At 44.6% G+C, this 144,179-nt stretch overlaps 1 protein-coding gene and 1 long non-coding RNA gene across 4 annotated transcripts; both read right to left on the bottom strand.

Annotated features, from left to right (window-relative positions):
* Positions 1-42,187: 42,187 nt before the first annotated feature.
* ofcc1 (orofacial cleft 1 candidate 1) lies at positions 42,188-110,072 on the bottom strand. Its single transcript, XM_029246466.1, has 18 exons — positions 110,022-110,072; positions 108,229-108,300; positions 106,127-106,308; positions 103,566-103,639; positions 102,462-102,573; positions 101,902-101,923; positions 98,729-99,147; positions 94,807-95,070; positions 94,248-94,365; positions 87,457-87,545; positions 85,601-85,734; positions 75,298-75,501; positions 71,532-71,784; positions 70,944-71,107; positions 65,514-65,673; positions 50,707-50,916; positions 44,108-44,249; positions 42,188-43,235 (listed from the first exon to the last, which is right to left on the bottom strand). Exons 2-18 carry the CDS (start codon positions 108,275-108,277, stop codon positions 43,162-43,164), a joined length of 2,670 nt encoding a protein of 889 aa, XP_029102299.1. The 5' UTR covers positions 108,278-108,300; positions 110,022-110,072; the 3' UTR covers positions 42,188-43,161.
* A 2,331-nt stretch (positions 110,073-112,403) lies between these two features.
* On the bottom strand, positions 112,404-118,886 carry LOC108927698 (uncharacterized). Of its 3 annotated transcripts, XR_003797148.1 has the most exons (4): positions 117,358-117,454; positions 116,899-116,966; positions 113,552-113,618; positions 112,404-113,129 (listed from the first exon to the last, which is right to left on the bottom strand). It is a non-coding gene; the product is annotated as an uncharacterized LOC108927698 (long non-coding RNA). The 3 variants fall into 3 exon arrangements; XR_003797150.1 differs by lacking the exons at positions 116,899-116,966; positions 117,358-117,454 and adding an exon at positions 118,837-118,886; XR_003797149.1 differs by lacking the exons at positions 116,899-116,966; positions 117,358-117,454 and adding an exon at positions 118,794-118,870.
* Between the last annotated feature and the right edge of the window lie 25,293 nt (positions 118,887-144,179).

Raw genomic sequence — 144,179 nt, 5'->3', positions numbered from 1 at the left:
GTTCTGTTTGTGGGGTGAAAATGGGCTGAGGAAGGGAGGGAAGATTTAGCAAAACGGATGAATGCTGAATGTGAATATGATGAATATGAATATATTCACATACACATAACTCATAACTTGTGGTGGATCAGTGGGTTTGTCCAGTGCTATGCTGTTTAGCGGGTCTGGTGTTCAAGTCCTACTTGGTGCCTTCTCATGGACTGGCCTCCCATCCACGGGTTTCCACCCCACCCCTTCAGCCCTGTGCTCAATGTTGTTGAGAAGGCTCCGGCTTGCTGCGACCCTGCTCGGGACAAGCGGTTATCGACAATGGAAGGGTAACTCATATATGAATATATTCATATATGATTGCGATGTTGGTGTCTGCTTGGCCACCTGGTAGTGCCCGGCATCACCTGACACCCCCTCCATGGAGTCGCACGCAGCCGCGACAGCATCGAACCCGTAGCCCGGCACCTTTGGGCTGATTTGATTTGCAGCGATATCTGAAAACGGCCTCGTCGTGCTAACAAGATTAAGCCGAGCTCTTGTCTGTTTCTCGCGCTGAAAATTTGCTGGGTGATTAAAACCGGCTTTCTGCTGGAACGAGAGCTGCCGAATGGGACGGTTGCCAGGTAACAAGACGAGACTCCTGTTTGGTGAAGGCGAGCGCTCGACCCACATCCTCGCAGCCAAACAACAAAAGCCGCGGTTTCCTCACGACAAAATTCACCTTTCGAATAGGTCACGATCCTAGACAAATTTGCTTCATACCATGGTAAGCCACCTGCCAGTGGACAGTGGTACATAGAGTATATATTTACCTTCTCTCATTTAAAGAAATCTTTTTTCAGGGCTATTTCTCAACATAGGCTCCTTATGAAACAATAAAACTAGGGTCGGTGGATAGTTACTCTTTCTGTGATCTTTAAATCACTTTGAGCTGCATTAGAAAGAATACTGAACTGTTTAGTCTTTTATTCTTAGCATTCTTCATTATTCATATATACATATATATATATATATACCAGCTGATATTCATATACTTTGTTTTTTTATCACCTACAGAAATGGCTTCGATTCAGACGGTGGAGAGACACCCAACACTTTAACTCCCAACTTCCTGTGTACCAATGCAAGGGGCATTAATTCCCCCGCTCCTCCACTGTATTTATTCAATCGGATTATGTATGCAAGAGAACTCTAATGAGGATTTAAAAATGCAATTATTGCTTAGGCAAAAAAATAAGACTTTTTGATAAATGCTTCTATTAGCTAATAAATGGAGAATCAACAGACTAAGAAAACTGCTTTATTCAGGGCAGGAAATTAGGCCATCAATCACAGGGAGTTTGTTAACTATTTTTCTATTTTCTTTTTCATCACTGGAGGTCTAAGAAAATGGAAAATGATTAAAGTACTGTAGGGGGAGGAAAAAAAGGGAAAAAAGCAGGGAAATTGTTTTGGATTACCCAGTCAAAAAAAAAAAAAAAGTTTAAATGTGAAATGCATTCATCCCTGTTGCTGAGTTGGAAACGAGGAACAATTTAATGCTAGGATGGTGTCTATAAATCAATGCAGTATTATTATCAAATATTTATTATTAATAAAAGCTTGACACGGGTCACTAGGCTGCCATTTGGACATGATTAATTAGATTCAAGGGGGACAGTGCGTCTGTTGCATATACAGGTGCCCGGGGCACTTTGTGCATCCTAAGGCACAGAATTGCATTTTATTAATCCTTAGATTATGATTTGTCACGAGAATATGGCAAAATAGTATTAGTCTTAGTAGCTCAGTCCTTAGTTTGCGCATGGCTGACTGCTTTTTCGTATATCAGGTGGCGGACATCTTTAGGTTTTTTCATTTTAAATTTTGAATGTACTTTAACTGGCACAACATCAAAGGCCAAATCCCTACAAACACATATGAATACAATTTATATACAATATCATCTTAAAATTATGCAAATACAGAAATAATCAAATAAACAAATACAGTCAAATACAAATACAGCTACTGTCAGGTTTAGGGACCAGATGCTGTTGGTAATGTATATATAATCTTTATATGTATCAAGATTACAGATTAAACATTGCAAGGGCCCCAGAATTGCAAAATGAATTAAAAAATACTATTAACATGTTAAACTAATGTATTTTTTACTTTTTTCCATGATGTCATATGACGTAGAAAATACATTATAAATTTTATCGTAAAATATAGATAAACAGAATATACATGGACAGTATATATTTATTTTAAAATTATAGAACATTTTAAAAAGAATGTTTGTTCCACTCTTCGGTGTGATGAAGAAGCAGTAGTAATTGGTGCTGAAAGATGAGTCCTCCTGCGGTACCCTTGAGCGGGGTACTTAATCTCAGTAGCTTTAGTCGAAATATCCAGCTGTACAAATAGCTAAAATATGAAGTCTTTACAGGAAAAATGTTGGTCAAGCAGCGAAATAATAACAGTGAGATTTTTCCTGTCCAGGATAAACCTCCACACGTGCCAAAACAGCAGCACTGATTCATCTCAGCTCCTTAGCTATGGGTCCAGACAAGACTTTTATGGACTTTTTTAAGGATTTTTAGTCTTATTAAAAGCTACGTAATACAGATATCCCTCCATTTATCACCAGACTACATTGTGAGGAAAGAAAGAAACAAACAAAAAATACTCAGGACCACTTCCATACATCACTTTCTTTTGGTAACTATGTGTCCAGTGGAAGTTCATAGTTGATCCAAAGCCTGTCCTGGAAACATAAGGCATAAGGCGAGGTACATAATGGTCAAGACCTCAGTCCACTGCGGTGTAACACATTTATTAATTTCCACTAAATTTAAACTACATTAACATTAAAACTAATTGGATATTAATGAAAATAAAATTTCAGTGTCTCTCGTGTGATTCATCACTTAAGCAGGTGTAATGTTCTTCAGCTTCTGGTCACTTTCAACTAATTTTCTCATCTACAGTCAATAAAAGCTTAATAATGTAGAGTTCCCTCCATTAATTTACAAGTGAAGTTCTGTAATAATGACAAATAAATGACAGAAGTTTGTAAAACTTTTCATCTCAACTTTTTTTTCACTTGAGCTACACTCAAATTACTAATTTAAAAACTAATTTAAAATTACTGCAGAGAAAAAATGCCTTTTGTCTCCACAAATTTCTATTCTTTTTAGATCACTGTTTGATTCGTGCCAGAAACACGTGCAATGTTTGTCGTGTAGTTATTGATCAACACTCAAATACATCAAACATGAACCGCAAACACTGCGGATGTGAGGTAGTTTCTGCTCTACGATAGACAGGAATTTTAGAAAACAGAAGAGCCCAAGAAATGCGTTAAAATTATAGAAATAAATCAGAAAATATCTGCATCTTTGAAACTGGTGACTCAGTTGTTTGTGCCCTCAGGGACCAGTGTAGTGGTAGTGCAGTGGTTTGAGTCAAAGTGGCTTTATTGTCATTTCAATCATATACAGGTGGTACAGTATAGCGTGAAACGAAACAACGCTCCTCCAGGACCATGGTGCTACATAAGAAAGCAATATATTACAATATATTACCATGATATATTGCAATATACTATATACAATACAAAACAATGTATTACAATATAATAATAAAATCTGGAAAATGTAAACATAATTGCAAAGAAAATTGCAAAGGGAGTGGAATGGGTCTCAGCTGCTGCCTTCAGACCCAGAAGTTGCAGGATAGAATCCCACCTCCAACTGTAGTACCTCTGAGTAAGGTATTGACCCTAAAGTGGCGCCGTACAGTTTCCCTGCAATATAAACAGATGAATAAATGTAATTAATGTGTTAATACATCTATAGAGCAATTGTAAAGCAGCTTCCCTTCTTTTTAAAGAACAGGTAGAGCTTAGATTTATTCTCTGAAATACATCACCGGCGGACATTCTGAACGGTAAAAAACCATATTTAACGACGGTTCCAATAAAGAGCTTCAATATGGCACTTTGCTGACTGGGATTGACCGCACACGCAAGATGTTTGCATCTTGATCACATTACTCGGCTTACAAGCGTGCGAGCTTTTAACGTTTAGGCTGAGCAAATGTCGGATTCCATATGTTTCAGAATGCACTTTTCACAGTTCATAAAATTTAATGTTGGACATATAAACCTAAATGCACTATATACCGTTTTTTGTCTCGTTTAGCTGACTCACCCAGTCTGGGATTAAAAGGAAGGAAAAAATGGTTCCGAGTAGCTGTGTGCTTAAGTCACTTTGGACTGGATGCTGTACCTTTGACTTGTCCTTTCTGAGATTAAATGACACCAGAGGAGGGGATTAACACCCAGTGTGCCCCCCACCGGCAAAGAAGGATCTAGACCCACAGCTCTTACCTCTGATCTGATAAGGTGTGAAAATGTGCCTCCGGGTTCAGGTCCGATCCCAGCACAATGTGGGCCTGTAGTGGCCAATTCTCGTCGTGGTGAGAACTTCTAATGGCATAAGTGTGCTGTGGAGAGTCTCTATTTAGCTCTGGGTGGGATTAGCACTTCAGCAGCAAGGTGACACGGTGGCACCAAACTTTGTGATGCTGCAATGCCTCTCGATACCCTGGCATAGTTATCCATTTGAGGTTGTCAGTAAAACATCGGTCCGGACCTGTAAAATGTAGCAAAACTTTTTCATTAAACACCGAGTGGCAAAGAATACAGAATATGAATATGAAGAATACAGAATATTAGGGCATTTTGATGAGCTCCATTCAAATTATGCATTTGCGGAAATATTCAAATGAACAAATACAGTCAAATACAAATACAACTACTGTCAGGCTTAGGGACCAGATGCTGTCAGTAATATACATATAATCTTTATATATATAAAGATTACAGATTAAACATTAAAAGAGCCCCAGAATTGCAAAATGAATTTAAAAAATACTATTAATATAATGTTGTAGCACGCCAAGGCCCTCCCGGGGAGGGGACGGAGACGGGGGCAAAGCAGCCACAGCTGGGGATGATTACGCTCCCTATTTCTTCCCTGGTGCCCAGCAGTAGAGAGAAGAGACCGAGGAGGAGAACGAGACAGAGACGAACCCGAGCACAAACAACATCCCAGAGATGAAGCCCGCGTCCCGACCGACCCGACTCTCCCAGCCCCCCTGACCCGCGCAAAACCTCATCCTACCTGTTTCCTGGTCCCACTTTTCCATCCCCTTCCTTCTCCCTGCTATAAGGGCAAGTAAAAGCCTTCTTCAATGGGCAACTGCACCTCTTGTTTCTTGTCTCATTTCTTACAAATGTGTATCAATGTCTATCTTTTGTCCATATGATGTAGAACATACATTATGCACCCCAAGCAGGACTTGAACCCCATATCCACCAGAGAGGAAGATCTGACCAAGCCCACTGTGCTACCACCACCCCACCCTAAGAACCACTGAAGTAAAATTACCCAGCTTCATATATGGGTAAATAATTGAGTAGCTTGACATCATAAGCTTCTTCAAAGAAAGTGTTGGATAAATGTAATACAACTGGGCAATGAGAGCATGCTGGTGATGGAAATGGACATGTCATCATATTATTCACATCTCCATGTCATGTGATCATGACATGTTCACCTTTTCCAGACTAACTTCACCCATGATCACTTAAGTTCATGTAAAGTATAAATGTTCATGCACTCTAAACTTAGGATGATCCGTGGATAAACCTTTACACAGCTACACCTGTAATGTAACATAAATGTTTATACGTATCTCAAAAAAAAATTCCTTGGAAGGTGATCAGGAATTGCGGATATGCGGATAAGTTTAACGCAGCTACTCGTGTGACGAACGTTGGTTCACGTGGTGGAAAGAAACGAAATAACTGCACTTAAGAATCACGCGTCTGCAACTATGTCTCTCCTAATGTAACGAACACGTTGTATTTTCTATGAGATGTACGTCGCTTTGGAGAAAAGCATCTGCTGCGTGAATAAATGTAAATGTAAATGTAAATGTGAATGTGATCATAAAGGTGTTCATTCCAGTCCCAATTGGGCCTCTGCTGCTACATCTACAGGCAGCACCTGAATAAACAAAAGCTGCACTGCAGTATAAGGAATGGACAGCGAACGCAGAGCACTGCTGGGTAATGAGGGTCTGGGAGAACAGGTCAGCGCTGAGTCATCATTTGATATATGGTGGTCGTGGCAGCAGCACACTGCGTGGTAAATGTGTGGTAACTAGGTGCTGAGAGCCAGCTGGGTGTTCCCTGACCTGCCCCCTAATTCCCTCCTGCACATCTTCTCCGGCATTAGAGTAATGCAATTTAACGGCTGATTCTCGCTGAATACGATTGCTTTAATTGGAAGCTCCCAAATTGTGTTTTATTTTGCTACTGAGTTTTGAAATATAATCAGTTCTCCTAATTTTATTGCTTTTCCTAATGATGCTTGCCTTAAGCAATTGTACTGTGTGTTCCTTAGCAAACAGTGCGCGTCAGCCACAGAGATTAATCTTGATTACTTTAACCCTTGATGAAGTAGCGTACAATAATACCGTAATTGGGGGAAATTACAGTACAAAGTGCTGATAGATTGACAAAGAAATGGATGTTAAAATCAATTGTTAATTACCATACCATTTGTGTTATTGGTGGCAGTGGTCATAATTGCGCTTGAATGAAGGTAACAAACAAAAAATATGCTTACGTTTGTCATTTTTTTACACATGACTTTTAAACGCATATCTTCTGCTTAAAAGCATGAGTGTGTTTATGCTCTGAATCTGTGTCAAATATTTTTCCCTTACGCTTGTGTAATTTCTGGAGTATTGGTTGAACGGATGGCGAACTGGATCACAGACTGCATTAGCTCGCTAACCAAAAAAGTCAAAAAGTCCATTTTGGTGGACAACTAAAGGCAGTATTCAGTCAAATTGTCCTCTTATTTACAAAATATATATTTTGTGTAATCATTTGTTATTTATATTTTATGCATACCTGAAATTCATATAAATCGTAATATAGTTTAATGTTGACAATATGAAGACATCAATAATAAATAAATGAAAAATGTTCATTATACAAATGCAATAATAAAATAAATAATTTCATTTCACCTTTTCATCAGCTGCTAATCTTGTACTGGGCCGTGGTGAATGAAATCGTAATTTTTCTTTCTTTTAATTGCTAAGCCCTTAAAAACATTTGTTCATGATGATACTAATACAGGCATTCGTGAGACCTGGAAGGGCTTTGATTGTCAGCATCCCCAAAATACACCGTGGTGGATCAGCCTGGTTGTTAGCAGTAAATGCCTTCAGTAAGTACACCATCCACTGTCCAGGTAGGTATATGCAAATGACAGCGTTATTCGATTATAGAAAAAAATCGCAGTAATATTTTTCTGTGAGTGAAATAAATGTAGCCAGAAAGTGGAAATCCATGGATTAAATATTACTTTATTAATTTATCTGACATTTTTCTCCAAAGCAATTCCCAGTGACAGAGCAGCATAATTTTTTTAGTCAGTTTATGGTTAAAAAAAAGTGCGACCAAAGGTACAACAGCAGGAGGTGGGAACTGAATCTGTGTCTTTTAAGTCCAAGGGGGTCGCTCTGATCACCACGTGCTACTTTGGTACCTCCTTACTACCCAAACCTAACACTATAAGTAGCACTGGACAAAGACATCAGCTCGAAAAAGACAGTGGAAAATGATGATGCGTTTATTGACCTGACAGCATCGACCACTGATCTGCCTGTTTGCAGTCCCTTAAATGCTCCGTAGCCAGAAATGGCTTTAAAAAGGAATCATTCAAATGAATACTGTAAAGCTGCAGTTATTTCTTGTTGATTTTTAATGTCTTTTTTAATAGCAGCAAGAAGTCAATGAACTCATTATGTTTTTTTGTTGTGGTTAGATTCACCAAGCGCTTCCTTCAGCAACGAACAATTTCTTCAGCTGCGTTATTAAACATATGGCCTCTGCTTTATTACTTGTTGTAATCCTTTCATTGTTTCTGAGGACAGACATGAGTGCCCGTTGTCGGAAAAAGAATGACGTGATGTCGGCTGAGAAAGCCCTGCTTCGGAATCTATAGCACATCTTGGGACACAAGAAAGCATGGGTCATTTTTATAATAATAATAATAATAATAATAATAATAATAATAATAATAATAATTTCCTTTAATATTCTGCCATTCTCTCTGAGATGTACGTCGCTTTGCAGGAAAGCATCTGCTAAATGAATAAATGTAAGTATGTGAAGTCACTCTGAACAGTTGTGCTTGTTCAAGGGGGGCAGCTGGCACCAAAGTGGTTAGAGCTTCTGTCCTTAGACCCAAAGGTCACTGGTTTGAATCCTACCACCAGCCAGCCGTAATACCGTCGTGCAAGGTGCCTACCTTAAATTGCTCTGCTAAAAATTACCCAGTTGTCGAAATGGGTGAATAACTGCAAGTTGCTTTGGAGAAAAGCGTCAGCTGAAAGAATTAACATAGGTGTGACGGGTCATGATTTCCCCCCTAGAATATGCTCTCTATTTATTCAACAGAATATCTTTATGGACACAACATTTTTTCATTGCGTTTCTTTGACGTTACAAAATGTTATTAGGAATTAAGTATTTGCCTTAGTGTAACATAAACAATACAAACAATTAAATCAGCATTTAGCTCTCACGTTTACAGCTATGATCAGCTGGAGTGATGGTCCGTGTTAAGGATTTTGAAACCTCCCCATATAATTAAATATTTGCTGTAATCAACATTAGAAGGGTTTCATCCACTAATAAGCTGTTTGTTCATCGAAACAGCGCATGTTCTTTAAACTGGTATCGTACAGTAGATGAAGTGCAGAATTAAATAAGGGAATGGAATGAACGCTGCTCTTTAGTGCCAAAAGCCAGATAGCGAGTGGCGCACTGTAAATACAGCAGCTTGTCACAATAATGACGGAGTCGACTCCATTATGTTCTTTTGAGTTTATTTCTCTGATTTACCACCCCTCTCCTTGTCCCGGCTTCCTCTCCAAGGTTGCTGTCATTATGAATTTTATGTCCTTGCTTGTGTGTCTCTCTGCAAGCCTGTCACATCCACTCAGCGGTGACTAGCACACCAGCCAAGACCTCTGGCATACTGTGTATTAATAGAATATTGATATCGCCCAAGTGCAGTTATGAGATTTATTTGTTCTGCAAATCCTTGTGCTGGTCCAGCGGTACAGCAGAGTTTTAATTAGTGACTTTATTGCCTCCTCCCCTCATTAAATTAATTATTAATTAAGCAAAAAATATAGACATGTTTAGTGCTTTAATTATGGTCGAGGTTTATGGTCATCAAAGTTGAGTGCTTCAAGGATTTCTGGGAGCCTCAATGTCTTCTGTCTCGTCCGCAGCGTTTATGTAAGACACTTATACAAGTACCTTCTTGTGGACATTTTTTTTGGCTTTTTGAATCAAAGAAAGTAGCAAAACAAGGAGGAGCGTGAAACGCTTGCTTGCGTAACTACCAAGAAACGGGATGCGATCCAAAATGGTAATTTCTGTGTGTTGCCAGATGCTCTTCCTCACAGTCATTGCGTGAACGGGTCTTGGTCTGAAGACTCGTCATTTCATAAAGACTGATGAAACAGGGCAGCGCCGCCGTCTGTCTGCTCTTCTGGACGCTGTTAGTTTCCGTCTCCACAGCGGGACCTGCTCTAATTTGCCTTCCTTCACAAAACCAACTGTTGCTCTTAAACGAAAAAAGGAGGGAAAATTTTTTTGATTGGTTTTACATAAAGCTCAGGGTTGCAGCAGCGTACACATAGAGACAATACGCCGAGAAAATGGAAATATGTCGACATACATAGAGCGAGAGCTCAGCGTCAAGAGGTTGGAGCATCACAGATGGAGAGGCTATGTAACAACTAGAAATGCGGCCAAAAACAGTTCGCCGGGCCCTGAAGACAGAGATGTGGGTCCGAACAGTAAACGTGTGAGAGGCAAAGGCCTTAAAAAAATGACGTTGACCAGGAAAAACCAAAATTAATCACACATCACAAGAATACGTCTCCAAGCCAAGTTCACCATTAGAGCCAACAGAAGTGTTCAACGGCAAAGTTTCAGAGCTTCGGATGTTTATTGCGCCGTTTGATAAAGAGCAAATCGAGATCTAGACTGGGATCGGATGTCGAGTGTTTCTTTGTTGAAACAAAATTGTAAATGGATGCAAATGCAGCGACAGGTTCATTGATTTTGATATTTACATAATTATCAGCAATGCCTTTGTACACTGGAGTGTGGAGACAGACGATTCATTATCTGGAAGAAACACAAGGGAGCACGTTACTCTAATTAATTTTCTTTGATGGAGTCTACATTTTTGTTTAGCGGTGGATTACTGCAGTGATGCATTGTTTACCAAAAAAAAAAAAAAAAAGATTATTTGCGACTCACTAGGTACATGAACTGGTCCAGAACACTGTTCCCATACAGTGGTAAAACCTCATACTTGGGGAAAAAATGGAAAAAGTGGATATGGAAGATGTAAAGTGCAGCATTATTAATAAAGGGTCTGATAGAACATGCGTTTCTGTTCAATTTTTTACTGTAAGGTCAAGTCAGACTTACATTTACATTATGTTTACATTCACATGTATTAATTTATCAGACACTTTTCTTCAAAGAGACGTACATCTCCATAGAAAATACAACGTGTTCATTACATTAGCAGAAAGAGACACTTAGATGCAGACATGGGATTCTTAAATAAAGTTAGGTTGTTTCTTTCCACCATATGAAACAATGTTCATCACAGGAGTAACTGTATAAAACTCAGAATATCGACAATTCCTGATCGCCTTCCTAGAAACCTCCTACACCTTCCTACTTTTTTATTTTTTTGAGATACACAAACATTTACATACATTACAGGAGTAGCTGAGTAAAGGCTTATCTGGTCATGAGATGAAATTCTCAAGAATAACTCTGAACCATGTTTCGTTGGCATCAGAAAGTCCTGGGTTCGAAACTGCTCTATTACTAACATTGTATTTACTGTGTTTTATGTGTACTCTGCTTCTGCATTATATCCGGAAGTGATACAGTAAAAATGATCCACTGTTAAATGGGTAAATCAGTGTAAGTAGCTTATGAGGTGAGTCGTTTGAGAGAAAAGTGTTATGTAATGAATTCAATATACTTTATGAATCAATATTATGTCAGTAGGGGAGAGGAGCAGGTAGTGCTGCTTTCTTGTAGTGGCTGGGTAGTGTGAGAGGACATGGGTTCGATCCCCACTCAGTCTGTGTGGAGTTTACATGTTCTCCCCGTGTCTGTGTGGGTTTCCTCTGGGTGCTCTGGTTTCCTCCCACAGTCCCAAAACATTCTGTTCAGGTTCACCCATAGTGTGTGAGTGACAGAGAGAGAGTGTGTGTGTGTGTGTGTGTGTGTGTGTGTGTGTGTGTGTGTGTGTGTGTGTTCCACTGATGTATGGATGAGTGACTCGGTGTAAGTAGTGTATCTAGCAGCGTAAGTCACCGCGGTGAATAAGGTGTGTGGGCTGATAGTAACATTACATAGAGTGCATTGGAAGTCACTTTGGAGAAAAGTGTCTGCTAAAGATATAAATGTAAATATGTCACAAAAAGAGAATTTTCGATCGATTCACATGCACCAAATAAGTAAACCTAAAAGAGAAGTGTTTTAATAAACATCAAACGCAGTCTTCTGAGCAGCGCTCAAGTCCGGATGTTGTCAGCACAGCGCCTGCTGCACCGCACGTACCCTGGGCCGCAGTGTCCCAAACTATTTTCAATAATTGATTCTGAACTTTAATTGAACAGTGTGAGTGAGTGACATAGCTCATTACTTTTGCTCATTAGTTAATTATCAAAGAAGTAGGACAAGTCAATAAAACTGAAGGCTGTAAATCCCGTTGCTAATTAGCACCGTTTCCTCAGAGACATATTTCAAGGCTGATTTGTTACCTGAAGGTCCTGAGCAGGCCAGAGTGGAGGGAACACGCTAGAACACGCTAGAACACACTACGGGGTGGCTGCCAATGGCATGGCGGCGGGCAGTAATTTTCAGGAATCAAACGTACACCATTTTTCGCTGTCAGATGCAAAGAAAGAGCCCTTATGCTGTAAAGGATGAGAGGGCTGAGGATGAATGGAGCTGAAGAAAGACAGAAGGGGTGAAGAGGCACTGAGGGCGACGACTGGACACATGATGGACGGACAGAGGACGGCAACAGAGAGACATAAACTCCTGATTAGGGACCCCTGGTGACAGAATCCCTGGACATTAATTACATCACCAACATTTCTGTGCACAGCAGGAATGAACTTCTGTGTGTGTGTGTGTGTGTGTGTATTGAAAAGTTGTAGCTTTTTTATGGAATTTAATCTTTTTTACTTACCCTTGTGTGTGCTATATAAATGAATTATATCTCTATATAATTTACTATGATCTATATATATTACAACTTTCTGTTATTGTTTTTATAAATATATATATATACAGCATATGCAATATATACATATCATGACCCTGATAAAGGATCGACCAAGATAAAGACCAAGATGAAAAACACATCCCGTGTAGGTTGTACCCCTCTCAGCGTTGCAGGATAGGCTCTGGATCACCGCAACCCTACTCGGGACAAGCGGTTATCGAAATTGGATGGAAATGTGTTGTTTAATATAATAATTTTTTTAAAGAATATTTTAATGTCACGTGGCGTGGTGTCGGCGGTTTGGCTTGTGCCTGCTCTCCGGCGGGTTTGCGGTTCGAGTCCTGCTTTCGGCACCTTGCAATGGATTGGCATCCCGTCCTGGGTGTGTCCCCTCCCTCTCCTGTGTTGCCAGGTTAGGCTCCGGTTCGCCGCGACCCCGCTCAGGACAAGTGGTTTCAGACAGTGTGTGTATTTTAATGTTTTATAGTGAGACACAACCATTATATACAGTATGTTCATAATTCTTAACATGATGCATATTGTTTATTTAAAGCAGTGATGTTTGAAAGCTCCCCTGACTGCTTTGCAAGTTACGCGCGGTGCTGCACACGCCAGCAAACACACGATGGAATCTGCCCCTTTCACATGCAAATTGGCCACTTGGATCAGAGCACCTGACGCGCATCACAGCCGCATCATTTAGCCCTTTCGGTCGAATCCCTGCCCCCTTCCCCTCCCGGGGCGGGACGTATAAAGGGTCAGTCATCTGTATTCCGCAGGGTGTGCGAAGCACCCCTTTGCCCAGTGAGCTTCGGCAGGGGCCTCGTCTCCGCGAGCCCTCGGCGTTAGGGGCCCAGGGGAGGAGGTGACAGAAGGCCGCCTCTGTTTACCTTGGTGGGACGCACCGTGTCATCTGGTTAATCGTGTGGCTAATTGACAGCGCCGCTGGCCCGCTCGCGCTGCGCCGGACAATAGCGGCGTATTCATATTTGCCACAATGAGGCGGTTCGGCGAGCGCACGAGCCTCGACCGGGACGTCGCGCGTCATTGTCGCGGGTCCCCTTGGAGACGACTCCCAACAAGCGTGCGCCTGCCCTTGTGCAGCTGGACGGCCAGGATGCATCAAAGAATTGGCTCACATGATTAATTCAGATGGTTAATTCGGCATAATGGCGGCTTCAGATATAAAATTACCAAGACAAATATGTACTCGGTTGAATAATAAATGATGGGTGAATTTAATTATGCAGCAGGCTGTGAAATGGGACTTTTTCCCTCGCCACATAGTGTCTTTCGCACCTTTTCGGACCCTGGGGTCGCAGGCTAAGACAGGCGGTCCGGAAACGCCTTATTTTAAACACGTCACTTTCGCAGATGCTATTTGACCTGTTTGCACAATTTTACCATCATTTACCATCTTTTACATGGACTTCGGGGCTTTTGGAGATTTTCATCCAATCCGAAGCTACTTACAGTGATTTCCCCATTTACACAGCTGGGTTTGGGTAAGTACCTGAATCAATAACTGGGATTCTAGCTTGGACCTTAAAGGTGCAAAGTTGACAGCTCTAACAACCACGCCCCCTGCTGGCCATGTTTCCTTTGATAGTATTCTATGTGATTGCCATCCTTTGCAAAGATGGTTTGTTTGTCGCTGGGTCACGTGAATCCGGGAAATGTGACACAAGGGGGTCAAATCACAGCCAAAGGTTCCTTACACCCTTGGAGAAGAATGCAAGACTGGCACGGCTTGGAATATAAAAATAAATAAAGAAAAATATGAGGAATCTATGGGGAATGTCAGTGTGACTTAAACACTTAAAAGCCCAGTTTACTGTAGGACTCTCTGGATAACTGCCATAATTTCTCTTCTTTCATAATTAAACTAATTTATGGTCCTGCAGTGAAACAGACATCCTTACAGCACAGAAACATAATTGGAAAATTATAATGAACCAAACTGCGTTATTTTCTCATGTTAACATAAATATGAAATATGCTTCCCTTTGTGTCATTTGCCAATGTTATTTGTGGAAGGTTTATGTAAACACCACGCAGGCCTTTTTGAATAATATGATTTGGTATTTTATCTTTTTAGCATCATAAAATGTGCGCAGTTTAAAATTCCAGACCTTAAAGCAAATGCTTTTCTCTTTCTTTCTTTTCTTCCTCCAGATTAAATCTTGCCTTGAAAGGTGCCTTGCAGCTATTCGAAAGACTCTTTCTTTCCTTAATACTCAATTGATTTGTTTATTTGTTCTTTTCTTCAACGAAAAAGGGGATTTGCAAAGCTTACATGCTTTTGTCACCAAATCATACATCAACAAATTCTCAGACTTACCACAAAATATTGCGCTAAAATATTCTGCTGAAATACTCAATTTCTTTGCTTCAAGAGCAATAATAATATTATATTTACTCAACAATAAAACTATTCATATAATATGAATAATAATATTAAATAATAATATTTAACACCATTACAGACAGTTATTTATTTTTAATGAACAAATCTACATATACATATATATTCATATGCAGTATAAATAGATATATAGATTATAGACAGAGATTAGGTTTGAGTCCCACAGAAACATGCAGCTCTAATGAGCTAATAAGACAAAAGTTTGAAAATTCATTGTTCAAACTTTTTTAAAAAATCCAAAGCAAACCACATGAAATATATTTGTCATAATTTTTCATCATTCAAAAATGTTGAGGTGGTGGAAACTATGTGTGGAAAAGATTGCTGTGTCAGCATGTTTTTCACACTCTTTTTTTTTAGATTAAATCTTGAGAAGCTCAAAGCAATTTTAGAGGATACAACCATTCCCCGACATACGCCTGAATTCGGCTCTGACGGACCGGTCGGATCTCGAAATGGACATAAGTCGGACGTATGTTAACACAGCATGTGGAAGTTGTATTCCTGTACAATATTCTTTTATCCTACACAATTCTGGGTCATGATTATCTCGTTTTTTTATTAACCAGCTTTGTTAATTGACATTTTATATAATTCTGTAGTTTTTTAACCTTTTATTTAAGATTCTTTAGTCTGTATTTCATAATTTTTATTCTATACGTTATGCAAGTTCGATGGTGATTATCTCATTTTTGTTTAACCGGTTTTATGACTTGACATTTTTTTAAAAAAAATCACTCAATGGTTTATTAAAAAAAGAGATTCTTTTCTTTATTATCTTAGCCTTTTTATGATTTCACCAAACACAGTACAGCAGTATATTAATCATTCTTTATTTTCTATTTTACCGAATGGCCACTGAGAGCGAGAACTGAGAGAGATGCTGTGATTTACACAATGCGGGGTTGTCATCTGATGGTCGCTATCGTACCTACACAGCCATTAACATTGGCAGATGTACGACCAAGCGTGATTTTTATATTTACATATATTTTTCTTTATTTTTTTTTATTTATACAGTATTTTTTCGTCAACTGTATGGATGGTCATAAGTCACGTAGGTTGTAAGTAGTAGAAAGACGATATTTTTTTTCAATACATTGATTTGTTTATTTGCTATTTACTGCAACAAAAGGGTGATTTACCCCTTAAACTGGGGTTGCAGATCACAGCCATTGAAATAACTGGCCTCCATGAGGCTGACTGTTGCTCTTGTTCAGTATTGACCGTAAGTCTTTCACTGGTATTTATCCATTCAGCAGACAGTTTTCTCCAAAGTGACTTACAATGTTAAGCTACAAACAACTATTTACTCATTGAGAGAGGTGGGCAATTTCGCCAGAGCAGTTTATAATAAATACCTTACTTAAGGGTAGAACAATTGGGATTCAAACCTGTAACCTTTTGGTCCAAAGGTAGCAGTGCTAACCACAATATTACCAGCTGCTCACTTAACATAGCTCAGAGCCCATGGGTAACAGCACAACCCACTGCACCACTGTGCTGCCAGTCGCCTTTTTCTTGATAATAATCGGTGTTCATAGTTCTGCAATGTACTACAGACCCTGAAAGGAACCACAGTGGTGCAGCTGGTAAAGCTGATGCCTCACAGATCTCAAACTGCTTTGCCGGGTTCGAGCTCAGATGAGGGTTTTAAAGTTTGCATGTTTCATCCCGTGTTTGCATCTTGCCGGCATGTGTGGAAGAAGAGCCTAAAAAACCACTTTCATTCCTCAGTTCTCCTGGAAATTGTACCACTTGGACTCTTCTCAACTCGCGTGTCCATCCGTTGGAAAAAAAGGTGAACGTATTTTCATCTCCATGATAAGAACAAATAATTACGTGAGTGTAAATATTTTCCTAGAAATACAAGCGCCACATTTTTATAATATATGGGTTTTTATGCTTTGCAAAATTTGTTAAAAGGTAAGTCACTATTTTTGGGGTTGTTTTCAAAAATGTAAAGGTATTGTACCCTTGAACATGGTATTTCCCCTGAATTGCTCTAGTAACAATTACATAAATGTGCAAATGGATAAATCAGTGTACAGGTGGTCCCCGAGTTAAGATGGTCCGACTTACGATTTTTTGACTTTACAATGATACGATAGCGATACGCATTCAGTAGAAACCGTACTTCGAATTTTGAATTTGGATTTTTTTCCCTGGCAAGCGATATGCGGTACGATACTCTCTCTTGATGCTGGACAGCAGCAGTGATCCGCATCTCCCAGTCTGTCATGGGGTTGCTAGTGTATACAACCAATACTCTATAGTATATAGTATTATAGCCGTGTTTCCGGAGTTTTTTTGTATACTTCCCCATATCTACGTTGTGTTTTGTGCATCCATCATGTCTACAAAACGCCCATCTGTGTCTCCTGTTACTGGTGAGAAGAAGAAGAGGAAGGCTATGGCTCTTGAGGAGAAACTCAAGATAACTACCCAGTCTGAAGGCGGCAAACCCGTAATGGCCATCGCACGTGAACTTGGACTTTCGCAATCAACAATCTCGACCATCTTAAAGGATAAGAAGCGATGATGTTCGGTAGGTGAGGTGTATTAAATGCATTTTCGACTTACAATATTTTCAATTTACGATGGGTTTATCGGAACATAACCCCATCGTAAGTCAGGGACCGTCTGTAGTTCAACATTGTCTCCAAATGAGAGAATATGTGGAATGGGACCTTCATGTGTTTCGTCAAGTAGACCTGTACCTGGGATACACCTGTACAGGAACACACCTTTAGCTCTGTAGTGGACAGAATCCTTCCAGAACATTCCAGATTATTAATCTGTCCCTCTGCCAGGTCCCCTCTCACTTGACCAGCTGTGACACCTTGGTTCAAAGCAGCTCTGGTCCACATGTGTAACCTGGTCCGCAAAGACGCTTCTGATTCGCAACCACAATGGAACGGAAGTTTCATACCTCCTCAGCAGGATGTCTCCACAGCCAATGACTCTATGGAAGGAAGCAAAAGATGCACCTTCCTCACACGCACGCGCACACAATCCTCCTCGCACACACTTCACGTTTGCTCTGCATCCACACCACACACATCTTCTCTTTGTAGCACCCTTGCCATTTCAGCAACGTGGGAAATGAGAACGCTTTTTCTTGCATTGCTTCTGCGCTAGAGTTCGACTACAGTTTCCTCTAATAAACACAACACCTTATTATTTGACAGCCTAATAGCCAACAGTGAGATTTCTGGGCCGGACTAGAAGAGCTGCGGCGACCTCACCCAGGTACAGTGGCGGGTCCAGCAACAGCGACTGTATATGGAACTATATATGGCTGTGCTTACAGCATCGCTGCCGACTTCTGGGGATGCTGGGATGTCCCTGCGGACCTGTTGTGGCAACTGGCAACAAACACGCGGCACACTGGAGACAAACGACACCGCACATCGCCTCGAGGACTTTTTTTTTAATGATTACGATGGGAAGCCCAACACTGTCCGCACAATCTGATGAAACCCACGCCGTAATAGGATTCATAAACATGCCAAAATAAAATTTGTTGGAACGTATTTTGGAAAAATACAATCATTTACAACTTCTGAGGGGGAATTAGAATAAGTATGTTTGTATGCAAATCTGCAACATGTTTTATGTACTCTGCTCCTGCAGTTCATGAAAGCGCATTAGATTTATGGCAGCGCCTGTGCATAATTGCAGAGGGGAAAAAAAGGGGAGAAACACTCTGGATTTAGAGAAAGACCTTTTTGGAGCTTTGATTACAGTGAAATGAGTTCCGCTTTCATGTCTGTGACATTCAAAACAATCCTATTGAGCGGAATCGAAGTGCGAGGCGATTCTCTTGTGCCGCCTGTGCAGGGGTGCGAGCCAGATCCCGTGGACTTGACACGCTCAGCTGGCGTCGACGCGGCGCCGAGGAGGACGCGCAACAAAAGGGGAGCAGAAATCTCCCTCGCGCATGCTGTCGTTTCTTATTTCGTGTATTTTGTTTCTATAGCACGTGGCACAGAGAAATAATAATAGTTATTGATGGTGATTTCAATTTTAGATAAGATAAGATAAGATAAGATAAGATAAGATAAGATACTTTGTCACTGTATACAATACAATGAAATCCCGTATGGCAACCTTCAGAAGAAGAGCAGCACAAAAGAACACTTGATACAAATGGCCAAATAAAGTTACATAAAGTTAAAATGAAAACCACATCATAATAGACATCATATTAAAAACGTTGTGTGTATAATGGGGGCGATGGCACAGTATCTGTTTTATTAACTGATATTTTCCGCGCTCATTGAATAGAAAATCGGCTGGAAAAGCACCACCGAATGGTTCACTGTGCCGTTAGATGGAAACTTTTTTTGTCATCATGTTGTTCCGGGCGAGGCGGAAAGTGCGCGCAATATATTTATAGAAAAAAAAGAGCTTTTGACACCTTTTTGACCTTTTGGTGTTGCAGTAGGATGCGCTCTTTGGGTCATTTCATACAAAAGCCCTGACAATGTTTAAAACGTTAAAAAAAAAGTAAAAAAAGCCGTGCTGCTATAATAGACTTTGAGCGAAGGCAGCAGAGCTCTGAGAGTGTATTCTAATAAAGTTCAATTTACTAACTCATTTATTACCAATAAAGGGAACGGGAACACCTGCTCCTCAGGGCTCCGCTTGTTTTACTTCGTTTCCCTTCTACGCGCGAATCTCCCCAAAGGTTCCCGCGTGTCGTTACGGTAAAAGACCGCTTTCCAGAGGCCTGGAAGCGGCGCTCGCCACGGCTCGCGAGAGCCATCGTCTGCTGGCGCGAAGGGGAGCTCGACGCGCGGCTGGCGGTGGCAGCGGAGGCGAAGGCGCCGTGCTCCCTTTACGGAGGGACTCCGCTCCGTAGGCCGCTTGCTCGGCTTTGCTCGAAGGACCAGGGTGATGCGACGGGAGTCTGCCTCCTCTTTGCTCGCAGAGGAAGAAGAAGAAGAAGAAGAAGATGGTGGAGAAGAGAGAGGAAAGCAGGGCGCCTAATGAGAGCACGGTTCCTATGCTCTCGGCTAACAATGTCCCTCCTCCAAAGCAGCCACCGGGGGTGGGGGGGTTAACCCTTCCCCGGCGAAATCTGCTTAGAATATGTAATCCTATCTAGTATGCATATAGGAGTCTTCAGGCGGCTGCGCTGGAAAAACAGCCAATGACGCTGTATCAAATTAAACATACATGCGAGGGAACACCGTTTGGACCGCAATCGTTCCACGGCAAAAGAGAATTATATTAAAGCGAGCTTTCTGGAAATCGACTTTAAGGCTGTCATATTCACTTTATTTCAGCCGGGATTTGAGTGAAAAACAGCTGCGTTCGAGATTCGATTCGGCCACGGAATCGGTCCTCCGTCACCTCTCGTGTCTTCGCCGGCGTCTTTTGTGCTGCTGAAACCAGACCCCCCCCGTTTAGAACAAACGTTTTCACGTATTGAATATTCTTTTCTATGTATACGAAGTATTCCTGTCCCTTCCGTACATTCGTTCGTGAGTAGCATCTCGGCAAGAGGTTTTTGTCACAACACCTATTTATTAATTCGCAACGCTCATCTGCGAACCACTCAGGACGAACAATAATTAGTCATGTAGCAGAGAAAGACATTCCTTTAAATAAAGAAAAAAATTGTTTGAAATGTCCCCACAGTGTTTTCGGTGTTCAATCATGATATAACGCAGTACTAACTAGCAAGATTTTGCTTTTGATTTCATGTGCACAAAGGTAACATATTTGGCGCTTCCTCTTGTGGGATACGAACCCTATTTTTAGTACTTCATTAGATAACGTGTAAATCATTTATATCACAGTTATGTATACATAATAATTTCAATGATTTATATGACATACTTAAACAATGTTTGCATATATAAACATTGTTCATATATCAACATATACAGTATATATGTACATCTATATATCTGTGAATATATGCATATGTGTATGTATATGATACACACACAAACACACCATATGAAACTGCTTGTCCCATACGGGGTCGAGGGGAACCGGAGCCTAACCCGGCAACACAGGGTGAAGGGCTGGAGGGGGAGGGGACACACCCAGGACGGGACGCCAGTCCATTGCAAGGCACCCCAAGCGGGATTCGAACCCCAGACCCACCGGAGACCAGGACCAACCCACTGCATCACTGCGCCAGCATGCCCCCCCCCATGTATATTATATATACACATATATATCTACGTATATGTATTATTCATTAAAAAATACTAATTTCAAACTGTTATGCAACATACAGGCTTCTCTACATTTCCTGTGTTTTTTGGTCCATTCAGTCTGACCTTCGACCTTTTCCTTTTTACAACTCACTTCTGTTTTCGTGCCACCTACAATACCTCGTCCTCCTTTTTCTGTACGACGGATTGACTGCCGTAATGTCAGATTTCCTCAGACCCTGGAAGGAAACGAGATGTCCTCCTACTTGGCTGACGAGGAGTCCCCGCGTCCTCGTCGTCCGGTCGTCTTAAACGGGGATCGACCGCACGTCCCTGCCGGGGACGACGGATGGAGGGGCGAAAAAAGTGAAAAAAAACACACACCCTTTTACGTTATATTCAGGCGAAGGAGGTAAAGAAACAAATAAAGAAATAAATAGCGACCTCTTGTCAGCATAATTTTCTGGAGAGAAAAAAAAAAACAGACAGGTTACCTTTACAGTAACATTATTCCTGAGTGGCTGGTGGCGAGATTTCATTACACCTCCACAAACGTTAAAACACTTTCTGCAAAATGTCAGCATATGCAAATGAGGCCAAGGCTTCATTCATGTGTCATGTTCTGTTAAAAGTTGTCGGAACCTTTTTCAACCCGATCCGTCGCCTTCGCTCGCCGCGTCTCAATTTCCTCATTTTTCGTGGGAAATAAAATACATATTTCAAAGGCCCTGGATGAGATTTCAAGCGGGATAGCGCCGTTCGCAATATTCTCTAAACATCGCTGAATGTCTTTGTGCTTGCAGCACACGGGTTGAAAGGAAGTATTTACAGGAGCACCTCTGCATTTCAGCGAAAGCTGACACATCTTTACCGTCGACATAAAACATTTACAGAGATATTTTACACATATGAGGCCGGCAGTGTATTTTCAACTTAGGGTTAAGGTTGTCGTTAGGGAATTGCGGTGAAATTTTTCAAAGATCTGTGTTAGTTTTATTCTTAATAATTTATCAGTATTTTTTTAGCAGTTGTGGTCTATATTCATATTTCTGTTTATGGAGGATCTAACAGATGAGTTTTGTTCTGTTGGATAACATTATAACAGCGTCTCTGTGACACCTCATGGGTAGTCGACTTGGAGGGTGGCAGCTGATCATTTACATTCACATTTACATTTATTCATTTAGCTGACGCTTTTCTCCAAAGTGGCTTACGGTGTTAAGGTTATTTACCCATTTATACAGCTGGGTAATTTTACCGGAGTATTTTACTGATCATTTCCGAGAAACGTTGTAACTTGTTGTCCTTCCTTCATACCTGCGGCTTGTCCCAGATTTCCGCTGTGTTGTTGCCTGTTTGTACTCTGCTGTGGCCCGACGTTGCTGCTGCAGCAATAAAATGAAGCACAGTTTAATAAATCAATAAGTACTCTTTTCACATTATGAACATGGATGTCAGACCAGCTTGCATTTACTTTTTTATAATCTCACGTTTTTACATTTACTTTTAGTGTTCAGCTGCTGCCACTGGTTGTACCATATAAACAGTGGGGTAAATTTTACTGTGTGAATTTAGAGTGAGTTCCTTGATCAAGGGTATTACAGCAGAAGGTGGGGGAAGCTTGACATTATTAGTAATGTGGGTTATAGCTGCTGCCTTTGGCCCCACAGGTTGTAGGTTTCATTCCCACCTCTGGGTGCAATACCCTAGAGCAAGGTACTTACCCTAAATTTGCTCCAGTAAAATTACCCATCTCTATAAATGGGTAAATAATTGTAAACTGCTTTAGAGAAAAAAAAGGTGTCAGTTAAATTAAGCTTATTCAGAATGGACAGTGATTTTTTTTTTACTTTTCATTATTCATTTAGAGTGGTACACCTGCAGTGATATTTACCACCACGAGATCCAGATGTCATTCACCCTCGATGGCGCTCCCGGACCGTGCGACAGTGGCCCTCGGCTCGGCCTCGTCTTTCGCCACCTCAGCACTTTTGTTCGCTCGCTGGTTGTTAACTGCGTGTCGCTGTTATCAGCTGTCACACACGTTACACATGTGCACTTTTTGCGCTTTGAGGCGAACTGTGGTTAAGGAGCTTCTCTGAAGGGAACAGAACTGAACTGAAAGGAACTGAGCTGGATTCAGGAGAAGGGTCCTGTGGCTTCGTGTGCAGAACTAGAGATCTGTATTCCAGTTCGCTGCGGAAGAAAAGGTCTGGTGACAGCAATCGGAGGCAAAACAAAGTGTTAAAAATAACAAACCGGTCATAAGAGGATTTTATATTTTTTATGCTTCTACTGTTTTCACAGCTGTGAACTTAATACCGGGGGATTATATGGCACAGCAGGTAGTGCTGGTGCCCCACAGCAATTGGGCTGTAAATTTGGGGTGTGGGTTTGAATCCAGCTCGGTCTGTTTGCATCTTTGCTCCATATTTGTGTGGGTGTCATAGGTGCTCTGGTTTCCTCCCATAGTCCAAAGACATGGGTTTCAGAAGGAATGGTGACACTAGATTGGCAGTAGTGGGTGTGGCAACCCTTCGGTGGTCTGATGTCCCCTGCATGATGTACTCTGATTTCCTCTCCTTCTAGGATAAGCTCTGGATAACCACAGCCCTGCACTACATGAGCAATTACTGATGGCATGTGAGTAATATTGTATATTGATTAGCTGCAGAGTAATAAAAAGCCTGTGCAAAATAGATACTTTAGTTCGCAGACACTTTTTTCCAAAGCAACTTCTAACAAACTCTATGTAATGTTATGAGCCCACACACCTTATTCACCGCAGTGACTTACACTGCTAGATACACTACTTATGCTGGGTCACTCATCCATACATCAGTGGAACACACAGTCTCTCTCTTTGTCACTTATACACTATGGGGGAACCTGAACAGCATGTCTTTAGAGTGTGGGAGGAAACCAGGGCACCTGGAGGAAACCCACACAGATACGGGGAGAACATCCAAACTCCACACAGACTGATCAGGGATCAAACCCACATCCTCTCACACCACCCAGGCACTGTGAGACAGCAGTACTACTCGCCGTGCTACTGTACAACACACATAAATAATATCCTACCAGAAAGCTGTTTCTGTTTCAGTAAAAATAAACAGGTAAATACACAAATAAATAAATATGCAAGTAAATAGGAAAACTTACACACAATTACCACTGAATCACCAAAACCTCCCGACCGCAGGAGCTCAGCGTTTGTGATGGAAATGAATGAAAGGATGTTTTTTGCACTGCACTCCTTTACCCCGGTGCTGAACCCTCCGTTCTGACACATCTGCATGTCCATCGATTATCGATTAACCCCAAAAATCCCACAATGCAACGCACGCATGCGATGGTGCTGCTGCGCACTGATACACGGCACGCTGTTCTACATCTTGCCCCCGTTTCCGGGGACGTGTCTCAGGGGACATCCGTTTCCATTCAAGCAGACGCATCATAGAAGTCATGATTCCACTGCAGATTCAATATAATTTACAGAAAGAAAATAATACTTAAGAACACTCACTCAGCACTCATAACCTTGTCCCAGTCCCTCTGTTGATGTGATTCAGTTATACAAAATATATGCTATAATATAGAAAATCAAGTTAAGAAGGAAGTGATGTGTTTCAAGAAGGCACTAAAATCTGCATGTAAATGTACAATAATCACACATTTCAATATCACAGCGTTAAAAAGAATACCTTGGATTGAATTATCATGTGGGGCATAATCATAATGTTATTGGAAACCCAATTATCAAGGCAACCCTTGTCTAGAAATTAGCGGGATTTAGCAAGGCAAGTCAACCTCAAATTCATCAAATATAGATTATCGCAATATTACATGTTCGCTTTGATTCTGTCCGAAGACAAACATCCTCCGTCGGTGGTATACGCTCGCCGGATTTGTATTATTCATGAACAACACTCTGATCTATTATACATACAAAACTGATTCTGTGTCGTTTGCCGTAGGCTATGAGTCACAGACACAGAATTAATTTTATTATATACACATGCATGATAATTGAGTGAGATTTGGTCAAATATCAAGCCACTTTCCTGCAGCATGTGTGATGATTTTTGTCGGATTTTTATTGCACTATTCCTGTTTTTAGAAATGCATACATCAGGAGGCATTTGAGCATGAGCCGAACAAGCTGACCATTTGTCTACGTCTTTCATTCATAATGTTATACATATATAAAGACGTAGACAGATGGTCATCTTGTATATATTTGCATATATATTTGTCTGTTTATGTATTTGGTGTGGATAAAATAAATAAATAAAAATATCTTTTAAATATAACACTAGGCTCTTGTGCTGTGAACATATGAGTAACGACTGGTTTTTTTTTTTAACCATGTATTTATTTATTTATTTATAATTGGGTTTTTTTCACTTGTCTGCTTTCAGGAATTTTCTGCAGAGCGAACTTCTCCCGACTTGCTGCATCCAAACGTTAGCTGCCAGTTAGAGTAAAACCAGAAGCAGCCGAAATGTTGACGAAAACGGAGCGAACGAACAAACGAACAAACGAACGAACGAACAAACATTTACTTTTTCTTTCATTTTCTCTTTTTTTTCTGAGGTTTTTACACAACGTGAAGATGGAAAAGTTAAAGGAAATCTCTGTTATTAAGCATTTATGGGTTTTGTCAAAGTGGTTGGACTTACGAACAAATCGAGTTACAAACAGAAGTCTGGTCCCAGTTGTTCCCGTAAGCTGAGGACTGATCATGTACCGTAGTATTTTATGCTATTATTGACACTGAACAATGCTTTAACCTTAACCCTAACCCTAACCACATACACTGGTATACGTTACTATGGTACATACAGTATATATGCACATATCAGGCATGTACGTAAGTACGTAGTTTGTCACCTGTCACACTCTTTTGCCTTGATACTGTCATGTGTGATGTGGGTAAATCTAGGTAATAATGCTCCGACACACTCCGAGCAGCACGCACGGAGCGACACGCGCCGTTTCCCCACGCGACACACACTGTGTGTTTCCCAGCCACCTTTCTTCAGCACACACTGCACTCCCCGTGATTTCTGGGAGCTGCGTGTGGGGCGCAGCTGTGCAGCCAGCTCCCCTGCGTGGCACTTTACCGCGAACCGACAAGCGGGCGCGGCGTTCGACAAGGCCCCGACGCCGCATTATCAGGGAGCCGCACATTGGCGCTCGCGACACGAGGGCTTAATTTATTTGCGCCCGTTTCAGACGAAGATTAAAGTTTCATTGGCGGTGACTGGCAGCGCCCAAGTTTTCACTAATTCTCCTTATCAGCTGTCCTTAGTCTGACGCTGAGGGCAATGTGAGCGTCGCGTGCCACGGCGTTGCCCACACACACACATCCACACACAATCCTGCTGGCCTTTTGTGTTTTTAATGTTGAGAGTCTCTACTAGATGTGTGTGTGTGTGTGTGTGTTTCCCACAATTCAGCGCCCCCGCCAGTACCGTGATTAGACACCAACTCACAACGACAATGACACCGCAGGTGAGGTTACGTGGTGTGTGTGTGTGCGGGCGGCCCGTCCAGCACAGACGCTCTCAGTAACTCGCTGCCCTTCCGTCACAGCAAAAAGACAACACACTCGACACAAGTGTGTTTATTAAGCGCGTTCAAAGAATTAGTCACTGTGCAATAAAACATAGGTGAGTTAAGCGTTCGTTTTTCTGATGCCGTTTTCCCAAAGTACAACGCACATCAGAATGGCAAAATTTAATTAAAAATGAATTAATTTAATCTTATTATGATTTCATGGAAAATTGTAACTTCTGGTGAGGAACCTTACGGAACGCCACACGAATTCACGCAAGCGGTTACTCTGAAGTGAATCAATTATGTGAAATATTGTGTTAATTAAAAGATACAATTTCATTTTAAACATCGTTGATGCTGTTTTCCAGGGTAGTATTACGTGCAGGTGAGTAACGGAATTCATTCCGATACCATAAGTAATTTAATTATGAATTAATGGGAAGTACAATTTCTGAGGTAGGATGTTTAGAAAAGCTACATGCATTTGGAATTGCTTCTCCGAAAGAATTCCGACTGATTTTTGGAACTATCACACTAATGTGGCTCAAGCAGACTGAGCTTTAGAGTTTGTAACGCGGTAAATTCTTCTGGTTCGCACAAATATTCACTTTCACACCCAAGAACACGCACACAGAATTCGACATAGAATTCCATTTCCGAATGGGATTTACTACATTTTTGTTTTTATGAATCCTTGCAAAGGTGGCAGCTGCACAGCTGAACACGCAATGATGTAACACACACCTGTGTGAGAGGCTGAACAGCTGTGCTTTGACTGGCCGGACTAACTGTGTGATCGATAACGTGTGTGTGTGTGTGTGAGAGAGAGAGAGAAAAGCGTCAGCAGGCAGGAACTCGATCACAGGTGTGTCGCGGAAGTCCTTGTGAATGATGACACCTCCAACCTGTCACTGAAAACCTAGGCTCGCACCGAGGGGGGTGGGGGGTCCCCTGGGCACAGCTGGGACAGCATGGTTCTCCAGCACAAATCATGTGTCAGAGCTCCATCCCCAGAGGTGTCATGTGCTCTGCGGGAGCTGGCAGCACAAGGTGCCTTCAGGTCGGAAATAAGATAAATAAATACCGCGTTCCGCCACCTTACAAAGGTCATTTGTCCCTGAAAGACCCTTCATAAGGTAAATTCTTACAAGTGATAGACACAGTCACTATTAGCTTCAACGGTGAAAAATTGCATGTTCCTGAACCCTGAAACCGACAGCCATTTATGCTCCAATATCAACAAACCCCATTGAAACGGACACAATAACTTCAGTAGTTAACGTTAATGACTCTGTGATGCTGCAGGACTGACTACCTGCACTCTTCCACACCTCTTATGTACCGGACACATGATACTCAGCGTTTATGTATTAATTCAAGAGTAAAGAGAAAAGAAACCAATGAAAACAACGTGAATGAAGGGGCGCTCGGCGGACAAGCGGACACGGTCTGGACAGTCCAAACGGGGACACGATCATGGAAAGGGATAAGTCCTCATGGCCGGTAGCCGCTTCGCTATGCCTCCGGTCCGAAACGATGGTGGCATGTGACCTGCCGTGAAACCCGTCACACATCCGTGTGAAGACACTAGGTTTTGTACTCAGGGGTCCAGGCTGAGAAAGTGTGACGTCTTTCCTCCAAAGCGACGTACAGTGTTAAGCGATTTAAAATCATTTGGCCATTTATGGAGTTGGGTAATTTTACTGGAGCAATTTTGGGTAAGTACCTTGATCAAGGGCACTACAGCTGGAGGTGGGATCCGAACCAATGTCCTGCAATTTTTAATACAATTTAAAGACTACAGAAGGTATAATAGAAAATATAATAGAGAATACGCAAAGTATGAATGAGAAAGGGGAATAAGAAAACGTGAATACGCTCCATCGGTACCTTCCCACACCGGGGGCTCGCCGGGCAATCGGCCTTTGAGCTCAGAGCCTCGCAGACACAGAGGCATCCAAGGGGCTTTTCCTGCCCATATGTGTAAAAAAACTTGAACTCGTGCCTTTAGACACCTTGAGATCATGAAGCGGCTCTGAGTCAGTGCGTCGGGGACACCTGGGAAACACGCTGCCTGAGCGATGTGTGTGCGTACCTCTGAATGAGCACAGAGCACCAGTGTGACGCATGGGGTTGAGCCACACCGGTATTAGACGCCACAAAGCCATAGACGTGTGCGTGAGGATCAGGAACCCCCCAACCCCTCCGACAGCTCAGACTCCTTCCCTTTGCTCACGACGGCGGCGGGAGCAACATTCTCAGCCCGTGACACAGAGAGGCGCGCCATCGGCCGCCGTGCCGCCTCTGAGTCACGGCGTTTACGGCCGTGTGGGATGCTGCAGCGCCAGGCCTCCCGTCTGCCGTGTGTCCTGGAGCACCTCCGTGTTACACTTGGAGAAAACTCACACATGTCATAAACACAGTTACAGTGGAGCTCTTGATGAGCCTTAATTCTCACCTCACTTTTACTTACTTGCTTAGCTGACACTTTTTTTTCCCCATTTATACAGCTGAGTAATTTTACTGGTGCAGTTTAAGGTAGGTACATCGCTCAAAGAGTGTGTCAACTCAAGGGGGGATCTGAACCTGCAATCATTCAGTACAAAGGCAGCAGCTCAAACCCCAGCACTACCATCTATTCTTTCCTTCGGCTGCGTATTTTTTACTAAAACATTTACATTTACGTATATTCATTTCGCAGACATTTTTCTCCAAAGCGACGTACATCTCATAGAAAATACAATGTGTTCGTTACATGAGCAGAAAGTGACACTTAGATGCAGACGTGTGATTCTTAAGTGCGGTTACTTTGTTTCTTTCCATCATATCAACTGACGTTCATCACATGAGTAACTGCATAAAACTTCATCCGAATATTGACAATTCCCGATCACCTTCCTAGTAATTTTTTTTAAAGATACATATTAACATTTGCATTACATTACAGGAGTAGCTGTGTAAAGGGTCATCCGGACATCATCTTAAAGTTATGGTGCATGAACGTTTACATCTTACATGAACTTAGGAGATGATGAGCAAAGTGAGTTTGGAAGAGGTGACTTTTAAGACCTTTTTTAAACGTGGACAGAGATTCAGCAGTCCTGAGTGACAGGGGGAGGTCGTTCCACCACAATGGAGCCAGAAAGTAAGAACTATGAACGGGGCACTGCAGCCTTCCTCTTTATTCTTCTTTAAAGGTCTGTTCTTCTTGCTGCCCACCTCTTCTCTGATTTAAACTGAAAAGAAAACCTGCAGACAGTGTCGGTAACCCTTATTGCCCAGACTTTCAGTGTTGGCTATCACTGTAGGTCAGGAAAACTACAAAATATGAACCGTTATCATCACTAGTGAGTACTTTGGCTCCTTGTGGTACCTACCGTCAGGTTATGAGTTTTTCATGATGCTAACTTCATTTATTGCTTTGTTTCACTGGAAAGGTGCATGCTCTTACTTGTTTTGCAAAATTTCTGTCTGTAGCTGAGCAAATGTGGCCTTTATTACCCCCTAAGCCTATAGATGGGAGCCAAACAGGATAGGGATGTGGGACCTCCTTAATTCAGCTCACTATCACAGTGTTTACACCTTGAGCCTGGTGTTGATCAATAAGAAGATGAGGAGTGTTGCACGATTGTCAAATGAATCAGTCAGCAATCAATACTGATTAGGAGTTTATTGAAAATACTTTTTAATTGAGGGGGGCGCGGTGGCGCAGTGGGTTGGACCGGGTCCTGCTCTCCAGTGGGTCTGGGGTTCGAGTCCCGCTTGGGGTGCCTTGCGACGGACCGGCGTCCCGTCCTGGGTGTGTCCCCTCCCCCTCCGGCCTTACGCCCCGTGTTGCCGGGTAGGCTCCGGTTCCCCGCGACCCCGTATGGGAGAAGCGGTTCCGAAAATGTGTTTGTGTGTGTGTGTGTGTGTGTGTGTGTGTGTGTGTGTGTGTGTGTGTGTGTGTATTTTTACATGCACACCTAGACCAATGACTGCAGCAACTGCAATATTATGTTAACGTGCACTTCTGTGTGATTTACCGGAAAATTTATGATAATGTCAAGAACAAATAACGCTTAAGTGAAGTATGTTTCAGAAATACTTTCGGGACCCAGGTTAGCTATTTTGTTAGCACCTTCTGGAGTTTGCATAGTGCCGTGAACTGATTTGGAAATTCTGTATATGCTCATTCATACCCGGAAAGACGCAGGAACCTGAAAAGTGGGAAAGTGCTGAAAAAAGCGGTTGAGAAACACATTATTCCACATTATTTATATGAAAGTGAAGGGCCCGGTGCCGAACCCGTGCCATCACGTGTCGGCGGGCGTACACTAGAGCGGCTCCCTACTTGCAGCTCCTTGCCGTGTCAGGTAAATGGAGCGTGGCGCCGGTGTCTGCTGGGGGTCTCGCCAGGAGGAGCGTGGGCTCACAGCCATGTACAGTTTATCAACCACCACAGAGGAACAGGCAAACGCCTTACCGCGGTGACAGCACACAGGGTCCCTCAGGTGAAGATACAACCGTTTCTGCTGTGAAACGCAGTCGAATCACTATTGTTATTATGATTTCACCCAAAGCAGCTCATTTCGTACTCAACCGAATTTTGTCAGAATAACCGCTGTGTCCTCGCAGGTCCCTATTTGACAGTTTCGCTCTAAGAGTTCCCAGCGAGCGAGGAAGCAGTAACACGCACTGCGCTCACTGGCTCCTCCGCTGTCACACACGGTTTGGACCTGAAGTCTGTTCGCAACCGGAGTCGTCCGTAAATCCAAAGTCACTGTTATTGCTAAGTCACAGTTAATAAAAGGCGAGCAATAAGAAAGACACCCGTTGATTTGGTCACAGTTCAGCTTCTGTTAAAGCCTCAGAACAAATTTTAACGAATAAAAAAATTCACTGTAAAATAAAGATTTGTATTCTATTTTTGTCGACCCCTTGTCCTGTTTGTCCCGGAAACAGCGCGTAAGGGTTGGTTCACCCCGGATGGAATGCCAGTCAGTAGCAGGACTTCTACTTGTATTTTCTTTAATTAACTTCAGACAACTTTAAAACTGTATACTTTAAAATAAAAGAGAAGAAACAGCATATGCGATCTCCACAACCTCTTGCTCAATGTTGCTCGTTGACTAGTTCGTCCCATAAAGGTACCGTCACCGCCGAGGCCAGGAGAGGGAGGGGATTGGACCCAAGTGTGGGCGCGTTCGTAGGGAGAGGCAAACGGAGGCCGTGGACGGGAGCGGGTCTTCGAGGCGCGGACGTCGTTTTCGGGGGCGAAGCAAAGCTCGGTAACCGGGAGATCAAGTAAGGCTCGGAAACCAGGAGAGTCAAAACACGAAACGGGGAAAAGGGTTCAGGGAGAAGACCGCTGAAGGTCACAAAGCCACGTAGGGAGGCGTTCGCAAGATTTCGCACCCGGTACCCAGACGGCACCGCCTTTATACCTGGCCGGGGTTATTGGTACCAGATGTTGCCGTTGTGCTCGCAGGTGTGGGCGTGACAGGTACAGTGTTTGTCAGCATCCGTCCGTTTTCAGCGCTTCTTTTTCTACACGGACATCGAAGTTTAACAATGGAGATGCAGCTCACTTTATTCACCGGGTAGTTTCTGAAAAAGTCTCAGATATAGCTGTAATGAAAAAAATGCTGTAAGACTGTTCATATTTTTCTTAGGAGCTAAATAGAAATGAAAAATTTAAAAACGACCGAAAATTAAAATATGCCGTGTAACTATTCAGTTTAGTCGTCGACCGATTTGTCCCATAAAAAACACTCATCATCTTCTTGCCGATCAGGCCGAAAAATCCCAGACATGAGCCGTAAGCACAGCGGAAGCTATTTGAATGAACCCAGTCCAACATTCCTACTCTCTTTGTGTGCTTTTTACCGCCTCTAATGCACAGATTTGTAATTTTTAAAATATTTTTAACAATGGACAATTGGAGAAAACACAGTGAAAATAAAATTTTAAAAAACGTTTTTCGGTTCATAATAAAATTTGTCGCAAACATTCGTTACAGTGTATTGTAAAATAGTACGTGTGTTATTAAATGACTCATGGTACAAGAATAGAGTCTTCGCTCTGAAGGTCATGACTAATTCAAAGCCTGATAAAAATACTGACTAACTGTGACACTGACTAGTTAACTTGTCTGACTGACTGTCTGACTATTTCTGCTTTGCCAGATGTTTGCGTCCTGCTGACGGGGCTACCGCTCTTTACCGGCCGTCACGGGTCGCAAGCCAGGCCGCGTATGAGGTTCGCGGTAACCGCGCTGCGAGCGGTCGAAACGGAACGGGGGTCGTTACCCTGCTGCACGGTCCGCTGCAGTTCATGTCCATCACACAGTGGTCCAGCAAAGAGCAGAGCTGTGGCCCAGCGAAGCGAGACCCTGTGAAAGTGTATGACTCACGCGTTTTATCTATCTATCTACACACACACACACACACACACACACACTGTCTGAAACCGCTTGTCCCATACGGGGTTGCGAGGAGCCGGAGCCTAAACCGGCAACAGAGGGCGCAAGGCTGGAGGGGGAGGGGACACACACAGGACGGGAAGCCAGTCCATTATAAGGCATCCCAAGCAGGACATGAACCCCAGACCCACCAGAGAACAGGACCCATGCCTCTACTCTATCTATCTATCTATCTACCAGAAATACTCCAATTTTACATTTGTCAGACAGGTGTTTACCAAAACTGACCGAACTGGCCCCCGTTTCTTGACCGTGGCCCCAAACTGCGGCGAAGGCCCCTCACGGTCGGCCCACAGCGCCCACCGAGGGCGGAGGTGCTGAGGAGGGGCTACAGACGCTGCTTACGGCATCTGATGGGATGCTGTGCGACGCGGTCAAAACACAGTCCATCACCGCCCCTCCCCCGCCCCCCAGCAGAACACCGTCTCTTACCTGCGCCGACAGGTTAGCTGCTGCCGGCAAACTCCATGCGACCGGGCAACCTTGTGCGTGTCGACGGCGGTCACGTTCCACGCGGACACACGCGGCCGACTCGCCGCAGAGACGCCCCGGCACTTGGACGGCAGAAACCCTTGACATATGACACTTTATAGCGTGTCTTAAAAGCGGGTTTTATTTCATTCCCATTCAACTAATTAAAATGAGTAATTCATTGAGGGTTTAATGATCTGTGTTTCATTACATAAGTGGGAGGCCACTCCTTGGCCATAAAAGGCAGCCAGGAGTTTTAAGGTCAACAGAGTACAAGGCGGGTATCTGGTGGCGCCGGCGCCGTTCGGCACACATGGGGGATTAAGCGGGAGCGTGGCGAGGCGGCGCAGAAGGGAGGAACGTCAGCGCTGCTTTCTTGTTAAATGGCATCTTTGCAGCAGAGCTGGATTAAGCGCAAGTGACATCACACACACACACACAGGCGAACAAAGAAATGTGAGGGCCGCGGAGCGCTGGAGTGCACCGGTGTCCATTAGGACGCAAGGTCCAGTAACTTCACACAAAGGCACGGGCCCATTGTGAGCCTTTGAGCTGGAGCATGATTTTCACTCTGTGCGTGTGTGTGTGTGTGTGTGTGTGTGTGCGCGCGCACGTTTCCACTTTGCTCACATTGCCATGTCCATCCTGAACTTCCCCTCAGTGGTGCTCCTTGTCCTTATTCTCCTTCCACTGTTGAGAATTTTCTATTTATAAGCGCATTGTTTAATGCAAATTATAACCATAAAAACGAAATACCCCATTCTGTTAAATTAATAGAATTACAAAAAAATGTAATGATGGCAATTAAGTCTTGAAAATGCTAATTTTATAGTCAAGGACGATTACCTCATTTATAGAGTGCTGGAACGATGCCAGATGAAGGTAATTTAGATCCCAGTTGCTCACGGTTACATCATGATGGATATGCTCAGTGCGGTACCGACACACACCTTCGGTCACGGAGCGGCGCCGCGTTGTGCCGCACGGAGCAAACCGACTTCGGCCGGGGCGCCATCGTTTAACTGTGGGCGGGGCCAGCGGATTTCATTTTATTCAGCAAAACGCGGCATTGAATTTTATCTCGTTAAGTTTACATCACGAGACCTTCGCGCAAAATGTACCGAACAGATGCGTTGGGAAAATATTGGATATATATTCATCACCATATGTGTAATAGTGTGTGTGTGTGTGTGTGTGTGTGTGTGTGTGTGTGTGGCTGCCGTGCAATGGACTGAGTTCCCACCCAGAATTTACCCTTCCTCATACCCTGCACTTTCAGCATAGGCTCCAGACCACCATGTTCCTGCATGAGCATCAGTGGTTGTTGACAGTGGATGGATGGATCGGTTGACAGACTGACCGTGAACGGATGCACCTGGTCAACACCTGGTCGACACCAGTGTCGAGATGTACCATTTCTGAGAGTTCCGTCTCTGCATTTCGCATCAGCGATCAAGCATACGTTCGGTGTGTGTGTCAAAAAATAATAAAAACTCTCGATGCTCTCTGTATAATTTGCATAAATCACATACAGTCATGTAACCATGACCCCCCCCACCTACTGCGGTCCTTTGACAACCTCAGTAAAAACACTCCCTAATTTCAGACCACAGTCTATGCGCTGAAGATGCTTACATCTCAACTGTCAAACTCGGCATTCGCCGAGTGATCAGACTCATCCTCACGAGCTTCTAAAAGAAACACGTTTGTTTTACCTCCGGTACCTAATAACACGGTAACTCGGCCGACGCTGTTCGAATAAAAAGAGGAGGGCTGGGTGTGAGGGTGGCAACCCCACCCTGCGAAACTCTCAGCTTACTGCAGAAGTGGTACCAAATACCTCAAGGGATTTTACAAGTGCTTGGAAAACCACTGTTGGTGACGTCTTCTCTACCCTGAGTGACGGGCAAAACCAAGTAACCCAGATGAGTGACCCAGTGTAAGTAGTGTATCTAGCAGTGTAAGTCACCTTGGTAAATAAGGTGTGTGGGCTGAAACAGTACATGGAGTTCATTGGAAAATGCTTTGGAGAAAAGTTTCTGCTAAATGTGTAAAGAGGTGACACAACGGGCCTGCAGGTGGCGCAGCGGTTAGAGCTGCTTCCTTTGGATCTGAAGAACTCACATGTGAATCCACCCTGAACTCATACAATAAAACTGACCCTGCTGCCCCTGGGTAAATCAGTGTGAGTCCAGCTCGGTAAATATAATACGACCAAATAAAAAGTAGCAAACACATGTAGGTGTAAAGATACATCTTTGCAGTTCTATCATTAACCTCACTGTACACTTCAAATCTCAGTGCAACCAAAAATGCTAAAAGTAATTACAGGAATGACATTTGAACGCGATGATTTTAAAGGAGTAATAACATTTTGCTGCATGAAAATACAGCGACTGGTGAATATCTGACGCTGGAGTAAATGACGGTGTTTTACAGCGCAGACTGGGCCTTCGCCATGGAGCCGTAACATTTGCATTTACTGCCGTGTTAAAGCACACAAGAGTAGTTAAGAGTCCATTCAATTCACGTCACCTGTTTGAACGTGTCGAGCTGCACGTCCCCCATCCCCCGCAACAGAGTAAAATTTATTTCGAAAGCCTCGCTCGGTCTTTTCCTGCCAGATGCCGTGTAAAATTCTGGGGTTTTTTCAGACGCTGTAAAGCTGAACATACTGTCATTATAGAACATTGGCTGCGGTGCAGATCCAGGGCGGGTGGCTGTGTTCAGAACCAGGTGTGACATCAGTCGTAATTTATGTGTGTGTGATATTTGGCTGAATAAGACAATATTGAAGGGTTTTTTTTTTTCAATTTATATCGGATTCTAATTCTTTTTAAAGTCTGTCCCTCTTATTGGTATAATGGGTAAATGTTTTAAAACGGAGGCACAGCGAATAGCGCTGCTGTCTCACAGAGCCTGGGTGGTGTAAGAGGACATGGGTTCGATCCCCACTCAGTCTGTGTGGAGTTGGCACGTTCTACCCGTGTCTGCGTGGGTTTCCTCCAGTTGCTCTGGTTTCCTCCCACAGTCCAAACACATGCTGTTCAGGTTCCGCCATAGTGTGCGAGTGACAGAGAGTGTGTGTTCCACTGATGTATGGATGAGTGACCCAGTGTAAGTAGTGTATCTAGCAGAGTAAGTCACTGCGGTGAATAAGGTGCGTGGGCTCATAACACTATAGTTCATTGGAAGTTGCTTTGGAGGAAATTGTCTGATAAATAAATGAAAAAGGGGAGCATTTCTTATTGAATAATTGAACATTTTAGTCAACGTACACAGGGATGGAAAGCCACGCAGATATTACGCTGCATTCTGTTTATAGGTAAACAGTGAATAGTTCCATCCCTCGGCCGCGTTCAGCCCCGTCTTTGCTGGAAGCTCCCGTCGGACGTCTGACATCTCATGTGCAGTTTACTGTCATAAGAACAGAAATAATGACAACAAAGGTGAATTTATTTCACATGTCAGCTCTGATGCTATGAGGTGAAAGGAGCTGCTGACAAACAGAGGGCTGACAAACGCATGAATGCAAAGGAACATCGAAGCGGCGCTGATTCATCTTGTCTGGAGGTTACATGTACATTTACACACGCATTGGCTTTCCATTATTAAACAAATTGTTATTAAAAATTATTCAGCAGACACACACGTGTTCATCGGGTCGCACTTTCATCTGTTATCTGTGTTTTCCTGCAGCGGTTCCCTTATACATGTACAATTCCATAAAATTGAGAAAATAATAATAATAATAATAATAATAATAATACATCTATCTGCATTAGCACTGTCACTGAAATCATAAGAATGTGGATTCATAGTTGAAGAGGACCCCCTTAGTCTCTTTAATAGATAATAATAATAATAATAATAATAATAATAATAATAATACACACACACACACACATTTTCAGAACCGCTTGTCCCATACGGGGTCACGGGGAACCGGAGCCTACCCGGCAACACAGGGCGTAAGGCTGGAGGGGGAAGGGGACACACCCAGGACGGGACGCCAGTCCGTCACAAGGCACCCCAAGCGGGACTCGAACCCCAGACCCACTGGAGAGCAGGACTGTGGTCCAACCCACTGCGCCACCGCACCCCCCTCATAATAATAATAATAAGAAGAAAAAAAATAATTTATGTAATAGAGTTCCTCATTATGTGCAACACATCACACGGACTATAATTGCTCTAATGTAACTCGAGAAATGATGCGTTTCTGAGCGACTGTAAAGCTGCCTTCATGCAACCCGGGTGCGAGAGCGGCGAAGGCCCTAATTAAACGTTCGCCGGGGCTCCGGCGGAAACGGTGACAAACTGGGCGGCTCTAAGTGCCGCTGTGTACAAATGACACCGCGAGGAGCGACGCACTCGCATGCTTGATTGGAGCAATTAAATGCTTTCTTCGCAGACGAAAAAAAAAAAGGAGGCAAAAAATTCCTGCGAGGACATTTAAGAAAATTACTTTTTAATTGTCTGAGGAACTGTAGTGACTTCTCTCTCGGTGACTCCATAAAAACACGGCTATTAAGGAAGAGATTCCGCAAGTTCTCACATGAACAGTTCGACGCGGGTCCTACGCGGCGCCGCCGGAAAGGCCCGGTGACCCGCCCTCGCCGAGGCGTGACGCGCGCGTGTCCCTGGCACGGGCGACATGTAAAAACGTTCTGGGAAACTGAGTAATGTCCACAGTAACACTGGAGTCTGCTCAAACTTAATGATGAATTCTTTTTTATTCCGGGCCCTGAAAATGTATTCATGAAATTTCCACGTGGAATAATATTTTACGTGGGAAAAAGTCTTGACATTTTATTTCTTGTTCCTCCTCATGGCAGTGATTTATTTCTGACAAAATAAATCTTCATTCAAAAATTTTATTTCGCTACAGTCAACAAATTGAACCGAAGTTATTGCCAGGCTTCATTTGCTGCTTAAATTGAATTTAAGAAAAAAAAAAAAAACAAGCAAACAAACATTAGCGTTTAGGGCCTTATTAATTTCCTCTTGGACTAGTATGATATACTGTATATGTTGTACGACAGTTGGAAGAAAGATCTCGGAGGTCCCTCATTTTTTCATACAGACCTGATGCAATTCAACACAAATCGAAGAAAAAATTTGGAGAATACAGTGAAAATACAGTAAGAATAATGCAATTTAATAACGATTTAATTTTAAAAAATGCATTTTAAGTAAAACAAAAAAATTCTGTGGCATTGCTTGGCAATGTAGAGGACAATAAAAAAAAGTATTCTGAATTTCGAAAACTCAAACAATGTCGAATTAATGGACTGATTTCAATGCTTTTTATTTATAAGCTTTTAAAATTTTTCCATGCATCTGCCGCAGCACCTGACAACATGCAGCGACCAACTCTCGCACCGTCGGCCCCTCGGGCCGCGTTACTCCATGTCTGCCGGCGCAATTTCACTCAAAATATAACAAGATATGCTGTTCCACGCGCATGTGTGTGTGTGTGTGTGTGTGTGTGTGTGTGTGTGTGTGTGTGTGTGTGTGTGTGTGTGTGTGTGTGCGCGCGCTCCAGGCGCCGCATTGCTCATAAACACACAGGGTTTGCACTCGGGCAGATCAATAGGCGGCTGATAGAAATACGCCGAACCCGCTGCTCAGGTGAGAGACTGCTCTGCCCAACTGGGCCAAAAATGATATTTCTTCACATACGCACGCATGATGGGGGGCGAAGACAAATTTAGCTTTGTTGAGCGCATGTGGCCATTGATTCACAACACACTAATAGTGACAGCGACTGTGAAAAAATTTTTCTCCTTTCAAGTGATTTGGGTGCCAGAGCAGGCAGCGACTGTAAAGGGCAAACGGCTTTTTATGGATATTCAAGATAATTAAAGGTTATATTAATTTTTTTGAGTTCTTGCTCTTAAGTTAATGCAAGATTTACTTGCATCTTCAGCAACTGAAAAGGCACCATCAAGCTATGCAGGTGGTACTGTAGTGGTTAGAGGCGCTGCGTTTGGACACAAAAGTCACGGGTTCAAATCCCACCTCCAGCTCCAGCACCCCTGAGCAAGGTACTTACCCTAAATTGATCTAGTAAAATTACTCAGCCAGGTGGCACGGTGCTACAGCGAGTAGCGCTGGTGTTTCACAACACCTGGGTGGTGTGAGAGGACATGGGTTTGATCCCTGCTCAGTCTGTGTGGCACATGCATGTTTTTCCCCATGTCTGTGTGGGTTTCCTCAGGTGCTCTGGTTTCCTCCCACACTCTAAAGACATGCTGTTGAGGTTCCCCTTAGTGTGTGAGTGACAGAGAGTGAGTGTGTATGTTCCACTGATGTATGGATGAGTGACCCAGTCTAAGTAATGTATCTAGCAGTGTAAGTTACCATGGTGAATAAGGTGTATGGCTGATAACACTACATAGAGTTCATTGGAAGTTGCTTTGGAGAAAAGTGTCTGCTAAATAAGTAAATGTATAAATGGGTAAGTAGCTTAACACTGTAAGTCCCTTTGGAGAGCAGCGTTAAATAAATTTAAGACCCAGTGATGCCCCACAGCTGGAACACAAGCGTTCAAGGTGAAGCAGGTCTACGGGCATCTCGGGAAGGCCTGCGGACGTGCTAGCCAACTGAACGCTGTTCCGCTGAACAATCCTGCATGCAAAGCGTGCGGTTAGGATAACCCAGACTGAGGCTCTTCTTCATGTGCCCAAACATGGAAATGTGAATATTAATAATTCCTGCCGCTCAACACAGCGAAGGACTCCCGCAGCGGATAAAGGGACGCTTTGAACGCCGTTGTTTTTCAATGAGCCTCGATGCCAAATTATAAGGTTAATATAGCCTCTCGCTACCTTCCATGTCTGTTAAAAACGGGCGCGTTTGAGTGATGACTTTCCTACAGGAACTAACAGCTGTATGCGCAAATCAGGCATATAAATCAATTACCGGGGCCTATGTACTTTAAATGCACCCATTAATTAAGCAATGTCAGATACAATGAACCATGAAGTTCATTACATTTTTAGCATTCAAACCCAGGATTATTTGAAGAAGAAATGAGTTTACCTAATGATTAGTGTAATAAAGTCAGTTGGCTGCCAGCAAATACTCATTGATATTCCCCTCGTAAGGTTCGATGCAGCAGGAGGAAAACATTTTTCAAATGATGCTGCCGCTGAACGCAAACGGGCATAAACTCGACTTTTTGTGCGAAAGGTGCCTATGTGAGAAATCCAGTGTTGAGAGGCTCAAAATGTTGTTGCGCTCGGTTGCCAGGGATACGAGAAGGGTTGCGATGAGGTGTTGCGCTGCTGTTTCTGCTGCTCTTTGTGTTCAGCGTGTGAAACTTTAGCACTACATCCATTGCGGAACTGCAGCGGCGTAAAAAGACAAAAAATAAATAAATTAATAAAACCCAAAGTCCCAGCTGCCTACATTAAGCAATGACCTCTGCATAATGAAATATGGTGAGAACATTTTCCAGTCATTACAAGGTTCCACATTGTGACAAAATTTGCATATTCATATTTTCTGCAAATTATTTCCCTCTGAACAGGACATCTGCCTTAGCCTCTTCGGGGGAAAATAAATTAAAATATGAAAATGATATGATCGATTCGGCTCTCGCGCTTCTCAGTGGACGCTTTACATACAGCACTTTGCATACACTATATAAGGTGAATATTTAAAACGGGAGCACGGTAAATAAAGGTCCGCAAACAACAGTCGTGGACCCGGGGTTTGCGATATGGAGGTGTGATGAAACGTATTTTACAAGATCTGTCACTCTTTTTTGCTATACTTTTTCTGTAATTGTTCAGTTACAATTGAATTGGACTGGACAAGAAATTAGCATTTCAGTAGAAAGAGAAAGGATTATTTAAGGTAAAACCTTATTAAGTACAGGAATCATACTTTCTGATCGAGGAAATGATTGTTGATATAATTGTACCATTTCATTTATGTAAAATTATGCCGTTTACAGGAAAGCAGTACGTAAGAATTAAACCGATTTTCAAACATCAGTTGTGGGAAAAAAAAATCTGGCTTTGTTCAGATGGTTCGCAATAAAAATATTTCGTTCACGCTGTACTAATAACAGAAATACAAAGTATTTATAATGTTACATTCATGATGGTCTTCTCCAAGGCACAGCAAAATTAAGTACTATACTATACTATACTATATCAAGTACATTGAGTAAATTATAGTAAAATATTTAATGAAGTAGCTAGAACTGAATCCCAAACAAACAAATGAACAAACAATGGAGAAATTCAGCAGTTCTGAGGGAGCAGGGGAGGTCAACACATTAGAACCAGAACCGAAAACCTTTGAGCTTTTGACTTTGGACCATTCATGTGTTTGACCACCAAGCGGGCAGAGGTGGAGCAGCACAGCAGTCTGGTTGGGGTATAGCGAGTGATCAGGTCGCCCTGTGGTTTTCTCCATGCTTCACAAAGTGTTTTCTTGGAGCATCACAGAAGAGGAGTCTGTAAACAGCAGCTGGTAAAGTGCTGTGTCCAGGAGACCAACTGCAGTATATCCATCCATCCATCCATCCATCCATCGTGAACAACCGCTTGTCCCCAATAGGGTCGCAACAGCAGTATATGTGTTATATTAAGAACCATATTGTTACAAGAAAGCAAAAAAATACCTGTTGATCATTATGTTAGCTTTTCGTACTGTGCCCATACTGTACCTATACTGTATTGATACTATACAAACACCTTATCAGGCTGAATTGATGATACGCGGTTGGGTTATTACTCTATGCTGTAGATGCGAGGACTGTCACTGGCTGCTGGAACTTCAAGGCCAAAAGTGTTGACCGCTGGACGGTCCCCAAAATGCTTCCTCCGCCATAAGTTTGGTCATGACTGCTCATAAAATCATTATCAGCGTAAATGACACCTTATTAACATTAGGGTTTAAACTATGAGTTTAATATGATGACCCAGCCATAAAACCTTTACAACCTGGTCCAGTAGAGCACAGATTACATGGCCAGTGCTCAACGCCAAAGACACATGTTAATAAGCTCACAACCTTTAATTAAGCAATATGTGTAAGTAGGCTCCCATTAAGCTGTGATTTGTGGGCCAGTTCATTACACCGAGGCCCAGTCACCAGACACATATTCAATACAAATCAAGCCAGCCTGAATATTATCCAGCTTAATGTGTGCCCAATATTGATATTTTATCACTACCCCGTGATTAGTGACTTTTAGAATCTGCATTTTTCATTTCGGTTGGGCAGCAATGAAGACCTAATGACCCTCATTCATTTTCTAATGGAATCGTTAATTTGCATTGTTTACTGGATAATGAATGACCTTCCCATTCAGCATATTTATGCTTCCTGCTTATACAGTATGTCTTACGATGGGCAATATGTATGTTCTTGTTCTGATATATCCAGCATAATCATATTTTGTGCCGCATGTTTGAGTAATATCCAGGGAGCTTCTTGAGCTGGACGGTCAAAGCGATTTTGCGCAGGTCGGTGTCCCTGCATCTGATATGAGCCAAAGTCGGGATGCGTGAAGAAACCGGGGGGGCATTTGCAACCTGCACTTCTATTTCCAGACCATTCGCACCAGTACAGTGATCGGCTGCTCGAGCTCAGCATGATGACCACGATGAGCGCTGGGGCGGTGTGCACTCAGTGGTCGCGGGGCTCCATTGCCGCATTGGGGTCACTGCAGCTTCGCTCTGCTGGCTCCACTCGGTGAGACCCTGCAAAATATGACAAAGATGCACATGAGCCCACAGACAGCACTCGACGTCATCATATCATATCATATCATATCATATCATTACTATATTGATTATTGCTATTAATGTTACCTTTATTTCTCAGCTGACAGTTGAAGCTACTGATTTACCCATTTATACAGATGGGTAATTTTTACGATATCAATTCAGGATAAGTACATTTCTCAAGGGTACTAAAGCAGGAGGTGGGATTTGAACATGAGTCCTTCTGGTGCAAAGGTGGCAACTCTAAAACCACCTGCTGCCCTATTTCTATAATTTTATATTACAATTTTGGTATATCTGTATTATACTATATATACACCATACTATACATACGCATATTTAGTTATTGGCTGGGTCAGGGTTGGGGACTGAACACTGCTGGTAACCGCACTGGACCCCAAACCACATAACTGGGGCATTTGAATGGGCATTTGAATGGGCATTTGAATGGTACCGTTTAAGTGAAAAGGTTGGGAAATGGAAATATTGTCCATACTTATTTTAGCATGCATTTGTTGAAATAACACATTACAAACGAAAAATAAGCACCAGAGTAGCAAAATGAATTGTAAAAAATGAAATACTGCAAAATAATATGCAGGTAAGGGTAAGCATTGATGAATGCAAACTTACGAGTGCTGTCCCTAAAGTGAGCATTAGTGAACATGGTCCAGAAATGGTAGAGTTGTTAATGGGTGCACCCCCGCCCCCCCCCATACACACACGCACACACTGAGAGGAGTAAAAGGCTCCCAGTTAAATTATGCTACAATGCAGTGTTGTTTCCGTCTTCATTCCTCCCTCCCAAGGCGTGTGTCCCTGTGGGTCACATGGATCTCGACACTCACGCCACGCAGCCCTCTTTTTCTTCCGTGCACAGCGCCGCTGCGTAGAACGCGACGCGCTGCCCTCCGCCGGTACCTGTCCCAGGTGGGCCGCCCCTGCCGGAACCCCCCGAGGAGGGACCACGGCGCCCCTGTCAGCCGTCACCTTCGGAGAGACAACGCAGCCCAAAGCTCAGTGTCCTGCGCAGAACCGAAGGAAGTGATATACATGCAGTCCCCGGATTACGAACGAGTTCCGTTGCGTTCCGTTCTGTCTTTAAGTCAGATTTGCACGTAAGTCGGAACAGTTCAGTACGGTGGGTATCTAACGTCAGTTAGTTAAATGTTTGTCTTAATATATAGTATATAGTGTACCTTTCTATGCAGAAAAAAACATTAAAGTAGCACTTCCGAATACATTAAAACATCTTTAATATATCAGTACAGTAATAATAATACAATGTAATTGTGTTGTAAAAATAATAATAAGAATAATCATAAATGTAACCAGTATGTAACCAGAGAGAGATATAGAAAGAGATAATGATAAATGTTACTGCAGTATTTATAATAGAGAGAGGAGGAGGAGAAAGAGAGTGTGTGTGTGTGTGTGTGTGTGTGTGTGTGTTTGGGTATAAAAAACATTAATGTTCACTTTTCCAGTGCTCATTGGCATTTCTCCTTTCTCTGATCGCTTTATTATTTCCACTTTAGTTTCAATCGTTATTGTTTTCCTTTTCTTTGATGCATCACCATCACTTCCATTACATTCATCCTACGTGTCATGGCGGGGAGGGTAAAAACTAAAAATTTAAACCCAAATACAGTAAGACACGAGACATTTAACAACAACGTGGCCCGACTGAAAAGAAGGAAATTTTTGTCCTACATTGGGATCACACGCAATGTGTTGATGGGTGTCCCAAAGTAGCGCCGTTTGTTATTACGAACCATTGTATGTAACTCGAATTTTTAATATAGCACGCTTTACGGGTGGTGGTTCGTAACTACGGGTTGTACGCAAGTCGGACGTTTGTAACCCAGGGACTGCCTGTATTCCATTATTAAAATTTGTACCATCCTGGGTTTTTATACTAAGGAAACGGCCACTCAGGATAAAATGACTTATTGTGGCCATAATTATAAGACCAGGTCAAACACACAGGGCCGCTTCACCTACACAGAATGTGTCAGAAACCGACAGAGTGGATTATTAACATGTTCGACCGCGAAAGAGAATACACCACTACTGTGCAAATGGGGCAGACTTTTTTACAAACTGATTTGCTTCATCCCAAGGAAAATTAATTAGAGAAATAACAGAATGTGTTTATCCAGCACAGCCTGCAAAACCAAGCACTACCTGATTAAGGAAAAAAAACAGTGCCGGTTCATTTTAGTTCTTAGTTGCTTTCTGGTATGGGGGTGCAGTGGCGCAGCGGGTTTGGCCGGGGCCTGCAGTGTGGTGGGTCCGGGGTTCGGGCCCTGCTGGGGGTGGCCTGTGGCGGACTGGCATACCATCCAGGGTGTGTCCCCTCCCCCTCCGGCCTTGCGCCCTGTGTTGCCAGGTTAGGGTCAAGCAAACCTGCTTGGGACAAGTGGTTTCAGACAGTGTGTGTGTGTGTGTGTGTGTGTGTGTGTGTGTGTGTATAAAAATAAATAATATAATATAAATACTATATACTTGGGGGTGCAGTGGCGCAGTGGGTTGGACCACAGTCCTGCTTTCCGGTAGGTCTGGGGTTCGAGTCCTGCTTGGGGTGCCTTGCGATGGACTGGCGTCCCGTCCTGGGTATGTCCCCTCCCCCTCCGGCCTTACGCCCTGTGTCACCGGGTAGGCTCCGGTTCCCCGCGACCCCGTATGGGACAAGCGGTTCTGAAACTGTGTGTGTGTACTATATACTTTTCAGTCTGAGGTTAGAAACCTTGGTACATTACACAGAGAAAAAACTGTATATATATATATATATATATATGCTGATTTAGTGAACCACAGCACTGAAGGTCCACCATAGTTATTACGTTATTCTGCCTGGGATAATACCATGTATAATTTGAAAAGATCTTCTAACAAAGTGCATACACCTGAGGGGAAGACAAGGTAATCTCTTTGTGCTGTGGTCAAGAGCAAGGACATCTCTTCTGGGCGAAAATTAAGAAGTGGTCCTCAAATAAATCATTTTTTTTCCTCTAAAGGGTTCCGATGACCTCTTAGTAACTGAACCGTGATCCGGAGCTTCAAAGAACCAATAAAATGCACGAAGGAGCAATTATGAAATATGAACAGATTTGATGCAGTTTGTCAATTAATGTGGCTGTAAGGTATTTTTAAAGGTTAAGTTGCATATTTGAAACCTAAATTAGGTCAATATTGGCAAGCATGAATTCATCTGGTGATGTGGAGAGCTGAGTCATGGAAACTGCGGTAGGAGTGCCGCTAATGTGAGCTCTCGTGGCAAATTATACCAATGAAGGGCAGAGATTTTAAATGCCATTTTTTGCGCATGTGTCCCAGAGGCAGGAGGCAAATGAAGTGGCCACAGGAATCTCACCTCCTTGTTACACGGGAAGAACAACATTGTCAGTTTGTGTTTATTCACAATTAAAATTAAGTTGTATGTCAAAGCTGTGTGGAGCTGGACTGTGTGGAGTTTGCATGTTCTCCCTGTGTCTGTGTGGGTTTCCACTGGGTGCTCTGGTTTCCTCTCACAGGCCAAAGACATGCTGTTCAGGTTCCCCCATAGTGTGTGAGTGACAGAGAGAGTGTGTGTGTTCCACTGATGTATGGATGAATGACCCAGTGTAAGTAGTGTATCTAGCAGTCTAAGTCACCACGGTAAATAAGGTGTGTGGGCTGATAACACCACATAAAGTTCATTGGAAGTTGCTTTGGACAAAAGCGTCTGTTAAAAAAATAAACGTAAATGTAAGTTCATAAAAGTGCCTCGTTGGCAAAGGTGTTGCGCTGCTGACCATCGGAGGTTGGAATTTGTACCACGGTAAAGTGAAAACAAGCCATTGAAGTTCAAATAAAAATACAGCCCTTTATTGATTGCATTGTAGATGCTTATCAGCTTTTATTCAAATCATAAATAATTTGTTGAAAGGTAATGTTCAAGCTGTTGGAGCTGTAGCTGTGCATGTTAATGGGCAGGCCCCCCATATGTCGGGGAAGACGCTCGCTTTGGGAAGCTGATGCCGTACAGTTGGCCAAACCCATCTATTTCAGACCGGAGACTATTAAGCGTTCGCCTCGGAGGAAACGCACACAGGCATTTTAAACCTGCTGCGATTTTACCACAGAGAATAATGAATTTGCAGACATTTACTTGTACAGCCTTCCACGCGTTTGTTCGCCCAGAGAAAAAAGCTGCTCTGAGCGCCGGCTTTCTGTCCTTTCACATGTTTTACGGGCGACTGGTAAACAGAATTTTTTTTCCCCCCCAATTCACTCTATTTCTCTTCAGCCTCCAGTAAATTAATCACATTAATCTGCTGCCTCTGTTCTTCGATTAACACGCAATACTGATAGCTGACACAACCTTTAAAATACTTTTATTCGAAGGCAGGTAAGAGGGGATAACCAGACTTTAACAGTAATATGAAAGGAAACATCCATCCAGTTAATCCAGCGACTGAATAAATACTGATCTGCATGGAAAAATAAAGCAATAAAAGTTATGATTTACATATACAGCTGAAGTCCTGCAGACTTAAGAGAATCATTACGGCAGGAAATATAAAGTACGGAAAAATGCGTGGCTTGTATAGCACACTGGTGCATTTTAACTGCACCCCTGAAAGTCCCCAGGACTGTGCTTTTGTTCAAAGCAAGTACTTCCGAAATGTTATTTCTCTCCAAGAAGCTGTCACCTTAAATCTGCGGACCAGTTTGTATGCAGCCCCTATCAGATATTGCTGCTAGAATTGCATAAAGCAGTAATAAAATCATCTCAAGTGTTCTTCCGAGCGCCGGGAGTGCCCTTTGGTTCCTCTCGATGTATCTCGATACAAAGAGCAGTAAATATTCCGATGAGACTCGATTCCGCGCCGTTTGAATATGTAAAGGGCCCTCTCCCGTGACGGCGCGGATCCGGGGCTCACGGCAGCTGGGAGCCGCGATTACTTTCCCGGCTGCCGCAGACGACGAGGAACAGCTACGCTGAGAGCCGTTCACGTGCCGCTGCCTGCGCCCATGTCCTATGTTATGTCACTCGTGTTTTTGGCTCATGTCATGAGCTGCGGGAAAATTACACAGGCCACAAATTTAAATATGTACACTTTTCTTGAGGCTCTGAGTGTCCGCGCTGAACAAGGGCATCATGCCTGTATTCCTCACTAACAGGAAAAAAAAAATATATATATATAAAAATATTTGTCCTTCCTTTATATGTGCTCACTCCAAAACTTACTAACACAACTTTGACCATTAGTGTGCAAAAAGATATTTTTTGTCACTCCAAATTCACTTTTACCACTAAATCACAATCAATAAAAATAGTAAAAGGGTAAAATTTATTCCTAAAGTAGATTATGTAAAACTAGATTAAAATTAGATAATGCTGGAAGCCAGTTTGTGAAACACCCTCATTGTGTTAGTATTATTATTAGTATTATTATTATTATTTAAACCCAGATTTTCATGAATATGTGTAAGCTTTGTGATTATCCTGTTACTGATCACCAAGACTGACACACATTGTAAAAAAGAGATTAATAAAACAATATCTCGCTCCTATTATGTCTGGTTGCACTTTACTGCCAACTAATGGCTGAGAGTGGAAATACAGGTTTCTTTTGACCCACAGCAGAGAAAAATTTCGGAATTGGAGTAATGTGAATGTTTGAAAATTTGTAACTTGAAAGTTCATAACACGAGGAACCAATATACTTTGCACAAATGAATCTGTTTATCGGCCATCGGTACGAACCCGATACCAATAATTTCCGATAAAAATCGATCATTACCGTTTCCCTCGAGACCTACAAACTTCAGAAGGAAATAGATATTTATAAGGAATCCATATAACTTTGTATTTTGTATTATTTATAGATGCTTTCATTAGTGGATGCAGAGAACCACGTTGCTTAGAAAAGCACAATTCCTTGGAGCAAACAATGTGTCTCCGGCATACAGTGAATCTCACTTTCGACACGACACTTTACGCTGTTCACAGTGCTGAGGTTCTCCATCCTGCTCTCAGGGGTGTGACTCACTCTGCGCTAAAAGGCACGTTCAGTTGTGCATTTTACTGAGACAGCGGGGGGCATCGCGGCCCCCTCGGCCTCCAGCTCACCAGCTACCACCCCTCTTATTCAAGCTGTGATATTATTGCTGATATGGTTTCTAGTCTGAGTAGCTGGAAATGGGTGAGAAAGCGTAACGTCCGTCAGCACCAGCTGATTCATATCGTACAAAATCCACAGTGTGTCACCAGTCCTTGTGTGTGTGTGTGTGTGTGTGTGTGTGTGTGTGTGTTTTGGCATAACTGCAGCACTCTCTCCTAGTTCGGCAGTGCTTCTCAAAGCCATGGTCACAACCCAAATAGGGTCGACGGGACAGTCTTAGGAAAAAATACTGGAGCGGGTTATTCAAAAGCAACGTAGCAGGGATTATTCCCCAGCACAATATGAAGGGTTATTGAAATAGTTAAAAATAATTAAAGTAGAACACCTGTATATGGATAATACAGCATCCATATACACTTACGCAAGTAGTATGTGCAGATGTGTTTCTGTCCAGTTCTCGAGCATCAAGCAGACCGGGAAGGAGCCTATTCTAACCTGAATGTCTTACGATAAATAATTCTGGAATTTTGAATTTAGCTATCAAATGCATCATTTTTAATTCTTTTTTTTTTTTCATTTAAAGTAAAAAGTTTGGTTTATGTACATTATAACAGTTCTAGACGAGTTTTATCACTGGAGTTTTTTTTTTTTCATTATGCTCTGTTGCGTATTCCGAATAATCCAAGAACGTTCCAGAAAAGCAAGTTTTTTTGTATATGAAAAACTGGACTTTCTCACGTGTCGACAGTTCACAACCTGATACCGGTGCTTTAACCTGTTTACTGGAGGCTGAGATCTAGTTACTACGAACAAAGTATTGCTTCACTTACTTGGCCTTTTGGTCAAGGTTACTGTATGTGGAGTCAAACATAATAAGCGGGGCAGCTAGTAGTGTAGTATTTAGAGCTGTTGCCTTTGGACCCAAAGCTTCCCGGTTTGAATCCTGCCTCCAGCTGCAATACCTTTGAGCAAGGTACTTACCCTGAATTGTTGGTATATTATGTTGACATAATATTATTATACTGAAACAATAATTGTAAGATACTTCAGAGGAAGATATAACATAACTGTCATACTGTATCGGTAATTAGTTCATTAAACCGATTTAAATGAACCCAAAGTATCAACATCAGTTGTCATTAGGAGTGTGTGTGCGAGTGTTTAGGGGTCACCAGCGTTGTGACCGAAGCAGTTTTGGAACCACTCGACTATAACGTGTTTATTTTTGGTCCTCACGCCTGTGTGCGCCTGTTTCACCGTGTGGTGCGACCAGCGCTGGCACAAGTGGGAGGCGACCACGTCGGGGGGTTGGAGACGAGTTGGGGGAGATGTACCTCCACAATGGCCCCGCTGGGCTGCCGCAGGAAGTGCCGGTGTGCTTCCCGGAAGCCGCTCGGATGCAGGGTGTAGATGGCGACGTGGGTGCTGGTTTGACCCCGGGGGGGCGACGTGCTCGGCGGTCTGCTGCCATGCGGGGGGTGGCTGCTGGAGGTGTCATGGTGGGACGGGGTGTCTTCTGTCCACACGTAGTCATACACTGCCACCTAGTGAGACAGAGACCCCCCACCCCCACCACCACAAAGGGCACGCACGCACGCGCACACACACACACACACACACACACACACACCCCAGACAAGGACTCTAATTAGTCAATGTGGTTGAGACTCACTCGCAGAGAGAGGAAGAGAGGGCGAGAGACATAAGACAGGACCGAACACTTCCTTCACACGGTCACCTGGACACGCCTGTGGACCACAACTCAGTGCTGTTAAGACTTAAACTGGTTGACAGTATTTGGCAACAGGCTGCGAGAATCTCCGGCGCTCAGCGACCGAAGATCTCGTGAGCTGCACTTCGCAGCATCTTGGTCTCACCAAACCTCTTTCGAAGGCATTTGCAAGAAAAAGACGGAAACAGCCGTTCCGCGTCCTTCGGGTTGAAAGACGGTGGAGAAAAATGACGCGGCGCAAGGCCGCCCGCTCCCACTGGGCGGCCGGGCCGGCGCCGCCTCTGATGGACACAAGAACTCCGCTGGGGGTAGCGAACCTGGTGCCCATGGTGACCACATGTGCCGAACTCGTACCGTACCTGTAATGCACCGTGATCCTCCGCTCGGGTCGTACGCACAGCAAGCAGAGCGTGTAACGTGTTATATAGGTCATGTAACTCGAAGGCATCCATGTGTGAAGATCATGGCGCTTCCCTTGAAGCTGCTGCTTTCAGACGCTCGCACGTGTCAGACTCAATCACTGCGGTCCCCTTTATCCTGCTCGCACCGCGGCATTCTGGGACGGCGCGCGCATAAAGGAACGTCGGGGCGATGCGTTAACGTCACTCGGCCATCCGCTGCGTGTCGCTCTCCCTTCCTGCCGGGCCGCTGAAAAGGCCACGCAGCTCCTCACGGAGGGCCGTTTACCGCAGCGAGAGCAGAGCAGATGGCCGGGAAGGGCCCCTGCACTGGAGGGCGGAGCTCTCGCGGGCGCAGCGGCGGCCCCGGAGGGAGGGGGGTGCGAGACCCCCTGCAGACAGAAGCTCAGCTTGTCTCTGTCACGTCCCACAAAGCTCATATTTACATTTATTCAGTTATTAATGTGACGCTTTCCTCCAAAGTGACTTCCAGTGCTGAGCTCCTTACAGCACTTAATAAACATAGTGAAATGTACAGTATGAGGGTTCAACCCGATCAAGCGCTTCTCCATCAACCTGCTCACCACAGATAGATCACGTCCAAGGGAAATAACCACACGTACCATCCATTTCTGCCGCGGATTTGAGAGCAGTATGTGCATTTTCACATCTCACCTGTCTCATTTCAGTCTCTTCACAGCTTTTTCTTTTATGAATATTAGGAACAAAGGATATATATTCAGGTCTTCTTTTAGAATTCACTCAAGTTCACAGACAGGGGAGGTCCAATCCCTCATTTGCATTTCTTTATTTAGCAGATGCTTTTCTCCAAAGCAACTTCCAAAGAACTCTACGTAGTGTTGTCAGCCCACACACTTTATTCACCACGGTGACTTACACTGCTAGATACACAGCTTACACTGGGTCACTCATCCATACATCAGTGGAACACACACACACACACACTCTCTCTCTTTCACTCACACACTATGGGTGAACCTGAACAGCATGCCTTTGAACTGTGGGAGGAAACCAGAGCACCCGGAGAAAACCAACACAGACACGGAGAGAACATGCAAACTCCACCAGGACTGAGCAGGAATCAAACCCATGTCCTCTCACACCACCCAGGCACTGTGAGACAGCAGTGTTACTCGCTGTCCCACTGTGCCATCCCTCATAAATAGACTATTGGACTTTCCATAAATGCATTTATAGAAGTGTTTACAGGTGCATTTGTGTATCACAGGACTGAAGATACACACACACACACACACACACACACACACACACACACACACACACACACACACACACAATGTCTATAACTGCTTGTCCCAAACCCAAAGCAGGACTCAAACCCTAGACCCGGCGAAGATCAGGACCCAGTCAAGCCCGCCGCACCAACACGCCCCATCTACTGAAGATACAAATGACTTAAAAAAATAATTGCGAAACGTGAAATAACTGCACGACGCTTGGTGTGGTACTCCAGGTAAAAATATGCTCATGATGAAACAATGAAATATAACCAGTGTAAATAAAACATATTGCTGAAGTTCAACACCCATCTATGGAAATGATCCCCAATAAGACAAAAGTTGCTTTGGAGGAAAGTGTCAGGTAAACCCACAGATGTAATAAAAAAAAAAAAAAAGGATGTTTGGTGAACGAGGTTCAAATAAATAAAAACTTCTGTGATTTGCTAGTTAGTTTATTAATGATTATGATTAACAGCACATCTTTGATGGAGGCTTTTAAAAATAACTGCTGGATCAGTTTAATTTTTTATTTGAGAGCAAAGGAGTATAGTGAAGTGCAGCATCACCTCCACCAGCACCAGAGTCAACATACACTCATCCCCGTGTTCACGACAGTGTCGTCCTCAGCACCGCCAGCACTAACTCACTCTCATTTGCATACAGACTCCTCCCACAGCGACCCTGCTCTCTCGCTGTACCTTCCAAATTTCAGGCTCCTTTGAACTAATTACATTTTGTCTCTCAAGTCGCGGAAAATAATTCCCCGCAATTCTGCCACATTATCACGTATGAAAGGTGGGCATAATGCATTCCGCAAGTCTGGGTGTGCCCCACCGCAGTGTGTGACGAGCGCACCGCTGGACTTGGCAGCGTCGTGTGTGTGTCGCGTCTCTTCTGCGTCCCTCCTTTCTTCCCCTTCATCAAGACAAAGGCTGCTGACCTTCCTATTGAGCGGCACCCTGCCGGCCCCTCCCCCTTCCCATTCCCTTGTCCCCGAACACAATTTATATATAGTGCCGCTTTCCGCTGGGATCCCTTTTTGGTTCCTCAGTTCTGTCCCACTTGGCTTTAATTTACAGTGGGGAAAATAATTAGAGTCTCCCTTTTGCGACGACCGGAGTGAAAATGTAAACAATGCTGCCCTGCGGGCCGGTGCTTCATCACGCTGACAGGTGCATTTGAATTTCGTCCGGTCGGGGGGGCTGGGCTCGGGGCTCCGTTTATTCATGTGTCAGTCCGACGTATGGGCCCGAGCCAGGGTACATGGGTGGTGCGCTCAGCTGCTCTGGCAGCCTGGTACCCCGATCCAGGCCTACGGTTCGCCTCTCTGCGCCAGCCCTGGTGCCACCTACTGAGACACCAGGAGTTGAGAAGGGGACGCCGGACCGGCGTTTGGTGGACCCTGGATGGTCGGTCACAGCCCATTCGCCTTGGAATTCAGCACTGGCTCGCTTTACCGCGCTATTACATAAGGGCGTGACATTAATCACGTGGCAGAAATGAGCGTGGCGATAATGTCGAGGCAGGGAAACGGCGCCTTGCGTCCACCTGCACAATGAAAACCAGTCTGACGGCGCAGTGAGGGGCAGTGTATTAGTATCAGTGTATCAGCCCACACACCCAATTCACCGTGGTAACTTACACTGCTGGATACGCTACTTACACTGGGTCATTCATCCACACATCAGTGGAACACACACACTTTCCCTGTCACTCACACACCATTGGTGAACCTGAACAGCATGTCTTTGGACTGTGGGAGGAAACCAGAGCACCCGGAGGAATCCCAGACAAAACATGCAAACTCCACACAGACTGAGCGGGGATTTAAGCCACAGCCTCTCACTGTGCTGCCCCACGGGAAATATCACATATGTCTATTGTCATTTTGTAGCGTTGGTTTTATGAACTGTAAGCAGATACAAAGACACTGTGGGTGTCTGTATTTGTATAAATTAAGTAGAGATACTATCTGTATTCATCATGATCCTGGAAAAGATATGTTTAATCCACTGTCACTAATCTCCATTTATAATCACTGCAAAATGTCTGTTTACACTGTTGGAAGATGTAAATATAGCACACATTTCACCCAGGACACAAACTCAGAAGTAACAGAGTGAAGAGGAAAGGGCCCCGTTGTCTGTATCCAAATGTTAAGAGAATTCAACTTCATCTACTGGTGCTCTGAACGTATATTAAAGATGAACATATTCATAATGTACAGTCGTCTTCTTCTTTATCAGCTGGAGACAGTGGGGGGCAGCTGGTAGTGAAGTGGTTCGAGCTGCTGCTTTTGGCTCCAGAGGTCATAGGTTTGATCCCCACCTGCAGTTGTAATACCCTTGAGCGAGGTACTTACCGTAAATTGCTCAAGTAAAATTACCCATTTGTAAATACCTTGACAATGTATGTCGCTTTTGAGAAAACCATTAAATATATCCCGGTGGTACTGTCTACTGCAGTTGTCTCGCAGCTCCTGGGTGGTGCGAGAGAACATGGGTTCGACCCCTGCTCAGTCTGTGTGGAATTTGCATGTTTTCCCTGTGTCTGTGTGGGTTTCCTCCGGGTGCTCTGGTTTCCTCCCACACTCCAAAGATATGGTGTTTGCGTTCTCCCATAGTGTGTGAGTGACAGAGAGAGTGTGTGTGTTCCACTGACGTATGGATGAGTGACCCAGTGTAAGTAGTGTATCTAGCAGTGTAAGTCACCGCGGTGAATAAGGTGTGTGGGCTGGTAACACTACACAGAGTTCATTGGAAGTCGCTTTGGAGAAAAGTGTCTACTAAGTAAATAAAGGTAAATGTCATCAATGCACCAGTGTAATGTTACTGTCCCGAAGTCCTGCCTCTTCAGTAAAAGAGGAAAAGGAATTTCTCACACTGACTTGTTGTTTCCATGTTTTCTGCAATTAAACTGGTGGCTTAAATCAAAATCCAGCGTTAAAAGAAACCCGAATGCACGTAGCACAGGGTTAACGCAACAAGAATAAACCGCGCATTGTTGTGGCGACGTCTGGGGAATGAAGAGTTTATTGTTCAAATTAGCAACGGTGATTTCATTTCCGTTCGCCGCGATCGGACTGTTTTTCGCCGGCGAGGGCCGTAATGAAAGTGCCGGAGCATGTTTTCAATTAGCCTTCGTTGTTTTTTAATGCACGCATCTGTACTGGAAAACAGCAAAAGCAAAACAAACAGAAAAAAAAAGCCATTTTCGCTTAATCTGCTGTGATGGGCAGAAGGCGACGCCGATCGTCCCGGCGCAGCTGAAGAGAAGGACGTCGGAAACAATCTGACCGTGAGCAACGTCTTTCCCCGCGATGTGGATCAGCTGGCAGCTCTGCCTACATCCCTCCCGTCGGTGCTGGAAGCTTACAGTCAGATAAGAGATTTAATACCGATAGAGCTCAGGCGGAGTCCACCTTTCTCGCTGTCCCACCTTTATAGCAGACTCATGTCTCATCCCCAGCCCTGTGGGCCCTTGGATGACTTCAAGGTCAACCTATTGAAAGGTGCCGGAAAAGAACGCGTCTCGCGAAGACGGAGAGCGTCGGCCGTCTCCCGGGTCCGGGGCCCTCGGAGACGCACCGTCCGCCGCCTCCCGCGGACGAGCCTTCGCTCGGCTTTATCCGGTTTACGGCACCAGGTGCGGTTATAACTATTTCCTCAGCTAGGGTTACACCGTACAGATGGACCACAAGTCGGATAACAACCACATGGATGCGAGGGGTAAAATCACCATGTTTCCTTTTTACTGCCAGTGTTGTTAAAGCGTGTTCAGTGTTTCCACTCAGATGGTAGTTATAGAGCCCCTTCCGATTTGGACCATTACTGCACCAAACAAGACGCAGCCCTTTTTGTGTTTCCCCTCCCGCTGGGCACCACTACTTAAACATCTCTTCGCTCTTCAAAGGTCGGAGCCAGAAAGAATGTGGCTGGAAACATCCGGAAAACAAAACGAGACGTGCGTCCTTTGCTGCAGCTATTTACTGCGTGCCCCGCTGCAGAGGGCTTGCCCACTCGCCAGCGATCCAATTTGGCCCGTCTGTTCTGCATTACCATCGGTAAGTGGAGCCTGAGAAAGGGAGAACGGCTTCAGCCGAGGAACATGTGACTCCAATTCCGAGCCTCGCAGCTGTATGTGTTTTGACAGCTGACAAGGCGAGCAACACATCAGGGTGAAATTAAAAGTCCGTCCGCAGCATTCCGATGCCCTGTACAGTATATATACTGTCAATATGGGCGGCTCGGCGAGCAGCGCTGCCGTCTCACCGAGTCTGCGTGGTGTGAGAGGATGTGGGTTCGATCCCCACTCGGTCTGTGTCGAGATTGCATGCTCTCCCTGTGCCTGTGTGTGTCCCCTCTGGGTGCTCTGGTTTCCGCCCACACTCCAAAGACATGCTGTTCAGGTTCACCTGTGGTGTGTGAGTGACAGAGAGAGAGTGTGTGTGTTCCACTTATGTATGGATGAGTGACCCAGTGTAAGTAGTGTATCTAGCAGTGTAAGTCACCATGGTGAATAAGGTGTGTGGGTTGATAGCACTGCATAGAGTTAATTGGATGTCACTTTGGAGAAAAGTGTCTGATAAATAAATAAAGTTAAATGGAGATATTAATGTCTGGGTTAGAGGCCAGAATGGCGCTGCTAAGCTTGCAATCGTTAGACAAAGTCCGTCCTACGAGGGGCTATGAATGAGACCATTGCAGCAAAACAAAGAAAAAATAAATACAGCATTCAGTCACGTTGCTCATTTCTGGTGTTATCGGTCGGATGTGATTTAGAGGCGAGGGCCAGGGGTGGCCAAAGTGGTCAACGGACTGTTCAGGTTGTTTTTATTGTCATTCTTCTATATAGCTCGCATACAGTGAAACGAAAAGTCATTTTTCCAGAGACCGCGGTGCAATACAGGAGTACAAGACAATAAATAAATACACAGGACAGGATGTGCGCAAGACCGGCGAAGGACACGACCGGTCGCACTGCGGATCTCGTACAGGCATTGACAGGTTTGCAAATGGAAGCTGGTTTTTTTGCGTTGGATTATGTTCATTTGCAACATTTTCGCTTTATGTTTTAATAAAACACTTGGGAAGTCTACCATGTAGCCCCTCATGCCTGTTCACCCCCCTCCCCCCAAACCCAGCATGTCCGCGATGCCAAAATTTTAACATCATTTCCTATCTTTGCGATGATGTCATTTAATGCTGAATGTATGAAATACAATATAGACATTTGTAGGCACAGCTGATATTGTAGTGGTTCGAGCTGCTGCCTTTGGACCCCAAGGTTGCAGGTTTGAATCCCACCTCTAGCTGTAGTAACCCTTGAGCAAGGTACTTACCCTAAATTGCTCCAGTAAAATTACAGAGCTGTATAAATGGGTAAATAAGCTTAGCAATGTAATTACCTTAGAAAAAAGTGTCATGTAAAAGTGTGATCATTTATTTCAGAATTATTTTAACTTTTTATTTGCAAATAATGAATGAATTCAATATTTTTTCCTTGTATGCCTTTTCGCAATGCATATTCACAAGTCATTTGCACAAAGGCGAATATTATTGGTGGGTGACCCGGGTTCGGATGCATGACCATTAACGACCATTAACCATGACCGTTAAAGCAAACATATTTATGAGTGCGGTCCCTAAAGTGAGCTTTCGCGAACGTGGCCCAAAACTGGCATGGTTGCTAAAGAGCGTTATTGTTCACTGCATATGATGTGAACCACACAATGTGTGTTTTTGCAGCCACCCAACTTCAGTGCACCTTCACAGAAAACTGCGTAACGTCTCTACGCGTGACATGTAGATTCACTTTCCAATTTGGGACTCGCCCACTTAATTTTCTAATTTTCGAAATTGTTAAACTAGTGAAGGATCAGGAGATAATCATATCCCAGCTTTTGGACTAATCAGGAGAGACATTAACCAGCCCCTGTAACTAAATGTAATTAAACGTTCGTTGGCGGCCTCAAACGAGAATATTTACACACGGAGAGACAGACTTAATTCAATGACCATTCTATGAGGGACGCGCTCAGATTCCGACTGCCTGCTGAAATATGGATCATTTGTTCTCTCAAGGCCATTAAAACCATTTCTGTTGTCCGTTTCATTTATGTCGGTACAATAAATACCCGTGGTGTGTGTTGGAAAGGCACCACACACCTTTAACACATCGGCTCACAGTGCCTGGGTGGTGTGAGAGGACGTAGGTTCGATCCCTGCTCGGTCTGTGTGGAATTTGCATGCTCTCCCCATGTCTGTGTGGGTTTCCTCTGGGTGCTCTGGTTTCCTCCCACACTCCAAAGACATGCTGTTCATGTTCACCCATAGTGTGTGAGAGAGAGAGAGTGTGTGTGTGTTCCACTGATGTATGGATGATTGACCCAGTGTAAGTAGTGTATCTAGCAGTGTAAATCACTGCGGTGAATAAGGTATGTGGGCTGATAACACTACATAGAGTTCATTGGAAGTTGCTTTGGAGAAAAGTGTCTGCTAAATAAATAAATGCCAGTTAGGATCTGAATGGGCCCTATGCTCCAGCTGTTAACCTCTGAAGTCCCATGATATGGATGAAGACAGACAGGGCTGCCGCTCCTCTGAAAGACCTGTGCGCTGGAAAGCGGACTTTAACCATCAGGCAGCCAAGGTGCCTTTCACACTTTATGGCCCGCCAAAGTCCGTGACCTTTTCTGAGACGGCCGCGTGCTCACTTTACAGTCACTTCTCGTACTGAAGAGTGAAACGCAGCGGCCCGGCGTCCGTCACCTGCGGGCTAGCGGTGGGGGTGGTCGCTGTGAGCAGTGTCCACTAATAGCCCCCTTTAATTGAAGAAGCAATGTGGGGCATCCCTGGGTTGGACATGGGCTCTGGGTGACCTCTCCTGCCAGTGAAGGAGTCACTGCTTGGTTACTTTTCAGCTCCGTCTGGCTTCGCCACACATTTCTCTGTGTGTCTGTCTACGTGCGTTTGTTTGTTTGTTTGTTTGTTTAGACAGTGACAATGAAAGCTTTAATGCCTGTATTTATGGTTTAACCCAGCTCTGTGTGTAGTTTACGAGTTCTCTCCTTTTTACGGTGTCTCCTTCAGATGTTCTGGTTTCCTCCCACAGCCCAAAGACATGTGTTTCAGGTGGACTTGTGGCCGTAAATCAGGATCTGGAGCGCTGCGACTCTACACTGGATGAACGGATGGATTTACTATTAATCTTCAACAAATTATATGTCAAAATAACAAAAATTTGTACTCAACTCAGTGTCAGAATTACACGACCTTTCACAGGATGGGAGCTCAAATCCCACGGATATGCAGGAAGTTGGAGAGAAAACTCGAGAACCAACTTGCTCCAAATTATACATACAATAACATCCGTTATTTACAAATTCTATTTATTTTTTTAAACACAATATTCTGGTCGGCAGGGCGCTATGGTGCAGTGGCGCAGTGGGTTGGACCAGGTCTTGCTCTCTGGTGGGTCCGGGGTTTGGGTCCCGCTTGGAGCGTCTTGCAATGGACTGGCGTCCCGTCCTGGTTGTGTCCCCTCCAGCCTCATGCCCTGTGTTGCCGGGTTAGGCTCCAGTTCCCCGCGACCCCGTACGGGACAAGCGGGTCAGAAAGTGTGCGATTAGGCACCCAAACAGAGCACATGGGCATCGTTGTTATGGAAACATTTTATATCGGGCCGTATGAATGTATAACCGCTTTAGGTCCCAGTATGTCAGCATAGCTGGGCACTTCCACTCTGCGCTGCGTGTTTCATAAGTACAGGAGTAAAAGTACACGTACTATGTTACGCTGACATTTACTCGGCTCCAAGGCGACGTACAGCTCAGAGCAAACAGGAGTGTATTTGACCAGCACACAAAGGGTTTAGACACAGACACGGGATTATGGAAGCCCAGCTAGTTTTCTTGATACCACGGTTGCCATGGCGCACATTTAATAGCTACCTGCAGAAGTGACGACGAACCAATAGGAGAAGAGGTGGATACAAAGTTGCAGGCGGTGAAGGACTGACCTACGGAGGAAAGGAAGTGGCTCCAGAGGAGGTGACTTTTGACTTTTACCCTTTTGTGAGGTATAGAAATAAGTTCCAAGTCCATATCTCGACTGCAGACAGGAGACATCACCCCCCCCCCACCCCCCACCCCCCACTGACCCCACTGACCCCTCGTCTTTCTTTGGCTTCTTCTGCAGACCTACCATTGCCTCTTCGCTGTTGGCTGGAGACTGACGAACAACCTCTCGGGAAGCAGCATCACCCGCTCACCTGGGGTGTGGTGTAAAATATCTCACCTGAATGCGAAATAAAAGGTGAGCCATCAAAACCCGACCCACCTAAGCGACAATTACCACACGTAATTCAAAATGCAATCTCATCTCATAGTATTTTTCAACGACTCAAACCACGTGACGTTTTGTTCGGCGCAAAGCACCGAGGTAGGTGGGTGCGGAGCACGGCGCTGCAGAGCTTTTCGGAGTCGCATTTAAGGTTGCGACGGCGGGTGATGGACCCACATCCCCACCGGTCCAGGAAGAGCAGCAGACTCCTCGTCGGAGCGGCAATCTGTGCCATCGCCCGATTGCTGCGAACCACCTTGGCTCCCCGAGAGGTTGCCTCTGGTCACGCATTACCCATACGCGCGAAGGTATAAACACAAACACGCGCACACACGGGGAGAGAAGGGAACCTCGATGCAGGAGTCGCGATGCTCTGTTGTGAAAACATCTCGGGGGCAATCAACCGCTATTAACACATGTCAGAGAAACTTGCGATGAATAACTGCAAAGATTAGAGTTTTCCGCACCGTTCCTCCATCATCGCCAAGACCTTCTGACAAAACAGTTTGCATACCTGCCTAAGTATTACAGAAATTAACACCTCCCTTCCAGGTAGAGTAATCAAGAGGGTGACAGCAGACAATTAATTAGGTCCATCTGCATCACTGCCTTTACATAATTAATGTGTTCATTACAGGACTGGAATATAATTTTCTTACTACAGGCTTCACTGGCATAAATGAGCACCGGTGTTTAGACTGAGTGTCACTCACAGGCCTTCGGCCCAACCTGTGCGTCTACTCGTGTGTTTGTGTGTGTGTGTGTGTGTGTGTGTGTCTGAACTGGTATGCGCATAAAACATAAAATATGTTACACTGCCAGGATTTTATATAGCAGTTTATCTCCTATTCATGAACGCTGTGGCCAGTTTAAATGTTCCTATAATAACGTCCCCGGACTCAAGTTACAAGCAGCGATATTGAATCTGATCGACATTATACGGTTAAATAATAAAAGAACACAGGACGCGTTGTGATTGTCTTGTGAAAAAGAACAAGTTTAATAATTATACTGAAAGGATGGAAAATCAAAAGGTATGTATTATAATTTGAATTTGGCCAGATGTTTAATATTGCAGATACTTTTTGAGTTGTCCTTGTAATAATGGGCTATTAGGATATGCCGTTTAATGCAAATATTTTTTATTGTTTCCATGCTTGAGGGAAACGGTGTGCCAGTACACAAAGAATCTGTTCAAAATTAAGGAGCATGTAACTGGTTATGGAAAAATATCAAGATTTTTAAGAAATACTTTTTCCTTGTTTTCATTGCGTTTTCACGTTTGAAAGTCAACACACTTTGCACATGTTCTTTGAGACATAAAACAAAAACATGAGCGCAGGAGTCAAGAATTTCGGTCTGCAAAGTTTCCTCAACATGCTGATTCCGCCCAGAGATTTCAAAACGAATCAAAGAACAAGTTCATTTTTTGAAGAACAAAAAAAAAAACATATATGCTTTGATGATTATATTTTGTTTCATTAATTATCTAAAAAAAAATGTGGCTGGATTAAAAAAATCTGTCAGGGGAAAAAAAAAAAAAAAAAACAATTTTGAGATTCAAATAAAAGCACAGGGAAATATTGTGACACCACTATACAGTTTCCCCAAAACTTTCAGAGGGTTAATGCTAAATGTACCTGTGAATATCATTTCTTGTTCCTTTTCCTTTTTTTTGAGAGCTAACAAAGGCCTTGTGGCCCATTGTTATTAAAATTATGCTTTCCTTTGGATATTAATTGGGTCCATAATAAGAAACACGATGGATTCATTATTTAATTGCAAGGGCATATTTCGAATACAGTTTCTGAAATGCATTTTTAATGAAAAACACTACATCCTGACCTAATCATATCAACCTTATTCTATCTAATTAAGGATGCAAAAAATCATTAGAGTTGCAAAATATTAGTTTCGGCTCTGTCGGGCTGCTCCCCATCTCCTTCATGAATATATTTTTTTCATGTCTATGATAAATAGTTAATGAGGGAAAAATGACAAAAATTTGCATGTAGGCAAATTAGTTTAATAGGGATATGCCTTTGCTGAGTTGGGAAAGTGACCCTTTTTGGCATGAAGAAATTGCGACAATAATTATGAAATAATGGCAGAGACCATCTTATTTAAATGAAAAATTGCCTGCCTGAATAATGTAAAAATCATAAAATGCAATAACCCTAAATTTTCATCACACTGGCAAATGTGTTTAATGTGTTAGCATTTTATCAGTTTAATAAAGGCAAATTAGGACCAATATGAAATATGCAGTAATTGTTGTAATGCAGGCAAATGTATGTAAGACGGAACCTGAGATGCCGACAGCGATCCGAGGGCCCTTTCCGGACGACTTCAAACTCCCACGAAATAAGTTTTATTTTTGTTTCCAAGGCGACTAAACGACTTGAAAGAGAGCGCGATGTCCCGAGCTGAGCCCCAGAACCAGACTGCTTAGAAATCAAATCAACGCCGGAACAGGTTATGAATAATCATAACGCAAATAAATAGGACTTGTGTGTGGCTGAGCTCCTTCTGTTTTTTTCTCCCACAAATAGAGAGAGTCAGTGCAATTCGTCAGCGCAGGGCAGCACTTTACCGCAGTGTACAGGAGGCACCTCACCGTGCCCACGCTAAAGGGTGTGTCCTTACACGCCATTGCTCCGCCCACATTGCTCTCGCTTCCAGATGGGGGGGTCATGGCCAACCGCGGTTCGAAACTCAACCATGTGACCTGCGCTGCAAACACCCACCAATTTAATACCGTGGTACTGACCGAAGCGGAGCTGAAGGAGGTGTGCGTGCAGACCCTTGGCGTGTCGGCGGTACACGCAGCCGTGAGGCAGGAGGGCTCGGCTCCGCCGTCATGTCACTTCGTTTTGAATGCGTTTAACATCGTTCTTCGTGCAAACATGTACAACCACAGTAACTTGGTCTTTGGCAAGGAAAAAAAGAGCAATTTCCCCTCAATATTTCTTATATCAACAATACACATTTATAATTTTGCATACAGCAGTAAGGCCTTACCTGATGGCGCTTACATTTACGCATTTAGCTGACACTTCTCTCCAAAGCAACTTACACTGTTAAGGTTACAATTATTTACCCGTTTATACAGTTGGGTCATTTTACCGAAACAACTGAGGGTAAGTACATTGCTCAAGGGTACTACAGCTACGGATCGAACCCGCGACCTTCAGAACCGCAGGCAGTAGCTTCGACCGGTATAATACAGCTGTCGCGGGGCTTCCTGCTGCGGTAAGAACCCTACTCGGTGGAGGACGGTCCCAGGACATAAAATATGTAGCGTTCACTCATTTACGAATGCTTGCGTTTCCTTAGGAAAATGTCTTAGAAATTTATTTATATTTATATCATGAACTAATGTACTAATTATGAGAAGCTGCATTATTGGACACTAGAGCCAAACACATCGGTCTGACTCGCACCCCTTATATTTTCTCAGTGCTCACCTGTACATCCAGCAGTGCAAAAGCGTTTTTTTCGGCATTAAGGCCACTTACAGGCAACTCTGGGCAAGCGCGAGGGTTTCAGAAACATGTCATTTCCCAAACTAGGAAACGGATCCGTCAGCAGGACCGGAAGACACATATTTACACACAATCTATGATGGGGAAAAAGCGAGATGTACTGTCTGTTTGTGATTATTGGGATTATATATATAGACGAGGAATTAAAGAGGGCGCATCGGTCAGCTCCCCTTTCCCCTCACACACGCTCACGGCAGCGGTTAAGGATGCAGGCGTGTAATATGCAGGGTGCCGTTCGAAGCCCAAGGACGGCTACGGCTGCAGCGCCGCTGAGCAGGACACTTTTTCCTGAACTACGGTAAAACACCCACCCAGACAAAGGGGTCATGCTCTGCAAGTTGTAGATGAAGCTAAGCAACGATTATTAGTAGTAATATTCATTTCGGAGAATCAGGGTAATTCGGACGTGTCTGAAGAGGCCTCTCGCAGTGCGACTTTGTGCATGATGGTCGGACGCTCTTCTTTAATGAAACGTCTTTGGAAATTGATTTGCGCGGAATAATCAAGCCGCTCGACGACTTTCTGTTTTGGTAATTATCTTGTACTAATTAGAATGAAGTTAAAGACCTTGGAGATGAATTCTGGGCTTTCAGAAATGTAACTAAAGAAAATATAATCATATAAAATAAGGTGATGTGATGTATCTTTCGAAGCTAAATATCTTTGTTAGCGCGGGTGGGAAAGAGGTAATAATCACCACGCTGCGCGGTGATTAACAACGAGACTCCCTTTAAGAGCCATTTAGGCCCCATCTCCGGCATCCATGGGCTCGGGCGCGGGAGCGGCATCTCCTGCGGCCGCTCATCACGTGCACAATTTGCGAAGGGACTCAAGAGCATCATTTCGGCAACGGGGAGCTGACCTTGCGCCGCTCTCCGCCGAAGCCCCTCCACTGCTCTGCCTTCGAGAGGATGTAGCTGAGCTCCTGGTTGGAGACCTCCAGGTCTTGTGGGATGAAGAAGGAACCCTCCATGCCGTGCAGGCGCTGGAAGACGTCCAACAAGCAGCCATCGTTGTGGAACCTACAATCGCACGAAAGTGTCGTTCATTACAAGGCTGAAGGTCAACAAGGGCGACTTTTCACAGATGGCCGACGAATCCAACTTCGTAAATGTGTCGGCAAAATTATTGGCATTTCGGCAACTTGGTTTAAACGTATGTACGGATGCTCCTCGACTCACGATGGTTCAACTTACGATTTTTCAACTTTACGATGGTGAGCTGGCGATAGACATTCGGTGGAAACTGTACTTTGAATTTTGAATTTTGATTTTTTTTTTTCCCGGGACAAGCGATATGTGAAGCAATACTCTCTCCCAGCAATCTGCATCTCCCAGTCTGCCACGTATCACGCCACGGTCATGTTTGTGTCACAGCTATTCAGCCTCGACAAACAACTCTGTTGACCTTTAACACCCAGTAAACCTTTGATGAGCTCCAACAGCAGCAAATGAACTGTGTCATTTTGATTTTATCTGGCGCTTCTAATTAAAATTCAAATGCGGAGCAGGAAGTTGCTGCGGCAGAAAATATAAAAAATGTTAAAAAACCGAAAAAACTTTAATTTTGCTAAAGGATTTCATTTAGCCCTCATTTTGTTCCTCTGCAATATCTAAACTGATGCATCAAAACACAATTTAAGATTAACTGTGGGAGGAGCTTGTGCGGCACTCGGAGTGTACGAAAGAGTCTAAGGGTTCGTGCTATAAATGAGCCTCTTACGCTGAATCGTCTTCCATTTTTCATTTGATCCTTCAGAAGACGCTTTTCTCCCAAGTGACGGACAAATCTGAGTAAGAGCTCCGAGTGACAGAGCAAATTGTCCACAGAACATGGAAGTTTTCACTAAACACGGGAGTCCTAACTAGGTGGAATTCGACATTTACTCACTTAGCTGATGATTTTCTCTGGAAAAAAAGTCACGTTTAGCTACTTGCTGCTATGTTTAACGCTAAGCTACTTATCCATTTATACAGCTAGGTAATTTTACTGGAGAAACTTAAAATAAGTACCTTTCTCAAAGGTACTACAACTGGAGGCAGGATTCAGACCTAGAATCTTTGGGACCTAACCTTATTTGAACAACTTCCGTGAATTAAAATTAAAAAGATTTATTTGTATTTATTCACGAAGTAACGCGGCAGGTGCGGCTGCTGCCCGATGTGCCTGATCGGGGTGCCAACCGACAGACCGGCGTCCCGTCCTGGGCGTGTCCCCTCCCTCTTCGGCCTCGCACCCCGTGTTGCTGGGCAAGGCTCCGGCTCACTGCAACCCCGCTCGGGACAAGCGGTTGTTGACATTGGTTGGTTATTGACAAGGCTTTGACTAGATATGTGATGGCATATTGATTGTAAGTTGGGCCCTTTAATTACTACACCCTGCATACCGTTGACGTCTGGAGAGGCATGCAGAGGTACGAGGCCACGTCCCCCTACCGCTACTCCATAAGGCATGGGCCGAGGGGCAGGTCACATCTTCGTGGAGCAGAAACTTTTCGGATACAGACAAAAACGTGCGCCAACAACAAGCTGTCTTGTCCGCACTGACATCTAGGATGATATTATTTCAGGCTCATGATGTGACGTGCCGTTGTGCATTAAGTATAAATGTGCCTTCAACCTCCAGGCTCTCTTTGATGGCCTATTTGAAAATGAGAAAAGCAATCTGATAGACTGATTTCCGGAATTTATTTCACTTCTACATGGTGAGATCTAGGCATAAAATTGAGAATTAAGACAACGTTCCCATTCACGTTCTGTCGGTGTAAAAAGGGCCAACAGCAAAATTCCGTAAAGGGACGGATAAAACGACCAACTGGAAACGTACATGGCCAAACGTATGTGGAAAAACAGGTAAAATGGTCAGAAACGCAGATGCAGAACTTCAGCTTTTTGAGACGACCGTATATTTGAAATTCACTTGCAAACTGCACATCTGTCCAAATGTAAGCAGGGATTTCACTGTGTCAATATGGAAGTAACACTGACAGATACATTATTTCAATCCACCATGTTGAATTGTTACTGTTACAAAGGCACATTCAGAACAAGTCCAGAACAACAAGAAATTACTTCATTTCATTTGTCACAGTTTGTATAGCATTTTGGAAAAAAAAAAAAAAAAAAAGGATAATTACACTGAAATGGTGAAAAAAATAATTTATTTAAAAAAAAATCAGACAGTATTCTGTCCCACTGATTTGAATGTACCACTAAAATTCCCAGTGCTGGAATGAGTTTAAATTAAAAAAAAAAAAACAAAAAAAGGCTTTAAAGGCAGCCAACCTCAGTACCATAAATACTGAATATGTGCACGTTTCCAAAACCAAACTGCAAATCACAACAAATGTACACAAAGGCGATGATGCATGATGACAGCATGTCTGTTTTAAAATGCACTCAGTGTTGTGCGGGAGCCTTATATCAAGACAGCAGTCGTGCAGGACGCTGCAGACACTTTTGGCATTTGAAGACTGATGATTAAAATGAAATTTCCAAACAGTGCCAAGCTGCGTCTCCGCACCCATTGTTCCCCGGAACGAGGTTCACGCGTAACGGACGCGCGTGGTCAGCGCCCGTCTCTGTACAGCAGGAAGCCCGATGGCCACAGAAATAGTCTAAAGGAAAATATTCAGTGGAGCAGCCCTTTCAATATCCATAAAATTTGAGGGGTTCACCTTGTAATCATTCTAATGCAATAACGCCGCTATCAGTGTCACATCACATACCCTTTATTTGTGAAGTTTGCAATGGAAAAAATCTGTAAAATATTTTGCCGGGAATGAATCAAGGCTGCCTAAAATGTAATTAAAAAAGGATAACAGTTCATTCTATCTATACGTGGGGCCTCGGGGCTTTTTTAGAAATAGGTCACACGCTGTGTCACAGCTTCTCTTGACAGCCAATAGGAATTTGTAACCCATAAAATTATCAACCCTTCTCAGCTCTATGCCCTACATTCAATACAATCACATTCTTACATAAATTAGATTTCAGCCTTTACTTAGTGCTACCCGATCGAAAACTGATTAGCTCTATATAAGGATTAACTGTATTGTACTTAAGGACACCAAATCTTGCTCTCGTTTGTTTTCGCTTATTTAGTTTTGTAAACCGGAAATGAAAAAAAATGCACATTTCACAATGTAGACTTCGTAGTCTTTCAAAAGCTGAGTTTTGTTATTTTCTTCAAAATACCAACAAGCAAAAAAAATCACGCACAAACAATATCGTTGTGTCCGGTCACTAAATCAGTTATTATTTTTTAATTTTTATTTTCCCAAGTAGCCTTATTTCCTTATTGCAAAAGAAGAATGAATCGAATGCATATTACCATTTACATTGTCCTTCACTGACCATAGTATTTGTTATTATATGGTAATACCTTCTGTTTTTTACTGGGTTTATTGTTTTTTGTAGGTAGCTTTCTGTTGTTTTTTTATGTAGCACCATGGTCCTGGAGGAATGGTGTTTCGTTTCACTGTATACTGTACCAGCTGTATATGGTTGAAATGACAATAAAGCAACTTTGACCTTTGACTTTGAATTTTGAATATCTGCAACATCTCACGTGCGTATCCACGCGCACGTCTACTTAGGTATGACCGTTACCCAGTGTCAAAAGTGGTAACGGGATCCGTTTTAAGACGTACAGGTAAGCTGTGCAATGCAAAGGGCCATGCGGATAAAATATGTGTAAATATTCATTGAGAGAAAGCAGTTGCTGTGCACCAAGCGCTGATGTTCACGCAACTCACATGCGAGCACTAACGTTAGGCACGTTGACTATTCAGTTTTTACTCACTGAATAGTGTCGTGAGTTGCATATTTCCATACTGTCGATAAGCGCGAACGAAAGCACTCGGGATTCGCTCATAATATCTCCTCTGAACGTGCGTGTTTTGCCGAGACGGGGAAAGGTCTAGCGAGGACTTATTTGTGCACAAGTCCGGACTTGTAGACGGCGCCTCGCTTTTTCACGGGAGCCCGGCTCTTCATTGGCACTTAGTCCCCGAAGGCTCCGAATCCAAAAATACCCGACAATAATTCACATCCATTGTGCGCCGCTCCTCCTGTGTGCTTAAGTGTTGTGACACTTTGCTGCTACCAGGAAGGTCAGAGACAAACTGAAAGTCAACATGAAAGTGGAAAACGAAGACATCACGGGGACCCACATTTATTCCTGTGGAAAACAGCTGCTGAGAAGGCAAAAAAAAAGAAAAAGGCAAGGATAAAATTAATCCCGTGAAAAAGTCCTTTACTGGCCATTAATACAATATGCTCCTCACAAGCAGTTTGTTCACCGTGGCAAAGGGCAATGGTTCGTCTGTGCAGGATGTACCGTTTACTGTTACACATCTATTTACATTACATTTATTTATTTCACAGATGCTTTTCTCTAAAGTGACTTCCAACAAACTCTATGTAGGGTTATCAGTCCACACATCTTATTCACCGTAGTGACTTACACTGCTAGATACATTACTTACACTGGGTCGCTCATCCATAAATCAGTGGAACACACACACACACACACACACACACACACACACATACGCTCTCTGTCACTCACACACTATGGGGGAACCTGAACAGCATGTCTTTGGACTGTGGGAGGAAACCAGAGCACCCAGAGAAAAACCGGGCAGGCACGAGGAGAATATGCAAACTCCACACAGATTAAGCGGAGATCAAACTTATGTCGTCTTGCACCCCCCAGACGCTATGACAGAGCAGTGCTTCTCACTGTGAATATAAAATAAAATAAAATGACAACCGATAGCATAATGATTAGAGCTACTGCCTTTGCACCCCAAGGTCACAAGTTTGATCCCCACCTCCGGCTGTAGTACCGTTAAGCAAGGTTTCTGAACCGCTCGTCGGAACCGGAGCCTAACCCGGCAACACAGGGCATAAGGAGGAGGGGACGCACCCAGGACGGGATGCCAGTCCGTCGCAAGGCACCCCAAGCGGGACTCGAACCCCAGACCCACCCGAGAGCAGGACCCGGTCCAACCCACTGCGCCACTGCACCACCACAGCCCCCATTGAGCAAGGTACTTAACCTAAATTGCTGCAGTAAAATTACCCAGCTGTATAAAGGGGTAAATAACTGTAACACTAACACTGACTGTACGTTGCTTTGGAGAAAAGCATCAGCTAAATGAATAAATGTAAAAAAGGGGAAGGGTCTATGGTATGATGGCTGAATCTGCAGTATGCCAGTTGAGGGTTTCAAATGGCTTAATCTCCCAACAGTGCAGCATTTCCATGCATCCTGGGACTCCACTCACCTTAGGAAGTAAATGTAGAGGATGGTGAGGGAGCAGAAGAGGAGGACGGTGTAGAGGAAGAGGGTGATGAGGATCCCAGGGAGGTGCGAGTGCTGCGTCCTGTGGAAGTGCCAGGCCAGCTTGGCGGCGTCTGCAATGGGTCTCTGAGCGCTGTAGGTCAGACGCTGCACGTGGTCGTCAAACATGTGCAGCCACCATCACGGTTCAGTCCAGTTCAGCCGAGCATGTGTTCATACAGCTTGCTTGTCTACATGGTTACAGTTCAGACCATCTTAAAGTGCTTTTTTTTTCCAGTATGACCTCCCATTTTTTTAATCGATAAATCAAAATTTCAACAGCTTAAAAGAAGCCGGAAAGAGATGCACGTGCAGCAGAAATTCTGCATTTACCACAGTGAACATTTCACACGAAGGTACCTTTCAGGTGTGGAAATGACAAGTGTTACTGTAATCACTGGAAGCAGAACTCGGATTTTTGCAAATCCCAAGAAAAAGGCGCCGTTTCATTTCTTGCGAAAGTCACTTTGACGAGATAAAGCAAACTTCTATTTAAAGCACGCAAGTGTTCAAGTTATTTTAAGTGACTTACCCCCAGGACTGCATCCACTGCAAAGACTGCCAGGGGGTCGAACACTGTCCACACTCCCAGAGCCATGATAAACTTTGACAAGAAGGAAGGGACTGAGCCAAATGTTAGCTGACAGCCCCATCTGATCAGAACCAGAAGTAGCGTAGCTACATTCAAGGTCAGAGGTCCGACCACGACCACGGCCAATTCCTCGCGGGTATGAAGCAAGGAATTCTGGTAGACGAGTTCCACTGTGTGGAGATGAAACTGGAACCTAAAGCGGAGGGAAAAGAGCAGAAGAAAACCAGGGTTGTATGGTTGTGCACGGAAAGCAGCCAAGATCTACACCCAACCGCAATGCTGTCAGAGCGTCTTGTCGTTCCAGCGACCGCCTGTCACAGCTAATTTGGAAAATACGGTCGATAAACAGCAACGTATTTCACAATGTTTCAATAGGGCTGTGCGATCGAGATGCATTTTCAAACTACCTCAAGATACAAGCATTAGGAGAACTTGAGGCTACAAACAGTTTCATTTCCCAGACACTTTTCTTCAAAGCAACTTATAGTGTTGAAGTTGTAATTATTAGAGTTATTTACCCATTTATAGAGCTGGGTAACTTTAGGTTAAGTACAGTACTCAAGGGCACTGCAGCCAGAGGTGGTGATCAAACCTGCAGCCTTTGGATCCAAAGGCAGGAGATGGAACCACTACGCTACCGACTGTTACTTAACACACCTCCTTCATTTTTGAAAACATTTCTTTGCGTTTATGAGAAAAAATTTGGATTTTGCCTCCTGACAGCTCAGGTGGTGTTGGTACGAGACCAGTCGCCACGAGCTCTTCTTCTCAGTTATAATTTTTCTTGTTCTGCGTTGTTCTCACCATCCATCAGCCCTTGTTCCCTAGTTTCACCTCTTATAACATCAGTGATCACGTCCCCGTTTGGACTGTCCAAACCATGTCCACCGAGTGTCACTTCATCCACATTGTTTTCATTGATTTTTCTCTTTTCTGTTGAATTAATAGGTAAACATTGAGTATCATATGTATGTATGTTTTTTTGTTGAGTGTTTAAGTGTCCAGTACATAATAGGTGTGAAAGAGGTGAAAGAGTGTAAAACTGTCTACCTGCACTATCACATAGTAATTAATGAAGGGAAAGTGCACTTGCGTTGTGTTATAACAACCAACGTCGAGTCCACCTTAACGGGATCTGGTGATACACACACACATTTTCAGAACTGCTTGTCCCATACGGGGTCACAGGGAACCGGAGCCTAACCCAGCAACACAGGGCATAAGGCCGGAGGGGGAGGGGACACACCCAGGACGGGACGCCAGTCCGCCGCAAGGCACCCCAAGCGGGACTCGAACCCCAGACCCACCGGAGAGCAGGACTGTGGTCCAACCCACTGTGCCACTGCACCACCACGCCACCACGCCCCTGTGGATCTGGTGATATTTTAGCTGAAATCAATGTCAGTTTTGGGGTGCAGGAACAAATAAAAAAAATGTCACCATTGAAGCCAATGTCTCTTTGATTTATGAGAATTCACCTTACAATGAGTTTTTTAGGAACAAATTATTTTTTGCCAGGCGGGAGATGACTCTACATGAGCTGCTGAAGATTCGTCTGAAGGTACACGGGAGTTCCAAACTCAAAAAAAGTTCTTTTATAATGGACATTTTTCATGCTTGTAGGTTCTATACGAGTGAAGAATAAAGAGCCGTTTACCTACCATATATTTTTACCTAAGATTTGCACGTACCGCCTCAAATTACATCAAGGCTCATGAGGTTCTAAATCTACCAACTACAAACGGTGACTGCGACACTGGAGGAGCCCATTTTGTGCCCATTAATTCCCTCCTTGCTCTGCTGAAGTCGAAGACCCACTTCCTACGAACAGCCACTCTCCATTAAGCCCCACTGTGCTCCATTTGTTTTTACTCCTTTTCCACCATGTTTTTTGCTGTGCTAGCTCTCACATTTTTTCCATCTCTCCCAATTCATCCGTTTTGTGCGTTTCTCGTTCGGCTTTGGAGCTCTGTCTCTTTCGACATGTCCATGTTGTTCAATTTCCATCAGCTTAAACTACACCAGAAACAAAGGTAAAGCTTTAAAAGGTACGTAAATTCTATGTCAAGTGTCATTATACTTAAAAGCAGCTGTAATTTCAAGTGTGCACATTTACATGTATTCATTTAGCAGACGCTTTTCTCCAAAGCAATGTACATCATAGAAAATACAATGTGTTCATTACATGAGCAGAAAGAGACACTTGGATGCAGACGTGTGATTCTTAAATGCAGTTACTTTGTTTCTTTCCACCATATGAACCAACGTTCATCACACGAGTAGCCGCATAAAACTTTTATCCGAATATCGACAATACCTGATCACATTCCTAGTAATATATATTTTTTTGATATATACTCTATATATAACCATTTGCATTACATTACAGGTGATGCTGTGTAAAGGTTTATCCGGCATCATCTTAAAGTTATGGAGCATGAACATTTACACCTTACATGAACTTAAGAGATGATGGGCAAAGTGAGTCTGGAAGAGGTGACTTTTAAGACCCTTTTTAAATGTGGACAGAGATTCAGCAGTTCTGAGTGACGGCGGAGGTCGTTCCACCACAACAGAGACAGAACCAAGAACCTCCGTGCTTTGCCTTTTGTGCGTGGGACCACCAAGCGGGCAGATGTGCAAGAGCGTAGTGGTCTGGTTGGGGTGTAGCGGATGATCAAGTGTTAAACAAATTATTCTTTTATTTTCGATATAACCAACCATTACAGTTACACTCTATTTAAATAGCATTTATAGCTTTTTTAGAATGTTACAGGAGTCACATATTGTTACTAATGTAATGTCCTTGGCATCACAGCTTTACAAACTGCTTTCGAGCGAGAAACAGGTGACACTTTGTGAACAGATGCAAATTATTTTGCTTCTCATCCGATCTAAAGTTTGCGAAATGCGGCTGGTGTCTAAGCTGATCATTTCATCTCTACTGCTTTCACACGTTGCAGCGCAGCCCCTCCTGGGACTCGAGCAAACAATGTTCCGTTTCAACGATTACCTAAGGTTGTCCTGAGCACCACGTGACCCCGATGGAGTCTGCCCTGTTCAAGCGTTCATTTCTGATGGGTCCCGGGAGTCACGGCTTTGCGCTCTGCCTGTATCTAGGAGACACGGCGGTCAGTGCATCTCCAGCCCTTGACAGGAGCTCCACGACTGCAGGTGCTTGTCAACAAATGGGGAAAAATGCTCTGAGGAGCACGGTGGCAACGTAGGACTCGTCATCCACCAACAAACCGTTTCTTCTAGCTTTTCCTCTCACCGTGCACATCATCCTACAACATCCGGCGTGAGACAAACTATAGCAGCAGCATGAGAGTGACTTCCAATGAACTCTACGTAGTGTTATGAGCCCACACACCTTATTCACCGCGGTGACTTACACTGCTAGATACACTACTTGCACTGGGTCACTCATCCATACATCAGTGGAACACACACACTCTCTCTCTCTGTCACTCACACACTATGGGGGAACCTCAACAGCATGTCTTTGGACATTTAAAATGTTAATTAATAAGTAAGCACATTTTGAATTCTACTCTACGTTGTAATTGTCTTTCATTGATCTCTGACTTCTCGGTTACTCCAAACACCAGTGGATTTTTGCAGGACGGGCCGACGGATGACGGCGCGTAGTCAGCTCACGGCATACGGGACGCACGTGGATGGCGACGGATGGAGATGAGCGCACCTGCTGATGGGCGCAGCGATGGCATGGAGGAGGAGCCACTGGCCACAGTAGTGTAGGTAGACCCGAGGGAACCAGACCAAGGCCAGCAGAAGGATATAGAGCCCGAGGTGGCAGCGGGCGCCGTGCGAGAGGCCCAACTCGAGACCCAGCATGCAGAGAGCCAGGCGAGCACGTTCAGCTGCTCCTCCGCCACGATGCTGAGCCCTGTGAAGAAGACAGTGGGGTCAGAACCCTTTAAAACCGCAAACCCACAAACCAAGGTGCCCCTCCCAATCGCCCGCTCCCTTTCACGTTGGCCAGGGAGAGACTCGGCAGGAAATTGAACGGTGGGAAGGCAATGGGCTACCACTGTAATCTGATAGGCATTTCCTCTGAGCGGGTCCAAAGCCTCCGGAGCACAGGTGGGACATCTAAACGCTTTTGGACACATGTTCAAACTGAGAACATCCCTGAAGTTACTGTGAAAATTCTTTGATTGGTTTATGGGTAACAAGGTAGAATGCAAAGGAAGAGGTTTCATTAAAAGTCGACACACACAACCACACGCACACACACACACACACACACACACACCATAGGACAATGTGTTACATGTTATTCCTTAATGAAAAAACACAATCATGCTCTTTAAAATGATTCTTCAGCTCGCTGTTTTATGCACGCATGCATGTGGCACACGTGTAAGACACATGGTCAGGACAAGGAGGGATAATAGAATAAAGCAGTGCCGTGCATTTTAAGCAGGATGCTAAGTGCTGTCTGAACCGCTTCCTTGTGTGAATGCAATGTGTCACTGTTCCAACTTGGCCTGTGCTGTGAAATCATCTGAAAGTACATTGTGCACGTCTGCAAAAGAGAAATTACAGAGAGGACAGAAATTGTGTCAGAGGCAGAGGCAAGACTCCCCTGTCAACTGATATTACGCAAAATGATAAATACAGCTTGACTGCAATCTTGCATTTAATGAAGATATTGATGATGCACGAAAAGAAATATTCTCGCTGTCTCCACAGAAACAACCGTCAAAGGGAAAACAATGTAACTTGATGTGAAACCTGTTATGGCCATTAAAAATATTTCATTTTTGCACCTTCAATTATGTTGAAGTAAAATAAATGGATCGAGGGTGGGTGGACAGGCGGATGGATGGATAGATAGATAGATAGATAGATAGATAGATAGATAGATAGATAGATAGATAGATATTAACTGCTCTTACTTCTCAATATGAACCACAGGGATTGTTTGTTAAATATAAGACAGTCCTCTAATAACTTAATAATATTCCATTTTAAATATAGGCTGTGTGTGTTTGCCAGAATGCGTGCTTGTGCCCGTGTTCCCAAGTGCCGTGTGTGTGTGCAGCGCAATACGCGAAAAGGGTGCAGCACACTTGTGTCACACTCCAAAGGCGGACGTGATGGGAGCGCAATGAGAAGATGTAGGACTGTTTACATTTATGCTCTATGATCTATAAGAATTTCACGTCGCTGGCAGAAGATGAAAGGAGGGCTTTTGCCTTCACCGTACAGGAGTTCACGCTGAGTGGCAGGACACCGGTGCCCCTGCGCAAAACATGCCTTTGATTCTCCTTGTCTTTGGGAAAAATACAGACGCGTAGTCTTTAAAATTCTGGAGCCCTTCTAGATCCTGAACCCTTACGGCTGTAGTCCAGCACTGGCAACAGTCACGTGCAGGTGATGCTTTTCTTTCACCTTTGCAAATAAATCCAACACAGACTAATGCAAAGGGAAAAAAATCCATTGTAGTTTCCTTTAAATTACTGCAGTGCCCTTCTGAACAGGTTTCCTCAGATCACTTCGCAAAGAACCACATGTAAGACGCATGGACACACGCAGCAGTTAACAGCAGTAATGGGCAGTGCAACAAATGCAGAAAAAGCCAGAAGCAACAAGGGAGAGGACACAAAATTCCTGAAACCAGCAGGGGTATGGAGACACCAAAATTAGGAAAAAAATATGACAGTTAAAAAACTTAAAAAGGTTGTGTTTGTGTACATCTCTTATACACACACACACATTTATATATGGAAATATAGCTTCTAACCCAGAATCGTAGAGTTATACAGCAGCATCCAAGTCTTGAATATTTCTATATTTACATTAAATTCATTTTTTTAGCAGACCCTTTTCTCCAAAGCGACTTCCAACAAACTCTATGTAGTGTTATGAGCCCACACACCTTATTCACCGTGGTAACTTACACTGCTAGATACACTACTTGCACTGGGTCACTCATCCATACATCACTGGAACACACACACTCTCTCTGTCACTCACACACTATGGGTGAACCTGAACAGCATGTCTTTGGAGTGTGGGAGGAAACCAGAGCACTCAGAGGAAACCCAAGCAGACACAGGGAGAACATGCAAACTCCACTCAGACTGAGCAGGGATCAAAACCACATCCTCTCGCACCACCCAGGTGCTGTGAGACAGCAGCGCTACTATATTTGTACGTCCATGCTGCGGTGTTGCCGACTGCTGCTTCTCAACAGGTCAATATCCAATATTTGATATCCACACAGTTTTCCCCACATAGATGCACTGAAAACACACAGAACTATTAAACCATCACTGCTGAAACCAGTACATAAGCAGCTCAGTTTGCAGCTCGTTCTGGACTGTTTCTTTCCTTTTCGTGGCTTTTTTTTTTTTACTCTCGTTTTAGTTTCCACACCTCTATAAGGTATAACCTGAAATCGGATAATCAATAAACAACCTAAATATGAAAAAAAGGATGTGATCCAGCACCAGTAGCTACATATTTTGACAAAGGCTCACAGAGTGTAAAGAAATAACTTATAAACTAAGAAAATTTATGTTTACATTTTTTCTAAGTATTTTTTTTTTTTTTTTACTTTTTTTAAAGTGTGTTTCTGATCAGGACGCTATGCAAAGATGCACTGAATGTAAACAGATTTTTTTTTAATTTGCAGAGGGTTTTAACACATTATTCTCATAAAACCACCATCCAATTTAAATGTTATTAAAAATAGAAAAGATCTATATTTGACAACGTGTTTCCAGTATTGATGTTAATTTGGGACAGTTTTTACTCAGAAACGAAAGCAGCTGAATAGTGTCACAGTTTTGTTTGCTCATTTAAAACATCCGTTTAAGGAAGCCTGTTAGTCATGTTGTTCTCACGACAAGACTCTGCTTTTAAAAAAAAAACTAATTTTGCCAGTATGAATCTGTCATGTCAGAAGCTTGGCAGAGTCATGAGCCTTGGCAAGGCTTCCACGTATAGCCAGGAAAAGCGCTCATTTTATTAAGTTTTGATGACTTAATCATCTGGAGGGTGTCCTGAGCAACGACGTTAATGTCTTTCTGCCCGTCTAGATGCCCTTAAAGAACGATTTTGTTAATGCTTCTATGTTGGGTCACGTCCCACCTTCGCCGATGATGACGTTGGCACAGGGAGACACACGCACAGCCGACTCCTCTTAGAGAACGTGGAAGCGGAGGCCACTTGGGGACAGTAAAAAGGGAGTTACGACAGCATGACTCAGCGGCACAATGAGCGGCATCGTGTAATGAGTGCTGCCAAATTATCCAAATTATATGCAGCTGAGAAAGACTCGCTAAACTTATCAAGAAGTATTTAGAAAAATGTTCCACTTAACAATGAGACTTTATTTGAGTGAAGTCCTTTTCTTGCGCATAAAATGATGCCGTTGGACTGAATGGGCAAACTGGGGTCTCTTTTAGCTGTTGACAGCGGACCGGTCTAACTACGTCAATCTGAAAGGGCGGGGTTGGGGTTGGGGTTGGGGGTGGGGAGGACCGTGTCCGCCATCGGTCAGTTTTCCACGCGAGAGACAACATGTACGGTATCACAACCTCATGCTCTTTTTCCAGAAGTGCATCGCTGCAGTGTGCAACGCTGCGGCTTTAATAAACGCGACACGTGGCACTTTATGGACTCATTCAACCATAATCAAAGATTTATAGCATGGAAATGCAAGTCCCAGAGTGATTATTACAGATTCCGAGCATATTAGTTTATTAGGAGCGTGGGAAAGCAAAGCCAACAGCTTCGCCACACCCCGAAACACAGCTGTTTTAGTGGAGCTGCATGTCCCCGGAGTCCATTCGTCTCGCAGGACCTTTACTGGGTTCTGGCTGCCTCTCCGCCGCAGGTTTTTCACCGCTTGGGGCAGTCGATGGAAGAAATTTCGTGCCAGGAAGGAAAACTGCACCGGTGTCTTCGCAGCAGCTCTGGATCTGTCCGTGTGGTTAAAGCACAGCATGTTCAGAGGTGGTGTGCAGGACAATATGGAGCCACACATCTCCACGGAGATCTGCAGAGCCTGAGCAGTTTCACCAGCCACACACACACACATACACACGTGTGCACCGACATACAAACACACCCATGCGCAAACTGTACGCTCTAGACAGACCAAGGCCGCATTGCGGGGGGGATCCCTTATCGCTCCAGACCGGCGCCATCCAACATAAAACTCAGTGCCTGCAGAGAGCACGTCCTTCAATCAGACACCACCGATCCCTGTGGGCATAGGGCTCACCAGCTAGAAGAGCCTCCGGAGATGACGTTGAGGGGTGGAGGTCCATCGGGGGACCAGGCAGTCAGAGAAGGGAGGCGGCAAAGCAGGGAGAACAACATTTCCAGGCCAGTGCATTTCCGGAGACTCGGGAGGGGTAGCCGTGACAAGCTGTTAAACGCACATCCTGCACTTCGAACAGCATCCCGACAAAACCGATCCGGCAGCAACAGGTACATATTTTGACGATGGCTCGCAAAGTATAAAGAAGGGACAGCTGGTTGTGTGGTGGTTAGAGCTGCTGCCTTTGGACCCAGAGGTTGGAGGTTCAACTCTCATTTCCACCTGTAGTACCCTTAAGCAAGGTACTTATTCTAAACCGCTCCAGTAAAATTCACCCAGCTCTATAGACAGGTAGAAAATTGTAAATAAATTAACTCTGTAAGGTGGTTTGCAGAAAGGTGTCAGCTAAATGATTGAATGTAAGAAATAAACTAACATATATTTATGTGATCATCTGTAAGACATTTCAGGTAAATCAGGTCTATGGACCATAAACTCCAAAAATAAGCGCAGAATTTGCCATAAAGACGAGGAATGACATTGGTTAGAAAGTGTAACACAGCCCGTCTTTTAAAACTGCTTTATGAACAGTTATAACGGGCTTTGGATTTGAAGACCCACAATAGAGACACCTATGAGTGTGAATCTCTACCTGCCACTCACCTGTGGTACTGAAGGTACTAGAATCTACAGGTTACCACCAGTAGCAGCATGGATGTAAAAACGGGAGCCAACAGTTTCCATCAGTTTAACTGCAGACATCAACCTGGAGATTCTTCCCTCCGCTTTCTGTCCTAACGTGTGAATCAATAACACTAATTGGCTAAATTCCCGTCGTTATGGCTGGAGCAGCGAGGTCTGGATCGGGAAGCACGGCAGCAGACGCCTTCAAAGAGGCGCCGGGGAATCAGGCCTCAGGGGGCGGAGCCAGGAGCAGTAGGCGGGGTATGATGGAGGAGCCCTCCCCCTCCACACCCTATGTGCACGACAGCACACGAGTGGCGCATGGGTTGCCCGTGTTCAAGATCAGAACAAAAATAGGTCAGCGTGTCCTCACCGATCTCACTGTACTGTAATATACTGCATTGTACTGTATTACACCGCACTGTACTGTGCTCTACAGTACTACACTACTGTGCTCTCTCACTCTAATGTGCTGTACTGTATTCTACTATGCTGTACTGCATGGTAACAGCTGCTTGCATCTGGACTGAGGGGCAGCGATTTCAGGGATTCAGCGATTACCTGAATTTTACCTTCATTTACCCGATCATCAGCATCAAACTATTTGGAAATTCAGCCAGTGCCAAACAAGAGTAACGAGTAATGGTTCCCACTTTTGGAACCAAAGGGGAAATAGGAAATAGGCTGTAAGGAACTGTCGTTAAAGAACATTAATACTCTTCTTTACAGTGCTGCACTATAGTATTAGCAGTGCTGATGAGTCACAATACTGATTATAGATGGTAAAGCGAAGCTAAAACCGAGAACTTTGTGCTAATTTCAAGTTTTCATTTGTTTCTGTGATTTGCCAATATCATCGATGGTTTTGTTTATCGCACACAAACAAACACACACATACTGCCCACTCCAGTGACTTTGTTTTCGATTCGAGACACCCGACACGTTTCGCGTAACAAACCGGTTTTGAAAAGCCGAGCCGAGCAGATGGGAGGGCGCTGTGTGTGTGACAGTCAAATGTCTCGGTGGCCACTATTCACGGATCAACTCGTGTGTCACGAGGTTTTTCGCTCGCAGCCAGATGGCTGCCTGTTTACACCCACTGGTGAAGTACAAGCTGTACTCTTGTCAAGAGGCCAACACCCACAATGCGCTGAAAGCCAATGGCAAACAACCATGAATGAGTCCAATGTGCACCGACGCACCACGTTGGCCGCTGCTTTCGGGAGCCGGATCACGATTTTCTCTCCGGAGTCTTGTACGCGATTAAAGTATCGCAACACGTCCTCGTCTAATCGTGTATTTCACACATCTGCTCCTTGAGCCTTTTCCTTGTAGACACAAAGGGGAGAAACTCTTTAGCGTATGCCATGCGTTGCAAAAAACTTGACCTGGAAATAACGAGTGAACAACAACAGGTACGTTTAAATTTATCTGACAGTTAAAGTGTTAAGCTACTCGCACTGATTTAACCATTTATACACACACACAGTGGCTGAAGCCGCTCGTACCGAGCAGGGTCACGGTGATCCGGAGCCTAACCCGGCAACACAGGGCGTAAGGCCGGAGGGGGAGGGGACACACCCAGGACGGGACGCCAGTCCGTCGCAAGGTACCCCAGGCGGGACTCGAACCCCAGACCCAGCCAAGCCTGCTGTGCCACCGCACCCTCCCTACCCATTTATAAAGCTGGGTATTTTTTGTTTATAAACACAAAACTCAAAACATGTCAGTAGAGGAAATCTGACATAATCATTGTTATTGCGAAATAGGAAAAAATAGGAGAATGTACAGATACATGGAACAATCAGCAATTTTAAAGACTGGCCACCACGTGACGCTGTTGTTGATACGATCGCGCCACAGTTACCGTTACGCGTGACATGAATGTGCTGTTGACTAGCAAACCCACCGACAAAGTGCGTATTCACAGCATCACATGGTGGCCAGTGTTAGAACTTACTGACTCCACCACTAATATGGAGCATTAAATGGCCTCGCAAGGTTACGCTCACATTTCTCCCGATGTTCTCCCTTTTTTTTTCTATTTATAAAACGAACAGTAGCAGATATAATTGATCTGAGATTTAGGGGGTACATTTCAGTGTAATTAGAGTCTTGATAATTGGGCTAATTAGATCTAATTGTTATGTGAAAGTGAGTTTGATTAAAACAGGTTTCCCCAAAACGAGCAAAAAAAAAAAAAAAAAAAAAAAAAAGAAATTATTTAGGACGGTAACAGTGGAGCAACACATCATCGCAGTCTAATTAACAAAGGAAACACAAACAGGGAGATGTGAGGACAGGGCCTGGAAATGAGCAACTTTAACCGGGCAGCACCGCGGCACGATGGGCAAAAGAAGGCGGCTTCCTTCGTCTGCTCACGTCGTTTGGCGCCTCGGCTCACTTGCCAAACGCCGAACGGAAACGGTTTAACCCTTAGGCTCGCAGCAGGCTTCCCGTAACAAGGTGCTGCCCTTAAGAAGAAGAGTGGGAGACGGATTCTCCGAAGCGCGCCGAGCGTTATTTTTAAAAAAAGAATTTCTTAGAATTACTTTCCTTAACTTAGATTTTCACTCATTTATACACATCACTTATGGATATTTCACCTGGAGTAATTCGGGTTAAGTTACTCTAAACTACAACACAGACATCTGCAACCTTCCTGATCCGTTCTTGGACTTTTTTCGATGCACAGACTATTAGAGTATTAGGCGTGCAGTACGATCATTCTAGACCCTAGTTAGACCCAATAATAAAGGTCACTGAATATCAGCAGCACTAGATGGATAGTATGTCTTACACAACAATTATATTTAAACTGTAACCCTAAGAACCGAGTCGTCACGTACTCCTTTGCATCGCATCGACGTGCGCGTTCATTTAAGGCTGTCGGTTTGTTCCTTTTTTGCATTTACTATTTCAGGAATTCAAATTTATTTGTTCACACACGCACAGTCAAATTGGTTTTCTTCCACGTGCCTTCCGGAAGAGACGCGCTTTCGAACGTAGCTTCAGACGCAGCACAGCAGAAGGTACGGTCGCTGCTTGAAACAGATCGCTGCTGCAGGAATTCCAGAAAGCGGCACCTGACATTTTTCCATAGATGGTTTATGCTCTCGGGACTGACTCTGCTACGCTCCATAACTGTGTTTTCTCTCAAACCGTACTGTATAGTTGACGGTTCTTGTCGTGCCATAGGTGTTTAGTGAAGTTTCTTCGAGGGCACCAGCGAGCCACGTACTTTCTCCTTGATATGTACAAAAAAAGAATAAAAAAAAGAAATGCAATTATAATTAAGGAGATTTACTCTACAATAGAGTTCCAGCGAAAAGGCGCGTAGATGGGGAAGCTTCTAAAGGACGTTATACCGGTTCTTTGTTCCTCCTGGGATGTTTAAGACGTTAGTCAGGGGTGACACACGCTGTGCCGCGACGGAACACACTGCGGCCAGCAGCGCACCGAGCTGGGTGTGGTGCCCTGCCAACGCACACGCACATACACATACACATATGCACGCACGCATCAGTGCATGGTGCATGGTCGTACCCATCCGGGATACCTGTTGGTACGCGTTACGCTGCAGCGGGAAGATGTTAAACAGGTACGTCAGAACCATTTCGAAGTCCGGGGTCGTACGAATGCGGGAATCATTGACCCCCGAGGGCCACCTCTCCGCGGGGCCTTCAGCTGCATCTTCCACTCGCAGCTCTAGTGCGCCGCATCATTTGTGACGCATTTCTACCAAGTAGAAATTAAACAGCAAATGAACAGCAAAGCAAACCGGTGGAACATATACATCTCTCAGTCGCAAGGAAAAATAGAAATAACGGCACGACGCTCAACCATTCGCCTATAAATTAATTAGCATGCATTCCTTATACAGCGTTATATACTAGAATAATTAAATAATTGCTGAAGAATACACAGTAAATTAGGGTATTTAAAAAAACATGCATACTAAACTCGTGATTTTTGTACAGCATGTACTACGTTTAAGGGGTTTTAAACAGCCTCACGTCTGAATATCAAAAAACCGAGGCAATATGCGGTACAGTACCGTACCCCTGCGTACATTGCTGTAACGATGGAGGGCAAAGCACAAGAAGCATGTGAATGAAAGCAGTCTCCAATAGTTCTCTAGATGGCAGTAATATCCCTCAATTATCAGGAAATGAATTCTGAATTCTGCATAAGCACATTGCTGCTACACGCCGAGGCACCGCAAACTTACATGAGAAGTGTTTCGAAGGTGAACGCCCAGTTTGCCGCTCTTACTTACACAGAGAGGGCATGTTCAAACACAGACAACGTATGTATTTGTTTTACATATATGCACTGAGATGTATAAACATATATATATATATATATATATACACGGTATATGTCATCTGTGCCATAACTATTGAAAATTAATCAAAATATTTTGCTCACAAAGCAACACAGCACACGGCTCATTCCAGCGCGAACAAATACAAGTGCGTTCGAAAACTGGAAAGGTTGTGAACATCCCCTAATGATTTTTTTTTATTGCATTAATCAAGATGTATTACTAAAATACTTGCTTTCTTTATTCTTGCATTTAAAGATTTTTTTCTTACAACTTTTATTCATTCGGAATACAAGAAATACAAAATTCAGATGGGAGAAGCTCTGTACAAAGTGCCTGCTCAACTTTGTTCGTTGAAATATTTCCCAAAAAAAAAAAAAAACAATTGAAGTACATCAGCAAACCGCACGGTGTGGTTCTCGAACCCGGGTTCACTCACTGGGGTCTGCTGCTCATTCTCTCTGGCAGTCATGACTACAGAACCGGTTCTGCGCACTGCTGCTTTGGGAAAACCAACCAACAATAGTTTGTGCCTCTTTTGGGTCAGATAAAAAGAAAATAACTGTTTTTAAAAAGGAATTTCCACATTTTTCATGCTTTTTAAGCCCCAGTTCAACATGCAGCCCTTGCTTTGTATGTGAAACAAGGTCTGTCTGGTGGCGTTTCTGTACACGGATGATTGACAGCTGAACTTACTGTACGGAGAATTTATAGTCGTCCAGTTCAGGGGCACAAAGGGTCGCGACCTCCTCCGGCTGCTCGTCCCGCGGAGCCCGTAATCTCCGTCTCGCACCGTGATCTGCATGCCGTTTCCCGCTGGTGCCGTCCTTCTGTTACACGCAGGAGTTACAGAAATAAATATCAGTACAGTATGGATGGACGTATGGATGAGTGACCCAGTGCAAGTAGTGCATCTAGCAGTGTAAGTCACCGCGGTGAATAAGGTGTGTGGGCTCATAACATTACATAGAGTTCATTGGGGGTGCTTTGGAGAAAATTGTCTGATAAACAAATAAATATAAACGTAAATGAAAAATAAGCGATTTCACCCACTTGCTCACTGTGCACAGTGTGTTACAGAGTCACTGGTCAAACGGAAGGACACACAGCTCGTTTCAGTTAGGCCTCATTTTTTGGGTGGGCCAAAAAAATGATGGTGCAATTTTTTATCATTTCCCATTTATTTTTATTTACGTATTTTTTTTGCCAGCTGGTAGCACAGTGGTTAGAGCTGCTGCTTTTGGATTTAAAGGTCACAGGTTTGATCTCCACCTCTGGCTGTGGTACCGCTGAGCATTGTACTTACCCCGAATTGCACCAGTAAAATTACCCAGCTGTATAAATTATAAATGGGTAAATAATCGTAACCTTAAAATTGTAAGTCGCTTCGGAGAAAAACATCAGGAAAATGTCATATTTTGTGTATTTGCATTTTATTTCGCAGACGGCCAACTGGCGGTCGACATGAGCAACTTACGGTCCGACCGAACGTGTCGAAAATCCCAGCGTTCCCGCTGCTGCGGCGCTAATAGCATTAGCGTGTTCCCCAACATGTTAACATCCTGCTCCGGCAGCCCCGTCACGTGCGCATTGCCCTCGGCTCGGCTTAGGTGCTCTGCCGCAACTCGCAAAGTGCTCGGCAGAGATATATGCTAATGAACGCCGCGGAAATGTGCTCTTTCGCTGCCTTCCCCTAACGGAGTAAACAGGATGCACAACAGAGAGGAGTGCGTTAGCGGGACGCTCGGAATCCCGCGTCAGTGTAGAAAATTCCGGAAGGTGAACCTTCTTTTTTCCGTGGCGTGTCCACCCCGCGAAAGGAGGGATGTCTGCAGCATGGCCCCCCTGGGTGCCACCGGGGAACAGGGGGGCGCCGAGCGGCAGGACGCCACCCGCACCGGCCAAACGTGATCCTCGCACCCGGGCCGGGGCGGCCTGAAGAGCAGCCCCAGAAAAATGATGAAAGTGCTTTAAACTATGATTATAGGATATGCAGAACAAATCCATTCGTTCTTTATTGTGAGGGCTGGAGAGCGACGAAGAGCCGCGCGGCAGTCAGGTCTCAACGGTCCCCAGCAGGACCACAACGCGATCAGAATATGACCACAATATGACCACAATAGGACCACAATAGGATCACGTGTATGCGTGCAAGGTGCCGAGTCAAACCTGACCCATAGCGACCGCTCGCCTGATTTTCAAGGCGAGTCGAGGGAGGATCAGAGGTGGGAACAGGTCCACAACAGGACCGCTAAGGGAGCACAACGGCACCGCGCCGCCGCTCTTGAACGCGGCCCTCCGAAGCGCCACCGGACTCGCGAGCTTCATTAGTTTGGCTCAGGAAGAGGCGTGTTGGAGCAACAGAAAGCGTCGCCAGGCGCTGCTGATTTCACACAATCTGAGCTGCTTTGGCTTGTCAAGCAGATCAAAACTGCCTTTGAAGAGCAAGAATACCTGTTAGTGTGAAACGCTTTTTGACAAATCTCCCATAATAATGGGCAGGTTTGCGTGTTTTCGGGGCGAAGCGGCGCGCGGTTCGCACCGGTCGGTACCTCGCGGCGAGGTCCCGTCTCTCCGTTCGCGGGGAGGCCGCGGCCGGTCGGCTCTGCCGGTTCGGGGGTCGCGCCGCCGCAGCCTCGGCCTGTAACACAAGAGCATTTTGATAGGCGCGTGGTCGCAGGGAACAAAGGGTGCTCGCATATATCTGTGTGTGTGTGTGCGTGCGTGCGTGCGTGCGTGCAGCAAACATTTATTTATGCAGGACAGATTCACCGTCTATTACAGTGACTCACAGTCCCTGTGCTATAACGGCTGGAAATGAATAAATTAAAAAAAAAAAAAAAAAAAAAGTATCGTTCCCTGACACACACAGTATAGGAAAGATGGTCCAGACAATAATGTACTTTTTCGTTTAAGAACAATAGGAAACAAAAAACATAAAAAGCCTCACAGGCCTTTTGAATTATGAAATGACTCCCTTCGCATCACTGCTGTTAATGTTTGCGTATTTATTAACAGCACCATCTTTCTTCACTCTTTTCATTCATTTTTAAGATTTTATGTTAAAAAAAGCCCATTTTTCCTTAAAAACTAACTAACTAAAAAGGCCTCATAAATACCTAGACGCAGTAAGTTTATTTCCATGTACAGCGCTCAGCTGCTCTAGCAGAATATACAAATATTTGGGGGCAAAAGCGCTTTTTACACGTTACTGTAGAGTATTAAACACAAAGCATGCGTTCATGGTCTATGCTGGACACGTATGGTGACATTTTTCGAAATTTTAGACGAAGTCTGTTGCAGGAAATAACTGAAAGTCCATTTTATTAAGGAAATTTCAGTCGCTCGCGCCGCAGCTGCATGCAGAAGCTGTTTCACGGTCTGGAAATGAGTCTTCGGAGGTGAGTTTCCACGAGCAGAAGAGCAGCAGCTGCTCACAGAGTTCCCTCCGCGCGGCGCCACACCATCCAGGAGCAAACCTCGGGAGCGAAATGGCTCTAATGCGCACAATTAGATGTGATGAAAAATCGAAAAAGAAATTAAATTTACTTGTAATACATTTCTCCATTCTTCCTTCCTTTGGAAAATTACTTTTGAAGTGTTTTTTTTTTTTTTTTTTCCCCTTTCTTTTTTGCTGTAATTTAAATGGTAAGCCGCCAGATGTGTGTCTCATGCTTGAAGAGCTACGGCTTTGCATTATTTAGCATATTAACATTTGCAGAATTTAAAAAAGGGTTCCTTCTTCGCCTGGAGGTTCTAATTAAGTAAACCTTAGCTTGATACATGTAAAAATTTCAGTATGAGAAACTTTTTTTTCCCCCTTTGCTATTTTGCAGTCAGTCACATCTATATAATAAATATGGAAACTTCCAAGATGATATAATTTTTTTCTCTTGCTTCAGGATTAAATATATCTGTAGTGAAAACTTTTTTTTTTTTTTTTTTTAAATCTAGTCAACACATCAGAAATACCTCCGAAAGCCGAACCATATTTAACGGTGAGCAGATAAGTCTTTGGAATGCCAAAAATTTAGTTAATTTGTTCAAAATGACAAATTTAATTTTGACAGCTGTAGTTCTTAATTAGCACTTTTGCTTGCAAACATTTGAAATGCATAAGATCTGCACAGGATATCTTCAGCTGTGTGTTATTCAAACAGAATAACAGAAAAGCGGGTTTATGTTATTATTGTTTTCATAATTATGACTGCGTAATTAGCATATTGTGCTCATTTACACTTGCTTGGACAATCCAAGCAATTTATTGTTCTGCTTTACAGTCAAATGTAGGAATGAGGGGAAAAGCACTTTTTTAAAAAAAAAAAACAACCCTGTCACATATGATGATAATTCAGCTGCAAAGACATCCAGTGCAGACTTCCTATATTCATAAATCATGTACAGGAATTCAGATTTAATGCCATCCCAGATAATGTCAGAAATTGTAAACATCACGCAGTCATGGTGTATTTAACAGAGAAATGAATCACCTCCAGAGCAAAGGATAATCAATGACCCATATACTCTTCTATTTGCAATGGCTTATGAAATGTTATTCATAAAAGTCATGAAATATTCCATCTGACGGTTGAGAGAGCACTTCCCAAATGTGAGGACATTAGAAACAATAGATTTTTGTTAAAATATTCACACTCTTACAGTGCAGCTGTTTATGGATCCTGACGGCAGTATTTCAAAGAGTAAATATGGGAACAACCACTTAAAAAGATCAAAATGCTTTCATACGCTGCGGGTGTGCTCTGTGTCTGCATGTGATGTGTGTGCAATGTGTTAATATTGTTTTAACCGTTATTTTGCCGTGCACACGGCATTAGGGGTGTGTGCGGTGGCTTGTCGGCATAGTGAGTAGCGCCGTTGTCTCATGGCGCCTGGGTGGTGCGAGAGGATGTGGGTTCGATCCCTGCTCAGTCTGTGTGGCGTTTACATGTTTTTCCTGTGTTTGTGTGACTTTCCTCCAGATGCTCTGGTTTCCTCCCAAAGACATGCTGTTCAGGTTCCCCCATAGTGTGTGAGTAACAGAGAGAGAGAGTGTGTGTGTTCCACTGATGCATGGATGAGTGACCCAGTGTAAGTAGTGTATCTAGCAGTGTAAGTCACCTTGGTGAATAAGGTATTTGGGCTCATAACACCACATAGAGTTCACTGGAAGTTACTCTGGAAAAAAGTGTCTGCTAAATAAATGTAAATGTTGTGGCTTCTCTGAAGATGACAGGCAACTTCCTTCCTTTATGACAGATGGCAAACCTACAGGTGCAGCAGTATCACCCCAGAGTAGATTTAGTGTAAAATGTAAAAAAACCTCACAAATGGTTCCCACCAGACATGTCTGACTTAATCTGAAATGTATTTGATCTGATTAACAGCAACAAAAGCAGGCCCTGCACTGATCTCCTCAAGTCTCCTGAGTGGGGACCTGTCTATAGGGAGAAAACGGAAGGGTGCCGGTAGGGATTGGGTTTCAATCTCACTGTTGCACACCCTGTGAGCCCCTCCGTGGAGTCAGGCCACCGGCTGTACCCGTGCACTCCAAGGGCTCATCGCCTGGTGACAGGTATAAGGAGATGAAGAAAGGCCTTGGTAGCAAGAAAAGCAAACAACAAGCAGCGGAGCCCCAAGTTCCCCCCTGGTTCTCCTGTGAGGGGCAGAGAGACACAAAGTCACCTCCTGAGATGTAGTGATGTCATCAAAGAGCCAGATCTTCCAATTACTCTACATTCCTCACACTTATATTTATCCACTCATGATGCTTTTCTCCAAGGCAACTTACAATGTTAAACTACTCCCATTTATTTACCCTTTTGGGTAGTTTTAACTGGAGCAATTGAAGGTAAGCACCTTGACCAAAGGTACTACAGCTGGAAGTGGGATTCAAACCTGTGACCTTTGGGTCCAAAGGCAGCAGTTTTAACCACTAGGGTACCAGCTGGCCCATAAACAACACAATAAAACATTTGGAGTAACAATCTGAAAAGTTCAAATAACGCTTCCAAATATCACAGTGTAACACAACGCAGGGTTTTACCGGGGTGAACAAAGCGCTGCTCCCAAGACACTTGATGCTCGGATATTTTATAATCATGACGACACAAACGACTGTAATCTAATCATAATGTAGCATCGCTTATTCTTTCAGAAACTGACGCGGAGGATCGTAAGTACGGCCTCCACGAGAACTGCCGTTTTAGGTATAGTACGCACATCAGGACTGGTGAACGACAGCAGATCTCTGTCTAGAAGAGATGCATAATTTTTTTTGAAAAGTTATGCTTGAAATAAAAGTATAGGAAAGCGTTACTCGCCTTCAGGACAGATTTCAAAACATGCTAGATTTGTCATAAACCGATCGAGTGCATCGATCACCCTATCCTCACCCTCAGATAACTCAGTATTTGAACCACGCACGAGGTTTGGGTGTCAAAAAAATAAAAAAATTAAATTAAAAAAGAGAGAGACACGACAACATCTGCGAACGATGGGGCCGAACGTTCTGCCGGAGACACCGTTCGGCTTCGCCTCCAAAATCGCTATTCAATGAGCCCAAGGTGCCTTTTCCGTCCTTCACCAAACTTCACAGGGTCTCTAGGAGAACTCCTAATTGGAAACATTTAAGAGTCGCCAGGGAAAGCGATTCCTGCCATCTGATTATCATAATCCTCTTTATCCCTGCAAAAATAATGCAACATGATCTGCCCAACACAACAAACACAGTCCTGCTCTCCTCGACCGTTTGCCAAGGCCGATGCGTACGAGAGGCACCCGATAGCCCTTCGTCACAATTCGACCCGTGAGCATCGGAGTGAACAGCGCGACCCGGGGGGGGTGGGAGGGGGCGTCCGGCAGGACCAGCGGGGACGCTTCCCTTTCGGGTGTTAGGGGCTCTGTGGGGGGTCAAAGGTTGTCCTGCACAGGAAGTGACAAGCTGTGAAATGTAAAAGAACAATTTCTTCCACATGTTGCTCCGCTCAGAGAGCACAGCCGAGCTGTCAGGCTGCATCACGTTAAAATGGGCCAGGTTACTACCCAGCAGACATGTCACAACTCATTTGTAATTAAAAGTCTGTGTGATGTTTAAAGCCGGGCACCGCAGAAACTTTTTACAACTGTTAAATAAAGATGAGCGCTGCCAAAAAGTGATGTATTAATAAGCGAGGCGGTCCTTTGTGCTATATCAATACCAAACGAACGCCGGGTTGCCGGCTTTGCAGGATTCTGCATGAACTCAGAAGCAGGAAAACAACACGAAGGAACTCTCAGATAGAGGACTGAGCGCAGGGAGTGCAGTGAGCGCGGTGAGAATTGGCCCTGTGATTAACAGTTTTATTGCTTCAGTTGGGAAAGGAAAATAGTTTCACTTCATAGGTTGGTTCAAAATCACTGAGGAATCAAATCTTGGACATGTGAAGCACTACTGCTCTGCTATGAACACAGCCTAACCCTATTCTTAACCGTAATCCTAACCCTAATCCTAAACTTAATTCTAATCCTAATCCCAACCCTAACCTTAACTCTAATCCGTTACCAAATTCTAAAACTAACCCTAATCTTGGACATGTGGAGCACTACTGCTCTGCTATGAACACAGCCTAACCTTAACCTTAACTGTAATCCTAACCCTAATCCTAACCCTAATCCTAACCCTAACTCTAATCCTTTACCAAATTCTAAAACTAACCCTAATCCTAATCTTGGACATGTGGAGCACTACTGCTCTGTGATGAACACAGCCTAACCCTAACCCTCACTCTAACCCTAAACCTAATCCACAGTACTGGGGAATGACATGCAATGTATTGCAGCAGTAATGTATTACAGTCCTACTGCAGGGGACAGGGAAGTCCCACTTCTCCCCATACGCCAGCAGTATAAAGTTTTTTTTTTAATTCTTTGTGCCAAACTGTTTCTTAAACGCACTATAAAAAAAGGAATTAGTCATATACAGTATAAGAGTAAGGTACAAGAGCTCCATCGGTACCGCTGTGTCCCTTTGACCAAAGGCTCCCCGGCACCATCCCCCCGGACTGATATCGGGGTACGAGCTGCCCCTCTGGGGCGACAGTGTGACTGACCGGCCGAGCAGCACACCTTTATACAACGCAGAATCTACATCAACATCGTAACTGTACAGTACAGCAGTAACTAATAACTGCACCAATAGAGTCCCAGCAGAAGCGTGTGGAAAAATGTTGGCATCATGGAAACACACTAACAGGAGCTGGCAGCAGACGCACACACTCACACACAAACACACACGGAGTCACAAGAATAAATCCTACGTGTACTAAAAGCACACACGAAAATGACAGACGTGACCAGTTCCGTCTCCCCATCATATGCAAAATAATGGAAAGTCTTCCATCCTAAAATTCACCAATAATCAGTGTGTAACATCAAATTCCTGCGCTCAGTATTGTGTTTCTATAATCTCCCAGCTGCCCATTTTCATGATAAAAATGATTTAGATTACGATTTTTTTTCCATATCTTTCAAACTGCGCTCCGACTTCGCTCAGTGCCATTCGGCGCTCAGACGGTTGGTACCGGTCGGGTTCGAAACGCTCGCCTTGCGCCTTGTCTCTGCTTGCGGCCTTTCGCTCTCATCTGCCATTTCCCAAACAAATGTACCATATCTATAGACATAAAATACGCAATATGCAAATTATGCACCGAAAGCTTAAATGACTTCTCACTGCAGCACTTTCTCCCACGTTTTACCGGAGTCGTCTGTGTATTTTATATTTTCCTTGCCGTTCTAATCGCACGCGGCTGTTTGCTGCAAGGTTGCCGCTGCGCTTGTCGTGTCTTGAGAGGGAGATGACTTGCACACTGGCGAAATGTGTATATGCAGAAAGAAAGGGGTCGTTATTTGTGATAAGAATGTATTAATATGCTTGATTCTGAGTCTGATGAGGAATCTCAGAGAACAGGTAAAATACCGGTAAATACACCAGACAGCGAAGGGAGAACGTTCACACACCGCTATCACATAACGGGGTTCATTTGCGCCACGAAAACACCCCGTTCGGCAAATTCCTGTTGAGAAGGGATCAAATTGCCATTAGTTCTTGTGGGAAAAATAAAGGCTTTCGAATGAAAAAATATTTCAACTAAACTTAACTGAAATACCAGAAAAAGGTATTTCAGAGATTTTTTTTTTAAATATTTTAAGCAGATGCATTTGGAATTTCAAAGTACAAACAGGCAAAAAAATATACCATTCTAGATATGAGCTTGTGCATTTGCGGAGTGGTTGGCCATTCCTTCATGCCCATCCCCCCCCAGGGGACAGTGACCCTTGTTTCGCACCCTGAGCGACTGCACCTCACCTTGCTGAGACGCTGAGAAGCTCCCAAAGCGAAGTGACGGCCTCAGCGGGGGGCCACAGAGGTTCTGCAAGTCGACCGTGGGTTCCTCTCCTAGGCTGCCTTCCGGAAGCTTCTTCACCTGGGGGAGTCACGCAAGTGGCATCAGCAACTCACACAACATTATCATTATTATTATCATCATCATCATCATCTTCCTACTGCTAGCACCATTAGTAGTGCTCGGCCAGTGATTTTGTTCAAAGCTGCTTAAACTTTCTTTGTTTACACTGGTGAACATTTTACCGGGTTAAAGTCCTACGGTTTCGGTGCCTTTCTCAGCGACACCACATCAGGGCCACTCCTGGGCTGTGAACCCTTCACAATTCCACTATATCTTCAGCTCTATACTCTAATTAGACCGTAGGGTAACTGGATCAGCACACGGCCCACAATGCATCCGGGCACGTTCTGCGGAGATGCGGCCGGTTCGCGGCGTGGGGCCAACGTTCATTGTCCTGTTGGGTTCGTGTCTGGACATGGAGGGGAGGGAGGGGGTCTGGATAAGCGTCGCAGGGGGCACCTGAAAGTACAGGTTACAAAGCCAGTTGTCCAGGTCAGACGCCATGAGCTCCTCGATCCTGCGGAACTGGGCGATGGCCGAGTCCGAGGAACCCCTGAGGAGGGGTGCCTTGAACTTCCCCTGGATGACTTGGAAGGCGCAGTCGCAGATGGGGAAGGCGCCCCAGCCCTCGATGGCACTGATGTGACTGTGCTCTCCGGGAAGGGAGAGCAGCTCAAAGTGCAGAACCAGGGTCGGGACTAGATCTCCGGCGGAAGGCAAGACCTGGTCGAGGAAAGGACCGTTCAGGTGTGTGGAAAAGTCCCGTGAGTCCCAACGGAGAACACGGATTGACAAATCCGCACAAATATTTCACATTTATCTTGTTCAGTATACAGGGGTCCCCAACTTACGAGGGTTCGACTTAGGATTTTTCGACTTTACGGTGGTTCGATAGCGGAACGCATTCAGTAGAAACCGTACTTCAGATTTAGAATTTAGATTGTTTTCCCGGGCAAGCGATATGCGGTGCAATACTCTTTCGCGATGCTGGGCAGCAGCAGCGTTTCGCATCTGCCGGTCAGCAATGCAGAGGTGCGTATTAGGTGTATTAAATGCATTTTCGACTTACAATGGGTTTTGTGCAACGCAACTGCATCGTAAGTCAGGGACCACCTGTATACCTGCTGTCATATATACAGTACATATATATACATATATATATATATATATATACACACACACTGTATATATATCATCATCATCACATCATCTGAAACCGCTTGTCCCATATGGGGTCGCGGCGAACCAGAGCCTAACCCAGCAACACAGGGCGCAAGGCTGGGGGAAGAGGGGACACACCCGGGACAGGACGCCAGTCCATCGCAAGACACCCCATGCAGGACTCGAACCCCAGAGCCGCCAGAGAGCGGGGCCCTGCCAAACCCGTCGCGACCCCACTCGGGACAAGCGCTTGTTGACGATGGATGGTTACTGAGCTTTGTAGCATTATTATTAAGAGCATTATTTTTGAAATCATTCTCACTTTACAGCTTTTTTCCCCAAGTGCCTAAAACCTTTGCACAGTACTGTGTTTATATGAAACGTGGCTTAAGGAAAAGGGCAAAAACCACGGAATCCTCCGGTTCTTTGTATCGACTCGTAAGGAATAGATGCGTTTCGTACGCAATCGCACAGTTAAAAAAATGAAACCGCTGCAGGTTTGCTTTGAGCCTAAAAAATGAAGTGACAGATATAGAAGCCACTTCATCACTCGCCGTGCAAGAATCTCATCCCTCTATTAGTTCTAATGGAAAATACTTCAGACTTGTTTTATCACATAAGTCATTTGTATCCCGGCTAATCCGTTCTCAGCAGCACCTCGAAAACGACCGGGCTGTATGAAAGCGCACTTTATGGCTTAATATTGCGCACCGCAGATATTAAAAATATTTTCATATTGTTTATTCACCAGTGCAGAGTTATGACTGTAGACAAAGGAATCCTCCAATCAGGTGGGGAGGATTTGCATAACGCTTTTTTTTTTTTTTACAGCCCCAAATAGAAACACATGTTGTGCTGGCCTATGGTGCATGTTATTAACCCATTATAACTATCAAATTACACCGAAAACACGGCGACGTTCTGAAGTCAGGCTCCTAGAAGAGAGAATGAAGAGTGCCTGGCAGAGGCGTGCAGAAAAATGGCCCATTCAAATTCAATTACAGCATCCTCCTTCTGTCTTCGGAAAGAAATCAAATCTAAGCGCTCGCGTTGAAAGGGGGGACGGGGGGGTGTAGCAGCAGTCACGGCGAAATGGAGACCATGAAAAAAAAGGTGACGGACTTGAAAAGGAAATAGAGATTGGGGGAAATTTCAGAGATTGCGTTTGTGTTTTTTGCGCGCGTCCCTCCAGTGCTCAGGCCGGGGAGCGAACGCTTCCCACTTGACGCGAGCGAGCGAGCGGGCGAGCGAGCGAACGTCGCACAAAGGCTGTGGGCCTCGCGTTCTCACATCAGCGCCCTTGCGAGAATCTTTCAGACAGATAAAACTGCACCGCCGCATTATACACACCGATCTACAAAGGACACGAGAAACATATAAGCTCTTGGCTCCCTCCTACAAGTGCTAATTCCTCATTTTCAATGTGGAAGCCTGACGTGCACTCGAGAAATGGCGAGATAACGTGGGCAAAGCGGGGAGGGCCGGCGCGAGAGCCAACGCTCGCACTCTCAGACAAATCTGATAATCATTCTCACAGCAAACAGCACCCGCTATAAATAAGTCCCACGTTTGGGGAAACGGCGGACCGGCGGGAGGCGTATGCAACGGCGCACTAAACCTTTTACGCCGCGATCCGGATCCCAGATTCAGTGAGAGGCCTGCATTCATTTCCCAGCCTACTCCATCCTTTATGGCAGAGGAGACAGAAGGCGACGTTGATGAAAGTCTCTGGTTTTGGGGAAAACGCCCCCAAACGCATTGACAGACAGCGGCGTGAGGCGCAACTTCTTTTGTGGCGCTTAAGTCTCTTCGGAGAAGCAAAAGCCAAACTCTTCGTGAGCTCCGTTAAACTGAAAAACCGCAGCGTTTCTCCATCTCGTGTCGAATACATTATCGATATTAATACGTGCTCTAGCCGAACTTGAGTAGGAGATTTGGGCGATCGTCGTTTTCTGGCCAAACCCAAATGTTAAGAAGTACCATTAGCTATGCCTGAAAGCCCTACGTAGAGAAGAGTGTGTGTGTGTGTGTCTGTGCTCACAAAGGCCTGCGAAGGGGAAGCGCTAGACCTGCCCTTTACATTTATGTTGCTTTTCCCCAAAGCAACTGAAAATATTCAGGCACTTACTATTATTTACCCATTTATATAGCTGGGTAACTTCACAAGTGCAATTGTAGGTAAAAACCTTGCTTAAAGGTACTGGGGTATAAGGTGGGATTTGAACCTGCAACCTTGGGGTCCAAAGGCAGCAGCTCTAACCACTACAGCCAGTTGGGTTGTGGGCTGTGACTCATAAATGGCAAATATGAACAAAATTCCCTCCGTATCTATCCGTACTTAAGGCTGCGCAGAAAATGGGATCTGAGCGCGAGCTCAGCGGCCCTCCTGGTGTCCCGCTCCCGTCAAAGTTCTCGTCTCCGGCCACAGAGACGGACGTTTTCCTCGTTTCGCCCCGTGTCGCGAGCGCTCGCGAAGCCCCGGAAAGGACACTAAATTTTTCACAACATTTGTACTTCATTTTCGTTCCAATAAAACTCTGTGCCCTTCTATGAATGAATAATTGATATTCCATTTGATTTACGTGCATGGATTAAATGTCACGTTTGAAAAGTTGCTGCTTTATTCATATCGGATTCCCCTCGAGTGAAACCTAGGGGCTCGTTCTCGTACAACAGACACACGGTTACCGTTTAATGTACGTTTTCGCGAGCCCTTTCAACCTGTGTACTATTTCTCAGCCAAAGTATAAACGTGGCAAAAAGTCTGGATTTTCACATCATGTAAAGATAAAACAAAGAGCAGCATTCAGCACTCGGGCCGTTACTTTGATGGGGCGAAGCGAAGTCTTTTTACCGCGGATATTGCGGTCCCCCTTTAGAGACGGCGCTCAGCCAGTTTCGGCATCAAACAGCCAGCCAATCGAGAAGTGAATGTATTTTAATCCAGAATCTGTCAGTGTCATAACCGCTTTGGAATGAATAACGTGTTTTCCGTTCGCCGTCGCACGCGTCTCGTCCCGGCGACCGTTGGTTCAAGGTTCCCAGCATCATTTCAATAAAGTGGCTTTTATTGAATGAACTTCCGTGCCCACAAATCACATGGTGCCCTTCCCCTCCTGAATAAAAACACATTATTCACCGTAAAGACGGAACAAATGCGCTCGTATTGGGCGTGCTCAGCCCCCCCGTCCCCCCGCCAACCCCGACCCCCCGCACTCACAGCAAACACACTCTGGTTCAGCAGCAACATCGTGTCGTGGAAACGGCCTCCGTGGGCCACGGGCTCGGTGGGAGCGGCCCGCGGAAGACCCCGGCTCAAGGCACGGCCCCCCGGGCGGCTGCGGAGGGTCACACTCACGGCGTACTCCCCCCGGGGCAGCTTGTCCCTGACGCCGTTCAGGCAACGCAAGCGGATCTCCACCGGCTGTAGGGCCTCCACCTGCAACGCAAGGCCGCCGTGAGCACCTCTGGCCCGATCGGGGCGTGACGGGGAGAGGTCAAAGGTCGACACGCCGACGCCACTCGGCTCAAACGCAGCACTCTCCGCTCGAACCGAGGCCCGCTTCACCTCGGCGTCGACGCCGCCCGCATCGCATATTCGTCCGCGCGAGCAGCAGGACACGCGTGAGCAAACCCTCCCTGCGAGTTCAGAGTTAACTTCGAAATGCGGGCGGTGACTTCGAAGGCGAAATGTGCGTGAACAAGCTCGTCCCCGACGAGACCCGACGTCCCGTAACGACGCTCGCGCAACGAAAGCGGAAACCCCCGAAAAATGTCGGGAGTTCGGTATTTTTCACCCAGTTTGCAGCACATGGCGATTATACGGTTCTTTCGGTACACGTTAAAATGCTCCGATGCGCACGCACATACATGCATACATGCGTGTGTCTATATTTTATTTTTTCATTTATTTCGCTATGTTTTTAGTCAGCCAATCGCAAAGCACCCCTAATGAAAAGCAAAAGGCCCGGCACACTGCCTTCTCCGCTCCGACTGTACCGCACATTTACAGCAGGATTCAAAAAAAAAAAAAAAACGAGGGGAAAAAAAAACGGCTGTTTACAGATTTCGCTCATTGGCAGTTAGCTGGGATGAGTACGGGGCTGGAAATCCGGCGTCGAGAGCGATTTGGCCAGCGATGCTAGAAAAATCGAGGACGCAAGATACCCGGGATTAGTTGAGGAAGCAGAAAGTTAAATATAAAATTGCAAGTGCCTGTGGAAAGTGGTAAGCCTCCGTGGCGAAAGCGTGGGAGGACCGCGATGCACGGCGTCGTGCCTGGAGCGCACGCCACAGCGCCTATTGTATCAGCGAGGGAAAGCCGGAGACAACCTTGTCAAACAGCCCCGCTCCGCAAAATATTTTTGGAATTTAAGCCTGTGACAAACGTAAGTCATTTACAGTGTCGTTCTGGGACGGGGTGCTTTTTTTGGGGGTGGGGGGGATACCTTAGTGTCACATCCCATTAAGTCACGGCTGGTGTGTTGGGTGGCTGGTCACATTAAAACAAGGGAGCCGGTGGGTGTGCTCTTCTTCGCACGCGTGCACACGCGTACACGCACACACGCACGCGGGGAACGTGCGACGCGTGCGGCGTCTTGACTCCGGCGCGCTCCGCCGACACCTGTGCCGCCGGAGACGCCGACCCCCCTCGTCGTGAAGGTAACCGACGCGCTCAAGTTGATGATGATCTGAATGAAGCGGCGATGGTTTAATTATTCGAGGGAACCACGCTGCAGTTTGATTGGCGGGAGCTGGCGGGTTGCCGCCGTGCCGCCCGCCCTCGGTTTACCTGCGCAGGTAGCTGGAGAGCGTGCGCTCGGCGAAAGCCCCCGATGGGGATGGTGGGGGGGAGAGGGGCAGAACAGCGGGAGAAGGGAGGGGGAAGGGGAGGGCTGGGACCCCCAGGCTAGCGTTGGCGGGGATGCTACGGATGAATCACGGCTCCGGGTCCTAGGCAGCTTCCCCGATCACAGGAGAGAAGGAGCCCCCCCCCACCCCACACACCCACCCACCAAAGAGGACAGCGGCTCATTCGCTGCTGCACGTGCTTTTTTTTTTTTTTTCCTCTTCCTCCTCCTCCTTCTTCTTCTTCTTCTTCATCTTCTTTTTCCATCCCCGCACCAGATGCGGGTCCGCCCGTCGCCGCCCGCCAAGCCGAGGAGCGTTCCGGAAAGAGCGGGGTGCCGGGGCTTCTGCGTAACGCTGCCCAATCTCTTTGTGGAGCATCTCCTGCATATGCGGGGCCAACTTATTCCATTTGGAAATGAGCATAATTGGCGGCAAAGCGGTTTAGCCCACACACTGCATCCAGGAGGGGAGGCCCTGCGCCCCTCAGCGGAAACGCTCAATGCGCCACCAGCCTTTCATTTCGCCGTGTGTCTCGAACGCTGTTATTATCAGGGCGCGGCGCACGCAGGCGGCAGCCCGGCCGACTCTCGCAGCAAGGTGAGGGCGCGGGGAGCCAATTTTCCATATCAGAGGTGCCTTGTTTGCCTCGAGTCGGGCGTGCGCCTAAAACGCCATAACATTACAGCGCTCCTGCAGATGAGATCAAAGCCGGCGCAAAGTAACCTCCGCGTTCCGTTGGCACACACACACATCCTTCGCCGAAATATCTTTCCAGACATTGACTGATTACAGAATGCACTCTTAATATACAGGAAACGCCGCATAAAAGAAACTTCTTTCCTTTCAAAGTGCAGCCTAATATTCGGAGATTAAGCTTTCGCGTTAATTATTTTCATTTTAATTAGTAAATCTTAATTAACAATGAACATTTACCCTTAAAAATTTTGGCATCCGAACGGGGAAAAAAAAAAATATGCAAATAAATATGACAATCTTTTCGGAACCTCAAGGCAGGATTACTGATGCAGGCAGACTTAGTTATTAAACACGTTCTAAATTAAATGCCTCCATGAATTTTGCACAGAAATATATTTTCATAGTTTTGCATGCCAAATGTGACATTTTATATTTTAGATTCATCTGCTGCAGTAATTTTGGAAATGTCATATAAACAAAGATTTTGTCATTTACCAGCGAAATTACTATGCATGGCAGGTTGGCCGTTGCTTTTCCTGGCTGTGCCGGTTGTTTCAAGTCAGCAAGCCATAAAAAATCTTTATCTCTCTGAAACACAGCAATTTGGGAGATAATCGAATGGTGACTGGGGGGCAGAAATGCCAGTCTGAGGAATTATACCACAATCTCTCTTGCATTTACAACCTTCCTCAAAGCGAGTTGTCACCCTGGCAAGAGCGGCTGATGGAAGATTCATTACATCTCTAAGCCTGTGCGGTGGCACGGCCGCCCCATCCCCGCTACGGCGGGCGGGCGGGCGGGCGAGCGAGCGAGAGAGAGAGAGAGAGAGCGAGTGCACACTCCTACTGATGGCCCTCTCTCCCTCCACCTATTACACATGGAGGGGGAGAAAAAAAACATTCAATAATGCGGGAAAAAAGAGGAGAGTTTCGATTCAACTGCAAATGCTGGAAAGGCTTCCTCCGCGTCTCACTTCTCGAGAGGCGCCGCGCGGCATCCGCTCATTGTGCTATTTCGTTTAATTACATCATTTCGGCGTTTGCCACATGGTCATGTGCGCGCGCTGCGCTTCCCTTGCAAACACACCTTCCTGCCGATCTATCCGATAAAGGCGTTGCGGTGGGCAGTTTCGGGGGGCAGGGGGGGAGGACCCCAGTCTTCTGCCTCCTATGCTGTTGGGCTGAGCAGAAGCTGGGGAAGGAGCTGGAAATAATCTGGGTTTATTGAAAAATCAGCTGACAGTGTACTAAGCAGCTACTACATTGTACTACGTTGCGCTCATTTCCGGAATTTACCGAACGCAGTATTGCGTTTAACAGGCTTTGCTTGCCGACCGGTGCCACCGCAGCCCCGTCAGCACGAGGTGTGCTCTGAAGCCGTGCGCGATCTTCTACGATGGCGCTCACCTGCCGCAGGGGCCCGTGTTCCCGGGGTGCCGGTGCCGGGACCACGTGGTCACGCAGATCCGTCGTCGGAGCGCCATGCCTCCTCGGTGCCCGGAGCAGCTGGCCCTCGACCCTGAAACGGGACGGAGAAACGTAAAAGGCTCTCGGCATCCCGGGCACCGGCTCTCCGCCTCGAGGGCAGTGGCGAACATCTGCCAGCGTGCAGCAGAGGCCCCAGATGTTGCCTTTCGGACCCTGGACACGATTATTTCTCACGGCGCGAAGGTCACTTGAAAAGGGCACACATGGCCAAATAAAAGGGAAAAACGTACCCGGCATCAGAACGTTAAATAAATAATGTTTTATATTTTCTATTAAAACAAGAATAGATTTTTTTTTTTTGTATTACATATTTTATGCCATTCCAGTGATAAAATTAATATGCAGCCATTAAATCATTTTTTTAATCAAATGGTACAAAGATATAAATTAGAGATGTAAAAAAAAAAAAGTGCGTCTGGCTCCCATTACAAAGAATCTGGAATGATTTCGTACTGACGCTCCAACATGTTGCCTTAGGTAGCGAACAGAGTGTCTCGTGTGTAAAAGCCACCCGCCGACAGGATCGGGAGGAATTTAGAGGGCAGAGCGGCGCCGAGTAGGTCATCTGACAAAACCAAACACGCCTCTCATATCTAACAAACACCCACCATCAGACACGAGAAGCACAGGTCTCGCGTAGACGTACGTGTATTGAAGACTTAAGACACGTCTGTACAACTGGAGCGCGCTACCCTGGAGTCCAGTAAATAGAACAACGCAAATGTTCGCATGAGTTCACTGGAAAGAGCAATTTTTTTATTCATTCTTTCATTAGTCAAAGCAATTCGTTCATTCATGCTATATAAGTGCTACAAAATGCACAATAAGAAATGTCATATTCAGAAAAAAATCATTATATATATGCTTATATATACAGTAGTTCATGTTTTTTACTGTAATTTACATATGGTATAGTCTATATATATATATACATGCATATAGGTATATACACACACACACACACACACACACACACACACACACATAGCCGTATAGATATATAGAGAGAGAGTAGAATCATACCGAGGACAAATTCCATGAAGCCTTTTCAGTATGATTTTCTTCCTTTGGTAACAGCCTCCAGATGAAGACAATTCCTTCGGAAGACAAAAGTTTAAAAACAAAAAAAATCCAGCTGTAATTTACACACAAGTATAAAGCAGATACTGAGCTTAGAGCAAACTGTGAAAGTACACACAGCACAGGTGTTAAGGGTAAAGTGCCACGGCACAGAGCGTTAGGCCATGAGGGTGAAGTGAAGGGATACGGCATCATTCTTCCACGAGAAACCGCCTCTTTTGGTGTTTTGGCGATAGTCATGGTCGGGTATGAGAGATATGGGATGTGCCACAGAGGGACTATGCACCAACAACGCAACTGATGCACCACGACTCTTCGTTGGCCTTGTGGACTCCTTAGCGTGTGCCACACACATGCTAGCCCACATATTGGTTGGGCCAAGGTGCAGGGAGACTCATCTTACTTAATATTTTCAAATATGACACTGCATATTTGGGGATGATGTGGGAAGGATGATGCCATCAAACCATCTACTGCTGCTGCTATTTACACTTGACACTCTTTATATACATGAACAGACTACTATTAGTAATTAAGTTCTATTATTATTATTATTATTATTCAGCATTTTTATATTTCAAGGCATGAAAGGAATTCAGTTCTGCTCATTTTAACAGAACTGCAGGAAATCCCGTTTACCACATTTACCATGATTAAGGTAATGTTTGCCTTTGGGACTCACTCCAGTGTCTGTGCATTTCCCCTTAAGAGGGACATTAGTCTTGTCTCTCGCACCCGTCACATTGCCTTCAGCAGTGACTGTGCACCCCGGCAAGGAGGAGCACATGCTGTTTGGACTGCCTCTATAATGCGGACGGTGGGAATTCACGTTAAGGCACTTAGGCAGTATCGCAGAGAGGTGTACGGGTGATCGATACTCGCGACACGCGGAGCCCACGGACGGTCGGCGCCTAATGAAGCACAGCAAGGCGCCGCGTGGTCAGCGGCTCCTCCAGCTTCTCCATCACAGCGTAACTGGTAAGTAAGCTGGCAGCGTAGTGGTTAGAGCTGCTGCTTTCGAACCCAGAGATCACAGGTTTGAATGTTACACCCAGCTGCTGTACCGTTGACCAAGGTTCTTACCCTAAAGTACCCCAGTAAAATTACCTACCTATGTAAATAGTTAAGGTAAGTAGTTAACGGTGTAATTTTCTTTGGACAAAAGTGTCAGATAAATGAATAGACGTAGATGTAAGTGTCGCAGAACCGCAAGAGTCCAAGTGTCAGGTGCGTGAGGGTCAGTAGGTGCACGGCAGCCGGTGAGGAACAGAACGCCGCTCCCATACTACGCACTCAAGACACACGTTCCACTGACTCAAATACCGCGTTAACATTTGATCCATTTTTAAATTGTTCTATCATTTTCTCCGCCACATTGCACACACATCTCACACCCCCTTTGCGTTTGGTAAGGGAGAAAACACTTTCAGTCAGTTTGCTATCCTACACATGTATTATTTTATTACAGGCCAGGTTCCTTTTGGATGTAATCCATGAAATAAGCCTTATTTTCGAGACTAATGTCCAGTGAAGGTCCCTTTTGTGCGTTGCCTCGCGTATTCACAGCAGCCGCACACGCTCCGGCGGCATCAATGTCGGGAGACGCTCACACTCTATTAGTCATCAAAAGGTACTCGTGATACAACAAAGACATTGGATGCGCGTGTAAAGAAGTCGAGACTTCCCTGTGAAACGGGGGAGCGGTTAACGCCCACAGCGACGAGGCCGCAGACTCCATTAGCCGCGCTTTCCTTTACACATCAAATACATTGTAGTTCATGGCAGAAACAGGACGAGCCTCGTTTGGTTTTTATTTTCCAAACGTTTGGCACCTTGCACAAAAGTCAGATGTGCACGAGCAAATATGCATTTTTAGAACAGTAACAAGAGAAAGACACAGTGAAAACAGGAAACTTGTTTTGGCAGCTTGTGGCCTGTGCTGTGTCTTGGTCCTCTTTGTAATGGGTTTGGACATGTACTGGATAAACCACCGATGGATGGATGGATGGATGGATGGATGGATGGATGGATGGATGGATAGACAAACGACTGGATGGATGGATGGATGGACAAACGACTGGATGGATGGATGGATGGACAAATGACTGGATGGATGGATGGATGGATGGACAAACGACTGGATGGATGGATGGATGGATGGATGGATGGATAGCCAAACGACTGGATGGATGGATGGATGGATAGACAAATGACTGGATGGATGGATGGATGGATAAACGACTGGATGGATGGATGGATGGATGGATGGATGGACAAACAACTGGATGGATGGATGGATGGACAAACAGCTGGATGGATGGATGAATGGATGCTACCAATGAGGTATCCTACCAGAGGACTACTCACAGTCTCCTTTAGGAGTAGAGGTGTGCCAAATGGGATAGTACAGGAAAAAATAAGTCTCTATTGTGCAAGACTTGGGCAGCCATGTGATGTGAGAGCTGGGCTAACTTCATTCACTTTTTTTTGCTTTTAACTCTGACCTGCTCCTGCGAAGGGCGGCCGAGGGCGATCATGTCGTTGCGCACAGACTCTTCCAGCTGCTCAACGTAGGGAGGGATGTCCTCCTCCCAGGCAGCGCTGCGGTGCATCGGGTTAGGAATCTCCACACCTCCACCCTTCCCATCCGGCGATGGCTCCAGCACCTCGTCCAGCTGTGGGACACCTGGGGGGGGCACAGACACACACATAAGAACACAGCAAATACACACATACACACACACACACAGACAAGAAAAACAAATACACCCCATACACACACCTGACCACAACAGGGGGCATCAAGTAGTCAACCCAGCTCCACAGGGGCCACCTTTCAGCACTGCCTTCGTCTCCATTGAGGATTAAAGGCAGGCATTGTTTTGTTTGTGAGTGTGAACAACAACAAGAACAACAGTAGCAGCAAGGCTAAGCTGCAGTTACACTCCAGCAGGAACCCGCATTAGTGAAACCCCTGGATCTGTTGCCATCGGGCCACGAGGAACCCAATGCCCACAGCAGGAATGACGTGTGGATTGTGTGTACCGCCTACTAACTAGTGTTCGTATGCAGGACGTGTATGAAAGATGTGCTGGACTTTGAATAAAGGGACATGACCATACAAACGGGGGTACGAGCCCCATAAGGCTCCTCCGACACAATAATTTGAACGGTCGGCCTCTCGGAGCGCCAACGCGGTGCGTCCCTGGTCCGGTCGGATATGAGCGACGCCCAGCAGCGCCTGTTGAATTCCAATAGCTTTGCGTGTGGTTGTACGCAGGTGTTGGGATGGGCGGGAGGTCCCACCGCGTTGGGCTGCGACCCTTCGACGGCCAGAAAGCGACGGATCTGAAAGGTGGCTCCGCTTCTGGCGCCGCTGCGGCTCGGTAGGACGCCCGCTGACAAGGGATATCACCGGATAGCGCGCTCCGCCAGTGCGGGAAACTCCTAATCCCAGATTCCTTTTACTTTCTTTCGGATTTTGTGTACATTCGCGAAACAATAGCGCGGCGGCTAATCTCAGCGCTACAGCTAAAACCAAAACAATCAGAAGAACACAAGCAGGATAAATTCCCCCGTTTCACCAGCAGGTCTAAATCCCTCCCATTCCTGAGTGGAATTACAACAGAGATGAGTAGCGTGTCAACTGGATCCCATGCGATTGTCTTCTTGTCAACAATGCGAGCTTAAAGCGCCGCTCTTTTGCCTGTTGAGTTGCACATCACATTCAGATGAGTTACAGCTGATGGAAAGAAGACTCCGGAACAATGGCACTCCCATGGAAACCAACCGTACTGCCTGTTTTATTCCCCCCCTTCGTGTTTTGAGCACATCGCCAACCCACACTTCTTTGTTTCTGCTGCTGCGGGAAATCCAGTGCTTGAACTGCAGTTTTGCTGCACCGTGTCCTTGTGAGGGAACCGAGATCCGTGAGGTCTCCGCGATTCTATTCTGCACCGTGCCACACGCGCCCCCTACTACGGTAAGGCAGCCAAATTTGTCCCATTTCAATCGGTGCCTGGATTTCTGCCCTGCCCGCACCTACGGTCAGCCGAACGGCATTGTGGGTACGGCACGCCGCCAAGTGTGCTACGTAGCATGATGAAGAGTTCACCCCACGGAGCGGAAATAGGAGGGTGTCTAAGAGCACACGTACGACAGAAGGGGTGTGAATGCTGTTCCCTTATCGCACAGAAGCATAGAACCGAACAGGTAAACAGGTCAAATGTCAGGTTACTGGGGTCATTTATATTCATTTATTTAGCAGATGCTTTTCTCCGAAGCGACTTCCAATGAACTCTATGTAGCGTTACCAGCCCACACACGGTATTCACCGCGGTGACTTACACTGCTAGATACACTACTTACACTGGGTCACTCATCCATACGTGAGTGGAACACACACGCTCTCTCTGTCACTCACACACTATGCGCGAACCTGAACAGCATGTCTTTGGACTGTGGGAGGAAACCAGAGCACCCGGAGGAAACCCACAGACACAGGGAGAACATGCAAACTCCACACAGACGGAGTGAGGATCGAACCCATGTCCTCTTGCACCACCCAGTCACTGTGAGACAGCGGTGCTACTCATACCTGTCATACCTGGTACATCTATGATGGTAGCAGCATCTTCATCGAAGATCTTTGACATCTGGTAAAACAGTTCTTGCTCATCTGCGCTCACAGAACAAAATAAAAATTCAATCCATACCACGAAAGACTCATTTTAATCTTGTTTTGTGACATAACCATATTATTAGCGTGAAGCCCTGTGCTGCCCATTACCTTTTAGCCAATCGCAATTTAATTTTTTAACAAATCAGATTAATATATAGCTACACACAGTTACTGAAAATATGAGAAGAAGAACTGGATATCTACAGCAAACAAAGCACAATTTATCTAATGCATTTACAACAGCTGATTATGACAAATTATTTACTGATGGAAAAGTACGGCTGCTTCACGGCACTATGAGCCAGAACGCCTTTGCAAGGAGAGCGGCTGCCTTTGAGAACAATAAAAAGGGAAACGACATATAAGAAAAGGAAATTATTTTACATAATCCTAAAAATTAAAAGAAAAATTTTTTCATCAAGGAAACCACAATTTCAGGCAAAAAAAAAAAAAAAAAATCAAGTTGTAAGACATAAATGCATATGAGCTCCAGATTGCAAATATGCTGTGTATCACTTTTCCAGCACTGTGTGTAAATTTACATTTACTCCATTTCACACTTTTATCCAAAATGACGTAAAGTGCATTCCACCGACAGACGGGGATGTACGTATGGATTTTATTTCTGCCATTAGAATATCATCATACCTGAAGTCATTTAATTGCAAACCGCCAGCAACACTTACTGACTATATCACTCAGATATGCCAATTCTCTCTTCGATAAGGCAGTGCATCCACATGGATGATGAAAAACGGAGAAGAATTCACAATAAAAAAACTCAATTTGAAAGAAAATAATTTCAGTTTCCCACCCCCCCACCGCCCCTTCCTCGGGACCCAGAATGTGGAAGAAAAATATTTTCTAAACCTTCAAAGGAGGCAAAATGAATACCAGCTATAATGACATCAAAAGGCAGAAATTAAGCATATCTGCTGGAAATATGTGGAAAGTAAAACTAATCGGCGTTTCCCCTCTGCGAACGCAGCAGCCAGTTTAGAAACGCTGAAAACAAAACCCCTTTATCAAAAGGTTCCTCCAACGAACGCTCTGGAGATATGTCGGTATTTCTAGTAACACAACAGCAGAACGCACACAAATAATACACAAGGAGCCTCTTAATGACGACAATTTCATCACAGGGCTTCATAATGTTGGTGGTTATAGTTAGCATAAGTATCAGTAATGTGTCGAAACCCATAAACGTGGAAAGATATGCCAATAATTCTGAAGCTTTGGTTTCCATAAGAGGTAAAATGTGAAATATTTCATGAAAGGCTGCTCAGTGATGAGGCATAAATACTAAAACATATTGAAGAGCGGTGCTCCCTATTATCTGTATGGCTTTCCGATTTAATGAAATCTCAGCTATAACATGGTAGCATAACTTCAAAAATATCGACGAAATGGCTTTCTGTTAATAGCCCACTTTTCATTATAACATGCATATTACTTAGCTCCCAAGAGCACCATTTTAATAGGTGTGATGTTGGGGGGGATGGTGCACTTATTGATATTTTACGGTATTTCCAGGAGTAATATTCCACGTATGTAAGCCGGAAGAAGGGTATGACACGCGACCCCCATCCATCGCGACACCTGGCCTCGGAGTCGCGGAGCCAACAGGCCAGGCGCGTCGTCATCAGCCAGCATGTTTACGAAAGCGTTTACGTTCGTATCTTTCCGGCGTCGCTCGTTCGACGGTTGATCTCCCTCACCCCGTTTTAATGAGGTGAGGCGAGGCGTCGCGGCGAGGAACGGCGAGGAACTTAATTCCAGCTCATCTTCCGCGCCGACCTCCGCCCGCCTCCGCCTCGGGTTCGCTCCCCCCGCCGTCGGCGGGCCGCAGTCATTCCGGGCGACTTCATTTCCTGTGGAAAAGTGTGTGAAGTTGAGAAGAGGGCCTCGCCGGGGTGGGGTGGGACGGGACGCGGGGGCCGCTCACTTGTTATTAGAAGCACATGAAGCGAGATGGTAATTCTGAGGCCGCTCCCGCCACCCGATAAGCGGGGCCGCCGAGGGCCCGGGGAGATCACGGGTCTAATTAGTATGACGCTAAAGGTCACGCCAGGCAGGCCCTTAAATACGGCCGCCATATGTTACTTGTGTTGAGAAAAAGGCCTAATGAGAAAATTTACAAGTTAAAGTACCTGGAATTCAAAGACAACAGCCCGAGAAGGGGGTCCGGGGTCGCCGGTTCTCACCGCCCTCTCGGACGGCGGCGGTGGGAGCGCGGGGCGAAGGCGGGACTTCAACCCACAGCTTATTGACTTCTTATTAGCCGCTGCTGACCTATGGGCATCAAAGCTGCTCCGCAGAATTTATGGGAATCCACGCCCTCGAGGGATATTTTTATTAAAAAGGTACATCCGACGACGGACCGTTTACAGCGCAAAGTAAGTCTCGAGGCCCTGAATATTCCATCTCGTAATTCTATTTTAATGATTTCTCGTATTGGCAGAATGATACACTATATGCTGATATAAGTTAAAGTGTTCTTATGGCCCAGTGAATATATACATTTATTTATTTATCTATCGGACACTTTTCTCTAAAGCAACTTCCAATAAACTCTGGGTAGTGTTATCAGCCCACACACATTATTCACTACGGTGATTTACACTGCTAGACACTCTACTTACACTGGGTCACTCAACCATACATCAGGGGAACACACACACTATGGGTGAACCTGAACAGCATGTCTTTGGACTGTGGGAGGAAACCAGAGCACCCAGAGGAAACCCATGCAGACATGGGGAGAACATTCAAACTCCACATAGACAGTGGGGATTGAGTGGGGATCTATCTATATATATATATATATATATATATATATATACACATTCATTCATTATGTATATTACTATTCATTCTTATATATATATATATATAGAACCCTAAAAAGAATAATAAAAAATGGACACATTTCTAAGTTTGTTTCACAAAATGAATAGTTTTACACCTTTTAGAACATTTACTGGGGTAAGAAATGGTGGAGCTGAAGGGGTTTTCATTTCTGTGTTGGTGCAACTTTTCATTTGTACATTAAGCCACCAGAACAATGAAATTGTCAAGTGTTTTTTTTTTTTTTTTTTGGATTCCAGTTTCGTTGAGAAATATTATTTTTATAATTCACAAGCTTATGCTAGTTTGATGTAGTGACGTAGTAGTCGTTTTATAAACTGTGTGTGAGGAAGACTTCAACTGCATTCTCATTTTGCAAGAATGAAATAAGTCTTCCTCACACACGCACACACACACACATTTCATAAAGATGCCCACACTGAGTCACGTGCTCCATCTGCTCCAAGAATCTGACTCTTCCACAAGTGCTGTGCTATAACATCTCCTCTTCCTCATGATTTCACCAGTAATATTGAAACAGACACTCGGTGATAATATCAGGTGAAATTCTGAACAGTAAAATATTTCAATAACTATTGAAAACTGAGGGGGTGCGGTGGTGCAGTGGGTTGGACCACAGTCCTGCTCTCCGGTGGGTCTGGGGTTCGAGTCCCGCTTGGGGTGCCTTGCGACGGACTGGCATCCCGTACTGGGTGTGTCCCCTCCCCCTCCGGCCTTACGCCCTGTGTTACCGGGTTAGGCTCCGTGACCCCGTATGGGACAAGCGGTTCTGAAAATGTGTGTGTATTAAAAACTATAAAATTTGAAATATTTCAGCTCAACAAAAAAGAAAGAACAACGATGTCATTTCGGCCTCAACTGTTCTTCGGCGGTTCTATATTAGTGACTTTACCGTGTTTACTAAACGGTCCAGTGTACATATTCGGTCCTCGGGAAAAGAAGACCACGCCTAACAACGAACGCAGTGCAGCGTTTTGCAGCTTCTCCCATACAACCGAGGAGCCCTCGTGCTGAAGACGAAGGTTGCCAGAGCGGGGGCCCCGTGCGACCGCAGCACCACCGTCCTTCTCTCATTCGCCGAAGGTAAGTGACAACATCATTTACGTTGATTTGTTTAGCTGACACTTTTCTCCAAAGCCACAATTATTTACCCATTTATACAGGAAGGTAATTTCACTGGAGCAATGTAGGGTAAGTACATTGCTCAAAGGTACTACATCCAGAGGTGGGGACCAAACCTACAACCTTCCGATCCAGAGACAGGAGCTGTAACCACTAGGCATTTCAAACAGATCGTTTTCCCGTCTCCCGCCTCGTCCCGTCCTTCGCTCCGTCGTCTCCGCGCCGGAAACCTCGCCCATCCGGGACGGAGCGAAGCTCTCGAGCCGCTCGTTCTCGCGCCCGTCGACGGCTCAGGTTCCGCGCGCCGCACCCGGCGTAGCGCGCACGCCGTGCGACGTCACCTGTCGGGCAGCGAGGGGGAGTCGCCGCCGACGTGACGGTTGCCGGGTGACGCCCCGCCGGAGAGGACATCGCGCTGTCGTGATGCGGAGAGAGGGGCCTGTCCCGCGCGGCTGCGACGCCGGTCGAGCACCGTGTGTCATAAGCATCTGCTACGCAACAACAAAATGTAAGAAGCATTATGTCACGGGGATGGGGCTGGGGGGGTACGGAAGGCGCGCGCCGCATTGCTCTGCCCGAGAGACCGGCCAGGGCGCGCGGGCCGGGGATGCGGGAAGGGGCGAGACGGGGCACGCGAGCGCCGTCGCCGCACTTGAGCGTAACGAGCGCTGAGGTTTCACCTCTCGCCGCGGCCGAGAGTCGCCGCTCCGCCTCCGCCCCGCCAGCTGCAAGGGTGCCGCTCGGCACGTCACGTCGCATCGCTCCTCCTTCCCGGGCGCAGGCACCACTCGGAGCGGGCTTGTCGGTGCCTTCGGCGGCTGCTCTCTCCTCTTCCCCTACAAACACACACACACACACACACACACACACACACACACACACACACACACACACACACACACACAAAAAAACAAACAAACAAACAAACAAACGGGCGGTCAGGAACAGCGCACGATGTTAAAACACATCTCCGTCGGAAGCTGAAAATCTCCTCTCGTTGTGGCTCGGCTGCCCCTAAAGTACTCGAGTGCATCCTCTTCGAATGTCACTAAAACACAATTAGGTTAAAATTAAATCTGAATCTTGGAGAGAGAGAGAGAGAGAGAGAGGAAGGAAAAAAAAGAGAATAAATGATTAAAATAATTACAAATTGCGCCCTGACAAGCAAGAGCAAAATTTAGCCCACAGCCATTTGTCTGTAATTAGTTAATTAATCCTTACACAAATTATGAGCAATAACTCATCAAGCAGGGCTCACCCATCAGAAATTCGGCCGACTTGGATTTCTTCTGCTTTGCTTGGTACGGAGCCTTCTGCTGGAACTTCTGCGGGGAAATTGTTAAATGAATAAATTAGCTGCGGAATGAAGATCATCATTTATGATCCACAACTAACGCAGTTATTTTAAATATGGGATGACACGGAAATGTCATTTAATTTACATCTCCGCTAAAGGGGTCAAGTACTAATTGAAGAACAGAAGTGGAAAAAAATTGCAATCGTAAATATACACAAAAAGTTGACATGAACGTGGAATGAAGGTCACGTTAAAATGCATCCCTTTGCGTCTCCGTGTTTTCGGATGAAGAGCAAGGTGCGCGTGTGAACACGAACACACACACACACACACACACACACACACACACACACACACACACACACACTCTGATCGATCGTTTGATCAAAAGAGAACACTTCACATAACGGCAGTGTCAATAATCATTTTAGGATAATTATTTCAGCACTTTTCATTAATCGAGCCCTTTGTGGCAGTTGGTGACGTAGTCGGTAGAGCTGTTGCCTTTTCACCCAAAGGTTGCAGGTTTGAATCCCCCCTCTACCTGCAGCACCCTTAAGCAAGGTACTTACTCTGAATGGCTCTAGTAAAATGACCCCATTGTGTAAATTTACATTCATTTACTTGAGACTTGTCTCCACAGCAACTTACAGTGTTAAGCTACTAATTATTTACTATTATACTAAGTAGTAAATACTTATTATTTACCGCTATTATTATTTATTATTCGGAGTAATACTTACTATTCTAATTATTTAGCCATTAATACAGCTGGGTAATAAATGGGTAAATAATAGTAAGTAAATTAACATTATAAGTCGCTTTGGAGAAAAGCATCAGGTAAAAGAATAAATGTAAAAATGGTAAATAAATGTAGAGGTAATAAGACACACTGAGTATATGCAATACGGCTGGAAATACATTCTACAAGTAATTCTTCCTTTTTATACAAAAGCCATTTGAAATGTTAAGCTATTTACAACTTAGAGAGCTAGGGAATTTTACAGTAAGACCTTATTCAGGAGTACTGCAGTTTGAAGTGGGACTTGAACCTACAACCTTCAGGTTGAAAGGCAGCAGCGCTAAACGCTCCACTAGCCGTCCCAGGAACAGCTCATCGTAAGTCTTTCTGCAGAAAAGCATCCGTTAAATGAATCTATATAAAAGCAGACAACAGGCTGCGTTCAACGTCACGTTGTCTTCCCTCAGTGGATTTTCCACATCACTCGGGTTATTTTATTAGCTCTGATGCGAGTACCGCGGTACCGCTGCGCACCTTTCCTCGGCGACACCACACTGCTAGACCCAAGCGCAGCGCTGCGCCCAAGGTGACAGCCGGCGCTCATCCACGAAGGGGCCGCGACAAACTGCGGCCGACAGTCACGGCAACGGCCGCAATCACCATTATTTGGGCCTTCTTGGAAATTTTAATAAATAAATCAATATTCTACGCAAAAAGATGGAAATCGTTGGCAAAATATCATTAATCCCTTTACCAGTAACTGCAATATTGCAGTTTGCAAAAAATGTACAGACAAGAATGTGGAAGTACAATAAAGGAGAAAATGCTGCATTTTGTGATATGAATTAAAACGAAAAAGATACAAATATATTTTTGAGTCTTTTCGAGGGCTATATGTGCATAGATAGCAAACAGCAGATATATGTGAATCGGAGCGAAATACATATTCCACAGGTTTTGAAGCCCACGCCTGAGCAAAGAGTGCGGCACCGCGTTTTTATCGCAAGCAGCGCGTTTCCCGATGACCACGGCGAGGACAAGAACAAAATTGCGTTTCGGAGACAAAAGGCAAAAACGCAAATGTTTTTAATTCCGGTTGACAGGGCTATTAGAGCGGTGGAGGACATATTCCAATTTGCAAAGAACAGTTTTGTAAATCTGTTTTTACATCCAACAAGCCCTAAAGCGAGACATTCATTTATACCGCTGAGATTAATGATAATCTAATTGTTACTTATTTAAAAACCATTTTCTTTCTACTACTTTCCAATCAATTTCACCGAGTTGCACTTAACTGTTCGGCCCTAATGCGCGTGCGTGTGAGGCTCGGCAGAGCTGCGTGTGTCGCTGCGCGCGACGCGCTTGCACACCTACTGCCGCACACCTGCGCTCTGACACACCCACACTGTCACACTCCTAACGTTACACACCTACACTGTTACACACCTGTCGATACACACCTGCACTCTTACAAACCTACTGCTACACACCTGCGCTGATACACACCTGCACTGTCATACACCTACGCTATTACACACCTACACTGTTACACACCTAAACCCTTACATTTCTACTGTTACACACCTACAGAATTTTGTCAACATATAATTTAATCCTCGCGCCTTTCATCGACCTCCCAGAACGCGATACGAATTCCACATTCCAGCTCTGAACAGGACGGCGCCAGGGCTGCTCAGTGGGAAGCGCTGGTGCTTATGAGCATACGCGATGCTCTCTTTTTGGGAACAGCTGGAAGATTCTGGATGATGTCACTTTCCAGCGAACGGAAAAGCGCTGGAGACGCGGTGCTGAAAGAGCAGCTCGCGCCAAATAAACGCGGAGCGACAAAAGAGGCTCTGACCGAAATAAAGGGGCCAAATGCGTCCTGTTGTCATGTCAGTGCACACAGCTCGTTGTGATGCTAACCCCCCCCCCCCCCCCCGACACACATACCCCTGCCCACTTAAATCCATTGTGGATGTAAAAATAGCCCTTCATTTATATCTGGTGACAAGAAAAATCTACGAAGTTTTTCGAAGAACGCGATTGTTGTCAGAAGGTATCGGGCGCTACGACGCCCGGTCCGGCTCGGGTTCCGGGCGGCGGGAGGAGCGCTGCTGGGCTGGTGGGGCGGACCGGCGAGGAGGTGGGTTCCGCTCGCTGTACGGATCATCGCCCAGTTCAGCGCAGTCACATTCGATCTGCCATCAGCCAATTGTGCTTCATGAGACCGTCAGGCCCCATTTACGTCTCGCCGTTTCGTTCCGCGTGGCCGTAAACAAGCGCCGCTCTCCGCCGCCTCCCCATCTTCCCCGTCCTCCCCGCCCCCCGTCCTCCCAATCCCCTCCGTCTCGGCACCGACGGACACCAGACAGTCACATCTAAATTCAGCTGGAAGCCTCCACTTCCCAGTCTTTAGGACGGGCCTCTGCACACACAGCAACACACTGCCACACACGGCCACACACTGTGACACAGTCACACACTGTCACACACCGTCTCCTAAAGCAGGTCCGAGTGACGTGTTCTTGTTCCTAACAGCTGTTAATTTACCCTGTTTACTCACTGAGCAAAGTGAAGGAAATGTAGTCGGAAACACCAAGCAGCACTTTCTTCCAGAGCCTCTCCTTTAACCTTTAACAGACAACAGCATTATGAAAAACACACACACGGACATTTATAAAACGCAGTAGTGATGCGGTGTGACACAAACAGGCCTGAACAACAAACCCCATGAAAATGGACCAGTTTGGAATTTCATCCAAAATGACACAAACTGGGGAGATGCGGTGGCACAGTGGCGCAGTGGGTTGGACCAGGTCCTGTTCTCCAGTGGATCTGGGGTTCGAGTCCCGCTTGGGGTGCCTTGCGACGGACTGGCGTCCCGTCCTGGGTGTGTCCCCTCCCCCTCCGGCCTTACGCCCTGTGTTGCCGGGTAGGCTCCGGTTCCCCGCGACCCCGTATGGGACAAGCAGTTCAGAGTGTGTGTGTGTGTGTGTGAGACACGAACTGGATCACAGCAAACCTTTGTCCAACTTCAGCACATGGAAGGTAAGAAGCAGCGAGAAACACCAGTACAAAGCAAACATGTGGAGCTGCACTGTCACCTGTGTCCATTTCTTCAGTCTAAAGAAAGACAAAATGATTATGATAAAGATGATGATATGGCCATTCATGCCCCTATACATATATAACTGCAGTGAATGTGCAGTTTAAAGGCATATTAAGATCCTACCGGGAAAGCTCTTTGAGACATTGAAGTTCTCCAAATTAAACCCAGCTTTCAATTAACTTCGATCCTTATTTCCAAACCAGAAGAAAGTTGCGGTTTCCCTTTCAAGTACGAGACGAACACATTTTAGGGCTTAAAATAAGCAATAACAATAATGCTTTAATTTTGTGACTCATTTTGACAGGAAACAAACGGGCGCGAGAATCACGCGTTTAGATTTATTCCTTTAGTCGACACTTTTCTCTAAACTGACGTACAGTGTTAACGTTACAATTATTTACCCATTTATACAGCTTGGAAATTTTAATGGAGCGATTCAGGGTACGTACCTTGCTAAAGGTGGGAATCGATCCTACAACCTCTAGGTACAAAAGCAGTAGCTCTAACTACTACACTACCAGCTTGTCCCACAACAGCGTCAAGTCATAAATAAAGTACTGTAAAGGTGCGTTAGCGGCCGAGACGAGCGGCTGCAAAAGCGCCGGAACCTCTACCTGCCGGCTGGGCTTCGGAAAACGCTTCCGCCGACGGCTCACCACGGAAACAGGTCACTGATGGCGAGTGCAGGGACCATCGACAGGTAACGATGTCTGTGTGTTTTTTAACTTTTCACACTGCCTTGTACAAAATGCAGCCCATCACATATACTGTCAAGAGTGTAGAGCACAGCTGTCTCCTTGTGGGGCCTTTTTTACCATGTGGACCACAACTGCAGGGTAAACAGTGTAAATGTTCAGGCCTTACAGCTACTACTACTAGTGTAATGGTTGGAGTCGTGGGCTTTGGACCCAAAATCACAGGTTAGTTTCATTCCCATCTCTGACTGTGATACCTTTACTTGTTACTACTTCCTTGTCAACTGCTGCGGTAAATTACTGTGTGAACGCGTAAATAAGTGTAAATAACTTCTCACCAATTAGTCGCCGAGAAAAGTGTCACATTTGAATCTGTCAGTGTAAACATGGTACGCAGCCCAGTAAGAGAGACGAGGTAAACAGAGGCACCGGCTTACCACGTCCAAACAACAGGTCAATGAACCGATTCTGGCTGCGACTCGCGCGCGACTATAATAATTCCGCAGAAAAACCGCGGCGCGCGCAGTCGCGCGATCACCGCCACGCGCCGCGGCGACGCCGACATCCGGGAACGGTGGACGGACACGGACACGGACACGGACACGGACACACACACACACACACACACACACACACACACACACACACACACACCTGTCGGGAAGCCGCACACCGCACCTGCGATGCTCCTTCTCACCTGCGTGGCCCGGCGCAGTTTTGTCGGGCTGACGTTGTCATGGTAACCGAAGGAAGCGTCCGGCTGACGCGGTCACGTGCACCGGGGCGGAGACACCGGCGTGGAGTAGACTGGACTGTTTGTCCGTATTAAATGTCCAGTGAGTTTCACACACGACACGTTCGGGTTTTCTTACACTGTCCAACGTGTGTGTGTGTACACTAGTGACTAGAAAAATGATAAATAATACTACACTGTACAGTATTTATTATTATATATTTTAATATACTATATTATATTGTACTGTGTGTGTGTGTGTGTGTGTGTGTGTGTGTGTATGTGTATTCACCTTTGCCATTATGTTTTTCAATTGGTTGGTTATTTCTTAATAAAGAAACAGTCACTTATTTACCAGTCGCTTATGTGGACTTTTACATATTTTCATACATAATTCTCATGTTAGAAATATATTACGAGTAAATCAAAGACAGCAAAACAACGTTTAAGGCCAAGTCATGTAACACCACAACTTAGCACACAAATGCTGTATTTCAGTCGCAGAAACCTCTAACCCTACCTGTATATTACAGGTAGTTCACAGGTATAACCAGGTACCTAGAGCTCACTTTTTTCATCTCGTACCTCGCATAACATAACTTTGCAGCCAAATACTGCATTTTATCTGATCGCATGATCTCAACATTTTTCATCCATATCTGGAGAGGAGTGATAAAGTGTGACTATGAACATATATTTAAACTCTTTAGGAGGCACCTAACAGATGGCTCCATTGTCACAATTTTTCAGTGTGTTTTCCATTCATGCATATTTCAGGGGCATCATGTATTCAGGCTTCTACCACTATTTACAGAGTGCGGCTTCATGGGAAGGGAACCATTGTTACTATGAAACATCAATTAGAATAATGAAGTTGTGACTACAGTAAAACATCACTCAGCTTTGTAAACATTCATTATGCAGCCTGACAGTTTGCAAAAAGGTTCCTCATGCATTATTTAGGAGACAGCGCATAAAGATACTTGTCATAAGGAAGAGAAAGCGAGTAACATTACAGCTGGTGTGAAAAATTGTTACGAAACGTAATGCTCACATCAAAGTGGATCGAGAGGACATGCTTCATGTCTGCATTACAATGAGTAAAACTAAAGCTCACTTCATAACTGATTATGGAGACACCGGGCTATTTGTGAAAAACATATTTGCTTGCAATTTTTCTTCTTTCTTCTAAAATATTGTGTAATGTTCGCGTGCGGACCTTATTTATCTCCTTCCCTAACAGGTATTTGTGGATTACAAAGTCTTAGCGTCATATTTCTACAGATATGCGTGCGTACGTGTAGATGCCCGTGCGGAATATACATTATTCCACGTAAAAATGTCCCCCATTTATTCTACGTTTCCACTACTCTGCTTTTGAGTGGCTGGTCGCTGAATTGCCTTGTTACTATAATAGGGCCCTGGCGGTTTTAAATTGTTTTATTATGTGAAAACATGATCTAGTCACATAGCCTGGTGCCCATTATGCCTGCGTACATGAACAGAAATGTTTTTTTTTTTTTTTGCATTATCCACAGCTAGAGAGCTCTCTGCGCCACGTAAACAAGCTGGTTCTATGCATGAGCGAGACTTTCTCCCATCTGGACTCCGTGCTCTCCTGCTTCAGTTGTTCCTGATTGTTTTATGAGATTAAATATAGACCTAAATGTACAGTCCAGGTCCCAGCTTATCCAATTAATTCTTCATGTAAGCCTGATAGTGGTTAATGATGTTATCTTACCTAATTAACCTGCAGAGGGATTTGATTCCAGGACTGGAATTGTACATTTCTCATCGAGTGTGGTATTACTATAAATGGACCGGTTAATAATGGGCTCTTCCTGCAACCGCTCACTGCTTTCTGTTCGGCCGATACCTGCATTAGAAAGGGTCATATTGCCGTGCCATTGTTCAGCCATACTGTGCTGTCAGGATTGAGAGAACAGGCAAGTGATGGCAGGCAAGTGACGATGGTGGCACTGGGTACATTTGTGCGTACTGGTGTCATACTGGTTTTAGTGTATCTGCAGTTTGCACGTTCTGCCCATGTTCTTCCCACAGTTCAAACACATGTTTCAGCTGAATTGGTGACTAAAAATTGTCTATAACTTTTGTGTGTGTGTGTGTGTGTGTGTGTGGTCTTCCTCTCACCCTGTGCCTCTGGGGTAGGCTCTGGACCACCAAGACCCTGCACTGGATGGTCATAGTTCTTATATCAATTTCCTTGTCAAAAACCTTCACAAACCTTTCTGTATGTTTATATGAGCTATTTTTTTTAATATCTGTTTGATTTCAGGCATTCAAGACGAGTTAATTCAATTGAAGTTTTGTGGAGACAGCTGTAAAAATGCCTTCATCCACAGTAGCATTGTTAAAGTATCACTGAGAAAAAAAAGGATGGTTGGTATTTTTCGGTGAAAATGAGATTAGACCTAAACATGTCCAAATCCATTTTATTTTTACTTTGATCTATATGTGTCGGTGTATGTGTGCGCAGTACATATGTTGTAATTGTGTTTTGTCTTTTCCTACCGTTCCATTTCCCAGTTCAAATTGATTGGAAATATGGCTCCATTTCCTCCTTAGCATATGAGCACTAATACACCACAATTCTCATCCACAAGAATCATGAATGCCTCTGAGGTACAGGCAGATTTCTTGTGTGATAGGACTAATTACAGTAGATTTCAAGGTTTTGATTTGCTGCTCTCACTGTAAAGGCCCAATACGGCGTGTTAGTTAATGACTTTCTTTTTTCGTCACCTCTCTCATTTAATGAAGCCGCTTCAGCTTATTAACACTGCAGAGTGAAGGGGAATCAATACGTTTCATTGGGCCATGTGTCATTTGTTAATCGGATATTGATGTGAATATTGGCAGATAGCTAATTAATCTCAAGCCCAGCTCCAGCTTTCATATGTTTCCTTAATTATGTTCTTCATCTTAGTTGTTTGACATCGTTGCCTGGACTGCTTCGCTGTAGACAGTGAGTGAAGTTTGCCGTCACGCCTGCTTTTCTCCACATTTCATATGACACACTGCAGCCAAGTACAGAGCAAAAGCTAATTATTTATAATAATGTGGGTGTTGATAGCTTAGAAACATTTCGTTTTCTACGATTTCGGAGAAATACCGTATGGACTGTAAATTCCCCGCACCCTTTACAGGTTGCACTATATTTTAAATCCTATACTGCTGGATCATGTTTTTTTATATACTCTATGTGTGTGGGTGTATGTGTGTGTGTGTCAGCTGAAAAATGTAAACACGAATTAGTGTTTTGGAAATAAACAAACAATGAAGCGACGAATATGAAGAAAAAAGGCACGGTATTTGTTACGATTAGGAAATCTGAAGCCCTGCCTTCCTTCATTTGCGCTGGCAATGTGCTCCTTCATGATGGTTGTCGTTTAACAGGAACACAGGGCTGCACTGTATAAACAATTTAGCTCTAATTACTTGAAGCCTGACTGTACATTACTCATTAGCAAGATGCGGGCTAATGCAGTCACAGCATTTGCACCTAACATGCCCATTTATTGAGTGTGCGGTGTCGACGGCCCCACGTCCTCCTAGAGAGGCAGCGAATGGGTCAGGGGTGGCCATCGAGCATCGTCCGCTGCCACTGAGCCCCATGTTCCCATGCAGGAACTCCTGAAGGTCAGGACCACCAGAGGTGTCTTCACCAGGGCCACAGACGCACTTTCTCCAAGGAGGCACAGGGGCTGCATAACTTGTGATTTGTGGTGTGATTATTGTTTATAGATACAGCAAGTGAGGAATTAAAGTGTCGCCTTGAGGCAGCATAATTATTTACAGCTGGGAACTCATATCATTATCAGCATGCTCTTAATTACTTGAAGTAATATCAACGTTAGTTGATTAAACAAGTTCTTGATAACATGTATACAACTGGTTTTGTTTCTGCTTGCTGTTGAGTCCTGTACGACTATTTCTTTAACTTGTTTTTTCTTTGCAGATATAAAATATTCTCAAAGGAGAAATGCCTTTTTACTTGTCTCTGTGTATTTACTAATTTAAGTGTTAATTTAATCATTTTGTACATGTCTCTATATGTTATTTGTAGATTACAGTACGGAGAAAGTATGAAAGGTGAAGCGTGATTACAGTCATCCAGGCTTCGGTACTTTTTGAAATATATCCGTGGCTGTTTACACTCACCGACCGCTATTTCGGAAGGAGCGTGTTTAATATATGCTGTTATGAATGAAACAATGACAGTCCATTGGGAAGCACTGATTTTTTTTTTTTTTTATTTCAAGCCTGAATATAGAACCGAATACTGAATTGCACCAGTATATGACAGAAAAAACCTTAAGTCCTATATTTATAACCATTTAAATGGCATGAGAGGAACTGCACTGTAAAATCAACGTAAAGCCTTAAGACACAAAATACACCTGCTGCATTAAACACCCAGATTGTTTTCTTTGTGCCACATCTATGTTTTGCTATGTCACTGTCATGTCTCTCATACATGTATTGCAACACGCCCTGCACTATACAGAATGACCTCTGAATGCTAAATGCAGCTTTTGTGATGCACCAGCTCTGTGCAACGCAGAACAAAGAAGGCAGAAATGTCAACAAACATCTGAGATTAGTCTTTATAGTATTTGGAGGCTGGAGAAAAAACCAACCCCTTAGTAACTAAAGAATATATGTGCGCCAAATGCACTAATATGTATTCAGCCGGATATGTATTTTTAATGTAAAGCATTTTATCGAAATTGTACCCACCCCTCAACTCAAACCTTTATAATATTTCTAGTGACCATTCTGTGACAGTAATCATCCATTGCCTTATTGCATGTCTAACATGCCTTTCTTTTTAGATATATGAATTTATTCCCTGGGGCCCTCAAAAGGAGCTTTCAGTTGCTTTCAATCATGTCACTCTCATGTTCTCACGAGCTCGAACCTAAACAAAAAAGCTTCCTTCCGGAACTTTCTAAATCTTCTCCCCTTCATTCCTCCTCAAAGGTTTAGGCATTGCATCTTTACTAATGCTCTTGAACCATTCTGTGTGCGCAGGGCCTTTGTTGCATGTTTAGAGCGGGGTGGTGGGTGTCGGAGGAGGAAATGAGGACTGTTTCATGTGTTTGTATGAAGCTCAGGCATCGCTTTTGGGAAGAAGCTTTTCTTGATCCAGAACAAGGAAGGGGAAAATATTTGATGGAACAAAGTCTGCTGAGCATGATATATTTAATATGCATAGAAAAGAAAGAAATAAGACTGTTAGAGAATTTTCTGCTTTCTTTGAATGCATGATGTCTGCTGCATGTGATAAAAAGAACTAATGTGGCCCTGAAAGATTATGTCTATGAGGCAGGAGACGCAGGGACGCGGGAACCCACTTTGCTCCTTCGCGAAATTGCGCACAGAAGTGGAAGGACTATTGAAAGGGCACTGCAAATAATTATTAAAAAATGGGCCTTGGGTCATCATTATGGCTTGGTCTCTGGAAAATCAGGACCATCGGGACCATTTAGACAACATCTTGTCCACCAATGGGGACCATCGCGCACGCCGCAGCCATGTCCCTTGACAAGGATTTATTATGTATCTCATGACAGGCAGCACGCTTTTGCCTTTCATTAGCATATTGCATGCTCTCTAAATGCTTTAGGAAAAGAACAATTGGATAATTGTAGGAATACAACTTTATACTAACAATGCAGGGTTGCTATTATGTTAATTGAGAGACATGGTGATGTCAGCGCCGGCTGCACGTCTTTTCCCCATTAGCTCAGTTGCCCTTGGCTTTAGTTTAGAGTGCTTGACTGAGTGCAGTGGGCACAACCAGATGGCAGTGCCCGCTTTGACACTGCAGGCCTTTAACCGCTGTGTGGATTCAACAGAACACTCTTCAATCATGGATATGTTACACTACTGTGAGAATATAAAAGAATTTATAACTCTGACAACAAACTCTGAAATTATTCTGCACTTAAAATATTGAGTTAATCAAAATCTGATTTTTTTTTTCTTCTGGTCTAGCATGGAATTTAATTAGCAACCAAACTGTACTCATAAATCCATTTGAAATTGAAGTTTCTTCCATCTCCAGGTTATGCTTTAACTCCAAGCTCTAATAGTTCAAAAAGAACGTATTCATTTTCCTTCAAAAGAACTTCAAAAGGCTTTTTTTTTTGCTATACAACAAAAGTAAGCAAACATAAAACAAATGCATTTGTTTAAATATTGACTTTCATGCATTTTCAGCAGTTATAATCTGACACTCCCCATGGTGTTGGATGAAGGGGTCCAGCTCGTTCTGAACTGTTGTTCTGATGTGAGCGCATGGAACGTGGCCGTCGCACAAATTCATATTCATATTCCAGCACTTTGCATACTGAAGGTCACGACAAGAGAAACACTTGAAATTCCCCAACTGAAAATGCACGGCATCATAATGCGTTCCACTCCTAAACAAAATTTCTTAAATGACCATGAATTAAAGTGTCTTATAAATATTCACGGTTTATGGTTCACCCTAAAATTAGATAATAGCACAAAAAACATACATTCTATCATTATCTAGCCTATCGACTGCTCTTGGATTCTTGTAGAGCTCATTTGGTTGAAATGTTCTGCATTAAAGCAAATACAGTACCATGCTGCGGTAAATGAGTTGTCAGTTCCCTGGGTTTTAAGGAGGATTTAGAAGATCAAAAAAGGAAAACGATAATGAAGCTCGATGACTGGGCATTTTAAATAATAAAGTGATTGACAACACCTTTGCAGCGTGCAATAATGGGACGTTTGGAAGGCGAACAGTTCCGTCTCATTCAAAATGTATTCCATATATGTTGTCTTTATCTGTACATCCAGTAAACGGAACGCTTCCACAGTTAATTAACGCCGGCAATTTCTTCAAGCGCTTCCCCTCCGGAATGCTAACAGTCGGTTTGTGCTCATCAAACTCCCCGCTGCCGTCTTTGAGCCGCGTTCACGAGACTCGGAGCATTGTAAACAAGTGTTACGGCCATGACAAGCATCGCTTTCAAAGGACTCAATACCAGTGGGGCCCTAATTAAGCATTAGATTGCCTGTCATGCATTAACTTGTACAAAGCGGAGGATTGAATTAGGATGAATCCCAGCGTTATCCCAATTACATTAATTTAAGAATTATCAAAAGGCTAAGTCCTTTTTTGGCAGACAATAAAGAACGATTCCCTTTTCCTCCTATACTGACAGAACTACCCGCTCATCAGCGGAAATCTATCAAATACGAGCAGTGTGAATTTGACAGGCGAACTAACGTGCGTTTCCGTTACTTCGACCGAAACGTGTCTCGCACCGCTCGCACCCACAGCCAGCGCCCCCTCGTCTCGTCCCCACCGGAACCTACGTACGATCCTTGCGTAGGGGACAAAGAAATATCATTTCTATGCAGGTTTGAGTCTTGGACCTTGGAGTTTGGATTTTTTTCTTCTTGTTGTTGTTTGTTTTAGTCTAAATGCGCTTTGCCGTCTGATGAGCAAGACGGCAGGAGCCGCGCCTCGGGAACGGGCCGGTTCCTCCAGTGTTCGCGCGGCGTTTGTAAGTGAGACGCTGCCGGTGCGCGCTGGATTAGCCCGTTCCGATGGTACAAAGTCATTTCCCTAGAGGAGCTCAGCCGTGACCGCTCCCATCACAGCGCGCTGTTTACGCATCCGCGGGAAGCGTGAAGGGGGCCACCAGTGCATTGGATATACATTCTTCAATCTTTCAGGCTGCGCCATGCTTCAAATTGTGGCCGGCTCACATGGGAGGCGGTGAATCGGCCGGGGAGAGCGCCGCCGCCGCGGTAATTAAGCCGTGCGTTCCGCTGCCGCCGAGGCGTTTCGGCAACTGGAAGCCGTGTGACGCCGCGAAGCGAGGACCCCCACCGTGGGCCGCGGCTCCCCGACCCTCGCTTCGGCACATCGCCGCTTTTTTCGCCTCTTTCTTCGCAGCCGTAGCTGCTCCGCACCGCACTTTCTCCGGGGCCTGTGCTGAGTTATTCGAGCAGCGTGGGCCGGTCAAGGGGGCCGCAGTCACGGATCCGCAGTGTAAGAATACACCTCGCACCTTGTTTCAGCTTCAGCAGCAAGAGGGACAGCGCAGACACTTTCACGCAACGCATGCTGTTATTGAACTGTGTTTTATTATCCACGGTGTGTGAGTGACAGAGAGAGAGTGTGTGTTCCACTGATGTATGGACGAGTGACCCAGTGTAAGTAGTGTATCTAGCAGTGTAAGTCACCGCGGTGAATACTGTGTGTGGGCTGGTAACGCTACATAGAGTTCATTGGAAGTTGCTTTGGAGAAAGTGTTGGGGGCAGCAGGTAGCATAGTGGTTAGAACTGCTGCATTTTGACCCAAAGGTTGCAGGTTTGAAGCCCATCTCCCACTGTAGTACCCTTGACCAAGGTACTTACCTTAAATTGCTCCAATAAATTTACCCAGCTGTATAAAAGGGTAAATAACTGTAAGTAGCTTAACACTGTAAGTCACTTTGGAGAAAAGCATCACATAATTGTATTATTAAACTCACCGTGAGATTCCCTTTACTCACAGGTCCGGTTCGACAGTTTTAGGTCGTCTTTTCCCCACACCATGGCGAAAGGTGTATTGACTGTGTCTAAACACAAGAGAACGAGTGACTGATGCTTCCTCGCACAGGCCCTTATTGACCACATAAAGTGTTCATGTGGTGATGTTTCAGCATCAGCAGATCCTTAGTCATTTTTAGGCCTCTGCTTCTGCTCCTTAAGCCCTATCGCACTCATTTATTTCCCTGGAACCGTCGTCTGAGCGAGGCGTTAGCCATAAAATACGGACCAGCCCGTGGAACACAGCACGGCGTAGCTCCGAGCTTTCTGGTGCTGGAGTATCTTCCCTCTGAACTTGGAGCAGGAGCCCCAGGATGGGTGCGAGGCTGGGGTCCTGGCAAATAACATCGTAAAGGAAGTGCATAAAGAAAAATCAAACTGCGAGTGAAATGAGATGGTACTTCACACAGTTCAGTTGCGGTGCCTGGAGAAATGTTACAAGGCACGTCTGCTGCACGGGAAAGTAATGATTGCTATAAATACGAGACGATCGCGGAGAGGGACAGGTGCGATGCGGCCGTGCGCTCGCTTTCTGCGGGGCTCGATTAGCCTGCCTTCTGTTCAGCGGACGGGGGGAAGGCCGCGGTGGGCCGTGGGCCGTTGCCAGGGTCTGCGGGGGTACGCTGTGACATCACCTCCGCTCCTCACATCTTCGGCGCACCTCACCTCGGCGCAGGCAGGGGCAGGTTGAGTGGAGACATGAAAAATTGAAGGAGAGGGTGGGGTGACGAGTGTTGCAGACTCTCCAGAGCTCAGGCCAGAGCACTCCTCCCGTTTCTTACTCTCGCTTTCACCGGTGACCGTGCGGCCGCCCCGGCGGAGAAAGGATTGAACCCGTGAGCCGGTGGGCGAAACCGTGTTTCATGCATCCGGCTCGCTCTCTTTCCACCCCTGAATGAACAGGGCCCTCGGGATTTCTGAGCCCCTAACGTGACACCGTCAGCTGCCTCGTCCTGAAACGGAGAGGACAAAATGGTCCTTCCTACAGGGAAAGTGTGAGAATAAATGGGAAAATAAACAGGAAAAAAGAACTAAATCAAACAATCACCGTCAGCAGGAATAATCCCTGCCCCGCGCTTATTATTTTACATAAAAATGGCAATCATTAAACTAATTCCTGTCAGTAATTAAATGCCCGCAACCGTTGGTGGGTAGAGTGCAGGCAATGTGGATATTCGGTGTCATTTGTCAGATATTGTGTTTTATCTTCTAGCACAAAGAAATTGCTCTGAACTTTAAAATTCTCTCTTTCTCTTTCATAAGGTCAGTTTCTTGCATGTGAATTGTGCCTGCTGGCTGTGTTATATAACGACAGCCAACCCTGATTACTTCCAAATGAAAAGGAAAAGACACAGCTTCCAAATTAATTTACAGTTACCCACCTTACAGGTAGCTGAATTTAATGTAATTACTTGCCTTCATAAGTGACTGTAATTGAGCAAAAGCCTAAAGCGTGCCGAAAATTGAATGGGAGTTAATGAAACTGAGGAGCTTGTTGAGGCTGATAAAAGGAAAACATCTGTGTGACAAGGGATGGCATATCGCAGCACTTTTCTGACAAGGCTCGATGGTGGAGATACTGCGACAAGATCTATTAGTCGGTCGGTCGGTTTCCACCTGCTGAGGGTCACCGTGGTACCAGGCTGAGCGAGCAGCTGCCTCCAGCTCCGCCTTGGGGATCCATCTCTCCGGCATGTCCAGGGTCCCCCCCGAAGTCTCCTCCCAGTGGGACGTGTCCAATATGACTCCATCGGTAGGTCCAACAGGAGGTATGCTTACTATATACCGTACCCGAGCCACCTCGCTTGACTCGTCTCGACTCGGAGGAGCAGTTATTCTACTCAGAGGTCCCCCGAGGTCACCGAATTCCTCACCCCGTCACGGAGAGAGAGGCCGGTGAACCCGTGACGAAACCTCATCTCGGCTGCTTCTGTCCACGATCTCGTTCTTTTCATCATTTCCCAAAGCTCTTGACCGCAGGTGAGGTTGGGGATGTAGAGTGAGCCAAAAACCGAGAGCTTTGTGCACAGTCGGAGCTCCCGCTTCAACAGCAAAGATCAGCGGAGCGCCCGCAGGACTGCCGACGCTGCACCGATCCATCACTCAGTCTCCCACTCCATTCTTCCATCACTCATAAACAAGAGCCTGAGAAACTTGAACTCCTCCACTGGGACGGTGATCCGCCCCTCACCCGGAGAGAGCAACCCACTCTTTGTCGGGGGAGGACCACAGCATCAGACTCGGAGGTGCCGATTTTCATACCGGTCCCTGACACTCGGCCGCAAACCGCTCGAGTGCAAACTGGAGGTCCCAGTCGGATGAGGCCAAATGGGCACCATCATCTGCAAACGGCAGAGATGCCACTTTTAGTCCATCACATCCCCGAAAAATCGCAAACAGGAGTGGAGTCAAAACACAACCTTGGCACAGTTCAATGCCCACATGGAACAGATTGGACTGAACGCCAAGGACAGGAACACAACCCACACTGTGCTAAAATCTAATAGACCCCTTTGAAGCATGACAGAAGCACTGGAATTTGGCAGCTGCTTCCATATGGAGGCAGCTTTCATTTAAATAATAGTACATTTATAGTACTCTTACTACAAGTGTGTTTTTAATAGCAGAGATGTGTATTTTGTATTGTTAATGCACCCAAAGAAGTGCATAAGGTCATTTTTTTCCACTTTTGCTATGTTGCAGTGAGCTTTATAGCTTACAGTCATATATAAAAAGAAACATATGCTTTCAGTATTGCTTTCCACATTAGGCATTTCTGACTCTGTTGAACAACATGCTGGTTTAGAGGTCTGAAATTTGGCTCAATGGGTTGGATAAGGTGGCACCTGAGGATCATTCAAAAGCCAACGACTGGTACCTGCAGTTGCAGTGAGTCAGTAGGAGTAGGAGACTTTCACACCAGTGCACACCCTTCCTTTTTGGCACGTGTCTGGGAGGGTGGACGAACCCATGGAGATCGCCACGCTCTAATAACGGAGGAGAGGTCCCGCAACAGACGTCCCCATTTGGCGAGATGGTCGAACCTGCCTGTTGTGACTCAGACGGCAACTCGTGACCGGACCACAGGCTTTAAGACGACCAGAAGTCCACGACCTGCATGAAAACCAGTGTGGACATGCGCCGCTGACTAAGTGCCAAAGCCTAACTTGATCCGGTGGGGCGCAGGCTCACATGGGTGTGCCCTGAGTGCACCGTCACTGATCGCAAGTGACGCAGAGTTGATAAAAGAGCAGAGCCGACTGTCAGAGCTGATTAGGCGGCGAGAAAGACAAGACAAAGGAGGTAGCAGTTGGGATTATTCATGGTGGTTAGCTGGGTTTGGGTGCGCACATCCCGCCCTTACCTGGGCTTCAAACCACAGACAGATTTAAGAGGTGCTTCTGTGCTTTTTTTACTCTCTGGATGCGCACGCATTTAAGCGGAAATAATTCCGTACATCTAATCATGGTATTCTGGTTCAGGTATTGATGGGCACGGGATGGGCCTTGGGGTTATTTGATGAAATTCCGCCTTCGGTTTTCTACCGCATCTGACGGTAGGATGGGACGTCTCGTGTCTGTTTCAGGTGGCCGTTGTCAATTAGGTTTGTATCTGCGGTGTGTCAGGTGGTGTCAGAACTGGTCCTAAAGAGGCCAAGAGTAAAACTAGATCAACCACGGCGACTTAAGTCTTTGTGCAAAGTGGCAAAAAATGAAGGAGGAAAATGCAAACCTTGGTGACCCATATTGTCTTTTGTCACGACAGTAATAAATATTAAAATGACTTTGTGAACCCTCTGGATGTGAATAAAATCACTTCTAGTGTTATAGCTTGAAGAAAGTGTTTGCCTCGAACTAATCAAAGGGGGCTAACAGCCACTTCGAGAACAATTCAGGAAAGCTCTAATAAATTTTCATAATATGAAGTACTGTGGTAACCAGATTAAATTTGTTTACACTTTTGTTGTTATTTGGACTTTTTTCCTTGGTTCTACCAACACTTCTGAACTTGAACAAACTAGAATGTCAGTAAAGGAGAAAAGTAATGCACTGAAAGTGTTTTTTTTTTTTTTTTGCTTTACAGGTGTACTTGAGTAAAAGTAAAAGTTATCAAAGGCTTCACATTTGAGGGATAAATCATTTAACAATCAACAATTAATAGGAGTTTGTGGATATCATTTGTTTTTATTTTCAGTTGTTTTAAAGTGGCTTTAACTTCGATGTCACTTGAAGAAAATTAAAGAGTTTAAAGTGTATTTCTTGGTTATTGTGGCTTTATCCGAGGCCTTTACAGGAGCTATCCAATGAATAATTTGATGTACATCTCTATTATTGTGCTTTTACTGATTGTTTTGATAATAAAGCAAACTGAAAGTGGCCCGATGCTGGCAATGGTTGCACATGTTATTTCAAATTATTAAAAAACAATAAAATAAAAGTTCTGTAACAGACTGCTATCCAGTCTAGGGTGTATCCTACCTCACGCCCCTTTTTCCCATAGCAGGTATTTTCCCATAGTAGGTTCTGGACCCTGCATAAACCAAGCAGTTAATGAAAATTAACTGCTGTTTACTAACTAATTAACTAACTGTCTCTCTCTGTCTAACTAACTAAGTGTCTCATGGTGCCTGGGTGGTGCGAGAGGACATGGGTTCGATCCCCACTCAGTCTGTGTGGAGTTTGCATGTTCTCCACATGTCTGTGTGGGTTTGCTCCAGGTGCTCTGGTTTCCTCCCACAGTCCAAAGACATGCTGTTCAGGTTCTCCCACAGTGTGTGAGTGACAGAGAGAGTGTGTTCCACTGATGTATGGATGAGTGACCCAGTGTAAGTAGTGTATCTAGCAGTGTAAGTCACCATGGTGAATAAGGTGTGTGGACTGATAACACTATGTAGAGTTCATTGGAAGTCGCTTTGGAGAAAAGAGTCTGCTAAATAAATGTAAATATTAAACTGACAAAGTAAATACATAAATATATGAATAAAAGTTGTACAGTGAATTTTTAACTCACTCCAGATTTATCTGAGGTTTTTATGGAGCCTTGTGTCTATTGAGCTTTAACAGATTGTGACACAGTGGTTGGATTTATGAACAAATTGTTTTGAACAGAACGGTGGTCTCAGTCGTGGTGGTAAGTTGAGGTACCAGTGTCCTCTGCAGCGTAAAGCAATGAATTAGAAGTCTGTCTTCAAGTCAAAGGTAACACGGGGTAGCGGACCATCTTTACTGAAGCTGGTGCAGACGTACACAGTAAAATTGGAAGCATTAAATCAACTTGACAGCGATCATCTTGAACATGTAGGGACTCTTCCAGAGTTGTTGCAACACTGCCTCTTTTACTGCATACCTTGCATTTGGCCCTCTGCAGATGCCATGCTTGTCTGACACAAGCCTACACCCATGGGAGAATAAGGGTCTTTTCAAACCAACCTACTGCTAATTATACACCTGGTATGGCTTTCTTACACTATTTCACCCTGGAGGGAGATTTCGATAAATTTAGGGTTTGCGCTTTGCTGGTTGGAGGTGAGGGTGTTGTCTCACTGCGATCCAAGTACTGTACGCCTGTCTGTGCAGTGACAGTGAAAGCTGTGTAACCTCCTTATGCGGTGTGGAAAGTGACGGGTTCCCGCTCATCCTGTCGATTCCCTCTGCCGTGCAGCATCTCGCAGGGATTAAAGCAAACTTTCACCAGGCGGCGATGGCCAGCTGACCGCAGCCGGTCAATAACGCCGTCTGTCACCGCAAGCAAACAAAGCCCAACAGGCCAGAATCTGCAGAAACGAAAACAGCCCCAAAAAAAAGGCTCTTCAATATAATCAATGCGACGCTGAAGGACTCGTGACACAAACGGTCCTGGCTGCCGGCCGCGCCGGTGATGCGACTCGACCCCCGTGGTTCCCGCTTTCTGCATCCATCATCTCCAGATTTTGGTTTTTATTTTAGGTTGTCCTCTTTCTGCACTCTAATCGGCGGGGGACCCATTTATCGAAATTCTGTTCACTTTCTGCCGCTGAAGTCAATGACCTGATGAAGTTCATTAGACCAGCCCAATTTATTTGACGAAGCGACTTATAAAAAGTCAGCCGCAGTCACTAAAATACATCATCTGAACCATGTGAGCGCTTAATGTGCGTGTGTAGTAATTAGAAAAACATGTCACTTTGCTCATGCCATCTTCCTGCACAGGAAATGATAGTTTAAATTGCCCTGGATTCATACAAAAAACAAAACAAAACAAAAAAAAAAACGAAAACAAAAGAAATAAACTATAACACACATTTTCATCACATCATGCATTGTGGCGGAACAGTCCAAGGGAAGAGCGAAAAGGGACCAGATGGTTGGCAGGGTAGCAAACGCAGTGAGCTGCAGCAGCAAAATTTTGCTGTTGCCCTCGGTCTTGATGGACAGCATTGGCTCCGGGGTCAACGGGGGGCTCGTGTGTTTTTCCAGGTGATGGGCTGATGGAGGAAGGGTTTGCTCTATTGGACCCAGTGCCGAATGACACATCTCAAAGGTCAGCTCGTGTGGGAAGCTTCCTTATCTGACCTCAGGTATGCAAGTCCAAAGATATAAAGCACTGTGTGTGTGTGTGTGTGTGTGTGTGTGTGTGTGTGTGTGTCTACAATTTACTTTAAGCTGTGTGCATGAATGTGCCTGTCTATATCTCTGCATCTATCATACTTTGACTGTAGGTAATCAGTCTTCATTAACTCTCTGAAGATGTTCATCGTGGTCTTGCTTTAAAAACAAGACCCGAACGTCCAAAACCACACACACATTAATATACTTCAATTCCCTGCTCTCATTTCACACATGAAAAAGAATGACTCACCTGTGAGTTTCCATTTGCCACATAGGTAAATCACCTGACAAGCAGGTGGAGATTAGTAAATCTCATTTATGCCTTTCAGCAATGTTGAATTTCTTGGCTCTTTGACAAGGAGGTTGCCGACCATTTTTTCTCCCTTTTAGATTTTGCATACCTCTGATATTATCTCTGCATAAATCAAATTATGGTGTCACCAGTGGAGGCTGCCTTCACCGAGTTAAATAAAACTCCTGGCATCTCCAGCATGAAAAGAGACATACTTAGTACAACGTTTATGGAGAAGTGTTCCTTTTTATCTGAGATTGCCCAAGGTTGAGCGTTTAACTTTGCTTAAAAAAGAAAAGGCATGTTGATGACAGTGTGGAATACACACGTAGGGAAATGGCCTGCAGCAGAGAAGGGGTGAAAAGGGACAGAAAACATTCAAATAAATACACAGCGCTGTTACTGAATGCAAATTGAAGCAAAGCAGGAAACTGAACAAGAGCCACGGAGCAAAAACAAGGTGTTTCAGAAGCTTTGTGACGTTGAGTCGACGAACTGGCAGGGACTGAACTCAGCGGCTACGTTTAGGCCACACGCAAACACACACACGCGCGCGCGACTGAAGCCGCTTGTCCCGAGAGGGGTCGCGGCGAACTGGAGCCTAACCTGAAAACACGGGGCACAGGGCTGGAGGGGGAGGGGACACACCCACGCTGGGATGCCAGTCCGTCAGCACATTAAAATTTATTTACTAAACGACTTCTAGAACCATTTAAGGTACCAACAACTGCTTGTTCAAGACTCTGTAGGAGGGGCAATCGGTAGCATCGTTGTTTAAGCTGCTGCCTTTGGCCCCCAAGGTTGTAAGGTCAAATCCCACCTCAAGCTGTAGTACTGTTGATCAAGGTACCCTAAATTGTTCCAGTAAATTTACCCAGCTATGTAATTGGGGGTCAGTTATTATAATTCACTTTGGAGAAAAGTGCCAGTTAAATCAGTAAATATAAATATAATGGTTGTGATGTGATACACAGTGCTGTGAAAAGTACCGTTGTACCCAGTTTTTTGTTTTTCCCATTTTTTGCATTACATTTGATCAGATCTTCAAGTCAAGTCAAGCGGGTTTTTATTGTCATTCCTCTATATCGCTTGCATACAGTGACACACAGCACAGTACGCAAGACTAGTGCAGGACAATAAATATACAGAATAGAACAGTAGATACACAGGACAATAAATGCACAGGACGTGGGCTTTAAACTTTAAACCGTTTTGTGGTTTATTTGTGTTGTTCTATCTTTTTGTCAGTTCTAGAAGCATATGAGCGACGCCAGTGTTGTTTTTATGCCTTTTTTCTGGTAAACTGAAATGTAGAGTCACAGGTGTGAAAAAGTAACTGACCCTTCACAGTCAGCAATTGGTTGCTCCACCTTCAGCCTTAATGACCTCAACTAAACACCTCCTGTAGCTGTTGACCAGGGTCTCCCATGAGTGTGGAGATGTTCTGTCCCACTTCTCTGTGCAGAACTGCTACAGCTCAGCAACATTTGCAGGTTTCCAAGCATGAACAGCTCTTTTCATGATTCAGGTCAACACTTTGACCAGGCAACTCTTTGATTTTTTTAAGCCTTTCTGATATTGACTTGTTTGCATGTTTGGGATCATTCCTGTCTGACCCAACTGTGCTTCTGCTTCAGTTCACCAAGTGATGGCCTGACATTCACCTTCAGAATTTTCCAGTAATAAGAAAAAATCATAGCTCCTTCAGTGACACCAGGTCATGTGGCAGCAAAACATCCCCAGACCATCACACTGCCACCACCATGCTGGATTGTTGGGAGAAGTTCTTCACTCTAAAATTAAATTTTTGGATTTTGCCCAACATAACAGGGTCCACATGAACAAAAAAGTTTTACTTTTGATTCATCACTGCACAGAACATTATTCAAGGCCTGCAGTTCCATGGATGATGTTCTGGGTTCTTTTTGAGCTCATTAATGATTTTACAATATGTTCATCGAGAGAGTTTGGCAGGCCAACTACTCTTACATATAGCTACATAAACCAGCAGCTTTTCTACCGAGGTCTAAGAGGAATGCTGTTTTGCCAACTTGACTTCTACTGGTAAGAGTTAAAGTATCTGGAAATTGTACTGCACAGGACTGCCTAAATCAGGCCTGATTGTATTCATCCAGTGGAGTGTATTTTACACCATAATTAGTCCCTTTAAAATTAGGGTACAATTATTTTTTCACTCCAATGATTGTGCATTTCATTATCCTCCACACCACAGAAATAACATAACAGTATTGTTGTCCCTCTTTCTCTTACACTCCCTCATATATTTCTAGAGCTGGCAAAAAAAAATCTAAACAAATTTAATATCAAACGTGCAAAAATACAGAAAATTAGAAAGGGGCAATTTTTTTGACAGCACTGTATGTTATAACATAAAGGCACTTTATTTTAATACATAAGCTTGCAATTCCCTGAAATATAGTCCTTTACTGTCATATGAAATTTCACGAATTGCCCGATAACTTGTCACGCATTAACAGAAAATGTATTTGTCTACTTATCAGATTTACTGGCACAAAGGAAACACAGGGCACAGGAAACTTGCGAGGTGATGACGTAAATAATGTTTAATTTATGACCGAACAAGGAGACACAGCTCCCTGATCACGCCACTTTGTGTCGGCAGGCACTTGGGAAGGGGCGGGGGGTTGGGGGGGGGTAGGGGAGCAGGATCCTGTAAGAAAAGTTGTTTGTTAATTGGTTTGAACCCTGGTCTGGCCCACGTCTCTATGGCGTACCCTAAAGGTTAGTTTGAAATAAGGGCACCATGGGAATGCTGGAGGTAATTAATGCAAGCAGGCAACCCTAGCAGCCAGACAGGAGGTTATAAAACATGAGGTGGTGTGTGTGTGTGTGTGTGTGTGTGTGTGTGTGTGTGTGTGTGTGTGTGTTTGAAGGGTGGATTGGACATGCTCTGGCTTTACAGCACTCTTCGAAACAGTTCAAAAACATGCAGGTTGTCCCCTACCCCCACTCTGTTCCTCACTCCCATCCATGCACAGACACACACACATATGTGCACATGCACACACACACACGCACACACACACACACACACACACACACACACACACACACACAGAGCAATGAACAAACACAGGACAGGCAGTGACACCAGTGACACAAATAAACACCCCAGTGGGGAAAAGCAGGATGGGGTAGGGGGCTGCTTGCCAAAATTCCGGGATGTCCCACAAGCCCTGAAGCACAGCAGCCGAGTTGATCAGTAGATAAACCGTTGCTGGCAGCAGCAGAGCGTGAAACACAGGGCCGGCCTGGCGGCAGGTGTGTATAGTTTGCTTGCCTGGCACCTGGCTCTCCACCCATCCGCTGCCCAGGTCGTCTCTTCGCTGCCAGCCAGGCCTCTTTGTCATCTGTCCAAACTGCCGCAACATCGATAACGGGGCGTCTCGGCCACCCCAAGTGACCCCATCTATTGCGGTAAGTTGATTTCATTCAGAAAACTCCATCACGAGCTTAAACACGCTAGCTCTGTTGACACTGTGTGTTGCAAGAACACTCTTCCCCTCTTGTTGTGCTCAATACCAAAAGGCAATACAGAGCATTTACTTTTATTTATTTAACTGATGCCTTCTGCCAAAGTGGCAAACTGTGTCACACTACTGCTTACACTGCGTTAGCCATCTGTACAACTGAATAATTTTTTACTGTATTAATTCAAGGTAAGCAAGGGTACTACCGTACGAGGTGGGATTTGAACCTCAGTCTTTTGAGTGCAAGGTTGCAGTTCTACACCCATACAATGAATGATATTTTGTAGGGTAACTATCTTTCGGTGGCAAATCCAAACGAGAAGACTGTGGTCTGGGAACACATTTAATTTAACAGTTTAATATTGTTCCTTTAAATAAGATGCAGGTTTTTGAAAATGATTCCTATTATAGTTTCTTTTCTGGGATTAAGTCCCTGTTTCATGGCACAGGTTTGGCATTGGAACCTGTGGCCACCTTTCTATACGTGACTCTAGAATGGCAGGATTTGTGATCGCACCTGATCATCCATTTAGTTGACCGAAACAGAGCGACGGAAGCCTGACACCTTGCCCTCAGATCTTGCCCTGCTTGCTGTCTCACAGGCTCTTTTAATAAATTAAACATTCGTGATTTAGTGCTTAAAACTGCAAATGAAGTATGGCCATTTTGACACAGCAGAATGATGGAGCACCGGCACTGAGAAGAAATGACAAATAAGCTCTCTTGGTATTCAGCCTGTGACCTGCACCACACATTAGATGTGTTAGTGTGTTTATTGGCATAGTCAGCTTGGGAAGGTCTATATTTATTTTTTACATTTATTGTTTCTTAGTCACAGCTTAATTCATTACCTAATGAGATCCTTAAATGTGTTCTATTTTAATTTCCAGAGATCAATTCATCATTGACTTTTCACTAATATAGAACATGATGAGATGGAAATCATGCAGTCTCTTTGTCACTGTACTGAACAGCTCACCTTTGCTTCTGTGCAATGGAGACTGTGGGCTAGCTGGTTCCTCTAGCTATTTGGTATTTTTTGACCCTTCCACAATGTTCATTCATTGAAATAATGTTGCAATACTGTCAGTTCAAATACAGGCTTCCCTCGCATCGTGACCATCGTTCATTTCTGAATGTCTGCATGCGGATAAAATTTTCAGAAAAAGAGCTCTACATAAAATTCATTTATGTAAAAATGAATAGAAAAAAATAAAAAATGCTTTTCTGAGCCACAAAAGAGTCACCCAGTTTTTAACAAACATACAGAAATCCTGCTTTATCTTCTAAAAGCAGTGAAAGTTTAATTCTGACTAAATCCAGCATATCAGAACTGTTGTGGACACCTTTAAATCCAGGTTCAAGATCAACATGTTTAAAAATAATTATAAATAACACATTTGAAGGCTCTCTACTTCCCTTTCCCATGTTTTTGCTAGCTTTTTCAAGTTCAAATTAAAGTTTTATTATTTTATGTCACATACACAACCATACTTAGTACGACGCGCAGTAAAATACAGACTGATAGAAGAGATAATATAAAAAAAGGCAATACAAATAAAGTAGAAATTAAAAACATACCACAGAAATATGAAGAATATATAATGATGAAATAGGATAGAATAAATAATAAAACAAATACACACACACACACACACACACACACACACACACACACACACACTTTCTGAACCGCTCGTCCCATATGGGGTAGCGGAGAACCGGAGCCTACCCGGCAACACAGGGCATAGGGCCAGAGGGGGAGGGGACACACCCAGGACAGGACGCCAGTCCATCGCAAGGCACCCCAAGCGGGACTCGAACCCCAGACCCACCGGAGAGCAGGACCCGGTCCAACCCACTGCGCCACCGCACCCCCAATAAAACAAATAATTAAGTAAATAAAGTATGATAAAAATATAGTGGTAAAAATATACATATAGTAGTCTAAAAATGTTGAATAATAGAAATATAATAAAGGTGTAGTAGAAATATACAGCGAAATGCAGATGTGGAGTCCAATATTAAAGGTTAAATAAAAAAAAGTGCAAAGTGTGCAATGTTTCTCCTTTGATTTTCTTATTTTGTTGCATTCTTCTTGGGCATCATGGTGGTGCAGCTGCACAATGAACATCACTTCTTATTTCTAAGAGGCTGTGCACATGATAAAAACATTTTCTCGACAAGATTTTTAGCCCCAGATGAAATATGCACGACCTGACAAGTAAGTCAAACACTCCAATGTGGTATAAACGATAAGATTTAAAAGAAATAGGATGAGTGAGAACTTCAAGGCGAGGACACTTACAGTGTACAGTACAGCTTTATCATCTGAGGCTTTTTAAGGCTCTTTTTTGCCTTTTCACCATTTAGCATTTTAACCTCTTTACCTTTAGGGATCATTGTTATTATAGAAGATAAAAAGTATTGCGTTTTCCTAGAGAAAATTGCCAGAGCGCGCGTGGCTATGCCGTATGACAGCTGACGCGTACGGGAGAAGGCACGGCCTGCGTGGGGGTCGGCGAGCCGTGAATTTTAAACAGGAGTTTCCCAACAGCTTTTGCTCGTAGGTGTGAGCTGATGGGTTATTATGCGAATTTTAGGCGGCAAATTACTTTTGCTTGTAACTCTGAATTGTCATGAATGGATCTTTGGTGGAAATCCAGTGTCCATTAAATCCACTCCTCGCTCTGCATGCTGTCAGGGTAGGTCACAGTTTTATTTATCCAGTGCAGTGACTGGAAGCAATATTCAATCTGAAGCAATGCGCTAATTAAAAGCAAGGTGTGGAAACGTTTGAGCTTCTTGCCACCACTTGTCCAGGAACGCGGTGAACCCTTTCATACCTTTCCGCACTTCTCATCTGCTTGGACATTAAATCATGCACATGGCAGAGGACTTTAATCAGCACAGGCATCTGAGGAATCTTCTCAGAGCCTCTCGTTCACGGCTTCCCAATCCCCTCCCGCCGTGCCAGCAGCGGGCCGGAGCCGAGCATCACGTTGCCGCGAGTTCGTGTTCGCTCCCGCGGGGGTCCCGTTCACGCTACCTCGGCGTCACTGCTTCCGCGGGTCAGAAGACACGCAATGTGACAAAAACACAAAGGCAGGTTATGAGAACCTACTTGCTGCTGTGCTCATCATCCTAACGTATGGATGAGCAGCACAGCAATTCCAACTGGAGGAGAGAGCGTATTTTAGCAACTAACCTTTCCTGTAGAAGGGAACGGCTCCGAAAGGCAATAAAGCGCGTCTGTAGACAACAGGCAGAAAGTGGGTGGATTGGATTAGGTACATGGGACCCGTTGTTTAAAGTATCGGTGTTCCAAGGGTCCTCTGCACTGTGTCGGAGTCGCAATAATTCCTTAAACTTGTTCTGAGGAGGATGTACCTTCAGCTTAAAGAAAAACAACATTAAAAAAACACAATGTCCTGGAATAATCAAATCCTATCACACAAGTCCCTAAATCTTTGTCAAGGTAATGCAATTGTTGTAATACGTTTATTGAAACTTGGGCAAGGTTTAATTTAATCACACTTGCACTAACCGCAGCGGGGAGATGAGAAAAACACCCGATCTTTCATCACACGGTCATCCAGTGAAAATTAGGTTTGCCTCTATGAGTGTATGTGTGCGAGTGTGTGAGTCTCTGTGTGCGTGTGTGTGTGTGTGTGTGTGTGTGTGTGTGTGTGTGTGTGTGTGTGTGTGTATGCTTGCCTGACTGCTTCCGCACGATTGCATGTCTGAAAGCACAAATGACACAAAACATACGCCTGGCCATTTCATTGGGTGTCTGACTGGATGGTTCACAAGGTATCATTTCTGTTCTGTGTACATTAAACATATATAATTTGTGTGTATTTTGTAACACAATTTGACTGGCAAACTTCTGAGCTGTTCAGCGGCACAACAATTCCTATTTTCCCACTTCGTGCGAGGACGCAGGTGTGGGCCGACTGGCGCCCTCTGAGCGTCACGCTCACCTCGGGACCGGTGATAATAACAGACGTCATGATGGCCACCAGAGCATCGCTGTGTGAGAGCTGTTCAACCCACAGTGGACACGAAGAGCTCAGCTCATCCCTGGGTACCAGTCCAGGGTTTCATGGCACAAGGGCTGATGGGAGCTGTGTGCGTGTTGGCATGTGTGTCTCGAAGACTAATTGTGTGTAATTCAGTGACTATAACACACAGTGGTGTGTGTCTGTGCCTAACTGATTTGACCTCTTCATAGCTCAAAGTAAGTCTGTTTAAGATGTCAGACCAATTGAACAAGAGATGCGCTTTTCATTAGGAAAAAAAGAGCTATACATGGAAACAACCGTGAAAAGTAGGTAAATCATAGCATATTAGATAGAAATGCATGAAAGATAACTAAAAAATTGTTTCTGTAATAAAATGAATCAGTGTTGTGATTTTTTTTTGCTATAGCTATTTAATATCTGTTTATTTTTTAGGTTTGCTCAAAGTTGCCAGGTGATTATATGACTGAATACTGCATTAAAGTTGTGTCACAACTTTAACTTTTTATATTATCTTGCTTGATTTGTTACATTTGTCCACTACTGAATTTTGAACATACTGTAAGCTGCTACATGTACTCTTTTAGCAAATGTTTTTCTCCAAAGTGACTTACAGTGTTAAGCTACTTACTGTTATTTATCCATACAGGTGGGTAATTTCACTGGAGCAATTTAGAGAAAATACATTTTCAAGGCTACTACAGCTGGAAGTGGGACTTGAACCTGAAATCTTCATGTCAGAAAGTCTAACCAACATGCTACCAGTGGCCCCCAAAGGTTGTTATTCTTATTATTATTAGAATTATTATTATTATTATTATTGTTATAGGTGAATATATGTGTAAAGCACACAGCAACTGCATTGTGGCTGTCATAATCCTTGAATGATGACCTGTGAGGATGGAATGTGTTTAGATGTATAATATTATTCATGGATATGCCAGATTAAATAAGAGTCACCTGTATTGTTATTGGCTTCACCCAAGTCACTGATGTTACGGCTGAAGCTCGTGGAACTACCGCTTACCTGGGGGTGTTTACTTCTCTTAACCGTGCCCTGGTTATGAGAGAACATAAAAGATTTGCAGGTGTCGCGAACGTTGGGTGTGTCCGCATGTCCTGTTGAAGGAGAAACACCCGAGCAGGAAGCGTCACCGAGGCTTCCCTGAACCAAACTTGTTCTGCTGGGTGGAGAGAAACAGGAGGAGGACAACAGGTCTGCAGGATCTTCCACATGCTTGGTCTCTCATCCTTCTCTTCTCTTCTCACTCTCCATACCCAACCTATATATTTCACTCTAAAGGCAACCGTTCATTCTGCTCTGTCTAAAGCTCATTTCCCTTCCTCTCTGACTTGGTGAGACCTGTGCTGGAGCCATCTGACCACATTGCTGGACATGGAGGGATTTTGCTCTCTGTGGGCCTCCAAAGTGCAGAGCTGAAGCCTCCAGTTGGCGCTGCTGTCATCCAGCTCGTGGTAGATGGTAATACAGCCTTTTTATCCCCCCCCCCCCCCCCCCCGTGTGCCGAGAGTCCTGGGAAGGCCTGGGATTTCTCTACATTCTGGGCCTTGAGGGAGGGCCAGTATCTGAGCCACCAGCCAAGGGAGCTGGACCAATTACACTGTTAAGATAAATGTGACGCAGTGCGTGGATTGTGGTACTTAACAACCTGTGAAAAGGAAGCCTTCACCAGGGTATTTAAAATGAAAGACAATTTAAAAACAGATTTATGGGTCAGTTAAATATAGTACACAACTGATATATATGTGTCTGTGTGTGACTGTGTGTATATATATGTTTTTTTTATGATCCCTTCAGCCTTTCCCAAAATGACAAATATCTGTGGAAATGGGGAAATGCCCTTCACTGGAACATCTAAACATGAAATGACACCTCAGTGACTTTAATAGCCTACCTTTTTTTAAATGAATGAAACATAAATTTGATTTTTAAAAACGTACTTTACATTTAATGGTTTAATACTATTATTATGTGAAACAGTGTCAGTTTTTTTATATTTTATATATAGAGACGGTCCCCAACTTACGACGGAGTTACGTTCCAATAAAGCCATTGTAAATCGAAAATATCGTTAAGTTGAAAATGCGTTTAATACACCTAATCTACCAAATATCATTGCTTCTTATCCTTTAAGATGGTTGAGATCATCGGTTGCGAAAGTCCAAGTTGATGTGAGATGACCATTACGGCTTGCTCTCTGAATGCTGGGAAATTATCTTGAGAGTTTCTCCACACCGATGGGCATTTCGTAGACATGATGGATGCATAAA

Source organism: Scleropages formosus, chromosome 19 (genome assembly GCF_900964775.1).
Source record: "Scleropages formosus chromosome 19, fSclFor1.1, whole genome shotgun sequence".
NCBI classification, from domain to species: domain Eukaryota; kingdom Metazoa; phylum Chordata; class Actinopteri; order Osteoglossiformes; family Osteoglossidae; genus Scleropages; species Scleropages formosus.
Note: the sequence above shows the minus strand (reverse complement) of the source record. Positions and strands in the feature narration are given on the sequence as shown.

Bases quoted from the DNA above. Each gene is read 5' to 3' on its own strand.
- ofcc1 (XM_029246466.1), bottom strand. From the start codon at position 108,277: ATGTCAAAGATCTTCGATGAAGATGCTGCTACCATCATAGATGTACCA. The intron at 71,108-71,531 runs GTAAGTCACTTA...GACCACGTGCAG, and splicing joins CAGTGGATGCAGTCCTGGGG to CGTCTGACCTACAGCGCTCA. The intron at 43,236-44,107 runs GTGAGTGTCGAG...CATATTTTGCAG, and splicing joins GAAAAAGAGGGCTGCGTGGC to GGTCTCACCGAGTGGAGCCA.